This window comes from Notothenia rossii (assembly GCF_949606895.1).
Source record: "Notothenia rossii genome assembly, chromosome: 7".
Lineage (NCBI taxonomy): Eukaryota > Metazoa > Chordata > Actinopteri > Perciformes > Nototheniidae > Notothenia > Notothenia rossii.
Genome location: NC_136905.1, coordinates 74970843 through 75102351, shown reverse-complemented (window position 1 = coordinate 75102351; position 131509 = coordinate 74970843). Strand labels below are relative to the sequence as shown.

At 41.8% G+C, this 131509-nt stretch overlaps 6 protein-coding genes across 11 annotated transcripts; 4 read left to right on the top strand and 2 right to left on the bottom strand.

The window, feature by feature from the left end:
• Positions 1–11913: 11913 nt before the first annotated feature.
• Positions 11914–53793, top strand: LOC307047266 (single-stranded DNA-binding protein 3). 4 transcript variants are annotated; one of them, XM_079694139.1, is made up of 18 exons: positions 11914–12182; positions 19214–19286; positions 23843–23904; positions 28522–28606; positions 40497–40586; positions 43117–43200; positions 44508–44567; positions 44675–44741; positions 46230–46294; positions 46566–46627; positions 46814–46859; positions 47251–47286; positions 47706–47760; positions 47974–48044; positions 48375–48453; positions 48573–48601; positions 48722–48823; positions 51170–53793. In XM_079694139.1, exons 1-18 carry the CDS (start codon positions 12127–12129, stop codon positions 51338–51340), a joined length of 1293 nt encoding a protein of 430 aa, XP_079550265.1. In that variant the 5' UTR covers positions 11914–12126; the 3' UTR covers positions 51341–53793. The 4 variants fall into 4 exon arrangements, with proteins under 4 accessions (XP_079550265.1, XP_079550263.1, XP_079550262.1 ...); XM_079694137.1 differs by lacking the exon at positions 51170–53793 and adding an exon at positions 50925–51169 and having other exon boundaries at positions 47706–47757; XM_079694136.1 differs by lacking the exon at positions 51170–53793 and adding an exon at positions 50925–51169.
• Positions 53794–55004: 1211 nt separating this feature from the next.
• LOC307046452 (ankyrin repeat domain-containing protein 34B) lies at positions 55005–66936 on the bottom strand (the record flags this gene model as incomplete). The annotated part of the gene is made up of 4 exons (XM_079692848.1): positions 55005–55816; positions 65149–65365; positions 65897–66079; positions 66724–66936. 4 exons carry the CDS (start codon positions 66934–66936, stop codon positions 55005–55007), a joined length of 1425 nt encoding a protein of 474 aa, XP_079548974.1.
• A 1554-nt stretch (positions 66937–68490) lies between these two features.
• LOC307013945 (RNA polymerase II elongation factor ELL-like) lies at positions 68491–77490 on the top strand. Its single transcript, XM_079641585.1, has 12 exons — positions 68491–68774; positions 70885–70929; positions 71044–71165; positions 71814–71977; positions 72892–73190; positions 73374–73498; positions 73778–74258; positions 74345–74432; positions 75456–75522; positions 75743–75914; positions 76331–76375; positions 76494–77490. The coding sequence occupies exons 1-12, from the start codon at positions 68640–68642 to the stop codon at positions 76596–76598; spliced, it is 1848 nt and encodes a 615-aa protein (XP_079497711.1). The 5' UTR covers positions 68491–68639; the 3' UTR covers positions 76599–77490.
• Positions 77491–79126: 1636 nt separating this feature from the next.
• Positions 79127–90301, top strand: d2hgdh (D-2-hydroxyglutarate dehydrogenase). Of its 3 annotated transcripts, XM_079641230.1 has the most exons (11): positions 79128–79289; positions 79804–80166; positions 80252–80309; positions 81161–81300; positions 81393–81586; positions 81677–81845; positions 81990–82133; positions 82229–82371; positions 82843–83008; positions 83476–83769; positions 90175–90301. In XM_079641230.1, exons 2-10 carry the CDS (start codon positions 79830–79832, stop codon positions 83736–83738), a joined length of 1614 nt encoding a protein of 537 aa, XP_079497356.1. In that variant the 5' UTR covers positions 79128–79289; positions 79804–79829; the 3' UTR covers positions 83739–83769; positions 90175–90301. The 3 variants fall into 3 exon arrangements, with proteins under 3 accessions (XP_079497357.1, XP_079497356.1, XP_079497355.1); XM_079641231.1 differs by lacking the exon at positions 90175–90301 and having other exon boundaries at positions 79127–79289; positions 82843–83004; positions 83476–83635; XM_079641229.1 differs by lacking the exon at positions 90175–90301 and having other exon boundaries at positions 79129–79289; positions 83476–84223.
• acvr1l (activin A receptor, type 1 like) lies at positions 84282–94681 on the bottom strand. The gene is made up of 10 exons (XM_079641232.1): positions 94513–94681; positions 93725–93820; positions 92603–92857; positions 92303–92514; positions 92047–92146; positions 90981–91127; positions 90117–90392; positions 89438–89635; positions 89167–89297; positions 84282–86086 (listed from the first exon to the last, which is right to left on the bottom strand). The coding sequence occupies exons 2-10, from the start codon at positions 93807–93809 to the stop codon at positions 85955–85957; spliced, it is 1536 nt and encodes a 511-aa protein (XP_079497358.1). The 5' UTR covers positions 93810–93820; positions 94513–94681; the 3' UTR covers positions 84282–85954.
• A 1896-nt stretch (positions 94682–96577) lies between these two features.
• otomp (otolith matrix protein) lies at positions 96578–121307 on the top strand (the record flags this gene model as incomplete). The annotated part of the gene is made up of 9 exons (XM_079692847.1): positions 96578–96668; positions 96853–96989; positions 97308–97410; positions 97805–97990; positions 99040–99214; positions 100007–100074; positions 101876–102060; positions 102710–102881; positions 121237–121307. The coding sequence occupies 9 exons, from the start codon at positions 96578–96580 to the stop codon at positions 121305–121307; spliced, it is 1188 nt and encodes a 395-aa protein (XP_079548973.1).
• Between the last annotated feature and the right edge of the window lie 10202 nt (positions 121308–131509).

Below are 131509 nucleotides of genomic sequence, written 5' to 3'. Positions count from 1 at the left end.
GCAGCAGCAGTATCAGCAGCTGACAACAATGTCATCCCCAGCAGTGAAGAAATGGATGATGTTTCAGGTTTGTGAATCTAACGGCCCGTCCACACAGCAGCTTTGAAAAAATCTTGAAAATCTTGGAGGTGGGCGTGTCTGAAAGCTTGGGGATTTTTTCCAAGCAACGCGACCAATCACATGAATCTCCCCCCCCCGACATACAAAGCAATAGCGATGTTAAAACGAAGTAAACTGGATATAAGCTCCCCAAACAGGCGAAAACCTACCAGTTTCACCCACTGTCTCTGCCACCTCCCTCCATGCCTGGTTCCTCCGGTTTGTATCCCGGTAAATAGTCTGGTCGTGGTCGTAAAGAACCAGGTGATTTGCTACCGTAATTTCTCGTTTTGAATATGAGGAAATGAACTGGCTCTCCCAGCTTGCACGCGATTTGATTGGCTAGCGCTTGTACTGTCAGATTTGCATAAACGAGATTTGATTGGCTGACGCTTCCACCTCAGCTTCAAAAGTTGAACATTGCTCAACTTTTGAATCCTGAAAATCCTGGAAATCTTCGCTTCACTTCCCCACAATGCAGTTTGGCGAAAAGCGAGGCAAAGTGACGTCACCCCCATTCAAAGTCAATGGGCATAGAAGCGTTGGAAGCGTTGGAAGATTTTTTTTAAAGCTGCTGTGTGGACGGGGCGTAATGGTGATATCTGCCCTCTGGCTGACTGAGTAAAAAGTGAAAAAGAGTGATGTAACGTTAATGTTATAGCTAGTAAACATGGAGTAACCACACTAAGTATACCCTTATATGTTAGTATGTATACAGAACATGACTAAAAATTATCCTAAGATGTAACGTTAACCTTTCATACCTCAGTCTACTTTTAAGACACTACAATAATGTATTCCAATTTTTATTTTGTTTTCCCCGTGGAATTATACCGCTCTTGTTTCAGTACACATAGCAACGGAACTGACAGGCAACATAACTGAAAGGCAACTCTCTGAATCAGACTCTGATTGACTGTGAATGCATTCACTCAGTGTCCAATTCAGAAACGTGACGTTTACACTCTTTACGTCACAAACAAAGATGGTGGATGAGAATAGATCAGTAAAACGATAAGCAATTAGCTAGAATAAAGGTGAGAATATCCGCATCTTTTAAAACTCTACGCACATTTGTTTCACCGAAATAAGTAAACAACTGTATTTGAGTAAGTTAAGTCATTAGTTTGCTTCATTAAAGGGTGTTAATGAATAACTGTTCTCCAGTGCCTTTTCTCCGCTTTAAGGTATTATTAAGGTAAGGTTAATGTTGCTCTCAAAGTGCACCAGATTGATGCTTTTAACTTCAATATTTAAAAAAAATCTTCCAGGGGGAGCATGCCCCCTGACCCCCCTAGAGGAGGCGACGACCCCCGTAAAAGGATGTTCGGTCCACCCCCCAGTTGTAAAAAAATAGTACTTTACCCCTGCACCCCCCAACAAGTCCTGGACTAAGGCCCGGATCTCCTACAATCTTAAATCCGCCACTGGTCTGAGGGCTTCTTAATATTTAATAAACTATGAATGTTTCATATCCATGTAACGGGAAGAAACTCAGCCAACTGATCTTTATTTTTTTTTTTTTTTTTGCAAAAAAAACACAAAGCTAACGCTGAGCCTCTGAATTAGCCCCGAGCGAAAATATGCTAACGCTGTTTGGACATAAAACATGGTAAAACATCCTTATTACTTATCGTAACTGCACATCCAACATATCGATTAGCATCGTGAGAATACACAGACTCGATAGGTATCTATATCATCACTCCATGATAAGAACTCGCGACATTATAAGCAAAAACAGACATCACAACACGTGGCGCTAGGTAGCCAAAACGGCAATATGCAGGGCCGTGGGAAGTAGGGGTGCTGAGGGTGCTGCAGCACCCCCTGGTGGAGGACAGGGGATCTGCACTTCCACAAGATTAAATGCAAATATAATACAAAAATAACGAATTTTCAGCCTTGATGTAACAACATTCATAATTAAGTAAAGATAACACCCTTTTCACCCCGGTTACATTTTCCATTTGCCCTTTACGATGGGCGCTGTAAGTGATGAAAGTGGGGAATGTTGGCTTATCAGGCGCCCAGCTCATAGCCAAAGTGCGAGAGAGAGAGAGAGAGAGAGAGAGAGATAGATAGATAGATAGAGAGAGGGGGTGCACCGGTACCGGCGGGGATTGTTGTTAGCTTCTGCTGCGCTAACGGATATAAGAAGCTGTTTTATACAATAATGCGGAGGGAGTGTTCTGTCCTGTCAGACTGAGAGGCTCAGTGAGGTAAAGGACTCTGAGTGTTTAGATAGTTCACTTTAGTCTAAGTTATCTCAGTGGATCTCAAACGTTTTGATCACAATTTATGTTAGTAAATATTTCAAAGGGACATCTTTATAATTATTAGGATATATAAAAACAGGTTTGAAATCATTCCAATGTATACTATAGGACAGTAAACCAAAACAATTGTTTAAAACTGGAGAGATTTAAAAATATGCATAAATAAATAAATGTTAACTGATCAAATAAGATATGAATGAACCACAAAAATAAAACAAGTTAGCCTACATTTATTTGTTCTTGGCTATGGTAGGTTATTGGTTATGTTCACATACAAACCGATCTTTTTCCCGTGGGTGTTTAGAGTTGTATCCCCTAGATCAGTCTCTAGTAATTGGGCGCTCAAAGTGCACCAGATTGAAGTATTTTACTTTAAAATGTTAAAAAAAATCTTCCCGGAGGGCCACCCCCGGACCCCCTTAGAGGATGTGAAGTCCACCCCTCAATTAAAACATGTTCATGCAATACTAAATACATTTGAAGCCTTTTTATATAAGCTGTCCACCATATCAATACGTTTCTCTTTTTGTAGTGTAGTGGTCTTTTGTAGAGGCTTTTCATTGCCAGCTAAAATCTTGCCTAGGGCAGCAAATTGGTCAGAACCAGCCCTGGTGTCATCCCCACAGCACCCCCCATTTGAAACATGTTCCCACGGCTATGGCAATATGTCTTACCTTTGTCGTTGTCTGATCAAAAGTTGTCTTCAATGGCATTACAATGATAAAAACGATGCTGAAGGTTAATCCATAGGTTAATCCAATGTGTCTGTGTCACTTTGAAATGATTTCTGATAATCCATCAGCAATAAACCTACTTTTAAGTTTTTAGATTCCAGAGCGTGAGACAGGTTTCGATTTGGGCAAACAGCGTGCGCATAGCCCCCACTTCACAATGGTAACGTTGGTGTTTATGTGGAAATCCCCCTTCGATTCTATTGGCTCTAACGGTTAAAAAGAGATGTCAATCATCAAAACCGACCAATGGGTTCCAGAGAAACGGCAAAAACGCCCATTTCCACCCAAATGACCCCAGAGGTGGAGTTATTTTTGCTAAACCTCTCTAAAAAGGTCAAATGTCACTTGTTTTGCATCAATCTTGATACAGGGTACTTATTATATGTTGTACTTTGGATTCCTAAAGCTTTTAGTCTACCTTACCATCATCCAAGGGTGGTTTTCACTATAAGTAAAAAAGAAACTTTGGACGGACACTATAATTTACAGTTTTTTACTATGTTCAATTTGAATTTTCCTTAAAATAAAAAACATCTATATTGATTCTGACTCTTCTTCATCCAACTCACAGGTTCATCATTACTTTGAGAAAAAAGATTATTAATGTTCCCCTTTTAGAAGTGTAGTTAAGGTCATTTGTTCTGGGAATGTCATTTTCGAGCCTGAGACCTGAAAAATAGGGATGGGGTTTAACAGGATAATTAAAAAAAATACACATCCTGTAACAGTTCTTAGGATTTAGCAGCTAGGTATATATTACACAGTTATTAACGGCATTTATATATTTCACATATTGCACATGGTTTGTTGGTTATTGTATAAACAAAGTTGCACTTTAACATTTTGATTGAACATTTTATTTTGTAAGATGTAGGTAAGCAAGCCAGACTGTTTTAACATGCTTCCACTATTTATGTTGAGCTAAGCTAATCGCCTCCAGGCTCTAGCTCCATACTTGAAACACAGACATGAGAGGGGTAACAATCTTTCAATCTTCTCATATCACTTAAATCTTCAGGAGCACGAACAAGTGTGCTTCCCAAAGTGTTGATCTACTTTGCAAAGCAGAAATCAAGAGAAAAGGTAATAGTTTTGAGCCTTGGTTTTCTAAACTCTAAACTAAGGTTCAGTTTCAAAAAAGGCCCCAAAGCTGAAAAATATGTAAGGTCACTCACTTACATGTTGTAAGATAAAGTATGTGCGTGTTTGTTGATATGTGCCAGTCCCTAAAGGCACGTTGCTGTCAACCCTGGGAACTTGTGTGTCCGACTGTAAGTCCTCAGTCCTGCGCTGTCAGAAATAGGCCGGGTTAGGTTAGAAAATGTTTCATAAGCTCAGGCTGACCTCTTTCCTCTCTGCTTCTCCCTCTCCCTCTCTGCCACCCCCACCTCCCTTCTCCTCCTCTCTTTCTCTTACTGTGGCTGCCTGCCTCTCACCCGAACATTAAAACAGTCCATACACAAATAGTATCTCATACTTTTACCTGAGAAGTCTATATTTCATACAGTTTTCTTTTTGCTGCACCATATCCCAACTTCTTCCTCGACTGTCTCTTTCTTGATTTTAAATCTCTCCAAAAAGTCTCCGTTCTCATTAATATTTCCTGCATTCTGTTTGTCTGAGCTTTGTGTTACAAGAGTAATATCCTCCCTGCTCAACTGACTGAGGGAGGTGACTGAAATACTTGAATCTATGTGACACCACAGTGTATACTCTTAAAAATGAATGCACACATCTGTATGTGCAGGTGTGTTCACGTACGTGAGTCTCTGTCAATGCGTGCCTTTGCTGGTCTGCATGTGCATTTATGTGTGTGTGTGTGTGTGTGTGTGTGTGTGTGTGTGTGTGTGTGTGTGTGTGTGTGTGTGTGTGTGTGTGTGTGTGTGTGTGTGTGTGTGTGTGTGTGTGTGTGTGTGTGTGTGTGTGTGTGTGTGTGTTTATATGTGTGTGTGAGAGAGCATGTAATTGCATGCATGTGTCTCCGTGTTTGTCTCAATCTAGCATTTGACTGCCATCTGAATCTGTGGCACGTAGAGCAGTAGAGCTACGAAACAGCAGATAGACGGACAGACAGGAGGGAGAAAAAAAGGAACGGGAGGGGTGAGAAGGAGTGAAGAAGTAGAGAAGAGAACAAGTGAGGTGGAGGAGAAGGGGGAGGAGGGGGGAGAGATGAGGACAGAGAGCAGAGGAAGCGAGACAGGCAGAGAGAGACGGTGAGCATGAGAGAGTTAGACAAATAGAGATACAGAAAGCGTGAGACAGGCTCGGAGAAGGGGGGGAGGTGGGGGCATCCGCATACAGAGGCAGTCTGTGGTCTTCCAAGCAGCAGCAGCAGCAGTAAAAAATAGGGGAGAAGAAAAACAACGATGGCTTGAAAGATTAAATTCCTGTTGGAATAGGAAGTGTAGAAAGAAGGAAGGGCAGAGACCGAGGGAGCGATGGGAGCACTGGGTGCTGCTGCCCCGGTGAAGGTGCTGGGTTCACTGCATATTGTTTAAAGGGAGGATCCACACTAAAATGCTCAAACACTCACAAGAAGAACAAACAAAGCAATATCTATATATAACAAAGGGTCATTTCACCTTAATTCTTGCAACAACAAAAAAAACATGTTTCTTTAATTAGAGCTGCCAGCACTTCCTCGCTCCCAACATATTACAGACAGACACTTGGTCGGGAACTGTTGGCTTCACTTTTAACGCACCTACTGTACATGCACCTTTAGCATCATTTCTTCAACATGCAGGATACTTTGATAGACTTCAATGCGTGGTTCACGCCACAAATGCAATATGATGTTATTGTGTTAACAACAGGACGCATGTAGCTACATTACTATTTGGTTAAAGATCACAGTTTGTGTTCAAATAGGTATTTTTATTGCACAACCTTAGTTAGGTAAGAAACAAATTGCCAGTCTTTAAAGTATGTCACATGACAGCCTATGTTACTCCTGTCTAATTAATACGACCACAAGAAGCGGGCCCTACACATCAAAAACTGACGCTACAGGTGTGCATGGAGTGTCATCATTTGAATCATAGGGTCACTTTACAAGAGCGACAGAGTTGGGAGTTAAAACTCATGGAGCTATGTGTTATCTAAATATTGTCCAGCCCCCAATTCAATGCAGTAGCTTCTGTCAGTGATCAATGTTTTGCACAACAATCCTACAAAAAGGAGTCCATTGTCGAAGATGCAGAGCAGTTGCAGAGATATTGTGACACTGGCCTCAGCATAACACCCTTATGTAACACATGCTGTGCTTTTAGTAAGGGAAACACCTTACTATAACAGGAAAAACTTGCTTTATTGCACTTGTTACATGCTGAATTCTGCATGTTCAGGCACATTATCTACAGGCTAGCAAAAGGAATTTAGGGAAATGGCGGAAATGATTAAATCGAGCACCAAAGTGGTGGCCAACATAGTTTTTTACCAAAGACAAACTGTTTTTCATTAAACGTTAAGATGATTGGAGAGGCCTCAAGATGTTAAACTTTTACAATATTTTAATAGAAAAGTTCAGAGCACAGTGACCCTCTTGGTCTTCCTGAGATTTTCTTCCATCATTCAGGTGTTTTTAAAGGGGGAGCTTTTTCTCATTTGTACAGATTGTTGAGCTCCATTGAGGCACAGGTGACATTATGCTATGAAAAAAAATTACCTTGACTTGAGCGCAGTCCCAATCAACACAAACAATGTGGTTTCTTATCATTTCACAACCCCTCAGATGTACTGTATCTTACAGTCCCTTTATGGAGTCTTGACCTCAAGGTCGGCGAACACTGAAATAACCTGTCTTTTGACACTTCCAAAAATAACACATCAATAAAAGAAAACTGTCAAAAGCTTGTGGATGAATTTCTAACTTGCCTTGCTACATGGATACTTTTCAACCGGTTTGATGGATAATGATTCCCCCAAATGTCAACACTCTTCTTACATCTCTTCATTCCCCGAAACAATGGTTTGGAATTTAGATTTTCATTGATATGACACAAAGCAAATCTCTTTTTTTAATTGTTTTATTACTCCTAACTCACAAAGGGAAAGCCTGTCTTTTACAAAAGACTACGAAAGGGGGGTGAAGGAAGGAAGTGATTGCTAAGTGCTGGAACAGGTCCCACATCTCTCTCAGAAGCCAATGACTTCTGATAGAGAAATTCCAACAAACCCACTGATTGGCGCTGCAAAGGATGCCATTCAATTAGAAATGAACATGTGAATGGATGCTTCTGAGAGGGATCTGGAGTGATGGAAAATACAGGTTTGGCATGATTGAGCTCCAACCTGTTTGGGGATTGCTCATGTGTGCCTTTGTGTATATGTGTGTGTGTTGGTGTGTGTGTGTGTGTGTGTGTGTGCACTCTCCCTGATAGGATGGGGGCTTCGTTAGGGTAATTACAGCTTTACTATGTAAATAAGCCTGTCATAGAGGAGAGAGACACACCCACCTCTTTTTCAGAGCCAATTAACCTAACTCCCCTGGAATTTACATACCCAACAATCTACGGCAAACAAAAACACACACACACAAACACACACACCAAAATCTGTTCCGGCACTAGTATTACATGCTCACTTGTATTCACTTTATTAAAGTGCAAATATCCATGCAGTCTTAAATGCACCAAACTTTCTCTTTCAGGCACCAATGTGTGTGTGTGTGTGTGTGTGTGTGTGTGTGTGTGTGTGTGTGTGTGTGTGTGTGTGTGTGTGTGTGTGTGTGTGTGTGTGTGTGTGTGTGTGTGTGTGTGTGTGTGTGTGTTAACTTGAGTACCTTTGTGTGTTGTCGATCCAGGTTGAGGCGCTATACTACAGCTAGCCAGGTGATATCTGAATGCATAAGGCATCACCCCGGGCTAACTGGCTGCTGGAGCTGTGGTGAGCAGCATCTATCATCTGAGGCCGCTGATGAATGTCTGTCCTGAGTGGCTCTGTGGCATAGTGAGGGGAAATGAGTCATGGTGGAGGGAGAAGGGAGGAGGAGGAAGGATGGTGTGGTGGGGTGCAAGGTGGAAAGACGAGGGAGAGGGGCGCAAGGGAGAGGATAACGCAAGGAGGTAGAAGATAAGAGAGAAGAGAAAAGAGTGGGAGTGATGAAGAAAGAGATTGCAGAACATAGAGATGGAGAGAATAGCCAAGAGAACATGAAATAAGAATATTTAATAAGACTGCGTAAGAATGGTAGGATGGAGATCCATTGGGAAGAAAAGTAGAAGAAGTGTGAAGGTGCTGGAGGAGAGAGGGGAAGTGTCAGGAGAAGAAACTCGTAGCATGAGGCTGGAGAAACAAGAACATAAGCATGAGGCAAGAAGAGGTAGAACTGAAATGGAAGAAAAAGGGGAAAGGGGGATGGAAAGCGAAAGAGAAACAGAGATAGAGATGAGGGTGCGCGAGGAAGAACAGAGGGAGATAGTGGCGAGATGGCAGGAAAGTGGGTCCGAGGAGAGGACGACGATGTGGAAGAGAAGGAAGAACAGAGTGATGAGGCGAGATGGAGGGAGAGATACCAGAGGGAGAAGCAAGAGCGGGAAGATAATGGAAGTTTATAGGGCAGCGTTGCTAGGTTCCCGAAAACCAAATAACAAACCAAACAAGACTCAGTAGTGAATCCGTGTCAAAGATCTGTGCCATGGTTCAGGACACAGTTTGGATGTGAGCAAAGTGGTTACAGGTGTAGCATTTCTTTATGATAAACCATAGCTACAAAAGACACTCAAACCATACCATGGAAGTAAATAAAACGTTCTCATGAGAGATGTGATTGCATTATTCAGGGAAAATCCAGGGTCAGTTAATATATCTGTTATACATTATTGACAGGGTACAATGTACAAAGAATAATCAGGCAGCTTCTGAATCAGTTTAACGCAGTGTCACTTTCATATCCAGATTTCCATCCAATTATAATGCAAATGTCAACTGCATTTCCAGAGAATTGGCAAAACAATATGCAAATGAATGCGAGTTTATATATTAGGAATTGGTCCATGGAGATAAACAGCCCTTGCTGCTTCAGTTGGGTGCCATTATAACATTGCAGAGGGCACAAACATGATGCTGGTAAAACATGATAGGAATACAACATTACATTTGTTTTTTGTATTTTCTACATTTCCATTCAGGTTTGTATGTGCAAATTGAAAAAACTAATAAAAAAGGGGGATAGAAACACACGTAATGACATGTTGAACTTATTGTAAAATGTAATATTTCTAGTATAACTACCAACAGCAGTGATGTGGTTAGATGAAGGATAAATGTTAAGATGGGTGGACATGAAGGTAACATGTACAAACACTAACATCACATCTGCTTATCTACATTTGATAAAACAGAGAGAAAGAGAAAGTGATGCCGCTTGTATTTATTCTGTGCAAAGAAGGACGAGCCAGTGTTCCCGGGGAGCATTGGGTTCTCGGATCAATACTGGTGCTATGATGAGACAGTGATAGAGCTTGTGGTCGAGATCTTAAAAGATACCTACACCATCACTTTCTGCCATTTTCCTTCTCTCTGGGGTTACGTACAACCCTGCTATATTTAACATGCGTCTTAATTTCCCTGTTTTGGCTCTCCGTCCACATTCTACTGACACATTCACATCTGAAAATCTAACATGTGTGAAAGTGCTCTGCAGAGTTGAAAATCCTGGAATCACATTTTAATGTGGATGGGGAAAACTGAAGTTTTTTTAAATAGCATTGGCCTGTTCTAACTCTGTTTTTTACAACAACATGTTTTATTTGGACACAGAAGATCAAATGTAATCATTTTTATTAATTTAAATTCATTGTACTAATTCTAACAGTCGCTGGTGACTATTCTCGTGTATTTCCACATACAATAGCCATAACTGAAAGAAAGAAAATGACGCAAGGTGGAGAACATTTCAAGGCGTGTTTTATTACTCTGTCTCGCTCTGCATCTGTGACATTGAGAGATTAAGTACACTTCAATGTATACTTATAGTTAATAGAACCTATACCTTGTAAAAAATCCTTGATTGTGTATTTCAGTACATATGTGTTGCTGTACATTACATACACTATTAAACATGGTTAAATACTGCCATTTATAAAGATAATGCTCTTTCTTATCTATCTCTTCTTTGATATGACATCTGCTCATTATGTTTGCATTTTCTTGTTAAAAAACAAACCCTACCACACATACAGAAATTAATTTTCTCTTTCCCTCCCTCTCATTCTCTTTTTCTCTCTCTCTCTCTCTCTCTCACTCTCTCTCTCGCTCTCACACACGCACATACACGCACGCGCACGCACGCGCACGCACACACACACACACACACACACACACACACACACCAACACCAACACCAACGTGCGCACAAACACACATTCACACAGACAGTCAGCTGTGCCCTTCCCACAGTTAGTAGCACGAAAACAGCACACACTGCCTGTCCCTGCCTTACACACATATATACACACACATGTGCACACACACACACACACACACACACACACACACACACACACACACACACACACACACACACACACACACACACACACACACACACACACACACACACACACACACACACACACACTCTGCAACTGCCCTCTACACAGTCTTAAAGGGACATGACACAGGCTTGTGCATGGCTACAGAGAGTCAACAGGATACCTGGAAACTAAATACACATTTACAATAGGTGTAGCATACTACATAATGGCTTTTATTTAAATACTGTGTGACTATGAAATAACACGAGCAAACTATTTAAAGGATAAACTAGGGCAAAGAGTAATTTGTAGGAATTTTTGAGGAGTGGCCAAAAAATTAAGAATTCAATCATTGTGTTATTTTTACAATCTTGAAGTAACAAAACAAGATCCTTCAATGTTAGTATATAAATAAGAGTTTCCTACAAGACATATTTAACTAATGGCAACAATTTGCACATGATGGTTTCTTATTGTTCCATATTAGGGCCTCATCATTATGTTCATAAAATGGTCAGTTTGGATGGTTAGTTTGGATTAAATATGATGTACTACAATTAAGCAGCAACATTAACAAGACCATAGGAATACTGCTTTTTTGCAAAAACGGAATATTTTGGAGCCACAAAAACTGTATAAGCTGTCAAAAATCTGTCAGTCTTATCAAAGTTTTAAATGCGTATGCCAATGGACAAACCAAAAAGTTTTGTTGTCTATTTTATTCAGTTATCTTTTTCGGAATTCTTCATCAAGACTCCCTCTTTTGGGAACAGGGTCTATTAGTGACTATTTTTGCAGTTATACAATCAGGTAAATTAGGTTTGCATTGACTGTTTTATATTCAGGGTTAAAACAGAATAAGAGGCGCCTATTACATTTTTGGAGTAAGGAGAAATGGTTATACCTATCCTGAGGTCATAGGAAAGGTAGTTGGGTTGAACATGTGCACGGGGCGGGAGGGGGCGGGGGGCACTAAGTCAAACCCTGGTCGCCATTTGGGCCGACTAAAGCCCTACTGTTGTAACCTTAGGACAAAAACCAAACAGTGTACCGTACCAATAGTAGGATACAGTTATACATATTATTGTTAAATTAAAGCGTCATTATAGTGATAGCAATTAGTATTTCTAATGTAGTTCTGTGCATGAACACAAATGCAATGTAAGGCCTTTTACTTGAAGGCCTCCAGAAGAAAACTTGAACTTGAGCGAAGTCGACGAAAAATGAGACACTGTGGCTTTAAGAAGCCCCCACCCTCCCACAACAGGGGGGGCATGAGCTGAATCCAGGAACAGCGATTGAAAAAAAAAAAAGCTCCACCAGTGGACGGTTTCAAGTTCCCCCCGGCTGAAACCCTGCCTGATTTGTGGGCAATGTTGGGGATGTAGAAAAAAAGGAAACCGGAGCAAAGAGAGCGCAAGGGAGAGATAGGAAGACAACACTAACTGGGTAGCTATGGAGATAGTAGGTTTTCCTGGTAGCTTTCTTTGACAGGTGCCGAGTGGGATAAAATAAAGTACCAGAACAGCCTCCAAGATGTACGGCAAGGGTAAAGGAGCTGTTGTCCCCTCCGATAGCCAAGCAAGAGAAAAGTAAGTACATTATTGCACTGTCACAACAGAGATCCAGCCAAGAAGAGTGTGCTAGGTTGCTAAACTTGCTAACTGATAGGAGGCAACTCAGTCACTTCAGCAGGAGCACGCATGTTCTGCAGGCTCTTTTTTTATTAACATACAAGCTACAAAAAGTGATGCTGTGATAGTTTATTCGTTGTGTTTGCCACTTGTGTGCCTCTTGCATCCTCCACTACACAGGCATGGCTGCTAAGTTAGCTGCTAGCTACACTGCCAGTTTCACTCTTCTCTTGTTTGTATATCTAACAAAAGAGTTGCTGTTTTTAAGTTGCAACCTTTCTATAGAGAGGAAGTGTTGCTGCACGTGTTTCCTAGTCATAATGATACATGTGCACTCGGGGCTGAATTGTCGGTAAGGAGCATTGATGGGGATCCCACTTTAGTTCCATCTCTGAGGAACAATGCATTTGGAGGCGACGCTGTGTATTGTAGCTAGCTGGCTTTTGTGTCGCCCCCGCTGAAGCGGCAGGTAAAAATAGAATACAGCTGGTGGGGCTTTGTTACAAAATAGCACAGGAACACTTTCAAGAATGTTCCACAACGCTACTGTGTCTTCCGACGCGGAGGCTACATTGTATCCATGTGAGCGTTCGGTCAGCGGAGAGGCGCCGCTGCTACGCGCTCCGTGCAGGGACAGCTCACACTTTTGTGGCCCGTACAGATTTCCCTCAGTCACCCCGTGTTCTGCGAACAAGTGTTGGGTTTAAACGCATTGTAATTTGTCACCACCGCCTGCTGTAGAAGACACAAACTTAGGCTCTTTCCAGCGGCTATTTTGTCAGGAAGCTTGGGTGGCGTTAGCTTGGGGAGCCGTAGCAGTCCAATCCCTTTGTCTGCAAGCCACCGTCTCGATGCCTGTTGTTTGCTCAGGATACGCATGCCGCACGTTTACCAACAGTTAAACAATATGCAGAGGTTTCAAGTTAAACTGAAATATAAATTTTACAAACTACTATGAACCAATTCTGAAATATAAGCCAGTATCTGCAGGGAACATCCTTTGCTGATAGTCGCCACTAACAAAGCCAACTAAGACCTGTGAATGCTTGCATTAAACTTTGTTGGATGTAATTGTTTTAGAACCCTGTGGTGGTTTAATGGGTGATGTTCGAGTTTATATTACACAACAACTGAATACACTAGAAGTAAATAAAAGGCTAAATCCTCCCCACAGGTGAATGGCTTTATTCCTCACACTGGATGTGTTGAACACAATGCTCACTTCAACTGGCTGGACCAGTCAGCATAGGGGAGCTGGACCAGACAGAGTTGTCAACATATGTGCATGTGTATGAAGATCAGCAGCCTTTTCCAATACCTTAAGTTTATACTTTGCTGTGTTTTAAACCCATATTCTTATTTTTTCTCTATGCATCGCTCTTCTAATGTCTTTCTCCATCTGCCTCCTAACTCTCACTTCCCATCTTTTGCTGCTCCTCAAGGTCCTCCTCATGCCCTCGCTTCAGTGTTGAATTATTGAGACGGGCTGAAGCAGCTGCTCTCAGCTTTGCGTCAGAGTTGAGGGGAGACAGAAGAAGAGAGAGAAATAGACAGAAGAAAGGGAGATATGGTGGGCAGACTCATCCATGTTTAAAGAGGGGGTTTTGTCGCCCGCCTTAGGCAGGATGTCAGGTGTGCCGGTGGGTGTACATCAGGGAAGTTTCACACTCTTATGGGAGCGAGCGTATGAGAGGACCAATGTCCCGTCTCGGAACCAAAGAGGGAACGGAGGGGAGGTAGGTCAGGAGGTCACACTCATATGGTGTGATGGTGGAAGTAAAATGTGTTTTAACCTGAGAGAAGATAGGGAGGGGGGGGGGGGGGAATGTAGACATCAAAAGTGAGTCAAATAGAATTACAGCTATATTGTGTCCAACTTTGGTGTCTTTTAGGGAGTCAGGGTTTCTAGAGCTACCAATTTAATTTGTATCTTTCCTTATGAATATAATTTCACATTCTGGCTGTCAGAAACCAGCACTGTTTTTTATTTTCCTCTCCATCCTGTCTTGACTTCTCCTCCGATCCTCGGTACCACCAACTGTTTTTTTCTCTCTTATGTTCCGGTCAAAATTCTTTTTTCTCCTCTTCCTTAACTCCTCTCTACTCCCTACAGCTCCTGTTCCTCTTCTTCCCTCCTCCTCAAACTTATCTTCCTTTTCTATGAGCTAGCTTCTGAGTTTTAATAATGCAGGAGGCCAGGTGCACGCACACGGAGCCCCTTTTGCAACACACACACACACACACACACACACACCACACATAAACATGTCATTGAGGGCCTCTTGGGGGGGGGGGTCTACAGTGTAATCTTTGTATCCCAAGACATAAGACCAAGTCCTCAACTATTCCCTTCTAGTCAAACTCTTATAGAAAGCTGCACAAGTGTAAGAAAGCCAGTAAACCTGCAGTGAATGGGGAGATGCAAACGGCATCAATATTTGAAGCACTTTCAGTATCTTAAAGCTTCCTGTTAGCCTTTGTCAGGCTTTTCAAAACTGTCAAAAATATGCGTAGATGCAAGGAATCTATATGAGTTTAAGTGTGATCAGTAAATGACACAGGTAAAATAACGATCTGTGTGTGTGCTGTGCAGATGTGTGTGGGGCCAAATACTAGAGTGACCTGCAAGTGGCACTGACTTACACTCTACACCAGCGGTCACGGAGAGCTTTGTGACCTACAAATTGCAAGGAGCCTCAGAAAGTGGTCAGATTCCCATGGCTAAAGTGGTGTGTGTGTTTTTGTGTCTGTTAGCTAAACTGCAGTCTTTAGCCTCTTAAGAGCATCGGTCATTGGTACAACAACCAATTTGTCCCATTGTCTGTGTCGCTGCAGCCACATCGTATGCCTGGTGTTAGATATGGTTATTGTTGTGCAGAATAATGGATACATTTAAAGTTGAATACTATTAAGCAGTGTAAATCACTCTGGGAAGTATAGACTTTTAAGCCACTTCTGCTTTGTTTGTTTGTTCATCTGGATGTCTGCCAGCAGTGCTCATGTATGTTTTCTTATCTTGGTCACTATCTGCAAGAGGGGAACACCCTCGGCTATTTATTACCTTCCGAGCAGGCCGGCGGGCTGTACACATACAAAGACAAATGGACTTCACAGTGAAACTACTATCGCCTATTCATAGCAAAACACCTATGTCCCACTTTAATCTTGGGACAGCATCTAGTGAGAGTCATGTCTGCAACTCTACGTAGCTCTATACATGTTACATAAAAACTGAAGAATGACTCAGAATGACATGACATAAATACAACAACATGTCCGTTTCTGCTTGATTAAGATGGTCTGCCTCTGGGAAATCATTCAAATTATATTCAAATGCCAATAACTTTGTTGTTATATTACTGATAGGAATTTCATCCAAAGTCCAATTGGACCAAGGGTTGTCCAACCAATGCTCAGCAGCCCAGGCCAGAATGATGATTATGATACCAGGTCAGGTGCTTCGACTGGCCAAATTCAACCACTGTGGTGCTCTGAAAAGACTCGTAAAGACAGCAGTATGTAGTCAAGGATAGCTAATTAACTGCCCATGATATGATATATATATAGAAGTTGTTGTCTCGTAGGGTAGTAAGATATTTATCGATACAAGTGTCGAGATATAATGTTTTCTCAAATTGTATCGCTTCTCAGAATCAGTGAATCCAATTGTAATTTGTAGTTGATTTGTGATTGACATTGTTCATTTTGAGTTGTTTACACCCTCATATGATAGATGGCAACTCCAACGTGAGCATATGATGTCGTCTTCTGTATACTAATGCAGTTTTCTTAACATTAATTCAAATGAGAATAGGAAAAATCAATATATTGCCTTGCTTAGAGTATGGTAACATATAAGTCGAAACTCTTGTATCGTATCCTATTCAGCATTTTGTTTGCCAAGACAAATCCCTTTTGCCTCAGTGAGAAAGTGTAGGGACAGGGAGAAGCCGGATGTACAATATCCATCTTTAGTCGTGTCTAAAATAATAGTTTGTACCAATTGCCATTTCATATACATTTGTAGAATTTTGAGTGCAGGTTTCTTTGACCTCCAAGCCTAAGTGATCATCATGTGTGACACTTGAATAAAAACTTTGGAACTATACATTTTTGGTGTGTTAAAAATACATGTATCTTACAAATCTTAAAGAGAATGCATTTATATCTGCCAGCTGCTGCTGCCCCCCCCCCCCCCCCTCCTGTGATGATGCTTAGATAATGTCCCCCGCCTGCGTTGCTTTTATGGAAAAAGACAAGGTGTGATCATATGGCAACCATCGCCTCCCTACAGTTATTGTCTATTTGCCTATTCATATCTTTGACTGACTACATTTGCATTTTAACAATGCATATCTTAAACATTTGCATATCATTAGCTCTAAGAACTGGTCAGGCACGGATTGTATCTCCATCATAACGAAACACAGCAGTTGTTGCTGTTTATGTTGCTCCCATGTGCCCCCCCCCCTCATCTTCAGCTCAATTCAAGACATTTAGCAGAAATAGTAACTCAATAATTGGATTCTAGCTTTGGAAACTCAGATAAATGAGTAGGGCTTTACTATCCCCCATATGGACATTTATTTTGTGCAGTTATTTGTTTATGGATATTTTCAAAGTGAATAACACTGAATAATCAACTAAATAGAGAACCGCTATAGCATTTATAGCCTGAGAGTATTTGAAACACTTTTTTTCCTGATATAAACAATGTCATAAATGTGCTTATATTATCATAAAACCATTACAAAAGTAGAAAATAAACACAATGATAGACGCACAATAAAATAAGAGGAACTCTCCAGGAAAGACATTTGAGCATGACTATTATTCTACAGACACTTAAAAAATATCCTAGGTGTTAGGCTGCAGCTAATGATTATTTAAAAAAGCAGTTAATCTGACAATTTCTTATTCTACAGTTTAATCTTTTGTCAATACAAAATCAGAAACAGTGACATTTGCCCATCACAATATCCTGGAGCTCTAGGTGACTATTGAGCAACAGAACTAACCCCAAAGGCATTCTGTTTATTATAATGTAAGACCATTCAAAGCAGAACAATTCTCACAGTTGTGAACCTTGAGATATCAATCTTTGCCATATTTGCCTGACAATTCCATAAGCTAATCGAATACCATAGTAGTTGACTGTTTAATTGACCAATTGTTGCATTTCATTTTGAGACCTTTCATGCAATTAGTTCGTCATATCTACTCGCAATCGTTCTGTTCAAATGAGGCGTTTTTCCTAAAGAGCGATGCATTATTCTTTATAAATGACGTCCTAGGTATCACTGAGCAGCTAAGGAGCTTGGTGACGCAGAAAATAATAGCTACATTGGCAAATTTAGTCCAGTTATTAAAACGTACACTATTACGTTTCTTTAAAAACTGGTGATAATGATAGCCTATTGGCTCTCTATCCAAACATTTGACTGACTAATTATATATCATTTTGAGAGGCTTGAATTTAGTAAATGTTCTTAAATAGACATCACCTCTCTCACCATTTAACAACAGTACAAGGGGAAGAGAGCATTGGAAAAACAAATAGACGGTCAAGTGGTTAAAAAAAACTGAACAACAGCGGTATTATCACAAAACCATGTTTCATTGATCACTTCATTGACTAATAATGGGGGCGATGACAGTGAGCTACTGTCCTTCTCATTAGGACCTTATTGGCCTGTCAGAGGACTGTCTGCTCTGGGCACACGGGGCACTGTCATATCCACGCTGCCGGTCGATTGATGGTCCATTAACAGCCTATTAAACACGACTAAGTGAAGGCGTTAGGAGTACATGTTGGGCCAATGGGGGTTTCCCACTCCACAGCATGGTTCTTGTGTCCGTTAATAGACCCCGGTGGATTGCTGTTATAAAGTGTGGCTGGCCTGATATAATGGTGATTTCAAATTCATGGCCATGGCTTTTAAAAATACTGTTTGATTTAGTTGGAATGCCTCTCGTGTGCAGCTACTATCAGTATTTAATCGGTACAAATGGCCATTTTTTTCATACAGCTTGGCTGGTATACTTCAGGTTCTGTTTCAATTTTGAAGACTTTGGATACTTAAGCTTCGTAAAATGTATATTGGAAAATAGTGTCAAAAGCTCTACAGTCCACAGAGCTGAGATTATGTGGCCCTTTTTTGTGAGAACATTTCAAGCAACCCAAACATCTTTAAAGGTATTCTAGAGATTTACCTGCATTTGAACCAAGAGCCAATGTTAGTTATTGTCATGGTTTCTATATGCCCAAAACTCTCTGCTTTTACCAATGCCTACCAGGTGTTATCAGAGGGACAGTAACAGTACTGAACCTTTGTGACTGGTCAAACATAAGCCTTGAGATGGCAACATTTATTCCTGCTGCATGCAAATGTGAATATCAGGACTTTGGACATATAATTTTAAATAGATAATGCAGATGAGTTTTGTTTAATGTAAAACAACTAAATAAAGGAAGTCACAAAGAAAAGACAAACATAAACTTTCATTGTATTTGCTAATTGTTTGAATAGATTATTTGTAAAGAACCAGAAAAAACTCACTCATTCGGCCTGTCTTGACTTTTCTGCTGCTTTTGATTACATTCACCATGTCTCTTTTCTACGTATCCATTCCAACTTCATAGTAGCACGGACTCTTTTTCTTTTACTTAAGCAATACCATTAAGCCACTTTATTAGCCATCGTTGGTCTGTTAACCTTCACAGTTGTTGAGTTGTGGTAAAGATTCAAACACAAATTGACTCATAAAATCAAGCCCCTGGAATATATATTACCGACTATCCTAAGGGGCTTATAGTTTATAGCAAGATTTGGTTGAATTGTAGGTCTGCATTTGGTTGTAAAAAATTGGGCTTCCCAAAAAACCTAAGATGCCAAATAGACATCATTGAGTGCAAATGCGAAGCCTCTTGATCTTGAGAATATGGAGGCTGGATTTTGCCACTAACAACTTTTTCCTTTGTGTTTCAGGTTAGCATTATATGTGTACGAGTACCTGCTACATGTGGGAGCACAGAAGTCCGCACAGACCTTCCTGTCTGAGGTAAGATGACATCCATGACCTGAACTAGTTTCAAAACAACAAGTCCTCCAACTCATACGACCAAATAGGTCGATTGTTCAAGCGCTTATTATGACCTTTTAATCACGTTTTAAAGTTTTCGACCTCTAGTGCTCCCGTTGACTGCTAACGCTCCGGTGGGTCGTATGTTCACAAATAACCCTCTCTGGAAATCATAAATTGTAGGATAGTTTGGCCATTAAAATGCTTTTTGATTAGATTTCTAGCGAGACGTGTATATTGTACTTTTAGAATCTACGTCCATTACATTTTTTAAATTTATTTATTTTAAGCTCCAACCACCGGAATTCGTTATACTAGTCGAGAAAACTCTCCTGGGGAATTTTATTCAAATTCCAACAACATTTACCCACCCCCCACCTCATCAACCTTGAAGTTTAGCCTCACGTAGGGTGGTCCTTTAAAATTGAAAGTCGGAAAGTCTAAACTCCAACCCCCATAATTCATTCTATTAGTCAAGAAAACTCTCCTGGTGAATTTTTTTCTCAATCTGACCACATTTACCCCTCCCTCATCGACCTGGGCTGCCACACCAGCAGCCACGGTGCGGCAACTGAGGCTAAACCTCAAGGTTGATGAGGGAGGGGTAAATGTTGTCAGATTGAGGAAGAAATTCACCGGGAGAGTTTTCTTGACTAATAGAATGAATTATGGGGGTTGGAGTTTAGACTTTCCGACTTTCAATTTAAAGGATTACCCTAACGTCCAGTGGATGTGTAGGAGTTTGATAGATATTACGAAGATTATTTAAGGTCTCGCCAGAAGAACGTGTATACACTACGTCTTTCCCCCTATTAATTTCTATTGACGGCAGCGTCCATGTAAAGTCAGCGTCAACCCTCACAGGGTGAAAACAGTATTTCCGGTCTCGAAGTTTTCATAATAAAACCGTATTCCCCTCACTGTCAAATTATTTTACAGTGATATCTGCAGTACTCATCCACTAAAAAACATCAGTTTGTCCTTAATTACACAACATTAATTGGTTTAAATTGTGTACACTGCGTTTGTGTTTTTCCCGTAGGTTTTCCCGTTAGATTCTTAGAGACACATTTCTTTTTTCAGAGGTTTTGATGCTAAAACATCGAACTACCCATAATCCTCAGCTATCGTTGAAGCTTGGTGATTGGATGTTTTAGCCGCAATGCACATTTGGATATGTTGCTCATGCGATGTGAAATCGGAAAACATTTAAAAAATAAATAATAATAATACTTTATTCCGAGTGCTTGTTTTTCTCTTTGAAAGTCATCACTTAACGGCATTGTAATAAACGGTTCGGCTGCATTAAATATTACACATCTGACGTAGTTCTTTATTTATAGAGCCCTGATTAGAAGACCTTTTGACAAACTGGAAGAAATGCCGCTGAAACTGAATATGTGACGTGGATCATAAATATATCAGCAATTAAACAACATCTTCAATTTCTCTTCACACAATACGTCTCCTCGCAGTATCAATAGTAATTCGGCTGACTTTTATATTTGATCCAATTGGTAGATTTACACCATAAAAGTGCACAGCTCATTAATAGTAATATTATGTTTGATTTTATTATGTTTCATTAACTAGACCACTGGGTCATGTTAAGACCATCTTTTCTGTCAGTTTGGTGTTACAAATATCAAAACAAATATAAACTGGACTGGAGATTATAATGGAAAGTGTAAACTTGACAGTTTTTTAACCCGCACCGCCTAGTGGTTAAAGCACGTTATTGATTTATTTAGTTGAATATGTTATATTTGATGAACATTTTTAAATATTAAGAGTAGCCTACATAAAAAATAGGGGGAAAGTAGAAGGTCAATGATAGAAATATAGAATAGAAAATATCAAGAAGATACTCTATTGATCTCTACAATAAAACAGTTTAGTGCATGACGTCCAAAGATATTAATAGGAGGATGTGCAAAATAGACAAACTAATAAAGCTTTATTTAAACATTAAAGAATACTTTATGGTCTTCTTTTGAATATGAAAAAAACTTTGGGGGTATCTACATATAAATATTAAGCCTGACAAAGTACTTAACGTCTAATATATCGCATAGTTTATTTTGGCACTTGACAATCACCTTCCCTGAATTTGACTCAGGTGTAACTAAAGTCTGCTTTAAGGGTTATTTATATTTCACATCATTAATAAGAATCTGCAAAGTAACTAAAATAAATTTAGTGGAGTAAAAATACCAGGTTAACCTCTGAATTGTAGTGGAGTAGAATTACAAAGTAACAATACATTGCATGTTGTACATGCTGCTGTAACAAAAACATTTCCCAACTTGGGATCAATAAAGTATATCTTATCTTAAGATGATCGATGGCTACTGCCAAATTTGCCAAATTTGTCTCTGAACCTTGACAAGTGCATGTTTCAGGCTTATCAATTAACAACAGGAGGGGTCACAGTCTCACATACATAAGACCAGCTGTTAAATAAAGCTATTCTGACCTTAGCTGTCATGTGGGTACATATTAATGCTGCCCATTATGGACACAAGCAATCTTCACCCATTTATTAATGATATGTTTTAAATTTGAGTGTTTCCTATCTCCTAAACCTCCAGGGATGTACACAGTTTAATACTGGCAACTTCTAATTACGGGAAATACGAAAACGTATTTTAAAACTACAATTCCCAGTAGAGACATGCCATAGAACATGTTGCGAAACACAATTAGCCAGCATGTGTAGTTCTGGGGGGTGGGGCTGGACCCGTTTGAGTCCAGTTTTGGATAGTCTGCCGTGGTTCCATTTCCAGCTCGGCGTAACCTTGGTGCACTGCAACTCCAACATCCCATCACAGAGCTTGATGACTAATCACAGGGTTTGTCAAGCAAAGCGGATGTTGAAGTCCCAAACGATAGCTGAGGATTATGGGTAGTTTGTCTTCGGCCATCCTAAACTCCGAAAAAACTATTTGTTTCTCCAAATCGAAGTTTAAAAACACAAAAGCATTATACACAATTTAAACCAATCAGTGTTGTGTAATTAACAAGGATAAACTGATGTTTTTTAGTGGACGAGTACGGCAGATATCACTGTAAAATCATTTGACAGTGAGGGGAATACTTCTGGTTTTATTATGAAAATTTCGAGACCGTAAATACTGTTTTCACCCTGTGAGGTAGGGCTGCTCGATTATGGCAAAAATCATAATCTCGATTATTTGGGTCAATAATTGATATCACGATTAATTAAAACGATTAACCATTTACTTTGAAAACATCCATTTATTGAAAAAAAAAAATGTGAACAGTATGTTTTTAACAGTTGATTACCCTGAACTTTGAGTATAATCCAACTGAAATACCGATACAAAAAAAAATGTTTTAAAAAATCGTTTCAATTATGTTGTTTTCATAATCGTTGCAAGCCAAAATCGTAATTGCGATTTCAAATACGATTAATTGAGCAGCCCTACCATGAGGGTTGACGCCAACTTTACATGGACGCTGCCGTCAATAAAAATAGGGGAAAGACGTAGTGTATATACACGTTCTCCTGGCGGGACCTCAAATCATCTTCGTAATATCTATCAAACTATATATCCTACACATCCACTTGACCTGGATTCTAAAAGTACAATATACACTTCTCGCTAGAAATCTAATCAAAAAGCTTTTTAATGGCCAAACTATTCTACAATTTAGGATTTTCCAGAGATGGTTATTTGTGAATATACGACCCTCCGGAGTGTTTGCAATCAACGGTAGCATCAGCCCATATGCCGCAAATTGTTGTTTCTTACAAGACCACTAGAGGTGCTAAACTTTCAAACGTGACTATAGGTCGTAATAAGCTGCTGAACGATCAACCTATTTAATCTTTTTTTGGAGGAGGACAGGCTGTTTCAAAAGCACTGAGCCAATCCTTCTTATTCTCTCTTTGTCTTAAATTGTGTATCTACACTTGCGCTAGATAGGAAAATAAAGAATTAGTGATGATTTTACATTGGCCTTGGTGATTTGTGAATAAAAACGGCTTTCCTCAGTAGTAAAACTACACACGCTATGACCCATCTAAAGTGCATGTTTACAACAACTTGCGGTGTCAGAGCAAACATGCTAAACGTGATTGCCGCACCTGAGCTGTTGCATTAATTATTCAAGAGGAAATCCTATAAAGTTACACCAGATCATGCTCCCTGTCTGCCATTGTTAATCTTAGTGTAAAAACATCTGACGCAGTTGTCTTCGGACATTGTAGACATATGTAGACATGGTGTTGACTGTTTACATTTCCTCCTAAAAGCCCTTTTGGGGGCTGGCAGTAAGTGAGTACATGACTTTCCCGTATCCATAAAGCATTTCATATGTAAAGAAAGGCAGACAGGACAGAGATGTAACAGAAGCAAGATGGAGATCGACAGAGGCAGATAGATGCCTATCTTCCCGTCCGAGGCCATTGACAGTTTGAGACTGACTGATTATATGTTCTTAACCCCTGGACCTGCAGACATAATCCTCTCTCTAGTGGCCACAAGTGACTCTTCTCTCCTCTCCTCCAGATTCGATGGGAGAAGAATATTACATTAGGGGAGCCTCCTGGATTCCTGCATTCGTGGTGGTGGTGAGTTTCAGTTTGCTATTCTTTTTTTTCCATGTTTCCATGTTGTTTACGTGTGAGTAAACAGTTTTTACAGTACATGTCTAAAGCTGTGTATCCTACCTCGCCACACATACTCAATCATTAACAGGACTCTAGTGACCATCATACACGTATTGTTTTATTACATTACTAACACCAGTACCCTTACAGTAATAGCAACACTAATAAAGCACTTCATTTGATGAGTAGTTATCCTACTTCATTGATACCCATCGTGTGGTAATGTGAAATGCCACCACCTCTCTTCCAGATCCAAATGTTTTTTTAACACAAAATATTTTGTTATTGCATTTACAAAATGATATACAATAGTAGCTAAAAAAGTATAAATGTCTAACTCTGTGAAATACATGAAGTTGAAGTCAGAACACCATAATTGGGTTGTAGCTGATTTGGTAATAGGCCAATAACATGCAACATTAAACTGAATAACGCTTGTGATGATTGGCTGCCAGCAAAATCAGATAAATGGCCCTCTTTTGTCAGATCTGTGTAGAAAAAGGTACTGTCACATGCACAAACGGTAGCTTGAATGGTCTGAAGGCTCATGGAAGAGCCAAATAAATGTTAAGCATGTTCAACTCATAAATGAACATCAACAGATTCATGTTTTGAAAATGACCAGATTTTGACTTATTGTTGGTGCTCCAGTCATGATTGAAATGACTTCCGGAGGTGGGAGGTGGAGCAGAGTCTCAGCCTGGGGTTGACCAGACTCTGTGAGGGCGTGACCCCTCCCTCCCCGTCTTCTCCCCTCCTCCAGTTCTCCACCCTTCACCCCCGATCCTGAAACAATAGATCCAGATGGTTAGGGAATGGACTCCCCTCCCCCCCTCACCCTCTCGTCACCCTTTGTGTGCCCCTCACCTCCCACTTTTCTCCTTTGTTCATGAGGGAGAGGGATTCTTAGCAGATTAACCCGTTGCATTCCATCTTCCTTTGTGTCACCTCTCCCTCCGCTGTCTTCCTCCCCCCCGTCCCCCTCCTGTCATTTCTGCCCCTGGCTAAGACTTGACCCTTGCGGTCATCACCTTAAGCCCCGAACAGTGGTTTCACTTGTTTTTAAAATTGCAGGTTCAGTTCATAGTCAAGCTTTTTGCAGGAAAATCAGTAACACATAAAGTAATTATAAAATATGTCTTACTGTAAAACCCTAGTTAACATGCAGCTGGTAATCAGTAATCTGATTTCTCCCCCTCCCCTATTTTGAGTCTTTTCCAGGGGATTTGTTGACAATAAGAGGATAGAGATTATATCCAGCCTTATTCTTTCCATCAAATAGAGTAATAGACTCACTGAGACCTAAGAAACAAAAGCATCTTACATTTGTGTAATTGTACATGTCTTACTTCTGTAACATAATGACATCGCTACGTAACACTCACGCTCCTGTTGGCTAGCGCTCCAACACATTGTATGTGATATCCTAAGGGAAGGGACATCTCTAAGTGGTTGACGAATCACAACAGAGCCGGCCAGCTAACCAATCAGAGCAGACTGGGCTCTGGTTTCAGACAGAGGGCGAAAAGAGGTGCTGCAGCACAGGCAGTATGAGAAAAGTAAAGACCTTTTTGAACATTTAAGCATGGAGACATATCAGAGTAGAGCAGCGTTTCTCAAAGTGTGATAGGTGGGTCGTGAATGGACGCGATGAACGGGAGAAAGTTATTTTAAATACATTTTTTGGACCTCAGGCCGGAATCGAACCTGGGTCCTTGCGGGTGGTGGTGGACTGTTACAGCCGGAGAGTCGCAACAGTGGTGGACTTTCATAGCGCCGGAGCCTCGCAACGGCGGGTGTTTGCGGCGGCGGATGCGGTACCGGCACAGCGGCGCTGTGAAAGTCTGCGGCCCACCTATGCCGGAGCCAACGGCCCACCGAAGGCAGCAGCCCACCAACGGCAGCGGCCCACCGGGAAAAGTCCCGATTCTCCCGATGGCCAATCCGAGCCTGCTCACACAAAACTGAAACCAAAATCATTGACAGACATATGTAAAAATCTCTCATACTATATACATATATATATATATATATATTAGCACACAGCCTCTGTGAGCGAGCGAGAGAGAGCGAGAGAGAGAGAGAGAGAGAGAGCGAGAGCGAGAGAGAGAGAGAGCGAGAGAGAGCGAGAGAGAGAGCGAGAGAGAGCGAGAGAGAGCGAGAGAGAGAGCGAGAGAGAGCGAGAGAGAGCGAGAGAGAGCGAGAGAGAGCGAGAGAGAGAGAGCACACATTTATCTATTTAATATAGCCTAGTTGTAAAAAATAAAGTAAGAAATCATTCCAATGTGTACCATAGGACAGTAAAAAAAAAAAAAACGGTTTAAAAGGGGAGTGATTAGTAAAATATGGATAAATAAAAAGAAAGAATGCTAACTATAACATAAGAATAAACAAGTGTAAATGATTTGTTATTGGTTGTGACCATATTCTAAAGATGTTTGGATTATTGAAAAGTATACAGCTCTCTTTCATATGAGAGTTGAGAGCTGTATCCATAAATTCATTTTGTGCTCAAAGTGCACTAGATTGATGCTTTTAACTTCAACATTTAAAAAAGAAATCTTCCAGGGGGTCCACCCCCAAATAAAGCAGGTTAAAATAATTAAATTGAATACATTTTCTTTTAGTAAACACTGAAAAGGGTCCCACAGAGCCAAACAGCACACAAAGGTTAAAGGTGAGCATACGATAATGTTAAAAAGTTCTAATTATATACACTGCAAAAAACAAAAAGAGGAGTAAAAGTAGCTCACGACTTGTTTTATTTTTTGAAAGTAGCTTTGAAAGGTTGGAGACCCCTGTTATAGAACGATACATTTGACCATTTTAAGCTTGGCCTACCATTTGATTGGGGCTTGAAAAGGCCCACCTCTTCAAAGTGGGAAATGACAGGACAAGTTTGAGAACCACTGGAGTAGAGGCACCAAATACAAATAAAATGTGTTTTATTGCAGATTCTTTGCATTCTTGTGATTATTTGTTATAGCCTTTTTACTTGCAATTATGGGGAATATTAAATTAAAGCTACACAAAGTGGGCCACTGGATGAAGAATATTATTCACTGTGTGGCTGAAGGACATTACTGAAATTACCAGTGTACATATTACAAAGGAACACATATTTAAAAACCTGTAAATGTAGAATTACTGACTGGTAAATATACTCTTAGATGCTCTTTGAAAAGTACAGTATCGAGTGTAACTTTTCACCTCAGGGGGGGCTCTGCTGAGTCAGTGCTTTAAAAGCCTGGCGTTCATTCTTCTATCAGCAATGTGAGACCAAGGACATGTTTTAATAAAAAGAAAATGAAGGAACAGAATAATAACCTAAAAGCAAAAAAAAAGCACGGATACATCTTGAGAATAAGTGTCTTCTCTTGTTTATTAAGGGCCAAAACCTAGATGTCTGTTGTTTCTTTGAAAAATAAAATAAATAATATATATGATGTTGTATTTTATACCTGGGCAAACATCCTTTTCTTTTACCTTCTTTCCTTGTTGAGGCTTACAGTGAAAGGACAGATAACCTTGTTGAATAGAAGGTGCAGGTCTTGTAGCCTCTTAATAATTACTCCCTGTTGATGTGTCCTTGAGCAACACACTGACAACCTTATCATCTGTAGCTCAACCAAGCCCTCAGTCCTATACGCTAAAGAGGAGATGGAGGAAAATACACTTTTAGAGATCAAAATATTGTATAAATGCCTCTTGAAGGGGCATTGTGTGGAGAGAAACTTCCTCTAGTGTGAACTTCAGGATTGTAGCCTTTGCAGACCATTTACATTCACAAAAACCTATTGAACACACCAAGGGAAAAGGAAAACCCCAAAAAGCATAATAGAGCCTCTTTAATGATCTCAATCAACTCACTCATATCTAGCATGTCTTAAGAAGTGCGAACAATTCCAGATGTTGGGCTTTCAACATGTCTGTGTGCAACGCAGATTGCCGGGCTCTGTGAAGTGGCTGCCTGATTGGTCCTCTCGTTAGCCATGTCGCTGTTTCACTCTGTGTATAGCACTTCCACTAAATCAATGCACAAAGACTGATTCAATGAAGGCCTCTTAGACAGGTAGCACACCATCCGTCAGCGTTGTTGCCTAGCACGTTTGCGATGATGATTTTCCACTTACTCTGTTTATATAAACTGAAACAAATATCCATTATGGAGACATTTTGTGTCAACTCTTATTATTGCCTTGACCTTTTGGAGATCATTTTATGAGCAAATCTTATCATCCCTGGTAAAAGAATATGTCATTGAGTTTAGCTCTATATTCATGATTTAAGTCTAACAGTTCAAGTTTGAAGCTAAGAAATGGATGGTCCATGCATGTACTGTAACACAAGTGAGTGTTTGTGTATTTTTGAGTGAGTGAGAGGTTGATTGAGGGGGCGACACTGGCATTGTGTCCCTCTTACAATGATGCTCAAGTATATAAGAGGCAGTTTAAGAGCGCTAGGGAGATAGTGAAAGTGTGTGGATGGGTTATGAATAGCTGTTACACATTTGCTTGTATTGCTCTGTATGCTAACCTCTGACCTCTTCGTCCCACCCCCTCCTGCCCCTCTTTTCAGTGTATTCTGGGACTTGTATTGTGCGGCTCCAGACCGAAGGGAGACATGTGAGCACTCCAGTGAGGCGAAGGCCTTCCATGACTATGTAAGTGACAACTGGCTCTGCAGCCACTTCTTCTCTTCTCACAGAAACACACACTCACTCACTGTAGCAGTGGTTTCTTTGTATGAATGCTTGAGACACACATGTACAGGTTTGTATAGAAACTTTGAGTATGTAGAAAGAATCTTCAAGAGGCACCTTCACCAGCCAGAAGAGGAAAGTGTGCGCTTTTTAAGACACAATTAGACCGGCTCTATAGAAATCCACTCTACTGGGAATCAAGCTTTTAATATTATCTCAACAACTAGAAAAATCCCAACTGACTGCAAACTAATGAGTACACAAACAAATATTCAGGAGTCCTCAACATTTCTCAGGCCAAGGACCCCTTGGTTAAAAGAGAGGGAGAGGGGACCCTGTGGAAATTATTTTGTATTTATCTTACATTTTGGGGATTTGAATATTCTTTCAGATGTTTTATGTTGATTGTCTCGTGATTTGTTTTGTTTTCTTTGTCTTCTAACATCTTGGGACAATGTGTGAAATAATGATTTTGCCTTCAACATGTTATACAAGTAAAAGACATACCTTTTTTTAATGGAGAGAAAAAAAGCACGAAACTATTAAAATCATAATGCGATAGTTAGCTCACGTGATTGCATGAGGACTCTTGGGTAACAGACTCAATGTTTTGTGTTTCATACACATCGGCCAAAATAACTAGCAAATCATGTCACTATAATAATGCATATTTTACACATAAACAAAAATTCTCAGTAGCACTATTTTATGCTTTCACCTGTTATATGTGCTCCTGTTACAGAACTGGATATTTCTACCAAAGTGCAGCTTGAGAATCGTAGTTCCTTTCTCTCATTTATCTACTCAGGCTTTTACCTTTTGTCTTAATATCAAAGAATCAAATATTACTAAGCCTTTGAGGTGCTTTTTTAAAAGTGTCTGCAGAGAAATGAGTGGGACTTTTACATCCAGAACCAGCAGGGCCCAAAAACGCTCCAAGCACTTTGTATCTCAATGGTTTATCAAGAAATCGTGAAAGAATAAATCTTTTAGATTCTGAGACAGAGTGTAAGGATTGAACCTTTTGTGTGCTGTACAGTTGTGATGTTAAGCTACGTGAATGAAATTGCCGCCAGTGAGTAAAATCACAATTTGAGTAACAGAAGAAAAACTCTGTAGCCTTAAAAAAAAGCCTTGCTTTCTGTTTACACGGTACGTTTTTATGTCCGTGTCCTTGAGGAATTATTCGATGCCGTTGGGCGTCTGAAGGAAAAATTCTTCTTTCCCACCATCTTGCCTCTCAATGAGGTCAGAGGTCACGTTCAGCTATGAAACAGTCTTTCCAGAGTTTGAAGGGTAGGTGCTCAGAACCAGGTCTCATGCAGAAGGAGTCTAGTAATGCCAAATACAAAAGTAAATATGTGGCTGTTTTTCACCACTGCGACGGGTAACTGTAACTGTATCCACTTGTGTGTAAATATCATGTGTTGTGATTGACACTGTTCTACAGCCTGTCCTCTCTGGTCAAGACAGTGTGGCATTGTGTGTCTCTGTGTGTGTGCTGTATAGTGGGGGGAGATAATGGAATAGAGTTCTAATCCGGTAATCCCAGCACTGGGCTGAGGCTAAGCTAGGGATTTATGTGTGTGTGCGTTCGTGTGTGTTGGTGTGTGTGTGTTGCGTGTGTATTTTTGGACGTGGAGCATTTTTGGCAACCCGCCCATAGATGGCGGGTGGAGGGGCTCACACCCTCAGTGCCAGTGTGCCAGTTAACCCCGGCCGTGTGTGTGTGTATAAATGTAGATGGGTGTGCTCCATGGTCGCTGGCTGTCTGCTCCTAACGGTGATAAAGCGAACTAGACGGGACCGGTTTAATTTTGGCTCCAGACCCCTGAGGCTAGTCTCTGAGCACAGGTCCTTTTCTACTGGTTTCAAAAGAATGAGCCGGTTAGAGGCATGGAAAGAAGAAAAGAAAAAGATATTTCACCTTCCCTCAAAAGAGTTTCTTAGTCTTTTTGACAATTGCTGGTCAGCAAGCATTTATGAGGTATTATCACAGCTCTCTCTGGAAAGGTTTATTTCTACTTTCTACATTTACTGACCCTGGTTATAAAAGTAATGCAGGGGCTGCTATCTTAGAGTGACTCGGTATATGTCAAGTTTGAGTTTCTAAGTATATAGTTCCTTTAAGCATATTATTCACCAAAGAGGAAGGCATAAAGGGTTTAATATTTTGAAAGCAGATGCAGGCAATTTGTTCTTCATATGCTGTTTCATAAAATTAATTTGAAGTGTTTTGTAATGATATCACTCATGCAGGCTTTTAGATAAGGCTTAAATGGCTTGACATATTATCCCTTTAAAATATATAGACTTCTTTTTTTTTATCATTTTATAATGATAAATGCTGAATTGTACACCTAACCAAATGATATGATAAAGACCAAGAGTACATTTTAATGTCTTATAGTTAGCTCCATTAATTGTACCTTCATGTCTTACGCCAGTTAATTTGCTGGCTTGATTAGCAGTGTTAATTGTTAAATCCATCTTAAATCAAGTCCATCCACTCCTGTCATTTAAATAATGGCAGTTTGATCTGCCGAGCTAAGCACTCCACAGTTAGGAGCTACACAACATTAGTAAAACATTTCACAAAAAGCACTTCTGATCGAGGTGTGTGTGTGTGTGTGTGTGTGTGTGTGTGTGTGTGTGTGTGTGTGTGTGTGTGTGTGTGTGTGTGTGTGTGTGTGTGTGTGTGTGTGTGTGTGTGTGTGTGTGTGTGTGTGTGTGTGTGTGTGTGTGTGTGTGTGTGTGTGTGTGTGTGTGTGTGTGTGTGTGTGTGTGTGTGTGTGTGTGTGTGTGTGTGTGTGTGTGTGTGTGTGTGTGTGTGTGTGTGTGTGTGTGTGTGTGTGTGTGTGTGTGTGTGGTATTAAATCAGCAATGTGATGTTGATACTTATTTCATGATTAGTCTTCTTCTTCCTGCACTTTTCTTGTTCACGCTGTATTTACACATCTGCCCACTCTTATCATTTCTCTCACACTCCTTTCTCACTTTTCTCTGTCTTTTTTTGCATTATTGCAATTCTCTCTCTGCTTGTGGTTTCTCTGTGAAGCCCCCGCATCTGCATCCCCCCCCCTCACCGTCTTTACTATATTTGACTCTCCAGTCTGCTGTCTCTCTCGCCTTATCGCTCACTCCCTCTCTCCTCCTCTTTTCCTATCTCTTTCTTGACCCCCCTCCTCCCTCCCTCATTCCATTACCACCACTACTACCTCGGTTCCCGAGAGAAGATTGATTGGCCAATCTAGCTGTTTACCCACAATGCCTAGTTGTGCCGAGAAGGAGAGGGCAATGTAGACCGCATGAAGAAAACAGACAGTTGTTAAGGTGTTTGAAAATGGAGTAAGTGGCCGAATGTCATAGATTAAAAAAAAAGGGGGGGAGGGAGCCGGATCGAAAAAGGTTTTATTTTTTCTTTGAAATCCAGTAGCCACAGGATGTCTTGAAATGCTAACACTAAAGAGCACTTGATATCAGGGAATGAGTTATTCTTCATTATTATTCAAATGATGTTTTTTCCTTTATTCAAAGTTCACATCTTGTAAAATGACAAGATTTGTTAGATAAAGGAAAATATAACAATGCAATATATTCATGCCCTCTTAAGTATTTAAAGATGCTTTGTATTTTACCAAAATAGTATTAAGCTCATTTTCAGCCTTTCAGCTGTATTTGTAATTTACCGGCTGTCCGTTATGCTGCTTTCATTATAACTGTTTTATACATCTTCAAAAATCCAAACTGGCAAACTTTATGCACCATTTGAAGGACATATCATGTTTTCTTTTCTCTCCTCTTTACTCTACTTTAAGGCCAACTGATATGCATTACAGTTGAATCAAATAAGCACTTTTTGATTTAAAAAAATATACTTGTGTGTATTCTGCCTTTTCCTGTTTTGCCTTTTCACTGTGCAGCAATAGAAGTGTGCTGTAATGGAAAAAGTGAATTAATACTCTAGTAAACTTGATCATTAGCTGTGATAAAAAATAGGAAACTCTGCGTTACATGTGTGGCACAGACCAAAGGTGTTACACGGCTGAAAGCAGCTGTTTGCCTCCTTCTGTCATTTTAATATTATTTAGAAAAAAAGTGGATCCTTGGTGGTAATGTGAAACAGCGGTGGAACACAACATTTACCAACAATTACAACAATTACTAGAAGGATATTGGGATACTGACAGATATTTGCCAAACTTGATGTCGTAACTTGATATAAACAACAAAGTGAAAGAAATGCAGTGGTAGTTTGAAGTGGTTTAATTTGAGTGGAAACATGGAGGACCATTTAGTTTTATTAATATGCAGATATCTCCTTGTTCTGAAAATATCTTTTAAGTTTAGTCGAAGCTATATTCTGGTTCACAGTTGTTTCTCCTTTTCCTCATATTCTTGTGTTTCGCCCTCTCTGCCTTCTCTCTGGAGTGTTGGCTAAGTGGATGTTGTGTCTGCAGCATGTATTAGTGCTGTCATCCGGTGTGTGTGTACTGATGCCTTGGCAGCAGCTTTTGGGGAAAAGTGTGCGAGTGTGTTTGGTGTTCGCCAGTTTTGAGGACCAGCTGGGCTTTCAGAGATTGTGTGTGTGTGTGTTTGTGTGTGTGTGTATTTGTGTGTGTGTGTATTTGTGTATTTGTTTGTCAGACGTGACAGTGAGAGTAGCAGCCGTATCCGGTTGCTCCAGAGCAAAAACACACTGTTTTGACTGGGCTGATAAATTAGCTAGATCACCACAGTCAGCTATTTTTCCTCCCGTCTCCACACTCCTCCATCCTCACTCCTTCACCTCCCTCCTCCTCATCCCTCCTTCTTTCCCTCCCTCTGTGCGCTAAGGACAGCGGGTCAAGGAGACAGTGATGAGGTACATATCAGTGTGAACCAGAATGTAGATTAGTACCCTCTCCAGGCGGGGACACACATGAATACCGACACACACACACGGATACTTTGGCTGTCTCTTGCTACCTCTCCTCTCTCTACCTCCACTGTTTATGTCTCTGTCTTTATCCCAGTGAAAGGTATCAGGCGGAGGTCAATAATGTGTTGAGCACTATTGATCCGTCCGGTAGGTCCTATGGGTGGAGGAGAGGGAAATGGAGAGGGAGGGATCAATGCTATTCTGTACTGCCATCTACATACTGTACTGTACCAGCCAATCAGATCATTAGTCTTTTGTTCCCTGATAGATTGTTCATCAACATTGTGGGTTTGTACTTAGGAGAAAAGGCAAACTCAATATGGTGTCCTCGCAGGGAGCCGCGACTGGGGATTAAGACGTCACTGTTAAAAAATGTTTGACACAAAGACACCATCATGGTGCCATTCGGAGGTACATATGGTGTATAATATGTTAGTTTTGGATTCTCCTGATTTGAGAAAAATTTATATTTGCATAAGAAATCAAAGGCTGTTCCAAACCTGCGTCTGACAGACCAAAACAGATAACCCCCCTCAGTCCTGGAGGAAGTGGCTTCAATAGAATAAATCAGTCGGAATACTCGGATACCAGCAAACCAACCGTCTGAAGTGGGACAGTAACATATTCCTGGAGATTTAAAGGATAACTAACTACTTGTATAGTCTTAACAGGCAGAAACAGTGGAAAATCCCCAATCCAAGAAAACTTTCTCCGATGAGGTTTATTATTTCTTACCATCACCCACAATCCCAAAGACATTCTAATTGTTTTTTTGTTTTTTTGGGGTTTGAAAAGCTGGAGCCCACTAAAGGTGGGGTAGGTAAGTTTGAGAATCCGTCTCGAGATACACTTTTTGTTATTTTCCATGGAATGCTCTTAACATCCCGATAGCAATGAATATCTGAAGTGCTTTGACAAAAAATCCATAACAAAATGTCATCTCTGGAAGCCGTAGCACTGTGAAAAGCACGACCAATCATTTTAGTCGGCCCGGCTAAAATAACTGGATGGCCTACCTGCCTGTCAGCCTTCCATCTGTGCACAAACTTATCTCGTGCCCTCATTGGTCATGTTTGTGTGTGTTGGAGGAGGGGTAATTTTCAAATTTTTCAAATTCGAGCGCACTCGAGCTGGTTTCTCCAAAATTACCTACCCCACCTTAAAGGGCATTTAAAAAGAAAACAAAAAAAACCCTGATAATTTCATTGAAAAAATCTACATTTTAGTTAGTGATGTATACACACATATATATATATATGATATATATATGATATATGTATGATGTATAAGCGCTTTGAGCACTAGAAAAAGCGCTTTATAAATGTAATTTATTATTATTATACAAAAAAATTACAAAAGATTAAAGAAAGATTTGTTTTTATTATGTTCCACCAAATTCTAGCTGAAAATTGTTAACAAATTGCATAATGTAAAGATCAATGCCTCAGTGCTTTTTAGGCTTTGTTTTGAAAGAAAGTTTTCAGGTGAATTCATTTAAATACGTAATTATTTTTAAGGTATCATGGGTGAATAGCAGGTGAGTGGTGTGGAAAAGAGTGGCAAAGTTGCCTAGTCAATTTGGACTTTGTGGCTACATTTACTCAGCATGCCTCTAAGGTAGGGCTGAACGGTTACTCTATTTTAAATCAAAATCGCGATTTTAAATGATGCAATTATCAAATCACAATTTTCTTTTTTCTTCTTGTGTGTCAGTCATCCACACCAATCAGAATTGCTGTGCTCCACACGACCTTCCTAGCCGGAGATATGGCCGTATTTTACAATAAACTTCTGTTGGGTCGCTTAAAAGCAAATATCGCGAATCGCAATATCTGTCAGAAAAATCGCAAGCCCTACTCTATGGCCACCAGTGCCGGCGTCAGGGTATGGCTGGGGTAGGCTACAGCCATACCAAGAAATGGCCTAGCCCCCACCATGAAAAAATGATGTTACAGTAAGCAAATTAAAGTCCGCCAACTCGCGCGGAGTAAATTGCACAGACAGCGGTTAGTAAGATAGATTTCAGTAGCCACTTGTCTGGAAATACCGAAGACCAGAAACGGTTTTGAAAACTTTTGTCACGTAGTGATCGTATTCTCAATAAAAGATCTTTGATAATGTCTTCTGGCCAATCAGAATCAAGATAACGGCGTGGCGTTGTTGCAGGAAGTCTCGACTGAGAATACTTTTGCTGTAGTACATCTCTATATACATCGATACAATATTACGTGTTGATTTTGAAATAAGACCCCACGGTTTAATGATTGATAGGTGTGTGGGCTGTCTTTCATTTTGACACACAGAACAATGGGGGCTATCCACCCTTATCCACAATCTAAAGTAATTCACAGAGCCTCTTCTCTCTGAGGAGCAGTAGGTTCAGCTTTCAGAACAAAGTAACAAAAAACTGAAATGGCATTCATTTTTTTTAATGTGTAGTAATAGATTTATTTATTTTCCTTCTCAAGAGAGTACCAGAATGTGTATTTTATGTTAGTATTTCAAAAAATCTCCTGGGGGAGAATCCCCCTGACCCCCCCCCTGCAGGGGTTGGGTTTTCAGCATGTCAACTCTTTCACCTGTGGGTAAATTACAGGGTTGGTTCCAGGTTGCCCTTTTTATTTACTACAAGACAAACTTTTTATTTCATACAGTTCAATTTGGATTGAGACAGGGAAATAATCTAAACCTCACGCGTGGCGTTTCACTGTCAAGGGGAGCGTATATGTAATTACATTGCAAATACTGACTTGAGCCCCACCACTGTATGGGTTAGCCCTACCATAGATTACCCAACAAAAATATTCTGGCACTGCCACTGATGGCCACTAAACCAACATGACAGTCAAATCATTAGTCTGATGTTTCACTACAAACACAGAAAGAGATGCTTTCTGGGAAACTGTGAACAAACTGTGGAGAGCACTTGTCAGAGACCCAGCCACAATCGGCTCCTTCCTCATTACATTTATCCAGAATAAAATATATTTTGTGTTAATAATATATGAAAGTCATTATAGATTTTTATTGAATACTGCCATAACTACAAGGGCCATTAGCTCCGTCTCTACAGGTTGAAGGGACAGAGTAGTTGAACTCTGTCTTGTTTAAAATTGAGGGTTAATGCATATATAATACGATACTATTTACCTTTTATAAGTAATGGTACAAATATCATTATTCATGGCAGTTTAAATTGAGTTTTTTTATTATTACTTTGTATAATTCTTGTAGCTTTTGAGGTCTTTCGTAATAGTCTTTGGATCCTAAAAATATAATTTAAAAGAGACAATGTTAAATGTTATGCTATTAAATAAATCTTAAGAAAGCACTTTTCTACACTGAGGCCAAAGTGATGATCTATAGTTCAGGTCTGTAGCCCAGAGAGTGTATGATTGATAGCCAAGTAATGTAAAATACAGCTCAGTATTATTTTCTACAGAGTGCTTGTGCAGATCTGCCGAAGAAGGCCATTAAAATATAGTTTACAGTTTAAACACTGTAAATATTCGCAGACATTTGAAAATGTGTCCCATGGGTTTTGTTGAACTTTCAGCTCGTCAATGAAAGAAAGGTATTATTTTCCTTCCTGCTGCACATCAGGCATTAAAGCCCTTTCAAGTTGCGCTGCCACCCGGCGCTTCCCCCGTTATTTACAGACTCCCCTCCATACATTCAGACTGGAACTGAATAATTCAGCTCGACTACAAAAACCCATGTTCATTATATCAACTAATTAGTGCAGCAGTAATGTCTGATGTGGATTGTACCGTCTTTTTGAACTGGTTTTTCTGTATTATGGTATGTTGTGTCTGCATTAGGAGTCATTGTTTACCTGAACAAATGCTAATAAGACATGTTCCAGTAGATTTGATTCCTTAGTGAATCAACTTATTCGGATTCAACGAGGCAGTCTTGTCATGAGGCTTTCCGACAGCTACTTCCGAGCAACGACTTTAAATGGAAAGGTAGATATAGACATTTCTGTGGGCGCCACCACAAAACACTAGAAAAGCAAGGTTGGATCCTTGTTGTGTTTCCTCAGGCCAGTTGGTTTTAATAAAGACCGACTGCATACTAAATCTACCTCTGCTAGTGGCAACTGCTACCTTACGTACCTTGCTTTTAATCAGCAAATGTGGAAATGCACGAGCAGATAGTCGATCATTAATTGTCTACAGCAGTAATGTGACCAGGTGATTGATTGTGAACAGAAATCTCTCCTCGTAACATTTTCTGTCTCCCGTATCATCTTTTCTTTTTTTCTTGTTCTGCCTCACTCTTGTATCTTCTAACTCACTCTCTCCCTCACTCTCCTGCATCTTATTCTCTCTCTCTCTGCGCTCCTGGAGCGGGGGATGCCAGGGGGACAGAGTGCAGATAGGACCTGTCTCCATAGCAACAGCTTCTGCAAGCTGCTGACACCCTACTGGGGGGGCTGAGGGGAGGAGAGGTTGTGATGGGGAGGAATAGTACAGGGGCTGGGGCACAGGAAAGGTGTGTGTGTGTGTGTGTGCCTTAATGTGTGTGTTTCTGTGTGTGCACCAGTGCTGGGGAAATAAGTGAGGGGGGTCACGGAGAGGAGAAAAGATGGAGAGAAAAGTGTGCAGAAGAAGAGATGGGAGGGAGGGAGGGAGGAGAGAAAGAGGCAGCCGACCCGGCTTCTTCCCCAGGGACTCAGTGGCCTGCTCATGTTCACTAGCAGAATTAGCATAAAGATGGGGGGAGGTGTGTGTGTGTGTGTGTGTGTGTGTGTGTGTGTGTGTGTGTGTGTGTGTGTGTGTGTGTGTGTGTGTGTGTGTGTGTGTGTGTGTGTGTGTGTGTGTGTGTGTGTGTGTGTGTGTGTGTGTGTGTGTGTGTGTGTGTGTGTGTGTGTGTGTGTGTGTGTGTGTGTGTGTGTGTGTGTGTGTGTGTGTGTGTGTGTGTGTGTGTGTGTGTGTGTGTGTGTGTGTGTGTGTGTGTGTGTGTGTGTGTGTCATTTTCATGTGTGTTGTGTTGGAGAAGAAGGGCAGCGAGTGTATTTGTGTACATGCGTGTAATTGCTAATATGCGTTCTTGTCCAAGCATACAGGGTATTTCACATGGATGTGGTGTGTACGTTAGGGGTGTGTGTGTGTACAGTGTGTGTGTATACAGTGTGTGTGTTTTATGAGAGCAACTCCCTCCCCTGGGTCTTAAACCCCTCCCTGTTGGGTCCTGTACCCTGTGGTTCTCCCCTGTCTGCCTCTCTGTACTGAAGGGCCGGACTTTATGAGCCTGTGATGCAACTCTTTGTGTGTTCGTGTTGGTCCGTTCAAATGCTTGCGTGTGTGTTTGTTCCGGCGTGCTTATGTAAGCACGCGTCTCCATCTATGTGTGTTGACAAGAATACAGTTATATCATATTTATCTCCCTGGCTGAACCATTCACCCCCTCTTCTCTTTGCTCGATTCTAGTTTTTTTCTCCATATTGTTTGAGTGACGTAAGGGTGGAAACGGCTGAATTGTATTTACATGTGTCGGCCTACTGTGATCTGTAATAGTTCATAGGGCCTCCTTCCAGACCGAAGGGTTTAGAGTTAGTCGTTCCCTGCTTTTAATTATCTTTTGCATTCCAGAAACACTACACACTCATCTTATTTGCTGATGACTTGGTGCTATTTGTTCAAGTAGTGTAATCGTTTGGTCTCATGCAGGATTTCAAAAGATTTTAGATACGTCTGTAAATATATCTGTAAAAATAACCATTCTCGTTATAAAAAAATGCATTAATATATTTTTAATAAGCAAATGAGAAAAGGAAGAAATGCGAATATTACAAATTACATTATTCTGCATGCATTGCCGGATTTTAAGATACAAAGGACCTTGACAACATGCCTCGACAAATACAAAACTAACAAAGCTAAATACATTAAAAGAAAAGCCTTTTTCGATTATTTTGTAATACAATACAACCACCTTCAGCCTACAAAATGATCAGCATTGTGCTTTTCTATACTCAATAATCTGGCAACACCGTGTTAATTGTGTTTCTGGATCTTCCAAAATGTAAGTTATATATTACCATATTGCCAAAGTCCAGGCAAAAGTGTTTCTGTTGGACTGAATCGCACACAATAAAGCAATATACACTTTTCTTTGGAAACCTATGAGGGGTTTTACTTCTGCTGTTTGTTAAATAATCAAAAGACTGTTAAACTATGTTTGTTAGGAGATTAAAACGAGATATAAGTGTATGAAATAGCGTTTACCTTGTCGATTAACAGCTTCTATTGGCCAACCAAGCATCACTCCGCATTAGACAGTATGATTGCTTTTTAGCTGTGCAGTGAAACTCAATTTTTTCCTTGATATCTGACTCTTCTAGACTACAGAGAAAATATTTGAGTTGGATTTCTCTACTGATGAGCTTCTCTTTTACCCTCTCCACTAGGGCTGCTCGATTATGCCAACAATCATAATCTCGATTATTTGGGTCAATAATTGATATCACGATTATTAAAAACGATTACTTTGAAAACATCCATTTATTGAAAAGAAAAATGTGAACAGTATGTTTTTAACAGTCGATTACCTTGAACTTAAAGTATAATTCAACTGAAAAACCAAAATAAATCAAATAAATAATCATTTTATTTCGATTATGTTGTTTTCATAATCGTTGCAAGCCAAAATCGTTATTGCGATTTAAAATACGATTAAATTGAGCAGCCCTACTCTCCACTACACAGATGAGGGAACCATTTAGAGATTTTAAAGCGGGACCGTCACCTTTAAACTTTGGATGAGAGGGGTTGTGGGGGGGGGGGGCAGGAGGTGCAGTGATTGCAGGTGCAGACACTGCCCCCTAAAGTCATTCGGTGGCCATTGCAGAATGTACATAAAGAGCAGTTGGAGACACACCCACTTACACACACCACAATTAATCACCATGATTGTGTGTTTCAGAGCGCAGCGGCAGCGCCCAGCCCTGTGATGGGCAACATGCCCCCCAACGACGCCATGCCCGGCGGTCCCATGCCCCCTGGCTTCTTCCAGGTAAGACTTTCTCCTTTATCACTGTACTGTGTACTCCTCCATCACCTCGAGTAACATACCATTACTCCACTCGACTCTCAAAAAACCAACCATTCAGGCGGCATGCACATATTATTTTTAAACTAATAGAAAAGACTATCAGCAGGCCAATATTATTTAGAGATATTAGACTATTTATGACTGTATTGGCACTTATGTTTGCACACTATGAAGAAAAAATCACCAATAAAACCGATTTAGGATTTGGCTTGAAAAGAACAAGCTATTTTTTTTTTTTTTGCCGAGCAGCAACACTTTTATATATTGTTCATAACTGATATGTCTGATTAAATAGTTAACTGTAACTTTAATGTTTATGTAAAACAAAGTTGTTTTTTTATATCACACGTCAATCAGTCAAGGTCTAGTAATAAAGTCCTTTAGCCTAAAATCAAGAGTTGATCAGATAACAAGAAAATTCCAACTCCCACTTTTGTTCCCCCTTTTCCCCAAATTTTTCCAAACATCGTTTATTCCACTTCCGATATTTACACCCACCGCAGCCTCAGATGGTGCTCACAACGTTTATTCATCCGCTTCGTGATTCAACCATCCCGTATTCATGCTCTCTCTCCACTCCTTCCATCTCCGTCTCCGACCCGTCTCCGCTCTGTGAAGGAAAAGGTTTTAGTGTGGGAGATGGCTGTCTGAAGAGTGTAGAGAATGAGACAAACACACACACACACACACACACACACACACACACACACACACACACACACACACACACACACGCCTTCGTGCACACACGTTCACAAACAAACACACATCCTCCGCGAGGCAGTGGTGTGATGGACAGCACTGGCATTTGGCGATAAGGTGGTGGAGAAGAGTCGGAGAGAAAAAGCAGGTTACCCGATAGAGGAGTGGGAAGGAGGGAGGGGGATGAAGAGGGGTGAGAGGAAGAAGAGAGGGAAATGTGAAAGATCAGTGCCACCAGGACTGTGGCCCGGTGTTTGTTTCTGTGGCTACCTACCACTCCATTGTTTGGTTGCTGAGAGCGAGGCAATGTGCTGAGAGGATGGTGGCGTTGCTGGGGAGGGAGGGAGGGAGGGAGGGAGGGGGGGATTAGTGAGAGTACGGCTGTGAATAAGCAAGGGAAAGGGTGGGGGAGAGCGGGTGAGGAGAGACGCATGGAAGTGCTATTTATAACATGGTGGGGGAGTGAGAGTGTGTGTGTGTGTGTGTGTGTGTGTGTGTGTGTGTGTGTGTGTGTGTGTGTGTGTGTGTGTGTGTGTGTGTGTGTGTGTGTGTGTGTGTGTGTGTGTGTGTGTGTGTGTGTGTGTGTGTGTGTGTGTGTGTGTGTGTGTGTGTGTGTGTGTGTGTGTGTGTGTGTGTGTGTGTGTGTGTGTGTGTGTGTGTGTGTGTGTGTGTGTGTGTGTGTGTGTGTGTGTGTGTGTGTGTGTGTGTGTTCGAGGGACCTTATTGTAACAGGAAGCTTTGGTTGTTTGCTGCAATAAAGGCTTCATATGAATTTTGCGATTCTAGACTTGTTTAATCAAGCTTCAGACCCAAACACACTTTCAAATACTTTTACTTTGACAAATATAATCATGTTGTTTTCTTGGTTTCATTTAACAAAATATTCCACATGCTCAAATGTTAACATTTAGCTTTATAATAACTTTATCTGAATAAAATAGTCAAAAAGTGGCTTCATTTTTCAAATCAAGTGTTCTCATTAAAGAGTAAACAAATCTGCCATGTCTATTTTTACTTTTTTGTTTTTTTAGGGGATTAATAATTTATCTAGAATAATTCAGAAACAAATACATCCCAATACAACCAAGCTGCTGTTTCTCATTTTGTCTGATCAAAATTTTAAAGAAGCACGGGAAAAGATGAAGGCAGTTACCGCAATAAGAGTGAAAAAAGAGACTCTTGCATAATGAGTTATTTATTGGGGGTCGTTAACCTCTTGTCTTGGGGTGAAATGTCAGCAATAACACAGCAGGGGGTTGGAGAGGCTCGGGGGAGGCTGGCGCTGAGACATTGTCGTACCAAAGAAGGATCATAATAAGCTGGAAAAATCCCCCTAACTTTATCTTGTTTTTGTCAGTATCATCTTTGTGGTTTGAAGTTGCCACTAGCGCCTGTCCTGCTGCTTCCTGTCCTGTTGCACTGAGCCTTTGGCAACACTGCCCCCATGTGGCTGAGAGGAAAGCTACACCTAGTCCCCTGACCTGAGGGTCCCAACCATCATTAATAATGCTAAATACTGATATATGCTGGCTTGTTTTCTCTAAAGGGCAAATTAAAACTGTTGGGCTTTGGCTTTTAATCCTGTGTTTTTGTTGCATAGCAGATCAACTAACCGCGCTTCTAAAAGAGCTTTACCCATCTTTTTGCTCCTCTTCTTCCTCCTCAAGACCCCCGCTTACTCCCCACTTCTCGTCCAACTCTTTCCTATGGTTTTGTTCGGCTAATTCCTCCAGGTGTAAAGCCCACTTTTGGGCCCTCCCCTCTCTGATATCGCTCTTCTTTCTTAAAGGGACCACCCGGCTCCCAGCAATCCCCTCATGCACAGCCCCCCCCACACAACCCCAGCAACCCAATGATGGGACCCCATGGCCAGGTAAGAGGCAAACCCTTTCTCTCAAACACCCCTCTCTCTTTCATACCCTCTAAATCCCCCCCTCACTCACACACAGGCTCTTTTTCTTTGCATTCACCTGCTCGCACACTGGCTCCTTCCCCTCGTGCCCTCGGGCCCCGTTAGCTCTACTTTGTGCCGGCTAACTCCTCGTAGATGTCAGCCCCTCAGGTCCCGCTCTGCTCCGTTAATAAAAGCCCAGCATCCAGAGGAGGCAGGGCCCCGATGCTCTCCAAGGCCCCAGATCGGCAGTCCCTGTGTGGGATGAATAATTCACTTCATGCCCCACCCCCGGAGCAGCTTGTGGGGGGTTGCACACACACACACACACACACACACACACACACACACACACACACACACACACACACACACACACACACACACACACACACCCCTCCGCCCCGCTTACTTGTTCTTGCACCTTATAAATAAAACAGGAGACAGGCACTATGGACACGTCACACATGAGCAGTATTTTACTTGGTTTTTAATTACTTGATTAACTTAATTTATGTTTTTTTATTTCATTTGAGTGTTTTATTTAACTGTTCACTCTCTGAAGCACTTCTGTAAAAAGTGTATCATTATATACATATTAAAGCGATGGGTCCAAATTTCAACTCCAACTTGACACAGAGTTTATAGTTGCTCAAATGCCCAACTAGGTAAGAGGTATCTAATATAGTCAGCCACTATAAACTATTATATTCAGTCAGCGTGTCAACTCTTATCCAGAACGGTAGCTACAGATGCCGAAGTGGAGGTAAAGCTAGCCTTTGCCCATTAACTGCGGCGGCCCGGCTCTTTATTCTTGTGGTTTCTGGTTTCCGTCTTGTGTGGACATGCTTCCTGAAGGCTTTTGGACAGTGTTGTTGGCCTGAGGTGTCTCTAACTACGCAGTTAGACCACAGGCCGAATCAGCTTACACCACAGTGAGAGCAGGCAGGGAGCTGTGTGAGCGCCGTCTCTACACACACACACACATTAACCTGCACACACACAAATCCAGGCAGGAGTGTGTGCAGAAGCAAGCATTGTTAAAAATAGTAAAATACTGAGTAGCTGTAGTGTGTTTTTGATGTGTCTCGGGAGGTGTGTTGATATTTCAGTGTCGTCCTCCATTCTCCAGCCACACTGTGTCCATCTGTGTGTCCTCAGTGCCGCCCCTGCTGAGTGCTCTTGGATTTGTCAATAATGAAAATGTTGTTTTCTCTGTGTTCCTCTGTTCCCTACCTTTTCTTTCCCCAATCCCCCTTTATTCCTCTTTCCTTCATTTCTTTCCTCAGCCTTTCATGTCACCACGGTATCCAGGTGGACCGCGCCCCGGACTCCGAATGCCAAATCAGGTACTTCAGTAGTTTTTGTTTTTCTCTTGTTTTTTTTATTTCTTACCAACTTTTGTGTTGTTGTGTTGTAGTGATTGAGTATTGTAATGAGTCCTGTGTCTCCTCAGCCTCCGGGGGGAATCCCTGGATCTCAGCCTCTCCTGCCAAACAGTTTGGAAACGATCAGACCGCAAGGTAAGACCGGGACCTCTCTCGAAACTCTAAGGGGGTTTCTTATTATAAGACATGTTCATTTTGTATAAAGGGGGTTGTCTATGATAGATTATGACTCCCCTATGACTGTGACTTATTATTGTTTACATTATAGATCAATGTTGATTAAATGTTCAACCAAACAACTACTTTATTTGTCCATAAAAATGTATGCACTTATTCCCGTTTCCACCAAGAACGACTACTTTAAAAGAAAGTATATACATATCAGTGTATTAAGTTAAAAATAGAAGTTTCTGAATTTCTAGATTCTATCATTCCAACTAGCTTAAAAAAAATAGCTATTTTTTATTTAGTCTTATTGTGTGTGATATCACATTTCTTTAACCCTTAGATGCATGAGTGACTGACACTCTTCCATAAGTGGGTCAAAAAGGACCCGTATTAGAATAATGCGTTTTTATGCCATTTTTGTCATTTTGGTTCAGAAAAATCACTTTATTTAATTACTTAAATTTAATATTTCACTATTTATAATTCTAATAATATTTATAAAAAACATTTTTTACATTTAAAAAAATAAATAATAATAATCCATAGAAAATGCATGCAGGTCATTTTTGACCCACTTATGGAAGCTTGAGGTAGTAATACAAAAACTACAATTTCTTCAAATTAAAATGTATAAATGTGTGCGTGTGGTTCGGTGGGTTGGTGTTCGGATCAGGTTCAAACCCCACTGCAGTCAGCATGTCGTTGTGTCCCTGGGCAAGACACTTCACCCCAAATTGGTCCTGTGGGGATTGTTCACAGTATTGAGTATGTAAGTCGCTTTGGATAAAATCATCTAACAAGTGACATGTAATGTAATATCCAAAACATGTTTTTTGAGGAATAGCTGGAATATGAAATGATAACAAAATGTAATTACAAAGATACTTCAAGAAAACCACCTCACCGGGTCAAAAAACACCCACTTATGTATCTAAGAGTTAAAAGAGTTATTTAACTTGGTCACCCTAATTAAAATGTTGACCCTCATAAGTTATATATTCACCTTCCAGTTTTATGTTTTTATTAACCAAAAAAAGAAGAGCCAAAGAAATTCAGTTCATAATGAAAAAATGTGCAAGAGCTCATTTTGGAAATATTACGCATTTTAGTTTGACACAGTTATCCTTGCGTCACCCAAAGTGATCACAGTTGATAGCAGCCAGGTCGTTTCTGTTTATATATCTTAAATCTATTCAGATTGTTGAACAAAGTCAGTTCATTTTTCCTGTGTGCATTGAGCACGGTGTCTGTCTGGCTCAGTGAGGGGTCCGTGGTGATTTTAGCTGCAGATTACAGTGTCAGGGGCCAGCGGGTTACAACTAATGGGATTAGGATGAAGCATTGTCTGCGGCACGTCTTAATTCCTGATTCAGGAGCCATATGTGGATTTACAGGAGCCTAGTGGGTTATGTGTAGTGTGTCGCAGTGTGTGAGACTGTGTGTCTGTTCCTGCAGGACATCCTAACATGGGTGGACCAATGAGGATGAACCCTCCTAGAGGAATGGCTATGGGCCCACAGGTATGACCAGCCACTAGCACACACACATGCACGCACACACACGCACACACTTTAGTAGCTGCTAAAAGTTTGAAGCATGCAACTTCTTTATATCAATATTTTGAGATTCTTATAAAATATACACACAATAGTTATGTATCTTTTCTTGAATTGTAGTCTCATCTACCCGAGACAAACAGTCCCAGCTTCACCAAATGCAGGAATATTGTTGAGATTCGATAAAGACTCATTGTTAATTGTTCTTACAATGTTTTAACATTTGCTCTTACAGAATTATGGAGGTATGAGGCCACCTCCAAACTCCATGGGCGGCCCCATGCCAGGAATGAACATGTAAGTTAACATATATAGCTAGTGGAATTAAACGTCTCTTTGAGTCACAGGGTAATCTCTTGTCTTGCTAGATCTTTTATAACAGTTATTTCTGTTTCATCACTCTTCACACCATTGCCATGGTGCAGTTTGTCACTTGCGTTCTTTCTTCCTTTGAATCTTTCTATTTTCGTTGTTTTTCTTCAGGGGTCCCGGAGGAAGAGGGCCGTGGCCTGGACCGAATGCTAACTCTGTGAGTCAGAAAGCCTTGACCTTTACACATGACCTAAAAATAGGCAAAGAAAGACCTTACTTTTACCTTTAGTGCTCCGAGTGCTGTTGATTTTGTCATTTGTACTGGTTTACACAAATATCACAATATGTGTCCATCAGTAAGAATGATAAACCTTTTGGCTATTTCTCTGAATGGAAGTGAAATAGACATTTACCATTCAAACTCTGGAACAAAAAACTTACTATAGAATTTAAACAACTCATCTTTGATGCAGTCTAAACATGTATAAGCTTCACAAAAGTGTGTACCGGTGTATTGGATTCAAAGTGTTCTTCCTATTCTGTCCACCCTGTATGGATTCACATTCAGTGTCCTCAGATCTGATTATCTGTTTCCTCTCCCCCTGCAGATAGCATACTCCTCCTCATCTCCAGGAAACTATGTGGTGAGTTTGAATGTGTCAAAAAGCAGCTCTCCTGTTTACAGCGTTTAGTTCTACTGATACTTGTTTTATATGATTTATATGTTACATGATAATTATTGCAGATTACAAATTATAAATAAATCATTTAGGGACAAGGGAGTGAGATTAAATAAGTTATACTTCTTCTCACTCCTTTTCGAACATTAGATGTGGCACTGTTTATGTTGCTGTTGTTGTTGTTGTTGTTGTTGTTAATGTCATTTTTTGTTTTGTCATTTTTTTGTTTTGATTTGTTTTACATGACTATGCACTGCAACATTTGTTTTGTTTTTCTAATTTTACTTGTTCGAAATAAAAATGTATCAATCAATCAAAACAAATAAAAAATGTATCAATCAATATGATTTCAATTTTAACCTCTATTTCTAATTGTTCCTCAGGGTCCTCCAGGGGGAGGCGGTCCACCAGGAACTCCCATCATGCCCAGCCCAGGTGGTGCGTCAATTAACTATGTCCCCGGCGCTAACACTTGTGTCAGAAATAGATGTGTCTCTCGTTTTCTCCTCACTAAAAAAGCCTAAATGTGTCACCAAACAATCATTATCAGTGTTTTCATGTCTACTTTTCATTTATTTGATAACATATTTGTGATGAGTGGTTCACATATTTCCTCTTATATCATGTTACTAAAGTAGTTTTGTTCCTCAGATTCAACTAACTCCAGTGAAAACATCTATACAATGATGAATCCAATCGGACCGGGAGGCAACAGACCCAATGTGAGTATCACACATGATTTAAGTAAACTAAAATCTCTATAATGTTACTTTAAAAATAAAATGTTCCAGATTTCGCAAAAGTTTCAGCAACTGTAGATTGATTTCTTATGGATGTTGTTCTAATGATTACAATTACACAGCCTCAGTGGGCATCAGTACAGTTCAGCATTAGAGAAACAAAACGCTGCAACACTGAGATCTATAAGAGCCGACTGGAAATAAACCAGGAAGAATACATTCAATAACCCGTGTTTTAAAGAACCAAAGTGGTCTAAGATGGTAAATAATACTGCAGTCGTTTATAAGATTTGTTTGACATCTTCTCCCCAGTTCCCTATGGGGCCGGGGCCTGACGGGCCGATGGGAGCTATGGGAGCCATGGAGCCTCACCACATGAACGGATCACTAGGTGGGTTTCAAACACAGTGTGGCTTTACACATCATTGATGGACTTTGATTGACATTCATACAACTTAAACAGTTCTTTATATTGTTTTCACAACCAAACTGTTTCTTTCCCCTCCTCAGGGTCTGGGGATATGGACGGGTTGCCAAAGGTGAGAGAAACTGATTTTCAATAATCTTCTCTGAGCGTTTTGTATTTATTTAGACTCAACACTTTATCGACGCTGTCTCAACATTTCCTTTTTTGTTTTTGTTGCCCTCTCTTCTTCCAGAGCTCCCCTAATAACATGGGGGGCATGAACAACCCTCCAGGAACGCCGAGAGATGACGGCGAAATGGGGGGGAACTTCTTGAACCCATTCCAAAGCGAAAGTGTAAGTAGAGCGAGTGAATGGCATCTCACGACCCTTAACAGTTCTCCTTGACTTCATGACAAACCAATGCAAGCAGAGAGTTCCCTCGTTAGGTCTGTGGGTGTCGATAAAGTTCTATAAAGTCACTATTTTTAATAGTTTGATTAGAAATGGATCAGTGTTTCTTAATAACTGACACTTTATCTCAGAGGCAGTCGGGTGTAACGCGTTACAAAGTAATCACACTCACTGACAGACAAGGGGGGTTTCGGCCGCAGGTTTATATACATGTAGGCCTACGTAATCTGCGCGAGTTGCGCGTCCACATCTCCACGTGCAGTACTGCATAAACATGGCTGAGTCTTTTCATCTGTAAACTTCCTCAACGGGGCCGCTCACTCTCTTTTCTTGATCGCCCTCTCACGGGTGAACAGTTCAATGTCCCGCTTCATTGTAGGAATGCTGCCATGTCTCTACCACTTTAGTTTGACCATCTCTGTTACTAAGTTATGGAATACTAAATAAATAAGTAATTAGATACCTTACCGTTACTGCGCTCATAAAGAATGATAAGAATAAGAATAATGCGTAATTGAACTGGTTTCATTAATTAGTGTCTTTACGTTTCACAGACTGTTAGCTTGTTGTGGTGGCTGGTAGCCTATTTTATTAAAGAGCATATCAAAAGAAAGACTGTGTTATGTCTTCCTTAATGCAATAGTAATTGGGGGTGCAAGTGGAGTCTCGCAGAGGCAAAACTGTGGCGCGCTTTACACTGTAGGTGCGCCGCAGTCTGCCTGTAGGGAGGGGCGGGCCGGCCCTGCGAGTAAAGTAACGAGTAAAGTAACAAGTTACTTTATGTAGAGAGTAACGAAGTAGTGTAATATATTACTTTTTTAAAAATTAATATGTAATATATTACTTTTTTTTAGTAACGACCCCATCTCTGCTCAGAGGCCCTGTGTGGTTTTTCAGCAATTAAAGTTATCAAATGATTAAAAAGTAGTTTGAAGCAAAGGTCTTCACTTCTCCAAAATGTGTTATCCAATCCGTCTCAAACTCATTGAAAACCTTGCCAAATCCAACAAGTCAAATTTTGTTAGAGAAAGAAGAACCGAACCAAGGGCAATCGGAGCCCTTTCTGGAAGAGTAGACCGTACAATAAGAAAACCAGAGAGTGAGCGACCACTTGCGTGAGCAGAAGCATGATGTACCCTGCCTTTAACAAGCACCCAAAGTCAAAAAGAATAGTGTGATGCGGAAAAAAAACACATTTTATTACTGCAAAACGAAAACAGGACCCAAAGAGACGGAGCATCATTTTTGAAATAATTTTACAGATTTATTCTGTTACACGAAACCAAGCAGACCTGTGGGGACCTATTGCTTTAAATGCAGCACAGGTCTATATACTGGCTTATGCGGTTCCTAATTTGCACAACATGTACATTGTATCGAATAATATCCAAAAACGGGGCTTTAAAAGATATCCCATGTTCTGCTTGCATTGTAGCCGCTTACTAATGCATTGTATACCCTCTGCATCCGTGATCAGCTGATTGACACAAATGTCTTGTTGTTGTTAAACAGTTTCGTTTTTTGTGGATGAAGGGTGGTGTAAGATTTAGATGGCCTATGACCCTCGGCCTGCAGAGCCACATTGTGTACTGAATACCTGGATTTAACAAATCTGAAAACATTTAGTTTTTCAAAATAAGAGCTGTTTGGAGACAACATTAGTGCACTTTAATTCATAACCAGGTGTTGCTTTTTTTAACTACCTACTTTTCAGTACATTTAAGTTCTGAAATGTTAAATAAATACAAGCATCATAACAATCTTAGGTAGTTTAATCTAAATATCTGGTTTAAAGAATGAAGAAACAAGGCTTTATATTGAAGTTTTTTGTGATATTTATAATTTAGATTTTTCCTCAAAAACATTCCTTATTAATAATCAGAAAATGTAATTGCAGTATTGCTGACATGAGTCAGGTGTATTGGAGCCTGTCTGAGTGCTCCTGTGCCTCTGCAGGGCGACAGCGCCCTCTGGTGTTTACATGTTGTCAGTGACACCTCCACTCATCTGTGCCCTCCTCCCCCTTCCCTCTCTCTCTTTTCAGTATTCACCCAACATGACGATGAGTGTGTGATTTTATTTTATTTTCCTTTTTTTGTATTTTTCTTTATTTTCCCCCTCCTATTTTTGTACCCCTGCACCTGATTTTTTTTTTTTTCTTTTTCTTCAATTCAAACCTTACTTCACCTCGGATTGGACGACCTCCCCCTCCTCACACACACCCTCTTCCTGACCAACCATACGGGATCCATTTCCCCCTCCTCACTCGGGAACTGTACGGCCACACAGCCTTCTGTGACAGCCCTTGAGCATGCTGGGACTCTAATTAAGACTGGCCCTCCTGGAGCATGCAAGATGGCCGCCGGTCTGAACAGGAAGCAGTCACAGAGCAACAGGAAGAGCCTCCTCTCTGACTCCCGCCCCGGCCTCCCTGGCTTCCTGTCAGGTTCTAGACAATGAGCGAAGGGTAGGAGGACAAACAGAGAGACAGAGGGAGAGGAGACTGTCTCCCCCTCTCAGGAGGACGCAGCGTTTTAGCAGCCGCTTCTCAACCACTTCGGACTTTTATCTTCAATTTGTTTGTCGCTGTTCCACCCGATGGATTCAGTTTGCCCGCCCGCATTGTTCTCTCGGTGTGTACATTTTTACCTGAGGTGTTGTGATTTTTCTTTTTTTCTCCCCCCGTTTTTTGTGTACGTATTGTATCATTGCTATTTTTATTATTGTATTATTGTTATTAATGATATTGATATGATCATTTTTAAGATTAGGTTCTAATTTTTGTTGTTTCTAAGTGCACATTATTTTATTGAAGACACATGTGCGCTCAAATTAGAAATGATTTGCCGGGTAACATGTGAGCACACTCCCCCCTGCAGGTGAGATTTTATCCATCAAGGTACTGATTGGCTCGTTTTAAAAAAAAAAGTTTTAGCAACAATCTGATTTTAAACTCCTTTTTCAATAATCCAAACCAGAAGAAGAAGTGGCTCCTGTTTTGTTTTTTTCTTTTGATCTTCCATGCAGTGAGATGCACAGCTCTATTTATTTATGTACTTTACATTTGTCTTATGAGTCATTGTTACTTTTTTTTAAAGTGTTATCCCTGGTTTATTTGTTAATTGCAGAACTAGTAGCAACTGTGTAAATATGCAGATCCAGTCAGCAGCCCCTCCATCATTAGACCCCCGTACCCAGGCCCTGAAGGTGCCCCCCCCCCCCCCCCCCCCCATGCTGCTTCCACTAACGCTGCCCTCTTAGGTTACTGTTCACTCCAACATGTGCGTAGGCTGCGGTATGGCCTCTGCTGAACTGTAGTTGGATTGTTTTTTGTTTTGCTGATGAGCTCCCAACACACTGTGATGTATGTCTGTGCTTTTTGGATATTTGCTTTTACACGCTCTCAGTTCAGCTTGCAGAAATGTTGTTGTCACCCGTGCAGCGCTCCCTCTGAAAGGGCTCTCAGCTGATCGAATCCTGGGCGGTTTTTTTTATGTCGGAGCAAAGCAGGAAACGTAAAGGCGTTGCTCTGCTGACTGTGACGAGTGGCCTCCCTCCCTTGGGTCATCTTGAAGAAAAACACCTCCGTCCCTTCCTCACCTTTCCTACGGGCCAGCAAACACACCACCCCTCTCTGATTATCTTTTTTTTTTTTTTACAACTTTCCATCTTTTCATTTGAATTTTTTTGTAAATACTGTAAAATGCATTTTGATATCATTGACATGTTTTGATATTTTCAAATCACGACAACAGTTGATCAGAAACGTGCTGATTCGGGGCAACTGTGTGTGTGTGTTTGTTCAGAGACATGGTGTGTCTTTGACGATAAGAAACAAACTGGAGCTGCTATAGACTATTATGCTATTTCACCTCATCACTGACAGACGTGGCACTTCACTGTGCATCAGAGCTGTGGCGTCAAGGGGTCTCAGAGGACGACCATTTTGTAGTGAGTGTGTTTGAACGCCTTTTAGCTGACTCAGTCACACACATTATCTTAACAAATCTTTAAATTAAACGCGATTCTTGAGCAGGAGCCTCCCTCCTCTGCTGTACAGTTGGCAAAACAGTCATATTTTTCACTGTTTGACAGAGAATTTGCAAGAATAGAGCAAAAACAGGCCAGTTTTTCATAATAAAAAGAATGCCTCGGACATTTAACTACCCACAATTAAAATAAGCCACAGGACGCTGGCTCTCAGCCCGACACACCAGGTACCAGAGTACAGACTTTACTATGAAGGATTTTTTTTTATCTATTTAAAATGGGGCGGGAGAAATGTTTTGGGAAAGTAAAGAGAAAAAAAAAATAACAGACAGATTTGTTCTTATTGCTGAGAAGAGGTAGAGAAAGTGCGGGAGCAGGCGTTTCGTCCCCTGTACTTTGAAATACTGTTGTATAAAATGCAGTTGAACTTCTCTCTATCTTTCTGTCCTGTAAGTAAAACCGTCACAACGTTGATCATTTCCGTATTTCTATTGTGCTGATGTATAATACTGTAACATTCAGGGGTAGGGAGGGTTAAGAGAGGATTCGGAGGGGTGTAAAGATTTTTCTGTTCAGTTCCTCATTTCTTTCCTCTTAATGACAAAGCAGTATTGAATATAAGGCAGTCTGTCCCCGGGGGGTTGCTTTGTATCTCATGTTAGGGTAGTTTCAGATCCTAAATGTCTCGTGTAGTAAAATGAGAGGTTCCTTCTTCGTACGTTTCTTTATATTGTAAAGTTTCTTTAGACAAAAAAATGTTGCTTATTGGAAAAAAAGGTGGGAAAATGCATTGATAATAAATGTAATTCTTTTGGGGTTTTGTTTTAATTTTCATCAAGTTGTCAGTCGTTTTTGCCTGTGTCCCCCTTGTTGTAGATACATATTAAAAACAAATAAAATGACTTCACTCCTTTTGCCATGAACATGACCTTCTTTCACTGGACCTATTGGTTGGGATTTGCCGTCAAAAAATGTAGTATTTTTTACTTTTCTTCTCGTAATCAAGTGAAAACACATTTGCTACCAAAATGTTTACATTTCTACATGTTTTCTAAAATATTAGCTTTTTAGAACAGGTCACAATTCAAACAGTTGGGCAACCATTGGATTAAATATGTGTTAGACAGCCATGGGTTTAAACAACCTTATTTAATAATATTTTTTAAATAATAGCTGTTTTATTGTTGTGTTAAAATGTAAAGGTTTTCATTCAAAGATGATAAAGCAATAATGATATTTGCATTGGTGTAGTGGGCGTTGGACGCGGGGGTACGCCGTACCCCCACTTATTTGAAGCATGATTTATTTTTTTAATAGTCTAATACATCTAAAAATCATTGCCAGTGTAATCAGTTGCAAGTGTGTGTTTGTTGTATTAATGACGAAAACATAATAGGGAGTTTTCACAGTAATTATAATAAAAACGTAGCTCAAGCATTTATGCAACTTGATTTGAAGCGTGTGTGTGTGTGAGGGACAGAACCCTGTGTGTACGGTCACCAGGTGTCCCGCACTGTGCGGGACTGCACACACAGCATTTTTATTATTTTTTCCGCGTCCCACACATTGAGACTATGTCCCGCATTTGAGATAGTCGCGCAGAAAGGCCGGATCGGTTCTCTGACATCCGGCACCGCCCTTTATTATTATATTGTCTAAACGGCATCATGTAAGTTGCGCTGACAGGCGACACAGAGGTGTGTGTGTGTGTGTGTGTGTCCCCCCCCCCCCCCCCCCCTCCTTGACAGTTCACGAGCGCGAGTGTCTCCCGTCCACCCACCACCCCGTCCACCCAGTAAAAAAATCCCCACTACACCACTGGATATTTGAACCGGGAAACAGAAGTTCATCTTTACATTTTTGTGAAAAAAATTACAAATATAAATAAACAATTATAGCCTATTTCAAACAAAGAAATGACAAATAAAATAAATTGATGAATTTCAGAATTCAATCTAAACCATAATACTGACGCAGACATACAGGCACAAACATGGCAATAAGTGCTTTTATTTTTGCCCTTCTGTTACCATTTTAGAGGCTTTTCTTTTAAAGAGTGTCAACTTTACCACATTTTCAGATTGCTGTTTGAACTTTAATGATGTTTCCTAATGGACTCCGGAGGGATGAATGCCTAAATTGTTTCTCCTCCTCTGATCTGGTCCAGCTGTACTGAGTGGCGGCGCAGCGACCTCTTGCTGCAGCAGGGGGCACGAGGAGCTGCCAGGGAGGAGCAGGAGGAGGAGGGCAGGAGACGGGGGAGTCTTACAGGAGCTCTGGGTGAAGAGGAGCTGGGCGGGTGAGGCAGAAACACCATGCTCCTGCTTTGGGGAATGGGAACCTGTAGATGGGAGTCTGATTGGTGGACTAAGGGTGGGAGTTGAAGTGGAGGAGGAACCACCATGACGGAGGGGAGGGTGTTCCTGCGGAGCTGGCAGTGGGGAGGCAAACAGGCAGGAAGCTTATCAACACCGCTTTTCAGGGTGGTGGTGTCAGAATTTGAACCTCCGGGCATCAGACACCTCTTAGGGAAGAGTCGGCTTGCTGTTGCGTGAGATGAGCTCACCTCCGTCAGGGAGAGGGCCGACTGAGACAGCCTCGGAAGAAAAACCTCTCTGTTGTAATTCTCTCCTCCACATCTGTAATCCCTCCTTTGAAGCAAACCCTCCTTCCTCTCTTCCCCCCTGGACTGATGAAAGTGTGGCTCCTCTCCTCCCCTCTCTACAGTCTCCCATCTTGAATCCTCTCTGCTCCCTTCCCCACCCCGCAGGCTCCTCTCCATCAGGCCCTCCTCATAGGCCCGGTTCAGGGAGGCCAGGTTGTGGATGGCCAGCCACGGTTCAGATAACATCCTCTGTCTGGGCGGGGGGTGGCTGCTTTGGCCCAGCTCACAGGAGGGAGGTCTGCCACTGCTGCTGCTGCTGCTGCTGCTGCTTCCTCTTGTGCCTGATGTAGGGGAATAAGACAGAATGAGTGAGAAGCAAACATGTGGAAGTACTTGAGATTAACTGTGTCTCCTTTTGCATTTTGCATATCCTCTCCATCACCTTAATGGATTTGTCCTTATGTAACCGGCTGTGTCTGACTCTGCGTTGTGTTGTGTAGAAAGACGACGACCCAGACGTGTAGCTTCATTCAGGATGTACATTTATTTTCACTCCTGACGAAACAGCGACAGAAAGAAAACATTTCTCCAGTCAGTACTCTCTTTAACGTGCCCCTCTCCCACAGAGATCAGTATCAAAAGGGCATAACGTAAAAAGTAACACAACATACCTGACGAAACAGCGACAGAAAGAAAACATTTCTCCAGTCAGTACTCTCTTTAACGTGCCCCTATACAAATTAAACAACACAGAAATACATTGTGAACACCCGTGAGACACTACAACAAAAATAAGTAATAAAAAGTAACTTAAATTGCATAAAGTCGACACTAAAACACGGAAATTGCTTCTGGCTGAAGAGCCGCCTACCTCTCCCACAGAGATCAGTATCAAAAGGGGAGAACGATGCATGAACCCCGCGAAAAAAAGGGGAACAGTGTCACATACATAAGGAACATAGGGGTACACGCTAAAATTATAGTTCCACATACTGATGTGAGTCCTACTGCGTCAGGTATTAACACAAGATGAAACAAGAATAAACACAGATTTTGTGTAATTATATAGACATATTTACATAATATATTATATACAAATGAGACATAACTGTCCCTGTTACACTCACCCCGCTAGAATTATGCAAAATTCTGGGTCGCAAAACAATCCACATATAAACACACTGGCCATTACAACAAGCAACAAAACCATATGAAACAGCAATAAGAGCTTCCTACCTAAAGGATAAGAGAATGAGGGACTCGCTTGGGCCCAGCAAGAACACACAGTACTCTACAGACAAGGTGAGGTGCAGTTTACACCCCACACCCTGGCCAAACGATGTGGATGAGCGAAAAATAAAAAAAGGCTCAATACAGCAGTATATCACCAGAGCACAAATAATGGCTAACACGCCACATTTCACACATTAATAACAGCACGCGGCCTTATCTCAACCCTCAAGAAGGGACTCAAGTTGTGCCATGGACTCAATGAAGCGGCGCACAGGTCTAATGACTCTGCCGAATCGTGAGGTAACCTGGCCATCTACATGCGATGCTTGACGCTTATTGGCAGGGGGCCGTTGTGGCAGAGGAGCTGGGAAAGCCATTGGGGTCTCTACAGCAGTTGCAGGGTCACTAGAAACGGGGGTGACCAACACAGAAGGAGGTGGTGGGTGGTCTGGATGAACAGAGTCATCAAAAGGGGACTGCTCAAGGACCCATGAGGCGGTGCGGCCATCCTCCCCGTCAACATCCGAGAGGGAACCAGCTAGGGATGGCCCAGCTGTTGCAGCTGCTGTGTCTAACTCGGACACCTCTGTCCCATGCCAATCAGATGCCGGAGCGGTATCGGTCATGCTAGGGGTAGGTGCGGGCACAGGAGCATCATCTTCACCATCCGAGGCCTCCTCCAGCGGAAGGAAGTTGACTTGCAGCAGCAGGTTTCGGTGAACAACACGCTCATGTCCCTCTGGATCCCTGATCCGGTAGATATGGAGGGCTGGTTTTGAGGCCACCACAGTGTGCACAACAGGCATCCACTTGTCAGAAAGCTTGCATTTTCCCTTGGCGCCTTTGTTCGCCAGCAGCACCTGGTCACCGACAGACAGAGGTTGGCCCCTGACCCGTTTGTTATACTGGTCACTCTGATGTCTCTGCTCCGCTGTGCAGTTTTTCTGGGCCAGTGCCATGGCACAGTGCAGGTCTTCCAAGAGGGATTTCACGTAGGCATTGTAGTCACACACAGTCACATCATGAAGTACATTCCTGAACAGAAGGTCCACTGGCAGCCTTGGGATTCTCCCGAACATCAAATAGAAGGGCGCGAACCCAGTGGTCTCATGGACAGTGCAATTGTACACGAAAGTCATTGTCTGTATTATCTGCGGCCACTTCTGTTTGGAGCGAAGTGGTAGAGACCTCAACATGTTGCCCAGGGTGCGGTTGAACCTCTCTGTGCCGCCGTTCCCCATAGGGTGGTAAGGTCTGGTGTGGGACTTGTCAACCCCTGACAACTGCAAGAGCTCAGCAATCAGCTCACTTTCAAAGTTTGCTCCCTGGTCAGAATGAAGGCGCTGAGGGAAGCCATAAACACAGAAAAAGTTGTCCCACAGCTTCTTGGCTACTCTCTTAGCTGTCTGATCCTGGCAGGGGAAAGCATGTGCCAACTTTGTATAGTGATCGGTGATCACAAGAACAACCACAGACTTGTTGTGACGGTCTTCAGCTGACCAGAAGTCGATGCACACAAGCTCCAGAGGGGCAGAGGTCTTAATGCTCTCCAGTGGGGCTCTTGCGGAAGGTTCAGGAGTCTTGCTGAGAACACATCTGTGGCAGTGCTTCACATGATTGCGGACATCCTTCTCCATGTCGTACCAGAAGAAACGCTGGCGGGCCAGAGACAGTGTGCGGGGCTGACCTTGATGGCCAGCATGGTCGTGAACACCAGATAATGCATCTGCCTTTAGCGACTCCGGCACCACGAACTGGGACCTCTTCTGTCTAGTCAAGGGATCTTTCGTGACCCTGTAGAGGACGCCATTCAGAAGAGTCAGTTTATCCCACTGCTTCAAGACTCTCAGAGTCGGCTGACTCTCATTGTAGCGTTCCCGTCTGGAAGGCCTGCGCTTCCTGTCGACATAGAGAGCGACCCTGGAAATTACTGGGTCCTGTTGCTGGTGTGACTGCAGCTCAGAAAGAGATAGGGAATGCAACGTGTCCTGGCCAGGTGGTTCAAAGGTGGTGAGGTGATCAACCAGGGAGGCTGCACGCTGCCTAGGAGCAGAGTCCCACTCGTCCAAGGAGGAAAGAAGAGAAGAGACCTCATCCTCAGACATTGAACCTTCAATGGCGTCAGAGTGAGATGGACCCTCCAGTGACTGTGGTTGGCAGGTGAGGCGGAAGGCATCTTGCACAGACCCATCACTGACGTCACAGACCTGGTCCAGTAGCTCCAAGTAGGGTTCACGCAGCAACCGTTCCCTCAAAGGTTTCACGAAAGGGTCTCTGCTGAGGGCATCCGCCACCACGTTCAACCTGCCGGGAATATGTTTGATTTCGAAGGAATACGGAGCCAACTTAGCAACCCACCGCTGCTCACAGGCGTCAAGTTTCGGCTTGGTCATGATATATGTGAGAGGATTGTTATCTGACCAGACGGTGAATCTGTGACCCTTGAGCCAGTGGCTAAACTTCTCACAAACCGCCCACTTTAGAGCCAAGAACTCCAGTCTGTGTGCAGGATAATTGAGCTGGCTGCGACTGAGAGTTTTGCTTGCAAAGGCGATGGGTCTTGCCTTCTCCTCACCAGCAGAAATTTGGGACAGTACAGCACCCAGACCATCAAGGGAAGCATCGGTGGAGAGGATGAAAGGCCTATCAAAGTCTGGGTGTGCCAGCACCACGCTGTTGAGGAGTGCGTGTCTCAGATCATCAAATGCCTTCTCACAGGCAGGGGTCCAATCCTGAGGAGTCAGTTCTCGAAAGGTGCCAGCTCTTCTCCGACCGAAAGAGCCCTTGGCTTTCCTCTTCTGCCCTGCAGTTAAGGCGTAGAGTGGCTTTGCGATGGAAGAACAGCCAGGAATGAAGTGTTGATAATACAGCACCATCCCGAGGAAAGACCTGACCTTCCGCTGAGATGGGGTGCAACCGTCGTCGTTCATGAGATCCTCCTTCCCGAAAGCTGAGATGACCCTCACCTTCTCTTGTTCGACTGAGACGCCACTGCTGTCTATCACGTGACCCAGAAACCCCACAGTCCTGCGAAGGAAGTAGCACTTCTTCTGAGACAGCTTCAGGTTGTTGGCTCTGAGCCGCGAGAAGACAGTCTCCAGCCGTTTCAGGGCTTCCTCCTCGGATGGAGCAAAGACAAGCAGGTCGTCCAAATAACAGAGGAGGCTGGAGAAGTTCAAATCACCAAACACACTCATCATCATCCGCATAAAGGACGCGGGACTGTTGCAAAGACCTTGGGGAAGTCTGTTGTACTCATACAGGCCTAAGGGTGTTGTGAATGCCGAGTACTTCCTGTCAGACTCATGGAGGGGGATGTTGTAGAACCCCGATGTGAGATCCATGGTGCTGAAAAAGGCGTTTCCACCAAGGGCAGCAAGACAGTCGGCCTGGTGAGGCAGCGGGTGGGCGTCCTTGACGGTCTTGGCATTAAGCCAGCGAAAGTCAGTGCAGATCCTTAACTCTCCTGACTTCTTCCAGACAAGGACCAGCGGCGATGCATACTCACTGACTGATTTACTGATGATGCCTTTCAACTCCATCTCAGACAGCACCTCTCTCAGTTTGTGATAGTGTGCTGGAGGGACACGGCGATAGGGTAGCCTGAAGGGGTGATCATCAGTGAGATGAATCCGGTGGACGAACTCTTTCGCTTCCCCACAGTCCAGCTTGTCTTTGGAGAAGACATCCTGGTAAGTGAGCAACAGTTCAGAGAGTCTCTTTTTCCATTCATCTGACACCGCACAGCCTTCGAGGTCGATGTCTGCCAATCCACAGTCTTTAAGCTGCTGAGTGTGGGTAGAGCTGGCATCTGAGTTGGGAGGAGGGTCAGCTGCCTGACTGGTCTGTGGCCTATTCACACCCTGAGAGAGGGGAAGGTCTTCCACCGCGACACAAGTAAACACATCGGCCACTTTAGCATTGCGGCGTAGTGTCACGGGACTCTTGGTTGGGTTAAGGACCTTCATAGGGACCCAACGATCTCCCCACATGGGTGCCACAACCCGTCCCACAATAATGTCTTTGGGGGCTGAACGGGAGGAGGTGGGCTCCACAATGACAGTGCTCCCAGGGGACACAGGAACACTGCCAGGTAGCTTTCCCCACACCAGATACTCCTTCTGTGGTGCTAGAGTGATAGCTTGCCGTAGCTTGACCGTGCCAACCTTGTCAGGCAGTTCAGGACCAGACCAACGAGTGATGCAGCTGAGCAACTGAAGAAACTGCTCACAGTCGGGGTCTGAGGTGTTGGACTGGATGAGCTCCCAGTACTTCTCATCAGACTTCATCCTCTGTAATATGGGCCTGATGACGTTGCTACCAATAATGAGTTCGTCTCTCTGCCCTGGGACAAGGAAAGTTGGCACAATGAATTTAGAACCGTAAACCTCAATCTCCAGGTCATAGATACATCTGGGTTGTGTCATAAGGCCACCACAGCCAACTAGGACCACCTTCTCTGGCACAGGCTGAGGACAAGGGAGGACACCAGCAGCTCTAAGATTGGACTCTGCCTCTTCGCTGAGTGTGCATGACATGCTCCCTGAATCAAGCATCCCCCTTAAAGTTGACTGACCCCCTACTAACACTGGGGTATAAAACAAGTCATTGGCTCCTTCAACTCTATGTGAACCCACAGCAATCACAGTTTTGTCATCAGGAAGATTACTACAGCAGTTCACATATGTTGATCTTAAGTCATTTTCCTCACTGAGGGTGTCACTAGTGCCGCCCATGCTATCCCTCTCACTGCACGGGCGGGCTAGTTTAAACCAGCATTGGAGGGAGAAGGTGGCATGGCTGAGGAAGGAGAGGCCTGTGGGCACTGATTTCTTATGTGACCAGGACTGAAGCAGTTAAGGCATAATCTGTAAAGCCTGCAGTGTGCATGGGTTGAATGGTCCCTGGAGCCACAAACCTTGCATGGAAAGGACTCAGATGCCTGCTGGTAACGGGGTCGACCATTCTGACGGTGGACTTGTTGGTGGTTGCCTGGCTGACCATTCTGACGGTGGGCTTGTTGGTGGTTACCTGGCTGATGGTAGTCTGGCCTTTGACTGGTTGTAAGGGAAGCGTTGCACATAGCCAGAACTCTGTCAAACATTGCAACTACCTGTTGAACACCAGCGTCGGTAGTAGGTGGGTTGACGGTGGTAGGGGCTGGGTCAGAGACAGCAGAGAGAGGCAGGGATAAGGGGGACACTTGGGGACTCACCCTAGCATGGTCTGGCTGAGGCTGACTGTAAGCAAGGGCAGTGGCCGGTAGAGAGTTGGGAGGGGGGTCTGGTTGGTGCGCTAATGAGGCCTGAGACATCCCCAGATTGACAGGGCGAAAAGAATCAGTCACAGGGCTCTGACTATAAACTGACAGACCCACCACATTATGAGACTGCGCTGCTGTTTTTCTCACATTTCTCATATGGGCGTCCAGACGCTCCTGAACCTCAGCCGTGGTCCACCGCTCAGGTGCCTTCAGTTGGAATGATATGGCGAGACTGGGGTCAGGACAGTGATTAATGAACATCAAGACCACTTCTGCACTGGGGTCATCTACACATTTACCTCGCCTCCGGAGGCACTCGTCCGCAGCATCTATTGACTTGTTAAGGCGTATCCAATAGTCCATAGCACTTTCACCAGCACGTGGAACAGTGCCGTAAAAATCTTTCATGGGCAAGTTAGAGTATGACAGCTCACTAAAGTTACCCTTCAATATGTCAAACACAGCTGTGGGCAGGTCGGTCGCACTCAAGTCAGGTCGGCTGCGGATTGACACTTTCACCACATCCCTGGCTTTACCTGTTAGTCTTGACATAATCAGATCAAACCTTTCTACGTGAGTGTCACATTTCACTCTATTCAGGTAACATCTCATCATGTCCTCCCATTCATGAATAGAAAATACATCAGCACGATCACCCCTGAAGTAAGGCGGAGCCTTGGTGTCTGACTGCACCACAACCTTCAATTGAGACAAATCAGCCTGGTGGGACGGGTGTGGATTGGTGGGAGACTGAGGCTGGGCAGCACTGGGCTGGTGCATGGTGCTTGATATGTTCTCACCTATCTGTTTAGCCAAACTTGTTATCATTTCCCCAAAAGCTTCAACAGATACTACTTGTGTAAGTTTACGGTCTGGCTGCATAATAGGTGTGGAGCTTGCAGCAGGTGTTAATGTCGGGTTGAAATCACTAGTGAACCCAAATCTTTCACTACCTTTAAGTCGCTGGCCCCTCCCCAACCCAAATGTGACATCATGCCCACTAACATCCATATTGTTAATGACAACAACAAAAAAATCCCACAAAGCAATCAAAACACAGTTTAAAGCCACCCACAAGAGATAAAACACTAAAATAAAATAAAATGATAAAACACAGATAGACAGATATACTCAGTGATAAGTGTCCTCTCAGACTCAGTGCATCTCTCAATTTGAATATGTACACTGTCCCTTTAACGCACCTGCGGTCGCAGCAAGAGAGGGGGAAAAAAAAAAAAAGAGGAAAAAAAAACACACACTCCAGTCTTTCCTTCTTCCCGCCGGTGGGCAGCAGCTTTACCCCGGGGACCAGACGGCGCTGGTCGCGGATACAACGGGTCGTCACGGCACCAAGTGTAACCGGCTGTGTCTGACTCTGCGTTGTGTTGTGTAGAAAGACGACGACCCAGACGTGTAGCTTCATTCAGGATGTACATTTATTTTCACTCCTGACGAAACAGCGACAGAAAGAAAACATTTCTCCAGTCAGTACTCTCTTTAACGTGCCCCTCTCCCACAGAGATCAGTATCAAAAGGGCATAACGTAAAAAGTAACACAACATACCTGACGAAACAGCGACAGAAAGAAAACATTTCTCCAGTCAGTACTCTCTTTAACGTGCCCCTATACAAATTAAACAACACAGAAATACATTGTGAACACCCGTGAGACACTACAACAAAAATAAGTAATAAAAAGTAACTTAAATTGCATAAAGTCGACACTAAAACACGGAAATTGCTTCTGGCTGAAGAGCCGCCTACCTCTCCCACAGAGATCAGTATCAAAAGGGGAGAACGATGCATGAACCCCGCGAAAAAAAGGGGAACAGTGTCACATACATAAGGAACATAGGGGTACACGCTAAAATTATAGTTCCACATACTGATGTGAGTCCTACTGCGTCAGGTATTAACACAAGATGAAACAAGAATAAACACAGATTTTGTGTAATTATATAGACATATTTACATAATATATTATATACAAATGAGACATAACTGTCCCTGTTACACTTATCCTAAACAAAGGTCAAAGGATAGAGGGTGTTGTATGCTGTACAGATGGCAAAGCCCTTCTAAGGAAATGTGTTGGACTATACAAAGCAAACATACTTCATTTGATGATATATCGACATTTTAATCCGAATCAATTTACACTAACTGGAATCAACCATGAGGATACATATTCAGAGCAGCAAGTATTATGCTGGTATAGTACAAACATAGTATTTATTTTTGTATAGATTGTATTAGCCAAGGTGCACTCAAAACACGTGTTTCTTAGTCTGTGACTTCATACTAATTCTATAGGTTTCTGCTTTGTGTTCACGCCAGAAAACTGCCAAAACAAACAACCTTACACCAGTTTGTATTATTACAAAATGGCCAATTATATTTTCTGGCACTGCTGATGTACACTGTTCTCCCAAAATGCAATGCCAGAGGGAAATGGAGGAGCTGTGTGTGTTTAATCGCCAGTGGCATTTTAAACCAGTACAATGAAGATTAATATAAAGTATATACTGCATACAATATACATTATTAAAAAATAACAAAGCTTTTACTTCCACATTCTATTCTAACTGTATTCAAAGAGACGCTTGTTTGTTTCTACGGGATTAATGAAGTATCAGTTCCTCTGTAGCCTAAGAAATGTGGCTTCTTTCATTAAAATGCACCACCAGAATTACCTTCACCTCACCCTGACAACACATTTCATCTGCTGTCCACAAGAATGAGCACTCAGCTAATGATTGCAACCACCAGGAATTTGCTCTCATCCGTCTAGACTTGCCTTTGTTAAACACTTCACAGCTACATACCCAGAGACACAGATCTGCATACTGAGTACTGCTGGTGCTACTGATCTCCACATCAAGGTGGAGAACCCAGAAAACATCCACAATATAACACTGATCCAATGTTAGGATCCAGGTTGTTTGCTGAATGAGGATTACACAGGGCTATTTATCCTCAGGTGGAGTTGTTAATGTAAATATAGATTATCAGCAATCTGCTATCTATGTTTTGAGATTTTTTTTTTTGTTGGGGTTTTGCATGTTTTGGTCTAAGATGTTCTAATCAAATGTCTGCTTTTCTCTATATACCAAGTACAAAGTCAGTTGTGTGATAATGTGTACTTTCTATTGAAAAACACTCAGCATTACTCACCACCAGTTCCTCTGAAGTTGAAGATGTTTTCTCCCTCGGGTGAGTTGGGGGAGCCCGTCTTGAGGATGATGTCGGACGGGGACATGCAGGACACCGGCGAGGAGTCAGGAGACGGTGTAACGTTCAGGAAACGCCTGGTCACCGGGCCTCCGTTCACATTCACCTGTGTGGTGATGATGATGATGTCACGACCCCTCGCCCGGCAGGCATCCATCAAAACCTGAAATACACAGATTTGATGGTGCTGCTTACTAACGCTTTATTGTATTCGTAATACTTGGTAATATCAGTATCAACGCTCAGATTTGAACTGATTTAATAATCTGAAAAGAGTCAAATCTGTAGGGAGTATGATTTTTGAGACATCTAGTATGTTTACTTGAAACAAAAGTGACTCGTTCCTTTTCAAGTTAAGATTACAGACACAAATTATAACGTATTATGCATTGTTTGTACCTAAAAAATCAGCACCCTTATGACAGGCAACACCATTAAAAACACTCCCAAGAAATTACTACATAAATAACAACAAACCTTATTAGATACATTATGTATATCCGTACATAGTTACAAAATAATATGGTACATTTCTTTAATGCAGGACCTTTACCTACTGTATAGTGGTGTAACTTTACATTTTGGTATTTGTAAGTATGTTAATGCTGAGTTTCTTTGCCTCTCTGTTTCAATAAACCCATCCTTCTCCAACATAAACAAATCAATCTTTCCTATGTCCCCCAGCTGTTCGGACCTTCAGTGTGGGTTGGTGCTGTGTGTTGACGGCGTACACCAGTGCTGAGGCCCCGGAGTGATCCTCCATGCTGGGGTCGGCTCCTGCAGCCAGCAGGGTGGACGCCACCTGATCTCCTGCCCGCTCCATGCAGGCGTACATCAGAGCGGTGCGTCCGGCCCGGTCCTGGGCGTTCGGCTCTGCCTGATTGGCCCAAAGGATTACAGTTACATTGCAATCCCCACAGGAGCAATTTGGGGTTAAGTGTCTTGCCCAGGGACACAACAACATGCTGACTGCAGTGGGGTTTGAACCTGCAGAACCCCCTGATCCGAACACCAACACACAACCCACTACACCATACATCTCCGTTGACAGTCAAAAATTAAATTTCATGACCATTGATTGGTGTGCATTTGGTGTCTTTCAATTTTGTTTGCTAAGAAATCAAGTGTCAATGTTGTATATCATTTGCTTATGAATACACGTTCAGCTCACTTTTTTAATAAAATCTGATTCGTCATTGATTAGTGAGAACTTTGTATTAGACAGTCTAATGCACAATCCTCCATGTGAACCTATTCAATAAGCATCGTCCCTCAGATGAGTTGTGTTCTCCAGCAGAATAAATTGTCTGAAGTGTTCTGAAGAGGTGGATCGAGGACAGAAGCAGAACTGGGATAATCAGAAAGCTGTTTACAATGCATAAGTACCACCTCTCCCTACTGCTAGGACACATTTATTATGCATTAGAAATATATCTAAATCAATGAACTGTTGAGCAAGTGGGAAAACTTGAATTCCATAGATTGCATTTACGCAGTATTCTAAGTTGAAAGTTGACTGACCTTGTTCTGCAGCAGGTAGGAGAGGAGTTTCACCGTCTCAGGCCCACCAGGCTCCCCTCTCAGGGCCTTACAGGCAGCCAGGAGCGGGGTCTCTCCTTTGGGGTTTTGCCTGTTGACCTGAGCTCCCCCCTCCACCAGCAGGCGGACCAGCCGCAGCTTACAGGAGGCTGCTGCACTGATGAGGGGGCTGCAGTCGGACAGGGGGTCTCCCATGGCCTGGAGGGTAAAGGGAAGTCAGATTCAATGTTCAAATTACAACAGCAAAACATGTAAACTACATTTAATTATAATAATCCTAGTCTCCTGATCATAATCTTTTATCAGTTTTTAAGCCTTCAACAAAAGAAAATAAATATTAAGAAAACGTGATGTGTTCAAACAAACTAAAGTCCTCATTATCTCTTTATGTATCCGTTAATAAGATCAAAAAATGAAAGAAATATGAACATCAGTGTAGGCTGGTATTAATTCAAGATATTTCAATTAAAGTAAAGGTTGCTGATCTCAAATGCTTGAAACATTGAAATGTACATGGCATACAATATTGAAAAGATGCAAACACATTGACAGTATGGATAGTGAATGTTATACTCACCTTAACGCTCTCTCTTCAATGCTTTTTGTATCTGTTCCTCTTCTACAAACAAGTAGATTGTTTATTCAGATGGTGCCATTATTTCACGTTATCCTTTAAAAGGTTTAACCCCGCTCTTGTATGAAGCGTCCTCATGTTGCTGGCCTGCAGCAAACTGCAGAACATAAAGTGAGAGGATACTAACTTTCATCTTCTCCCTCTGTCTGTGACCCTCTGTCCTTCCTCTCTCCTGATCCGTCTCCCCCCCTCCTGCTGGGTGGAGGGGAGGTTGGGCCCCACAGCCACTGTTCAAAGTTATAAATGGTTTTAAGCCTAAATGTCACCTGTTGCAGACTGTGAGCTACAAAGACCCCGAGGCCCTTTGATATATGTCAGCTTTGAACAGTTCCGTTCTGACTTGTGCCCACCGTCTGTGTTCAAACACTGGCAGAGAGAGACGGATGAGACACACACAATGAATTTCCAAATCATACGCACCAATGTCAAAAGCATAAAGAGAAAATGTGATGTGCTTGTTATGTCTATTTTTCATTCTTCATGTCTTTTGTTCTCTGTAAAGCACTGAGCTACTTATTTAATAAATAAATCCGACTTAATTCATTAACTTTCATTTAGAATGGTCAGAGTACAAAAAAGACCGACTCTGAGTTTGTGTGAGGCCAGGAAAACAGGTTTCTTCAGCAATTGAAAGTATTTTTCAAAGTCAGTCATTTGATTTATATTTAAATATGAACAAATAAAAAAATCATTAAAAAAAATAAAGGATTGTATCATGTGCTCCAATGTTTACTTCAGTATTACAGTATTTCAGTATTTCTATGCAATATTTTCATCTAGAACCCCAGAGGAAAATATTACAAATCCAGTGAAATATCTTTTTCATTGTTTTATGTGTTTTGCAAACATAAAGAAAGATGATTGACCTGAACAATAAATTGTCTTCATGTGAAAGAGAGACAATTACCGCGTGTTTAGAGTAGGGGTTAATAAATAAATAATTTTTTTTTATTGTTTAATACATAAATAAATATGAATGACCAGACAGAGAAGTAAAAGAAAGTCAATTAGCAGAGTGAGAGGGGAGGCACATAAAGCAGAAGTGGTTACGTTGGTCCTACGTCATGGTTTATCTATGTCTCTGGGCCAATGAAATCCCCTCATCCGTCATGACGTAACGCGATCTACTCCAGAATAGCGCGCGGCAGAGGAGCAGCCACACGGACCCGCTCAGCCCTTTCTCTCTGTATCCTGTCGTCAATGTTTGTTTATGTGGCATTTTTTTGTTCCGGAATAAGTCTGATAGGGGGGAGTGGGTGGCGGGATGTCTGCTCTAAAGGAGAACCAGTGTTACGGTTTATCCAGCGGTAAACTGAGCAACGGCGCTAACGTCTCTGTTTTTCATGTAAAACTCACTGACAGCGCGGCAAGAGCCATTTGCTCCTTTCAAAGCGGCAAGGTAGGTTATTTCTTTAACTTCTCCTCGAATAATGTACAGTTACTGGTAATATTGTAACCACTTAGTCAAGGGGAAACATACTTAAACAGTTATAAGGGAAAAAAGGCGAGGAAGGTGGGTTCATTCCTGCCTAACTTCACCAATTCGTCGGCTGTTGTCTCCTACATGCCCCCCTTTTAAAGCTATGAAATAATAACATGTTGCATAATGCTATGCGGAAACGCTTCCCCAGTGTGGTGGCAACAAGCTGCTGGCCAAGTGGTTACAAGCTGCTGTATACAAGTATTATGAATGTTCATAAGAGGGAGAGCTAGAGAGAAGAAAGGAAACTGGCTGTAGGGGGGAAAAGGAAACAAGGCTGTTGGGGGGGGGGGGGGGGAGAATTAGCTTTGATTGCTTTTGAGGAATGGAGCCATTTTAGTTGTAAACATGAATGAAGTTGCAGCCTGTTTATCTTCATTGTAGCCCCAGGGAAACAGATGATCAGATTGAAATACTAACATATGACCCAGTTAATCATAAATGAATCAGACACTGCAGGAAGGACAGTCACACACACTTCCTCTATTCTTGTTACACAATTAGGAAACTCCTGAGTAATAACGTCAACCCTTTTATTCTGTTGAATTATGAAAACCACACTGCTCCTTTCATGCTTTGTAATACTATGACACAGGAAGGAAGGGGAAACACCTAACACTGAGTTTTACATCCATACAATACTGTTGCTGTGCATATATCTAATTTCTTTATTTAGCTTTAAGTGTGGCTATTCATAACCCACTTGGCCTGACCACAGAGACAACAACAAAAAAACACCTCTACATGCACCCAGGCCAAACTGAGTGCTGGCAGCCACCTCACTGTCTGCACTCATCAACAGGTGGACTCACACGTCCTCCACTTGGAAAGGTTAATCAGATTCTAGTCATCGCAATCGCATGGTTTCCATCTTTACCGCAGACGTGTCACTTTGGGACCGTCATTTGTACCGGTTCCTGCAGGCTAACTGTCCCCTGTGAGAGATGACAGGCTGTTATATTTCACTCTGTTCGCCATATTCTAATGTGACAAGCTGCTGGATTTGAGCAGCAGGTCGTAATAACCTCTGCCAGTGCCCTCTTATAAAATCAGACCTGCATTTTTTTAATTGGCACATGATGCAGAGGTTACACGATACTCCAGGCATCCCAAGAGGTGCCTTGTGGAGTTCATTTGAGTAAATAGATTGTATGATTTGGTTAAAAAATGAAATAAATGTATCTGTGCTTAGGGAATTGCAAATTGGTGTAAGGCTAAGGCTCAGTAGTGCACCGATCAAGTCAATACACTTGATCAATATTTATGAAAATACAAAGGTTAACGACGGAGGCGTATCTTTTCTCAGTCACTCTGAGTCAATACAGTTCTTTGAAGGTTTTTCTGAAAGAGCACTCCACAAATGTTGCTTTGCATTTGTCAGGAAGCAAACATTCACCAGAGATGTTTAGTTTTGACTTGTCAAGACTGCACCTACATTACCCACAATGCAGTTCAGTAAGACATGCTAGTTGTGGCTATTGTAGCCGTGATCAGCTAGCCTCCAGCTTGTTTCAAACTTCACAACCCTGTTCTGCCACAACGCACACTTACTCAAATGTTATAACTTCAGGCAACGTATCGGATTCCATGAAGCTCCTTCTAGAGCCACCACTTTTAGTTCATGTACAGGAGTGTCTTTCCATACTTGTAAACAGTCTTAAATGTCTAAACTTCCACTTTAGCAAGGAATGGCCTTCATGAAAATGTTCCAGTAACTTCTGCACAGTGAAGGGAAGAGATTACCATTTTGGAAATAGATAGCCTTGCATTGGTATCATCTGAGGGGACTTAAAAACCCTTTATACCAACCTCTGTCGTCTGGTACTCAATGTTCAGACAGGAAGAACACCGCCCTACAGTCAGAGACGTACGCAGGTTGAGCAATAGCAGTAATAAAACCACAATGAAGGAAGAAGGAGTACACAACACTAAACATCCTCCGTGTCGTATGTTTTGCATCAAATGTTCTGGTGTGTTATCGTGTGCGTTTGTGATTGAATAAAATGTACTGATTTGTCTCTTTCTTCAGGCTTGGTCTTCCCGTCCCACCATCAGTTTTAATGGCAGCAAAGGGGTAGGATGAACTGGTTGACCTGTCGACGTTGTTAAATCAATCATTTCTTCTCTGGCAGGAAGATGTGAAAGACGTTGAATCTAATTGTCTGTTTTTGTCTCTTTCATGTTGCAGAGAATCTCCGTCCCCTGCTCGGAGAACAAAGACGACTGCAGGATCTTCACCTTTGGCGTGACGAGCGTCGCCCGTGATAATCCCAATGGAAGCTTTGACTGCTTCCAACAGCTTCGCACTGGGTAAAACACAACAAATAATCATTGATATAGTCAAAACAAATACTTAGCATCAGTTGAATGGATGGAAAGGTGCACCATTTTGATTTAAATGCAAAGCAATGATGCTCTTGATAATGTTATGCTCCATGGAGGTTATGTATTGAATTCAAGACCTACGTGTAGTTATGTGTTTACTCACTGTACTAAACTTGGCCTCAGAATAAGTTCCAATATTTATAAAATGTCTCCTTCTGTGTGAAAGGCACCCTGCTGCTAACTGTCAGACTCTTTAAATGTCAGACCCTGGGTGTCCCGACTGCACAGGACTAGGAAGTCTGGAAATTCAGCGCCGTGTTTTTGATAAATGCCAAGACTTGCGTAAAGTTTAGAAATGATTAATTGCATCTCCAGTTTGACTGCTGACACAAACGTGGCAGCAAGCTTCGGAGCTGTTGCCAAAATGACACATTCGATAAACAATAATAAACTACACATAACTGCTATGTATTTTGTAGTAGAGAAAACCAGCTGATGGAAGAGTAACTGGATGCATCAATCAAACATATTCACACTCAAACGATTTATCATTTTGAAATATATAACGTGTAGAATGAGTCCTGAACGCTCTGTCGGATCGCTGTCTTTACCCGCTGTCCTCCCTCCTCTCAGTGCTGACGAGGAGCTGTCATATCTCGGGGTGATTCAGAAAAAGATGACAGTGAACGCTACAGATGACTCGTACGATAAGGCTCGGCAGAGCATGGCTCAGGCTGAGGAGGAGACGCGCAGCCGCGGGGCCATCGTCATCAAGCAGGGGGGGGGGCGCTTCCAAGGTAGGAAACACTCACATGTGCAATCTGCTCCGTTATACAAGAGATAACTCCAGCTGGGGAATAAGAATGGCCCGAAGACAAATGTGTACTGTGCTGCAGATAAAAGCCAAAAAAGAAGAAAAAAAGCCACGTTGCATTGGTTGCCATAGAAACATGTGTGGTAATCAGTGACATGGTAACAGTCAGTGTTGATTTTCTGTTTGTCCTTTTTTTCTGCCACATTTCTAAATAACACACACATTAAAATACAGCCTTGTATACATTGTTATTTAAAATAATGCAATGATTTTACTGAGACTTTTCTAAAAACATACGTACAGAGGCTTTATTCTGTCTACCAAAATATACCTCCACATGATAAAACCAGTGATTTAGTTTTTTTTCACGTCACAGTGGCTTACTTCTTCTAGCCACCAAACCACTTCCTTCTAAAGGGATATGTTTGCCACCGTCATCTTGTTTCAGTGAACGCACTCAGACATACACACACTGGATGTGATGATTTTGTCAATTCAGAGGAAGCTTGTACAAAAAAACACTTCCTCAACCACTACAGGCTTTTGCTACTGTGTGGTTATTTCCTAAATTAGATAGCAGCTTTTGCTCACTGAGACTTGTGTGAATGCTTGTAACCCGAATGTGGGTTTTCTGAAACGAGGTTGTTTCTCTTTTTATCCACGATTTCCGCCCCTGGAAAGATACAACCCCGCTTTTAAACTCTCTTCCTCGGGCATCTGATCCTGCCAGATGTAGCTTTAAAAGCACTCTTTTGAAGCCGTGGTTTCACACATTTAAAACTGGGATTTATGTTCAACCTAGTCACTTTTTTTAAACCTTAGACAAGCACCAGAATATTTGAGCTTTTTTATGGCAAAAAGCTGCTTTTGATGTGAGATTTCCTGCTCTCTTTGCAGGTAAGAAGGTGACGGTGCGAGCCCCGAATCCCGCGCTGGCCAGCCTGGCCAAACCCCAACAGTCGCCCCAGTCTCTCCTCGGCAACATTAAGAGGCGTGTCCAAGTTGCCGTGTCCAAGCCGAAGAAGTGTGCTTCACACAGGAAGAGTGTTGGTGACGTGCAGGAGAGGCCGCTCAGGGAGAGAGTCACACATCTGCTGGCCCTGAGGCCTTTCAAGAGGCCGGAGCTCATCTTGAGGCTGCAGAGAGACGGACTGACAGCCAGAGACAAAGACATGATGGACTCTGTGCTGATGGAGGTAATGTATTCCTTTAGCTAGATAGAGGTCTAAATCAAGTATAGCAGTTAGATAACAGAACTGTGACCACCACATCCTCTACATTATGCGGATCAAACACTGTCACCGTGAAAACAATTTAAACGGATCAAGAAAAGTACGTGTTTTCTCACTGGGTTTATTCTTGTGTTTCTGTGTACGCAGGTTGGTCAGCTGAACATTAGAGACAAGACATTTGTCCTGAAGGACGCTGTGTATAAGGAACTGCACAAGGACTGGCCAGGCTACACCTCAGGAGACCAGCAGCTGCTGAAACGAATCCTTGTCAGGTAACACCACCATGTTCAGATCGTAGCAGCATATCAAGAACTGTGAGGATCATACTGCCCCACAACGACGGAGAGCACTGACTACAGAGTGTTCAGGCTAGGGCCATATCACAATGTCAATCAAACAGATGTCATGAATTAAGATACAAGTTATAATTTGACCTAATATGTATATACTGTGTTTTTGCAGTTGACTAAATATGCCATACAAAAATCTAAATGATAGTAGTCTTAAGTAGTCTATTGTCTTTATTTATCATCTTCTATATTTCTGTGCAGGAGACTATTTCAGCCACAACAGAACCTCCTCTCCGTCCCAGAGGCCCAGGTCAGTCCACTCAGAGATACCCCCAACTCCTCCCCGGCGCGCCGCCCAAAACCCTCCCTGCCAGAGGAATACACCGACCCTTTGGCCAATAAGAAGCCCAGGATATCCCGCTTGTCCTGCAAAACAGCTGATGTCAAGTCAAGAGCGAGGCGGTCAGAACAAGCAGCTTTTAAAGACGTCACAGAAGCGACAGGGAATGGCGGGCAAAGGAACTCTCTTGATTCTCGAAAGCTCTCAGACTCTCTGTCAGCAGCCTGTCAGCGGGAAGTGGCCGAGAGGCTAGAACCAACTCTGGTTCTTCAGGAGGAACCCAAAGTCACAGCAGACTCCCCTCCACCCAACTCTGATCTCCCTCCCTCTCCTCTGACGGTAACTGATCTGCACAGACGCACCATCAAAAGGAAGAAGAGCAAACACAAGCACAGCGATCAGGTTAGGAAACCACTTTGTATTTAGTTTATGGCTTTTCTGTTTCACGTGATCCGTTAGTAATTGGAGGCTTTTGTTTGTTTGTCAAGGAGAAGGAGAAGACGAGGGACAAGAAGAGAAGGAAGAAGGATCACAGCTCAGAGGATCCAAACGATAAAGTGTCCATGGACCGCATAAGTGAGTGCTGTTAGCTGTCGACTAGTAGAGGATTTATACTCCTGTCCCATCACGCTGCTACAAAATAATTCCAGTCCCAGTCCCATGACGGAGCAAAAACCTTATTCCTATCCCGTCCCAATACTGGAAGAATGACTTGTGTTTCTGTCCCCTTTAGTCACATTAGAACTGCATATTCAAACTGCCCTATGGAGAGGCGAAGTCCCGCCCATCTACTTCCGACCCATGGGACCTTATTTCGTGAAAATTATGAATTGAAGTAAATGGGGAGAGAAAACGTATCTTTCGATCCCGTTTGAATTGTGCCACGAATTACACACATGATGTTTGTCAATCTTAAGAAATAATTTCCATGTCAAAAAAGTCACAGTTTGTCGTAAAACTGCTGAAATATAAGACTATGAAAAATACGCAACTAGAAAGACTACAAATCCCAGAATCCCGGTCCCGCATGCTGGCTCTTGCGGAACCGACTAACTCCCCTTGTGTGTGTGTACAGCTCTCAACATGCCCAGACTTGGAATGATTTTCACCTCTTTTAATACTTTTCGCCTCATTCTGAAAGAAAGAAGTGAAATGTGCTAATGTGACGCCATCTTGGTGTGTGGTGCGAGACGGGACATGTAGTTCATTGAGCGGTTTCACACAAAAAAAGGGTTACTTCACAGTTTTACGACACATTTGAATTGTTTCGACTTGCAAAATTATCTTTTAAATTGACAAAAATCATTTGTGTAGTTTGTGGCACAATTCAAACGGGATCGAAAGATAATCTTTCTCTCCCCATTGACTTCAATACATAATTTTTCCGAAATAATGTCCCGTAGAGGTCCCTACTGAAGGGGAGGGACTTCGCCTCTCTATTGTTATATTCCTGTCCCGCTCCCTTTTTATTTTCTTCTCCCAAGTGAGCCACGGGATTAATAGTGACATTTCAAACAACAACAAAATATCAGACAAAGACTTTAAGTGTCAATTGTTTCATATTTTCACAATGTTTGACATTGTTTCATTTTCTTTCAGAGCCCAGCGACATTTTGTTTCAATCTAGTGTGCTTCAAGAAGACAATGACGCAGAAGACTATTTACTGTAAGTACACAAACAAGACACAAACCTTTTACTTTAACAAATTGATCAAATAAACCATTTCTAGATCAAAAAGGTAGTTGATCAGTGTTGCATAGGAGATTTTCTGTCCATGATCTCATTACCAACATTGTTTAGCAGTTCAAATCAGACTTGAGGCACAGTGTTCTGTAGGTGGGTACTGTACTGGTCTGATCCCCGCTCTTTTGTGTTCTCTGCACAGGACGTACACAGCCATTTGCAGCCATGACAGCAGACAGAGCTACAAGAAGGACTTCAACACGGAGTACAGCGAGTACAGAGATCTCCACGCTCGTATTGACGGAGTGACACGGCAGTTCATGGAGCTGGACGCGCAGCTCAAAGAGCTACACCACGGAACGCACAAATACAAGGTAAAAAACAACAAGAAATGCAGCTCTTAATGTTATGATCTCTGTCAAATGATAGTGCGTTTACATGCTTCAAATTTAGTTTGAGAAAAACTCTTATTACTTGCAAGCATATTCTCCATGTTCGAATCTTCATCTCATAAAAATGATCATTGATCATCTCTGTTGCAGAGAGCACATCACACCCTGAAGTGTTCCTGTGTTGTTCTCACATTTATCAAATGTTATTATTGAATTTCCAACCTCATTTAATTAATATGTGAAGCCACTTTTTTCGCAGAACTAAATGGTTTGAAATTATTGTAGAGATGATTTAGGTTTTGTTTTCCATCATATTCATATTTTTGTGAATGCTGTATAACATAAACAAATGTATTGATTTATGTTAAGGCCTAATTCATTTTATGTTCCTCTTGCAGACGGTTCGCAATCAAATTCTTCAGGAGTATCGCAAAATTAAAAAGGTAACACATTTTTCAAAGCAGCTATATCTTCCCTATCTTGCTGCATTGAGGAACTCCACTCCTCTTTTTCATCGTTAAATACTTACGCATTTTCCTTTATTATTTATCTCCCTTTTAGTCCAACCCTAACTACAACAAGGACAAGACTCGCTGTGAATATCTACACAACAAACTGGCCCACATCAAGAAGCTCATATCAGAGTACGACCAGCAGCAGCTCTGACTGTTGGACCGGTGAACTCCAGAGAGAACAACAATCATCCTGACGGGTTCACCACGCTGAGCTGAAGCAGAGGACTGAGGTCTGCGGCCTTCACGGCTAAACGTAGATTCAGAAGTCCTGCTGGAAATGTCCCTGAGGACGGGGATCGTTTGTGCAGAACAGACGTGGAAATATAAGAAAAGCATAACTGTAATATGAGATCTTTTCTTACAAGATTGATGAAATCTTTGAATCAATGGGCTGCTACTACAGTGAACCAATACTGCCAAGGTCAGAAGGAGTAACAAAGGTTTTTATAAAAGCTCCTGAAGCTACAACTGTGTTCTCAATTTAAAAAAATGCAATCGGCTTCATGTGGAGATGAGGTGCTAATATAAAAAAATAATAGTATGTATATTCCTATAGTGTTTTTGTAAATTAAATCCATGTGTGTGTTCTGTCAGCCATGTCAGCTTTAATGTTTAAGAAAGCGTGATAACTTCATAATGTACATCCAGACAGAGAACCAGCTGGGACTGTGGGATGAGTAAACTGAGACAGCGTTAGTGTTGGGTCAGTTCTCCTCAGGCCTGATCTTCCCTGTAATCACTCCTGAAAGTATTGCCTGTGCCTGAAATGGTTTCTAATCCCAGACTGGATTCATAGTGTTCCACTGGTGTTATCCTTAACGCGGCTTCCCTGGAGGGCTGGAGACTGTTATGTTCACCACGTGTTAACTTAAAGTTGGATTCAGGGAAGTCGCAGGATGATTACTGGTTTTAATGATCAAAGTACAGAAAGTTACAGAGTCATTGTTACTGTATGCTGAGATTGTGGTTGCATGCTTTTTGTTTTAAACATGCATGAGATAGAGAAATGTTGTCAGACTTTTAAATAAATTCATTTGTATTCATTTTGTATGATCTATTACTTATTTCAGATATTCCTGTACAAGAACTGTCAGAAATGTCATGCAGTTATTAATCCAACAATTGAAATATAATTAGGAAGTGGTGTAAATTAACTGAAATATATGGTTTAAAGGTCCCATGTCATGCTTTTCCGGTTATTACCCGTCCCCCTTGTTTGTTATGAAGGTTTTTCTGCATGTAAACGGTCTGCAGAGTCACAAACCCTCAAAGTACACCCTGTAGCGAGTAAAACTCTTAACACAGAAAAACCTTTCTATGCTGCCCCAGAACGCCTCGTTGGACATTTCTCTTTTTCCATTGTTTTCTTCCTGGGTACAGTGACGTGCCCATACCCAAATGGACCAATCCGTGGAGCCGTTACGTTACGTCCGTGGATTGGTCCTCACACACACACACTCAATCTTTTCTCAGCTGCAGCTCCGCAGATTTCTCCTCCCTGAGACGGCGGGACGCGGCGAGGCTGTGAGTCGGTGTGTGAGCACACGCACAAACTCCCAGCCAGGCTGTGGGTGTGTGTGTGTTCGGGCTGGGTTTCGCTGTGTCTCGCTGTCTCACAGACGGCCACTGGGCTCATAGGGAGGGGGGGGGGGGGGGGGGTGGGGGCAGGATCTCCAACAAGCCGTTTAGGACAGAGTGAATACACATACTTTACAGAGATGCTGTATGAGAAACCAATGTGATTTTGGGAAATTGCACAATATAAATCTATTCTAGTTTACCTCAACAATGGAATTATGATCATTAGAAATGGCCATGACATGGGACCTTTGATGTACTGGAATACAATATAATCTTAATCTATTCAAGATAGCAACAAACTAGTATTTTATAGTGGCAGAGACAGACCAGCAAAACTTAACATGTAAATGCTGTTACACAAAGTGTAGATCACTTTGTGTATGCAAGTGTCTTACAGTAAGAGTGTTACAGTGATCTTAATCTATGTGTTTATTAACCTATTGATGGCCAAGCTTTTAGATTCTAATGGTGCTAATACTCTCTTGCTTACTGTTTCTCAGGCAGGTGCATGAACAAAAAGTTTGTGATGGTCTATATAACAAAATCTCAACAGTGCATTTATCAGAAAATGTCCATATCTTAATATTTTAAAGAGTAGGCCTAATTGTACGTCACATCTCAAAATATCAGTAGTTTTGATTAATAGTTTACTATGTTGTCTGTTAGAGGTAATGCATGTCAAAAATAATAATACAAAATCTCAGCATTTATCACAAATACCCTTGAAATTAGAACATAATTGGGATTTGATGTTGCAGGATGTAACCGGATGACATTTCAGGAGTAACATATCATTGGTGGGATTAGTCAGCACATGTTTGGTCAGACATTTGCATGCCAGTCATGTTTGATCACTTAAATAGAGACCAAGACATTAGGACAACATTTAAACAAGCAATAGTTTTTGTTTCCAGTCCAGTCAGCACGTTGGGAGGACAGATACTCCCTTGTGGTGGTATAACATGTAAGTCATAAACTATTCTCTCAAATCTGACATGAAGTGACTTTGTTTTGCACAGTTATCCTTGGCTGCACAGTCACGATGAAAGGCTCACGGCTATTGGTTCAATCTCAAAGAAGGCTTCTGATTGGTCCATTGTCAAGCTCTACAACCTTTCACCTTTCAATAGCAAAACATGCTAGTTTATACACTGTGGCATGTATAAGTAACTTCACTGCCATTGAACTTTGTGACATATTTCTCACGGAGATATGACAGGAAGGAGGCGGAGGGATGCAGGTTGTTAGCTGAACGTTTATGGTGAGTAAATAAAAAGATATCGCGCTAAATTCATGTCAAACTGTGTGCTAATTGAGCTAAGCTACCTGTAATGACAGTTATGGTTTAGCTTGTGTAGCTCTCCAGAAATGAACCTTTATTGTTGCCGAAACAGCGATGAAAAGTATTGCCAGTTTGCTGGTTGTTCGTTAGCATAATATGTTAATACCCCGTTCTCGGGAAAGCGGTTTGCAAACTGTTTGTTATTTCCTAAGTGCATATATTGAAATACAACACAATTCAAAGTACACAAGTATCCTACATAACACATCATTTTTTCAACATACTATACTACATCGTTTTTTCGAATATATTGAAAATACTATACTTCTTTTTACTTTTACATACTATACTACTTTGTTTTTTTCTGATATTTTCGACATACAATACTATATTTATTTTAATGAGTTTTTTCAACATATTATACCATGTTGTTTTTTGATCGACTTAAGTGAACATTTAACCAGTATCTTTCTTAATATTTATCCCACTTCAGCCTGTTTTGCCACCTTAACTCCAGTCATGGCGGGGATCTTCCAAAGATCCCTAAGGCTGCGGACAGCTCTCAGGCATCTGAGCCCCCAAAGCCCCCTCTCATGGACAGTCACAGGAAGACATACACCTCTGGACCTCCACTGCCCATTCCTGCCCTCCACTTCATGGCAGTTTGCAGTCTGCAGTCGAAAGCTGCACACTGGGGCGGACAGGCCCTCTCCTGCTGCTGCCCCAGACCGGCTGCCTTTCTCCAGGATAACCCAGGAAGATTTAGCCTTCTTCAGGAAGATCCTACCAGGCCGAGCCGTCACAGACCCGGACCTGCTGGAGTCCAGTAATGTGGATTGGCTCAAGTCAGTGAAAGGTGAAAGTGAATTGACCTCATTTCACTTCAAGATTTATTTTCTTGTTGTCATTATCTTTAATTCCTGTTCTTACATCGTCTGCAGGCTCCAGTGAATTGTTGCTGAGACCTCAAACAACTGAAGAAGTTTCTCAAATTCTCAAGTAAAGACCAAATAGTGTATGGAAAGAAAAATACAAGTCAGTGGTTTATGAGCAGTGTTGGGTGTAACGCATTACAAAAGTAACAGACTTACATTAATGTATTACTTTTTGCTGTAACGAAGTAATGTCACGCATTACTAATGACATTTGGGGAATATACTACCTGTTACAATTCTCAGTAACGCAGTTACAACACATTTTAGTAAGCCTCATGTTTACCCTTCTGTCGGGTGTTCTTTTCCCCATAATGACCGCCTCGCTGCACATTATCCCGCTTATTACACGGCCATACTAAACAAACTACTTAGCCCATTCCGCGTTCCTGTTATTGTTTACTTCCTCTCTGCCTTCTTCTGGTGATCTATCTGACGTCCAGCGCTCCGTCTTTTAACCTCTTTTCCTTTCTCTTTCTTGATCCTCCTTAGCAACCTTCATTATAGTCATTGACAGCGGTCTGTACTGTATTAACAACTTGTCACATGTTAAGAATTTACAATCAGAATCAAGTATTCAACTAAGCCGTGTAATAAAAGTTGTTAGTAGCCTTAATGGCCTACACAGTTGTTATGCTATACCGCATTGCCCTTCACTGGATGTATAATGAGCTGCACTAAACTACATTTCAGCATTTAAAATACCTAGCCATTCTTTTGAGGTTATTTTGGTAAAGTAAATCAAAAGTAATATAAAAGTAGTGTAACTCATTACATTTCAGAGACAGTAATATTGTAATGTAACTTATTACTTAAAAAATACAGTAATAAGTAATATGTACTTTATTACATTTTGGAAGTAACTTGCCCAACACGGTTTATGAGCGAGTTAAAGTTGATGTATTTCCCTCCCTGTAGGTATTGTAACAGTCGTAATCTGGCGGTGAACCCTCAAGGAGGCAACACTGGGCTAGTGGGGGGCAGCGTACCAGTTTACGATGAGATCATCCTCTCCACTGCCCTTATGAACAACATCCTCACCTTTGATAGCATCTCCGGTAAATACTGAACTCTCTAAATGAGCTGCCTGCCTCCAAAAAAAGTTGTATTTCTTTACAGCATTTTGTGTATTTTATTCCTTCTTCATCAGGCATTCTGACCTGTCAGGCAGGCTGTGTTTTGGAGAACTTGTCTCTTTACCTGGAGGACAGAGACTACATCATGCCTCTTGATCTGGGGGCAAAGGGAAGCTGCCACATTGGGGGAAACGTGGCAACGAATGCAGGTGGGCTCCGTCTGCTGCGATACGGCTCCTTACGTGGGACTGTGCTGGGTCTGGAAGTGGTGAGTGGAGTCAAGGAATGACCAACACATATTGTATTAAATAAGGATAACATACTTCATCTAATGTTTGTGTGTATGTTTCATGTACAGGTGTTAGCAGATGGGAGAGTGCTGGACTGCTTAGCCACTCTGCGGAAAGATAACACAGGATATGACCTCAAACAGCTGTTCATAGGGTCAGAGGGCACACTAGGGGTCATCACTTCAGTGTCCATCCTCTGTCCACGCAAACCCAAATCTGTTAATGTGGTTTTTCTTGGTAAGATTATTTTAATTTGTCATTAATAATGTCAAAGAATTGCTAAGCATGTGTGCAGTAGGAACGTGTTTTAGAGTGTAGCTGATTAACGTCAAACATAGGTTTTGTTTATAGATTATTATGTAACATATTATATTCTATTAGGCTGTGAAACCTTTGAGCAGCTGCTGAAGACATTTCAGCTCTCCAGAGGCATGCTGGGAGAAATTCTGTCAGCCTTTGAATTCCTGGACAGTGAGTGTATGAGGCTGCTGAATACGCACCTAAAACTACGCAATCCCATCTCTGGTAGGTACACACACAAATACACACTTAGTTCTTAGTAGTAGTGGTTAAAGCAATAAAAAACACACACACGAGAAACTCTTTCCTCCATCCTGCAGATTGTCCTTTCTACGTTGTCATTGAAACATCTGGATCTGACTCGACACATGATGGGGAGAAACTCCACCATTTCTTAGAGGAGGCGATGACGTCATCGTTGGTGACCGATGGGACTGTGGCAACTGAAGACTCAAAAATAAAGGTATTGTCTCTAATCTACAACAAATTGGAAAGTAAAGAGGGAAATACAGTGTTGTGATTTATTATTGACAATATATTAAATTATCACTCTCGATCGTCTTGCTTGTTTATAGTGAATATGTCAGCACTTTGAATCATCATGGTTTATTGCACTTTAAGCATCAGCTAAATGTAATGTTTTCAAAGTTGTTTAAAACATTTTTTTTGACAAAACATACTTTAACTTTTTGGGGACATACTTTACTATGTATTTCTTCCAGCTTTTTTTACACACTGCTTTTAACAAGCTATACTATGTCTTTTTTTCTAATATAATTTAAAAAAGCTTTGGATTAGAGCAAGTTATCAGTTGTATAGTAGTGTTGTTTAGTTTATATCTCTATATGGACTCAATAGTCAACCCATCTTTATCCTCACCTTTGTTTAAAACCTCGGTTTAGATGGAAATGACAACGTGCAATGAACTTTTCAGGCTCTGTGGTCGATGCGCGAGCGTGTCACGGAAGCGCTGACTCATGACGGCTTCACATACAAGTACGACATCTCACTTCCTGTGGAGCGGATCTACCAGCTGGTGACGGACATGAGGGAGCATCTGGGGGACCGAGCCAAGAGTGTGGTGGGATACGGACACGTAGGTAAGACCAGAGGATGGAAAGACATACAAAAAGTCTGTATATTTATTGGGAAACCGCGGCCTGCTACCATGAGATACAATTGGTTCCCAAACTAATTCCCCAAAATAACAGTGCCAGAGACTGGCGACCCCCTGTCGACGGGGGGGGGGTTGTCAAAGGGGGAGCCTCGTTGCGGGAAAATTATACAGATGGCTAGTCCGCCCCTGAAAATGTCTATGCAAACGTTATTATTTATAATAATTTTCTTTTTTAATTATAAAAAAAATTCATCCATTTTTTTTTATAAAACTTTTTATTTTTTATTTTCCATTTTTATTTTGTAATCATCTCGCGACCCCCACTTTGGGAACCCCTGCCCTATAACAGCTCAATCTACATGATGGAAAACATGTGCATTTGAGTGCAGTATTTAGGTGGTTTTGGACACACCTCACTGTACCGCCATTTCTTTCCATCTGTACTTTAAGGGGATGGAAATCTCCACTTGAATGTGACCTCTTCTGCCAAAGACCCCGCTCTTCTGGCTGCCATCGAGCCCTTCGTGTACGAGTGGACGGCCAGCTGTAACGGCAGCATCAGTGCAGAGCACGGCCTGGGCCTGAAGAAGAGGAACTACATCTACTACAGTAAACCCATCCAGGCTGTGGCTCTGATGGGGAACATCAAGGCCATGCTGGACCCTAAGGGCATACTCAACCCGTACAAGACTCTACCAGACGACCTTAAATGACCCCAACTGTCTCACTGCTGTGGGGTTAGAGGTGCATTTTAGCTATTACTTTATTACCATATTTGATGGAAGATCATGCCCTAACTTGTGATACCTTTCCACACATGTAATGCAGGTGTTGGAAGTCGTGTCAATGTTGTCTGCAGAGAGTACTACTTTCAGATTAACATCCACTTCAACTAGCTGTTAAATGTGTACTGTAGAAGTCTCTTAGAATATCACAAGTGATGTTAATGCTAAACATTAAGAACTACCTCGGCCACTCACACTGAAAGACTGTGAACCACTCCTTATTCCATTTCATTATTTTTCAAATTATATTTTCAGTCTAATGCAACAGTCCTGCCATTACTCCTGCCTTCATGTTCAGTTTCCTTGATATTTTGTAAACAGCAGTGTGCTGTTGAACTGAATTATTCAGAGGTTTTTAAATCTACCCTAAGTGATATTAATGGGAAATAAAATAAACACTTTTCAGAATCACACTGCATTAAACTGGCAACTGAGTGTATATCTTTTATAAACTCATATCAGAGGCAACAGTGCAGTAAATGTTTTATTACATATAAAAAAGACAAAGCAACATTTTTTCAAAACAAACCCAGCTTTGCAAAGATCTGTAACCGCACACCGACTCAACGTCATCTGTTTTTAAATACATTCTGAATTCAAATGGAACAAATGTTGTTTTTGTTTGTTATTCAGGCAATTGTGTGGCATGATGGGAGAAGAGTTGTTACGGAAGCCCTCTTTTTCTGAAACAAAACAACTTCACCTCCGATATTCTTTTAAATGTCAGCTGTACCGAAACAAGCTCTCCTGGATTCCTCTTGATTGCAGGGAGGATCATACTCCTAGGGTGCGTCTCACTTCGGTTATTTTTTATTTCCTCGCTCCTCGGGCTCGGTATCACCGGAAGTTGATTTGTCTGCGCCATCTTGAGTAGCGTCCCAGTGGCATTATTTTTGCAGAGGATCGAGGAGCCGATAACGGAGGAGCGATAATCGAGGAACTACCAGACCATCCTCCGGTGAAATCCTCAGACACTCGCCCCGCCCCCTTACTGTGTATCGCTCACTGATTGGACGATGCAGCGCATGCACTGATCAGGCTGATGTGAGACGATCAGCTGTGCGGCGTCATCACAAACGAACGTCGCTTCACGTTTCCCAGCTTCTCGTGGTTTCCTTGCGTCTCTCCATGCTTCCCTGGTGGGAGGGACTAAACGCAGGGAAATGACGCAAGTGAGGGACGCAAGGATTTAATTTAACTGAAGTGAGATGCAGCCCTAGTATTAAATTGGCAGGTACTTCCTGTTTATCTATTCCTGGGACCATGAGGGTAATCAAGTATCTGTAATACCGTATCCTATTCCTTAAAAATACAACAAACAAGCAATAAACAATTTCCTACTTTTCCCCCTCCATTTCTCAACAAATAATTTCTTACTAGTTCTAGTTCCAATAATGACAGTATGTGTACAGAGTCCAGTAGAGTAAATGCCTATATATGTATAAAGTCAGTTTCACCTACCATCAGTCTTACATGTCCTCAGTAGTGTGGTAGCCTTGGAGTTTAATAAATATCATAGCATTTAAAAAAAAGTTCAAAACAAACAAATGTAGTTCCATTGGCTCTTTTCCTCTTGTAAGTGAACATATCTGTCTTTGTGGCAATAGTTGGCATGTTTTGGTAAAGCTAAATGAGTGAAACACTTCTGAGCAGAATGCCACGAACACAGACCAAGAAACACTTTCTTGGGATCAGAAATTGAATTGTATGTAGACACACTGCATACTGTGTGTGTGTGTGTGTGTGTGTGTGTGTGTGTGTGTGTGTGTGTGTGTGTGTGTGTGTGTGTGTGTGTGTGAGAGAGCAGTCTTACGCGGGCATTAAAGCATTGGGATGGAGTACTACAATAGGCCATCCATGTTCTTCACACTCAGTAACAGTCTGTAGTTCAGGTCAGTGCGAACACAAGGTGTGTGTGTCCTGTAACAAAGGCTGGCGTGTTCAGACAGAGCCGGTCCAAACGTCTGTGAGCTCGTCAGAGAGAGGGGTGTCAACCACAGAGAAGGGTGAGGCTGGGGGACACCTGAATAACTCTTTCCTCTGACCCCCCTTTATCGTCCTTTTTCCTTTCACAAACACGGGGCTCTTCTCTGAGCCGGCCGGTGAGATCAGGCAGCTTCCTTATGATGCTTCCCCCCCCCCCCTCACGACTCCTTGCCCTTCTCCAGAGAGCTGTGGATCTTGTCCAGGGTCTTCTTGATGCGCAGCGCTGTGAGCCGTGCAGAGGGGTTCTGGTACCAACACTCCTTCATCAGTTTCACCAGAGCAGAGAGAGTCTGAGAGAGGGGAGAAAAGACGACTATCAAACACGACATGCAATAGAAGGAAGGTTCCTATTCCCCAAATCTAAATCAAATATGGGACAGAAAACACTCATGTACAGAGCCATGATCAGCTGGAATTCTTTACCGGTCCATATCATTCAGGAACATTCTCAAGTACATTTCAAAAGGTTGCAAAAAAATTATCTCTAGTAAAATTGAACTGTGCCTGTGTCTGTATTATTATGTCAGGGTGTCCGCGGGGTCTTAAAAAGTATTAAAAGTTGATAAATCAATTAGGCGAAAATTAAGGCTATTAAAAAGTATTTAATAGACATTAAGAATTTTGTAGTTTGTTTTCAATAAGTATATAAATTGTCCAAAGGTGTTGTATTCTAAAGTCTTCCTGAATGTAATCATTGCGTAGGTGTGTAGTAGGGATGGGAATTTGAAAGCAAATGTATATTCGACCCCCAAAAAAACGGTTAACCAATTAGCCGAAATGTACATGTCCTATAAAAAAAAAAAGAATGTGGGAATTTTACAAAAAAATAAAAATACATGTCCAAATAAGTATAGAAACCAAGTCGAATTTGTGGTGATCACAGTTTGAACAGTTGACCGCTATAGGCCCACAGATTTCATGCTTAAAACATAACTTGTTTTTTAAATGAAAAAGAGATCATACACAAACAACATAAGGGGTTATAATAACGTAACCCTATTACAACAGAGATCAACAACCCATAACAGGGCCTATATGCACAGAATGGAGCTATTCAATACTCATTCTTGTTTAAGAATATGAGCATGTCTACATGCTCAGGGGAGAGGCGGGTGCGGAGGCGATTCACAATCAGGCCAGCTGTAGAGAAGAACCTCCGCCCCTTAAACTTAAAGGACAGAAACAACTTTGTTTCTATAGGTAAATACACATCTGAGTTGACAAATATGACATGAGGGGTACCTCAAGGCTCCATCTTGGGGCCTCTTCTCTTTAACGTCTACATGCTACCACTGGCTCAGATAATGAAGAACAACAAAATAAGTTACCATAGCTATGCAGATGACACACAAATGTACGTAACAATTTCACCAGGAGACTATGCTCCAATTCAAACACTAAGTAAGTGCATTGAACAAATCAATGACTGGATGTGTCAGAACTTTCTCCAATTAAACAAAGATAAAACTGAGGTAATGGTTTTTGGAGCCAAGGCAGAACGTACAGTATAAAAGTTAGCGCTGAGCTTCGGTCTACAATGTTCAAAACAACAGATAAAGCCAGAAATCTAGGTGTAGTCATGGATTCTGACCTGAGTTTCAATAGTCACATTAAAACAGTTACTAAATCAGCTTACTATCACCTAAAGAACATAGGATTAAAAGACTGATGTCACAGCAGGATTTGGAAAAACTTGTCCATGCTTTTATCTTCAATAGACTGGACTACTGCAATGGTGTCTTCACAGGTCTCACTAACAAATCTATTAGAAAGCTGCAGCTGATTCAGAACGCTGCTGCTTGAGTCCTCACTAACACTAAGAAAGTGGATCACATCAGTCCTGTTCTGAAGTATTTACACTGGCTTCCTGTCCGTCAAAGAATAGATTTCAAAATACTGCTGCTGTTTATAAAGCACTGAATGGTTTAGGCCCAAAATACATGTCTGACCTCCTGCTAAATGATGAACCATCCAGATCTCTCAGGTCTTCAGGGACTGGTCAGCTTTCTGTCCCCAGAGTCAAAACTAAACATGGTAAAGCAGCGTTCAGTTATTATGCTCCAAATATCTGGAACAAACTCCCAGAAACCTGCAGGTCCGCTGCAACTCTGACTACTTTTAAATCCAGGTTGAAGACTTTTCTTTTTGTCGCTGCTTTTAATTGAACTATTCCTATCTTAGACTGCACTGTAACTTTTATCCATGTATTTTTTCTTTTAGTGTTTATTTGATTAACTTTTCTTTTTAATGACTGATTTTAAATGCCATTTTCTTAATGTCTTTCATTTTTTGTAAAGCACTTTGAATTGCCTTGTGTTGAAAAGTGCTATATAATTAAACTTGCCTTGCCTTGCCTCTCAGCTGGAATTTGGGCATAAGATGAGGTTTGAGTCTGCGTGATCTGCGTGTAGGGAGGGGCAGCAGCCATATCGTTAGCTAGAACTAGCTAGATCTGACAGACAGACCCGCTGTGAGGGACCGGTGAGCGGAGCAAAACACACCTTTAGACCTAACACATTTAGCTATGGCACTGTCGTATACATTGAATTATTCCATTTGATAATATGTAATCCGATCCCAAAAATATATATATATATTCATATCCGTATAATTAAGGCGATGAGGTCTTAAAATGTATGGAAAGGGTCTTAAAAAAGGTCTTAAAAAAGGTATTACATTTGATTTCAGGATTCCTGCATATACCCTGTATGTACAATTATTTGTATTTTTTTGTTTGGCCTTATGATGGCTAAAATTGGACAACCATTTTAGTTTTCACTTCATATAGCACTGTAAATTGCATGAAATGAGTTGTGTTCTTTATGTTTTCTGTGTGTGTGAAGACCCCAGGAAGAATAGCCAATGCTCATGCTAGTGCTAACGGGGATCCTAATAAAGAATAAGAATAAAATGAAGATGATGGGGATATTTAAGGATGTCATGCAGAGATACACATTGAGAGGAAACTCTGGTAACTACTGGTGACAGCAGCTTTTAGATTTTTGAAGAGCATTCTGGGTATTAACGGGGTCTGGTTATCTCACCTGCAGTACACTGATGTGAGGGACCAGTCATGTTTCTTAAGGTTTATGGCTTGTGTTAATATAATATTACATTTAGATGTTATAGTTTGTTTAATATAATTTTGGAGTATGTCATTAAAAAGTCAAAGTACAGTATGTCATAAAGAAATGTCAATATATAGTATGTCATAAAAAAAGATTACTAAATGATCATTGTAGTATGTCATAAAACATATCATCTATGTCATGGACATTAACAAGTAATAAGAAGGCCTTATTATGGTATATAATATGTCAGATGGTAATAGGATAGTATGGTATTCAAATTTCAAAAATGTCATACTTACAGGGTCAGAGAACCAGCGGTTAGGAATGAAAGGCCTCTGCTGCTCCACACACACCACCTTCCTCATGTCCTCGAAGCTGGGGTCATTTGGCACCAGATCGTAGAACGGAGGCTTGTACTCCTCAACAATACCTGAGGGGTCACATGAACATTATAGAAATGAGTTAAAGTAAAGAGAATAAATGAGGTATCTCTGAACAGCCGAGCCTGATGCTGGTATGCAAATACATGTTTATTAAGTCACAGTCCTCAAAATGCACAGAATGACTCACCATTGCTGTATGTGCGTCTTGCTATCTCCCACAGCACCAGCCCAAAGGCCCAGATGTCCACTCTCTTATAGGCGTCGAAGCAGTCGATCTGAATGCTCTCGTCCAGAACCTCGGGGGCCATGTAGCGCTTGGTGCCCACCTTGGGGTTGTTGCCCACATCCAGCTGGTTGTCTGCCTGCGAGTGGGTCACAGCCAGCCCTGCAACAGCCAGTTGCACACAGCACTTTAGTCAACCTTAGAAACAATCTGGGCACATTTAGAAGTTCTGGCATGGATACACACCAGCTGAAAAGGTGGACATACAGAGATGCTTTGAAAACGACCGACAGACTACAACCCTAAAAACACAATGCTGGTTTCCAAACATGCTCAAAAGAAATAGATGCATTATTTACAATTATGTTTTTTAAAAACACTTTACCATGACACTTTTATGAATTACTGTACTATGACATCGATGTCAACTCTGTCAAATGTGTGTGGGAATGTATTATATATGTTTGTAATCAATTCATCTGTTAATGCTACTTAAACATGTAGCATACAGAGACAAGTCCCATTGTTAGTCTGATGCATAAAGTACTAGACAAAGAGCTCCAACAGGAAGGGACTGAAATCCCAGAGACTACCAGAATAACAATGTTAGAAATAAAAGTAAGGTCCTGTCTGACGGACTGACCGAGGTCTGCGATGCAGCAGCGCAGCTCCTTTGTGACTAAGATGTTTTTGCTCTTCAGGTCTCTGTGTGCGATGGCCGGTTTCCCCTCTGTGCCGAAGATCTCCGTGTGCAGGTGCACCAGGCCGCCGGCTATCGACGCAGCCATCGCTAAGCCCTCTGACGTCTCCACGGCAACTCGTTGCAGGTAGTCATAAAGTGAGCCGTTCTCATGGTAATGGGTGATGAGCCACAGCTGGGTGCTGGAGTTGCGAGACGTCATGTCGGACGCCATGAAGCCTGGGAGAAGAGACAGACTCATCAAAATGTGTTCTATTTGTATTTGCTGTTATGTCAATCTTGGTACCTATCAGTGTGATGATGCTGGACTGCATGATATGATACGCTTTTGAATGTGTTCACCTCCACAGAATGTGTCACTGTTTCAAAGATGAAGTTGTTAAGACAAAAGGACATTGAAGGGATTTGAGATGTATCTACAACAAGGAAATTGTATTATAAACTGTATTCTTGGAAACAATATTAAAACAATACACTCTGAAAGGAATGAATGCAGCAGAGCTGGGGAAGGCAATATGAGCTAAACATTTGTTGGCAGGTATTTCATCATGGTGAAAATGATACGCAACACATAACTCTACCTCTTTTTACTCTATTGGTAATGCTAGGGGACATATGGAGAGATTTCTTTTTAAAAAGCGGATGTGTTTATTGGCTCCAATTAGAAATGAAATTGAGTTCCAGTCGAGACATGTGGAAAATCGTATCTTTTAAAACCAGAAACATGTTTTTGCTTGTTTAATTGTTCACACCTTGGAAAACAACTGGTCTAACAAGATCTAAGAGTTTAGTGTGAAGCAGACTCACCCAGTATGTTTTCATGTCTTAGCAGCACAGTGTTGTAGATCTCCGTCTCCCTGAACCAAGACTTCTCATCCCTGGAGGAGAAGATTTTTACAGCCACGTTCTCGCCCTGCCACTGGCCCCGCCACACCTCCCCGTACCTCCCTTTGCCTGGAAGAAAAGAGGGAGGAGGAACATTTCAGAGTGTGCATTCAGATTTGTTTTGGCTACATTGACACTGCAGCTGACTGAACACATCTGATATTTCCACATCAACAGCACACAGCCACATTTTTCAAATTCCAAACTGGTCCATCTGTTCAGTGTGCCACACAACAACGACTCAAAGCATGTGACCTACATACTTTCATTTGAGTGTTCAAAAGGAAATGTGCCAGAGCTGCCATGAATAACTCTTAAATCACCAACCTTAATACAAGTATCATCATTGAATACAGGGGACACAACCTTTATATACAGTGTACACAAAGAATGCAAAAACAAAGGAACACATGACCGGTGTTTATACAGTTGTTCCAGATAATACAAATATGTGTGACCTATCATTGTTGCCCTTGCATCATCTGTTTGACATCACTGTCAGATCTGTATCTTCATACGGGTTTGATCCTAGAATAACTATGTACAGTCATCCGAAACACTGATCATATCTCCTGCAACCTGAAGCTGAGCTGAGGCACGAATTACTGACAATGTGCATGTTGAATAATCTGTGCGACTTGTCGGTTTTTGTATAAATTAGTTTTGTATAAATATTTTGTCAGTTTTGGTTTAAATTACTTTAAAGCATAGAGTCAATAAACAGGACAGTTTTTCTATATATTTGAGTGAGTTGCAGTTGAGGTGTGAGATTAATTTATATATAATCTATCTTTATTTTTATATGAAAATGTCCACCTATGTTAAAATAGTTTTGATGTAACAGGGGATGTGAGAAATACCAAATAAAGAAAAAGGGGGAAATCAAAGCAATTTACCCCGCAAGGCCCAATCTGATTAAATCAGTTTGTCAGTCAGAGACCTGAATCCACCCTGCAGATGAGTGTGCTCTGCAGCGTGGTAAACGTACCGACACACTCCATCAGGCTGATCTGCCGGGCCACGGTCCTCTGCACGAGGAAGGGGAGACCCGACCCGCTGCCCGATGTGCACGAGTGATCCAACAGGTCCTGAAGAAACACAGATACCACATTAGATCCTTATGTCATCATCTTTAGAAGAAACATAACATCATTTCTGTTAAAACTAGGAGTTAAAGGGAACCTCTCTTGACTTAGTAGTGAAACTCTTTTAATTGGATCAACAAGAACCTGTCTTTATCTTACCGCTAAAGTGCTGTCTCCCACATTGGAGGTGATGAGGCCGTCTATGGCTCCCTGCTCATTGTCGAACTCCTGCATCCTCTGCAGACGGCCGTGGTGGAGCCTCCTGCAGGCCAGAACTGACACCACAGACAGCAGAGCCAGCACCACCACCGGACCGAGCACAAAGAGAGCCAACGTCTCCACGCGGTACCGAACAGGCTCCCCTTCTGGGGCTGTGGACAAAGGGGGAAATAAGGAAAGATGATAAGTTGACAATTCATTGATGTGCTAAAAGGAAGCATGGTATGATCTTATATCAACCTGTTGGCAGCAAAGACCTCAGCAGACTCCTGGTGTTGTTGTCGTTGCACATGTCCTGGGAGCAGCAGAAGATGGCTTGTCTGAAGGATGGAGCTGTGGAGCACTGCAGATGGATGTTATCCAGCCCCACCAGGCAGCCGTGCTTAAACACCACCCCGCGGCTGTCGAGGTTTATGGAGGAGAAGCAGCGGGTACCGGGGCACTGGGTGGCCTGGGGGCATTTTGGGCAGTCAAACAGACACGTCAACTGTCCATCTGTGGAAGAGAGGACATGAGTTCAGCATGTAGTCGGGCTGATTTGGAGAACATATATAAAAGTGTTAACGTAAGTATGGCAGCAAGACAAGAGAAAGACTTTCATCGAACAAAATAGCTATGAACTAAAAGACAGACAAGCAGCAATGCTCTGGTCAGCATCGATTAGATGTGTAGATGCTACAGGATGTTTATTTTGTAAATTGTGTATTTTTTATCTTTAATTTTTTTTTTATGGATGCTTCTTAGTTAATAATAAGCTGTCTTTGGCTCTTTTCTGCTGTAATCAATGTAAATGTCCCCTCTGTGGGACGAATAAAGGAATTCTGATTCTGATTCTCAGGAGTGGGAGTCTTGTACTACATGAAAAATGTATCCTATAGTAGCTTTTAACTAAATGAATCAAATAACAAATCCTCCAGTTATCCTAATTATGATTTCATTCATTAACCAAGATGTACTAAGTGTATGATTGTCTGTTAAGCCACACTTTTCTTTCAGCGCTTTTGTGCAGTAGAGATTCATTGCTTTTGAAGCAATGTATCTTAAAGCTGCAGTAAGCCAAAATATTCTATTTACACTTTTAAGGAAAAATATACGTTTATTTTGGCTGTTACGTAACTATCAATCTAAGTTTTACTTATTCAGAAAACTCAGTGAACCTGGTTTTTCTGTTAGACTGGATTCTCTGATATTCTGATTCTGATGTGGTGGATCGAGGCAATTGACAATAAATTATTCATTCATTCATTTTGAAGATGCTTCTGCCAAAGAAAAAAAAAATACAGTCCAGGACACCACAGATAAAGGAAGGAGGCCTTGTATAAACAGTGAAACATGAAGTTGACAGACAGTAGAGGACAGTACCTGAGCCCTCAGCCGATGTGTGCAGGGCCTGCAGCAGGAGCAGCAGGAGGTGGAGGAGGAGGAGAGGGACTCTGCACCGACCCATGATTCAGTGCGCTGACAGGGAGGAAGAGAGTTCAGATTAGTACAGGAGGATAATTACATTTAGCCTCTCTACGTTTCCTTGTGATCGTTGCCAAGGTTTCAGGCAGAAAGGAAGCAACAACTTATAGAGGCTGAATGCAAATAGTCCTGTCTGTCGCTGTCAAAGCTTTATTTAAAACACATGACTGATGATGGAATACACTGCAGTTAGTGCAAAGACAGCCGCATGTAATTTAATAACATTTATAATTAAAGAAGTTACATCTATTTATCATAGACAAATATAATCATGTGCTTACTATTACGTATTGCTCTTAAATATTTGCTCTACAGGAGCTGTTCCTGTGCGAGGTAACTATCAATGTAGCATTAGCAACAACTAGCATAATAACACAAATCCTGCTAACATCTAACGATAACACCTTTAATTTCAATGTCACAGCCTCCAGTTTTGGTGATAGGTACATGACCAAACCCTTCTTTGTCAACCTCTCATACCGTGGGCCTGGTTGTTTGCTGTAGCTCACAGGCCATTAACAAGCTGTTTTATTAGCCGTCCACAGGCGACTCTGAGGCGCCACTCGGACAGACGGCTGCCCGGCGCTGCTGCTGTTAGCCCCGCAAGCTAAGCTAGCTACAGAGCACAAGGCACCGCTTGGAGCCGAGGACCCTCAAAACAGAGCGATAAAAAAACATCCACCTACCTGGCACACACCACATACAGTCCTCTAACTCATTATGGGATTTTTGTGTATTCCTATATTAGGTTTAAATATTTGTATTAGTGTTATTTGAGAGGCAAGTAGCCGAGAGCAGAGGACCACAGCCCAGCCCACTCTGTCTCAACCACACATGACGTCACCAAAACATTACCACCGAGATGCATTGTGGGGCAGGGGAGTACTGCAACAGGTTGTATGATACAAATATCCATATATATATATGTATATATATATATACATATATATATATATATATATATATATATATATATACATATGATGTGTTTTTATATAATTTATAATTGTTTGCTATAAAGTAGATTCACGAACTGTATCTATATTCACTGTGTTTCAATGTTTGCATCACAGGTATATATATTTAATTTAGCTTAACTACATAAAAAGTAAACAAAAACATAGCATTTCTGAATTCAAAAACCTTATTCAAGTGCAAGTAAGTAGGCTATTAACAGAACAAATAAATCAAACATCAAAAAAGTATTCATTGTGCAAAATCAGAATCAGAATCAGAAACAGGTTTATTACCAGGTAGGTTTACACATATGAGGAATTTGACTTGGTGTCATGGTGCATAAAAACAAGAATAGAAAACACAGATAGGGAACTAGAAAAATATAAAAAATAATAAAAAATATAGTAAAAATATAACGGTATTTACATTGCAATGGAATGGAATAGAAGGAATAAAATATGGAATAAAAATCAGCAGTAATAACAAAATATTGTTGAGCATTGTGTGCATTAATGTAATGCATATAGTCTGCGTTAAGGCTGAGGTAAAGTGTCAGTGGGGGGGGGGGTGTTGTTTATGAGGCCGGTAGCGGAGGGGAAGAAAATGAAAACTTACCAAATAACACTGTTTCCGTTTTGTGTAATAATAATAATAGCTTTAAAGGTTGCTCAAACATGATGTAAAACACTTTCTGATTAGTAAACAATACGTGTCTTACAGTTTCAGGGAATACGTTAAGTCAGGCCACAATGCCTGAAAGAAAGACCACTTCCACTTAATTTAAAAATAAATTAGGCCTAATTCACCTTGAAAAATAAAATGTCCTTTGGAAAAAAGAGCAGTGGTGCTGTTTCAAAGAGCAAAGGTCCTGCATTTATTCAGCGGGTCTGTAGTTTAGATCCTCAGCAACTGAACAACATTGATTGTAATCATGGTTTACCACTTCATTGAAACAGTTCCTTTGATTGCTCCCACAGTATTTCATCTGAATATTATTTGACCGGTTGATATAGGCCTACTGTAACTGCTTTCTTGTTCTGTCCACCCAAACCTAAAAAAAGAGCACTCCTTCTCCGAAAGACTTCAGGAAAACTAAGTGGCCTTTCATCTCCGGAGCAATACGTTAATTTCACTTGTCAACAAACTCTACCTAGATGTACTTAATTTTAGGTTTGCTCAGTGGCTGTTCAGGAAAATGTGTGCGCAGAGAGAGAAAATTGAGAATTGTATCAAGTAGCAGATATGTCTTCCCTCATACAATAGCCAGTGCTGTTTGTTCTTACTTACCTGGGGCTTTCGTCTCCAGTGTGTCGGAGCGAGACGCAGCCGGTATCTGTTCTCCACGAGTAAGGCTCCAGCACAGAGACACATTGTCCAATGCTTTTTTAATTAAAGACCCTGGGTTAAAACTCTGTGCCAGGTGACCTGAACTGCTCCCGGACTACGTGTGTCTGCCACTATTCCTCCTGTGATACGTCTCAGTGGGTTATAGAGGGGGGAAATGCTATACTGCTATCATGAGATGGAGGAAGGATTATCCACTAAGGACTTCAACTTAAGAGGAGGGGACATTGGAGTAATGTAATGTTTTCTTCCTTCCACATCCAGCCCACCTCCTTCATTCTCCCACCTTTTACCCTCTCTCCTCTTCTTTCTCCCTTTCTCTCTCAGGACCAGGTTACAAGAGAGGGAGGGTTATAGCTGAGTGACTTTTTGTTCCTATGATATCCACCTGCTCTTCACCTGTGTTGTATTAGAGAGATTGTCCCAAGCAGGTTTTCTACCAGAGCCAAAATGGATCGTCTAGAGAGAAGACTGACGGTTGCTTTCCTCCTCCTCCTGCCTCTTCTGTCCATAAGCTGTGCTGCACATCAAAAAACTACAGGTACAAAACAACCTCAACTTGCAGATTCAATACAAATGTTGGATACTTAACTTAACTTAGGTGCATGTTTAAATGTATGCTTCATGACACACTGAATAACACACTTGCAGATGCAGTGTTTGTTCTCTTCTACTGCTTTAATTTCCACTTAATTTTCAACTCAATTCCCCACTGTTTATTTCAGTCTCCTGGTGTGTATTGTCTGACGCTGAAGAGCAGAAGTGTCTAGATTTGGCCGGGAACGCCACAGCTCGGAATATTCGAGGAACTTTGGAATGTGTCCGTGGTGAGGACACCAAAGATTGTTTAGACAAAATCAAGGTACGCAAAGCAACTGGGATGGGAAATCATATTGATCAGTCTGCATTACACAACATGAATATTTCCCTTGATTACTCAAATCAGAAGTTCTTCAGGACTATTCTGTTTCTTTATTTGTTGTTGGTCGCATTTAGATATTCTTCAGAATCACCTATAATGATGTATCTATGGTCAAAGAGTACCAGATACATACTTTAAAATATGTGACCTATGTTCAACTGCACAGAACAAACAAAACAAATAGCTTCCATAGTTTTTGCAAATAAAGACAATAGTGTATATTTATTAATAATGACAGAATAAATGTGTCTTTGTCAGGATGGGAAGGTGGATGCAGCCTCCATGTTTGCAGATGACATCTACGCTGCCGGCCTCTGCCATGGCCTGGAGCTCGCTGCAGGAGAGTCCCACAACGGAGAGGGTAAGTCACAGGTTTGAGCTTTGCAGCAGGTAACACTGGAAGCACTAAAGCATCAGCACTTAACTATTATAAGTCTTGTAAGGTCATGGTTGTGCCTGAAAAGTTTGTTCAGGTTTATAGAGCCATATATAGAGACACATACTAGTATACATGGTTCATTGTTGATATGTTCTGGATATCTTTTTTTACTGTTTATACACATATATGCTGCACATATTTTATTACATTTTAAATCCACGTGCAATGCTTGTCTACATGCTGCTGTAACAAAAGAATTTCCCAAACTGGGATCAATAAAAGTTTATCTTATCTTATATACAGTGTGTAGACATTTAATTCTCAGAGTATAGCATCACTTTGTATTGTTATTATTCTCTCTCTTATCTTTCTCCAGATGGCTATAGCTACTACGTGGTGGCGATGGCCCGCCGCTCCTCCTCAGACCTGTCCCTGCTGGAGATGCATGAGCGCAGCTCCTGTCACCCCGGCATCCGCACCACCGTGGGCTGGACGGTTCCCATCGGATACCTGGTCAACACCTCGCAGATCAGCATTGGGGAGCAGTGCAACTTTCCCAGAGGTGAGACAGAGCAGGGCGAGGGGGAGGGGGGAGGTGAGGTGAAGCGGGAAAGGTGAAGGGGTGCAAGTGGAGTCGTGTGTCCGTGAGAAAGCTATATGAGAGGTTCAGAGGGAGGAGGCAGTGATGTGGAACCAAGAGTGAAGGGATGGAGGTAAGAGGAGACGAGAACAGTGCTTTTGTCTCTGTAAATCACAGTGTGTGTGTGTGTGTGTGTGTGTGTGTGTGTGTGTGTGTGTGTGTGTGTGTGTGTGTGTGTGTGTGTGTGTGTGTGTGTGTGTGTGTGTGTGTGTGTGTGTGTGTGTGGGTGTGTGGGTGTGTGTGTGTGTGTGAAGGGGGGGGTAACAATGAACAGACATATTGGAAAAGAGCAAGGAAGCAAGATGGAGAAAATCAATACATTTTTTTAAGGGTTCAACAAACCCGATGAACCTTAAATGAATTGATTCCACTTAGAAGTGTTGTCTTCATACCAAAAGGCTGATTTTGAGCTATATTGATTTTTAGAAACCAAAATGCATCCAAAGATGTAAAAAGTCAGCCGCAGGTTAACACTATTATTTCCCACAGTTCTTATAATGATTTTAACCAGTTGATTAAGAAAAATATTATACCTTTAATGAATAAAACTTTATGCTTGCTATACCCATTTATTCATTGTTTTAATAAGTTTGAGGCTTCGAGACACAGACAGGGTAGTATAGTAGTGTTGCTTTGTATTGAGAGATGGACCACCTCTTTTTTCATGTGATTCTTTGACAATAAAAAAAGGTAAAGAAAAATAGAATAATACCGAATGTATTTTTCAAAATGTGCTGCTTACTTACAGTGTTACCTCCAAAAAATATTCAGTCTTCACAATTCCAATTGTTCTAGCCTTCTTTTTCCACTTGTCTTGAATAGACTTTAAGTCATTTAGTGTAATTTGAGGGGAGTTGAGGATAAGTTAGAAGTGGCTAATTTGAGGACTGGCTTTTTAATTAAAAAAGGAATTATCCTCCTTTAGCCTTTTCCTATTATTCCTCTAACTCCTTCTTTGTCTTTTCCCCCAGCCGTTGGGAACTTCTTTGGTTACAGCTGTGTGCCGGGTGTTAAGGATGTGCAGCACGACCCCAAAGGAAACAACCCCAAGAACCTGTGCGAGGCCTGCATCGGAGACGACAACGACCGACACATCTGTGCAAACAACCCCCGAGAGAGACACTACGGAGAGTCCGGGGCGCTGAGGTAACACACCGATAAATATAAAAAAATTACACATCTAATGTAAATAGACGGCTTCAAAACATAACCACAACAGCAAAAATAAAAACTCAATCCAATACAAATTCCAACAGAATCAATCAAATGGCAATAAAATAGAAGCATTATACATTTAAAAAAAAAGAAGAAGATTATTCAAGTAAAATATAATATAATTGTGTATGAGATATACACAGTAAAGAAAAACTGCCCTTAAAAAAAGTTCTGTTTTAATTGGCACCCAAAGGTATAGTAATTGTTATGACCTCTGTCTCTGTGTCCCCCCAACTTTATTTCTAGTGGCATACTGTCTCCATAATGTAAAAATAGTAATTAAAGCAGCTTGTTTCATTGTAGCATACAGAGTAAAATAAATGAATGAAACAGTGTGTGTTTAAAGGTCTGTAGAAGTTATGAGTAACAGGCAAACCTGACTGCAATCACAACAAACCGTTTGGATAGTCAATTATTGCGTCCTGCAAGTTATTTTTTATTGTGATTGTGTATAGTTTGAGAGTCTAGACAATGACGTGATTGTTTTTACCACTGGTGCGGTATTGCTCATTAAAATGAGGCGCAGCAGTGAAGAGTGTTCGAGATGGGAATTAAAGCTGCTGAAGGGGCTGTTTTTCATTCTTAAATGACAAGATTAGGAGCAAAAGGGACTCTACTTATGATCTCCAGAGTCATACAAAAACCCATTTGCGGATTTAATCTGTATTCATCTATTTATAGAAACATCTGATTATTAACTGGGTGTTGTGCTTTTTCTTTCAGGTGTGTGGCAGAGAACCTTGGCGACGTGGCCTTTGTAAAACACTCAACCATCTTTGACAATTTGGACGGTAACTTGCATTTTATAGACTACTCCTTGTGATATCATTTTATAACTTAAATGATTTATTATGAGGTTAATTGCGGCCAGAAGAGAGAAAGACTGAGTGCTAATCCATGTTGAGACACAGGATGTCAGTGTTTCCCAATGTTTAAGAGCCATTTATAGTCTGCAAAATCCATAATGAACAGATTACAATGTGTATATGGTATAGAACATGTGTGTATTTGTGAGACAAAGACAAACAAAGAGAGTGATAAGCGTAAAATACAACATACGTGAGAAACAAATATCATACAGACACAAAGGGACATACAGTAGTTCATTTTTGTCCAGCAAAGTAAATGCCCTAATTCCTTGTTTGCTGCATCTGCTCCTCTGCTTTGGGCAACATCCAAAATTAATGGAGATCGTTATCACAGTCACGCTACACAGACTCTGCTGGTGCGGAGCCGAGAAGGAGCAGTTTGAAGCCGGCTCCACAAACACTGTAGCTGTTTAACGAAGCATGCTTTCTCATATGGTTCAGAAATGTCCGGAGTCAGAGTCATTAACAGAGGTCAAGAAAACACAGGAGGTCTGTGCTGCTGTCTGGGGGAAGAGAGAATAGCTTCAAGGTGGTTTATATTTTGCCTCTAATTATTTATTTGGATTAATCGTTTTTTGGTGCTTCAGTTGCCCAAACAAATCTCTAAATGTAAAATGTAAAAATATGAAGTCCACATTCCCGTCACATGCAGATTTAATAAGTAGTCTGAATTGCAAATGAATGAAGGGAGATGTTTCTAATGCATAGAAAACATCTGTTTGGACACTGTTGAGATAGCAATGTCTAAAGAAAAGTAAAATAAATATGGACTAAATGATGGACTTAAGTGCTTTTGTTATTTAATGTGCATTGTCCATTCTGTAATAAATAAATACAAATATATTTTGCTTGCAGATTAGAGCACTTAGGTAGCAAGGAGAGTACCATCAGTGGCAATACAGGCTGTAGGTGTGTGATTTAATCAATTGAGCTATAGGGAAACATGCATCGCTCTTTTATAAAGCTTGATAATCTCTCTTCTTATGCCCATATTCTCGCAACAAGAGAGCCCTGTAAAAGGGTCTTTAATATGTACTTGATGGCCACTTGCATATTATGCTATACTAAAAAAGGCAAGAGACACAAAAATAGCCTAAAGCTGCAGGTCCCTGACAAAAGGTCCTCACCAGCTGATGAAGAGCTAAGCAAATGTAACATTATCTAAGATTCATGCTTTACTTTAAACTTCCTAAAACAGGACAGGGCAGGAGAGAGCAAACAACCATGGCCTCATATTATATCCTATTAGCTTCTACACAGTGGATGTGTCATTTTTGAGCAGCCACCGTTTTTTCTCTTATGGATTTTTCAATGAATTGCATTGTTTGCCAGTTGTGTGTGAATGCATGAACGGGTGCAGCTGCTTTGCTAATGCAAATGCCTTTTGGTCAAGGTTAGTGAGCCGGTAACCTTTGCAGTTGACAGTAGGCCAATGATCAGGCTCTGTGATCTTATTCCTTACATTTATATTCTTGTGCTTTTGATTACAGCGAGGGTTAAAAAAAAACTCAGAACTCTTGACATAGCCCACACATTATCTGGAGGATGGAGTTTAGCGGGTGGTCATTGAGCGTTACTTATGAATAAAAAAATGTATTTGTTGTAGGAATAACAATATACATCGTGTCCTTTTCATTTCTATTTGAATATGTGATAAAGCTATTTGAGTACGAGTTGGTTGAATTTAAATCTGACACTGCTAACTCCTCCGGCTGCCCCCCAGGTAAGAACCAGGAGTCGTGGGCGCTGGATCTGGAGCAGGAGGACCTGAAGCTGCTGTGCCCTGACGGGACAGAGGCCAATCTGGACGAGTTTGAGCATTGTCACCTGGCAGCTGTCCCCGCCAACGCTGTGGTGGTGCGCGTGGAGGACAAATGTCGGGTCTGGAAGTTCCTGGAACGTTTACAGGTGTGTGTGTGTGTGTGTGTGTGTGTGTGTGTGTGTGTGTGTGTGTGTGTGTGTGTGTGTGTGTGTGTGTGTGTGTGTGTGTGTGTGTGTGTGTGTGTGTGTGTGTGTGTGTGTGTGTGTGTGTGTGTGTGTGTGTGTGTGTGTGTGCGTGTGTGTGTGTGTGTGTGCGTGTGTGTGTGTGTGTGTGTTAGGAAAGAAATTGAATGAGCTGTGTATATGTGTGTTATTCTCCAGATATGTGTTTGTGTCTGTCTCATATCTCTGTGGAGTCTGTGTTATCGATCAGCTCCTCTCAGAGCACAGGTTTCTGCTTCACTGTCATCCGTCTTCCTTCCTTGAGTGCGTGTGTGGGAGACGCCAGGCTGACTGATATGTCCTCTGCTGATCCCTGGCTACACACACACACACACACACACACACACACACACACACACACACACACACACACACACACACACACACACACACACACACACACACACACACACACACACACACACACACACACACACACACACACACACACACACACACACACACACACATACACACACACACACACACACACACACACACACACACACACACACAGAGTACGCCAACGCACATCAATGCATGCCTTCATGCATTAACGTCCTCTCTCCTGCAGAATGCGTTTGGCAATGCCAACGAGGGGTTCCGCCTGTTCAGCTCAGCAGGGTACGGAAAATCCAATGTGCTTTTCGATGATGACACCCACCACCTGCAGAGGGTTGTGGGTAGTTACACCTCCTGGCTGGGCCCCACTTACACCACCGTGCTGCAAGCCTTCGAGTGTGAGGGTAAGAGTGATGGTGTCTCTATGCTCTATGTTTACGTGGATCTTCAAATGAAGTATGTGGCTAAGTGGTTGGAGGTGTGTGTTTTCCTTTTGTGTTTGTGTGTGTGTTCAATGCAGCTGCTTTCTTTCCAACAGGCTTCTGCTGATGGAGCTGGAGGAAGACATCCAGCGCCTCAACCTCAACCCCATTCCTCTGATTCTTCCTGTTCTGCCTTTCCCACTCTGTCTCGCCATCTCTTATCCTCTTTGCTTTGTTTCTTGTTTTTTCTCTCTGCATTTCAACATCCATTTTCTATGATTACGTCCTCCTGAAACCTAGTGGAGGACATTGTTAAGAGAGGATCATATCCTTAGAGAACTCCCCAAAGTGTCCCCAAAATTGAATATAGGTCTTAAAAGGACACGGAGAAGAAAGGGTGAGAATATAAAAATAATGAAATAGAAAATGTTACGTTTATTAGTGTTGTTGTAGTTGTTTTTGTGTTTGAAGCATATTCAAAAGAGAAGATTTGGGTACAATTACCCCTTAATATAAAAATGTAAACCCATAATATCGATTTCAAAATACAAAATAACTAAATGTTCCTACCCTGTGTGTATGTCAGGGAATTGCGTACTTTTTGTTGCATTAGTCTAAGTGTCAGTACCACCCCTACACCCCCACCCTCCCAACACAGGGTCTGTCTCTGGCACTGAACAACTGGGTGCTATTAACTTTGAGCTTTGAAGTCTCAGTTACTGTTTGTGTGTGTGTGTGAGTATATACTTTTTCCCACAGCCATTATTGCCCTAATTGGCATCCTGGCATATCATACTGTTTGTGTGTAAGTGAGAAATAGTGTGAGTGTGCATGTATGTTTATGTGAGTTGGTCAGAGTGCTGCTTCCCCATGGCTTGCATAGCTTAGGACTTTGGATCACTGCTTTCTGACGGCTGTGCCAGCTCTCAGTGTATTGTTACACTTTAGGAGAAACTAGATTAGGGCTTGGGTTGTCTCCAGTGACCCCTGAGTGTTTCTTTTTTTAAGCTTTGATTATTTCCTTATTTGTTACAGTTAAAACTTTCAAAATGCAGTCTTGAATACCCACTTTGTCTGTCCTGCTTTAACGCGTAAAGGAATTTGTGGAATCCTGTTGCAATGTTTCATTTATATTTTAAGAAAGCTAATATTAGCGAGACGTTTACTATGAAAGAAGTGACTAACAGGAGTATGTTTGAGGCTGGTACAACATGGAGAAATTAGTCAGTGCAGTGCAATTGTCATGAAGAACAGAATAACTGAATTAATGTACTATGAAGTAATGGTGATTTTCAAAATAATCCACTTATTTGTCTGATAATGTTTAAGGAAGTGTAATTAAAGATTCACGGTTAAATCACCAGCGTGCTTAAAGCCCCACTTGACCTACAGAATCATGTACTGTAAAATGTATAACGGACTGTAATTATGGGCTTAAGCTGTCGTCTCCATCTTTATTATTTCTCTTGCGTTCTGCACCAGAGCTCGGCAATAAACTGATAAATCAGATTAAGTTCTCCTCGTCAAACTGTGGTTTTTAACCTCATCTTACTGAATCCAATGAGTTAGAACCAATACAACAGATACAAATACATTAAAGTATTTACAGTGTTACTGTACTCTTTTTTTGAAAGAAACTAATGCTCTATTCTAAATAAAACACTGCCAGGTTTCTGTATGTGTTACATTTTGGCTCTTGATGGCAAAAAACTCCCCAAGTGTGAAGGTGGAAGATGGAAAACGCCACAGGAATTGAAAGAAGTGATATATTGCACCTAATTTGCAAAGGGCGTTCCTGTTGTACTCATTAAACTCTGGTTTGTACCAATGGTGCCGTTTCTACTGCTGTCCAACACGCTTCAAATATTGTAAATAAATACTCCTCACAGCTTGAACATGGAGTGCTGCAAACCTTCTTTTTTCTCCACCAATGAAATGAACGATGATAAATGTAATAATCCTCTTTGGTCTTTTCTAACTGACTTCTAATTATCCTGAAACAGCTACATGATATCTGTGTGGAAATGAATTATGCTTGATATCATCGCTCTCAGTCCATCTCACACTCTCGCTCTCAGTCTGTCTGCCTCTCCCACACACAAAAACACACACACACACACACACACACACACACACACACACACACACACACACACACACACACACACACACACACACACACACACACACACACACACACACACACACACACACACACACACACACACACACACACACACACACACACTAAGAAATGGGCTGTTTGCTCCCTCTAATCCATTTGGGAAAGGAAGGAGGGAAAAGGGGGAGGGATAAGGATGTAGAGAATTTGAACAAAAGGGAGGTCACACACACAAAGACCTGCATACAGAGACTCAGGTGTTCACTCAGGTGGAGAGAAGCACCTCTCTGGTAGACAGGTGAACCGGGGACACAAGACCATCATAGGTGCTCCCCAAGCAGAGATGTAAATGCTCCAAATGCCCCTGCTGGCACTGCCTCACATCTTTCACAACATTAATCCTTAAGAGGAAGTCTGTGTCTGTGACGGAGTGGTATCATTTAGCAGCGAGCAGATACTGTAGATGAAACTGCATTGCAGTAGAGTGCTGCAATCACTCTCAATCCTCAGCTCTCTGGCTAGCCATTTCGCTGTAATGCACAAATGAAAGCAACTAATGTGGCCTCAATATGGCCCTCTCAACCTCCAGGCGTGGGTTTGTGAGAGAGGAAGTTGTGAAATACCAGTGGTGGGAAGTAAGTAGTAATGTAATAATTTTGCACTTATATAAAAACCGCAAAAAAAACAGATAACAAAAGTGAAAAAGGACTGAGGGGAAGAGATGAAGAAACTATACTATGAGTCCCCCAAATTAAAAGTAAATAAAGTTATATAGAAATAATAAACTAGTCAAAAAAAAATACACATACACAATGCATCTGGCAAACTTTCCAAGGAATTATAGTTCACTGTTATACAATTAACCATCCGAATAAGAGTAGGTCAAATTAGCATCTTTTGACCAATTTGTGTACACATTTTCGTTTATGACACTTCACTTCTACCACTTCTACTCTTCCTAAATGACATATTTGGCATTTATCTGACATACCATTTACTTTTAAATGACTTATTGCTGCAGTTGTACATGACTACCTTCACATTGAAAAAACCTATATCACTATGTTGCTTGCCATCAAATGAATGATATGGCATATTGTGCTTACAGTAATAAGCACTACTGATACTTGATGACTGAAATAGTTCTTTATATATTGTAGTATCAAACTCTGGAAAGGTCTAGTTTGCATAAAGAGCACCGACATTTTGCTTTTCAACATCAAAGGTGTAGTCATTTTTCCTTTTCCAGAATCACTTAGTCTACATTTGACTTTAACCTAAATTGAGTGTGTGAATACTTAGTCCTGTCACTGTGGATGCTAATATTTCTATGTACAGTTGCAAGAAAATGTGAACCCTTTGGAACTACCTGGATTTCTGCATAAATTGGTCATAAAATGTGTTCTGATCTTCATCTAAGTCACAACAATAGACAAACACAGTCTGCTTAAGCTAAAACCACACAAACAATATGTTTTTATTGAACACACCATGTAAACATTCACAGTGCAGGGTGGAAAAAGTATGTGAACCCTTGGATTTAATGACTGGTTGACCCTCCTTTGGCAGCAATAACCTCAACCAAACGTTTCCTATAGTTGCATATCAGACCTGCACAACGGTCAGGAGGAATTTTGGACCATTCCTCAGTTCAGCAATATTCTTGGGATGTCTGGTGTGAATCGCTCTCTTGAGGTCATGCCACAGCATCTCAATTGGGTTGAGGTCAGGACTCTGACTGGGCCACTCCAGAAGGCCTATTTTCTTCTGTTGAAGCCATTCTGTTGATTTACTTCTGTGCTTTGGGTCGTTGTCCTGTTGCATCACCCATCTTCTGTTGAGCTTCAATTGGTGGACAGATGGCCTTAAGTTCTCCAGCAAAATGTCTTGATAAACTTGAGAATTCATTTCTCCGTCGATGATGGCAATCTGTCCAGGCCCTGAGGCAGCAAAGCAGCCCCAAACCATGATGCTCCCTCCACCATACTTCACAGTTGGGATGAGGTTTTGATGTTGGTGTGCTGTGCCTTTTTTTCTCCACACATAGCGTTGTGTGTTCCTTCCAAACAACTCAACTTTGGTTTCATCTGTCCACAGAATATTTTGCCAGTAGTGCTGTGGAACATCCAGGTGCTCTTTTGCAAACTTCAAACATGCAGCAATGTTTTTTCTGGACAGCAGTGGCTTCCTCTATTTTATGACCAACTTATGCAGAGATCCAGGTAATTCCAAAGGGTTCACATACTTTTTCTTGCAACTGTATAAAAGTATGTGAGGATGCGGTGATAATGTGTGTGTGCGTGTCATCATCTTGCGTGTGTGTGGGTGTCTTTATCTCCAATGGCACGGATGACGGCACGGGACGGGGGACAATTTGACCGGAGGGTGCGAGGCGAGAGCGGCAGAGAAGAGAGGGATGACAGTGATGGAGGGAGATAATAGAGAAGAGTGACAGGTAATCCATCAGAGGCGTTACTGTCATTATTCAATTACCACCCATCCTTAGCACTTCTGATAACCCCAACACACGCACACACACAGGCTACACACCCACCGGTGCAGGCAGTGGGAAGTTGCATTGAAGAAGCTGATCTTCGTACACAAGGTGGGTTTGTACTGTGTGGGTGGGGAGGTGAGCCGGGACACTTGGCACTGATTCTTTATATGCTTTTAGTGCAGCAGACCCTTAAATCTCCACTGCTTCCTCTCTCATGCCCTCTACTCCCTGCTCACTTCTCCCATCATTCACTTTTACTTCATCCTCATCTCCCTTCCCCTTTCGCCTCTCTCTCTTTCCTTCTCTCTCCATCTCTAGTTCCCATTGTATCCCCATTTCCCTCTCCTCATCCTTTTCATTCTCCTCTTCTTCTTCTTCTTCTTCTTCTCCCTCTCTACAGTTCATTCCCTCTCATGAGCCCGGAGCCGATAAGGAACATGGAGTATGATTAGACGCCAGTGACACCAGGCTTATCTCTCTGCTCCCATAACGCTCCCCACGCTCCACACACACACACACACACACACACACACACACACACACACACACACACACACACACACACACACACACACACACACACACACACACACACACACACACACACACACACACACACACACACACACACACACACACACACACACACACACACACACACACACTATGGCTATCAATCCTAAATATGTTTTGAACACCAGTTTGTGTGATGGCACATGTTGGCTCCATAATGACACACGAGCCGGGTGACAAATGGCCGTGAGCTGCAGATTGTTTGCGTGTGAAGTGGTGTGTGTGGTGTGTGTGTGTGTGTGTGTGTGTGTGTGTGTGTGTGTGTGTGTGTGTGTGTGTGTGTGTGTGTGTGTGTGTGTGTGTGTGTGTGTGTGTGTGTGTGTGTGTGTGTGTGTGTGTGTGTGTGTGTGTGTGTGTGTGTTGGGGGGGAGGGGATGTTTATGCATTACAGTAGTTTTTGAGAGTGAGTGTGACATGAGGGTGCATGGCTCACTGCCTTTCACTGAGAGTTTTAGGCACCGATCACTAGATGGCACTGTCTCCTCAGCAGCACATCCGTCATGCCTTTCTCATCTCCAATAGAGAGTGTGATGCCACGGGGGTGTTTCTGCAACCCCCTCCCCTAATTTCCTCTCATATCTTCTCTTTCCTCATTTCTGTACTCCTCCTTTATGCCTTCTCCTTATCCTATCATCTCTCCACTCTTTATATCCTCTCCCCTTAATCCGTCTTTTTCACATCAGTCTTCCCTTTTTCGTTTTCAACATTATTTCCTTTACTCATCATACCTATTTTCTCTTTCCTTTTTTATTTGTTCAGGTCTTTGTGTCTCTTCTCCTATTTGTATCTTCTCATTTCCTCATGTCCTCCTTTTTCCAGCTCTTCCCTTCTTGTGTTCTTCGCATCTGCCATTTTCCCCTCTTTCACTGGAAAAACTGAAACGATGACTTTAATAAAATGTATTGTGAACACATTTCTCATAACTGTATTAGGTTAGGTCAGTGGTTCCCAAAGTGGGGGGCGTGCCCCCCCTGGGGGGCGCAGCAGAGGCATGGCAGGGGGGGTGCGAGAGACCAGGAGGAAAAATGGTTATTAAAAAAATAAATATATAAAAAAAATGAATAATATGATACAGTACTATAACGTCTGGGTCTCTGTGTTTCGTTAAAGCTCGGCTCTGTGTGTGTGTGTGGAACGAGCCATTTTGTGTGCGTGCGTGAGCGAGAGAGAGAGAGCGCACCGGTACCGGAGATCGTAGTGTTTAGCTTCTGGTGCTAGCGAGCTACGCTAACGGATATAAGGAGTTTTTTCAACAACAAGGTGGAGGAGAGTCCTCTCCTGTCAGACTGAGAGACTCAGTGAGCTAAAGGACTCTCAGTGTTTAGATAGTTAACTTAGACTAAGTTATCTCAGTGGGTCTCAAACGTTTTGGTCACCATTAATGTAAACAATTATTTGCGAAGCACACGTTTATATGATCATTATTGTTCTAAAAAAATAAGAGAATAAATGAAAAACAGGTATGAAATACTATATGGAAGTAAAAAAAGAATAAAGTTTAAAAGGGTGATTTGTAAAATATCCATAAAGAAAAAGTAAATCTGTTTCATATGGGTGTTGAGAGTGGTATCCATAGATCTCTTAATTTTGCTCTCAAAGTGCACCAGATTGATGCTTTTAACTTCAATATTTAAAAATAAATCTTCCCGGGGGAGCATGCCCCCGGACCCCCCTATGTGAGGTCCACACACCACCTATAAAAATAGCACTTTACCCCTGCTTACACTTATATAGCCTCGAGCCTTCATTGTAACTGTCACACTGTGTATTTGCGTGGGGATTGTTGCAGTATATAATTCCACTGTATCGATCGTTACATTAATGACTGAAAAAGTTTGAGAATCACTGGGTTAGGTGAACGCAATAATATTACGTTTGAATAGAAAATATCAGGTTCAACTAAATATTATTGCTTCAACTAACCTTGCAGTTATTAGAAATATATTGACATAATACATTTAATTAAAGTCTACATTTCAGTTTTTCCCATTTAACATTTCTAATGTTTGCTTTTAATTTCTTTCTCTTCTTTTGAAACATCTCCTCTTGTCTCCGCTCCTCTAATTGTATATCTGTCACTTTTCTTTTCTCCTATTATCTCCCCTCTCCTCTTTTCTCTCCACTAATCCAAATTATTTTCTCCTCTCCTCCTTTTATGTAATCTCCTCTCCTCTCCTCCATGCAGTACCTCTGTAATGTTGTCAGGACATGCTCTCATTAATAACCTACACTCTGAGAGTCTTTGCTAGTGAAGCGTGAATTTTCGTTCGTTTGGGGATGAATAGAGGATGTTTCGCTATGTGCGTGCGTGTGTGTGTGTGCGTGCGTGTGTGTGTGTGTGTGTGTTTGTGTGTGTGTGTGGAGGCAGAAGACAGACGGACAGATTGAGAGGAAACACGACGGGTGGCTGGATGTACATGTGTTCCCTCACATTGTTTAATGGGGCTGGACCAGGTTGCGGTCTGCTGGCCCAATATGTTTTAAGTGTGTGTACAGTCGGTGGGCACATGGATCTGTGCCAGACGTCCTTGAGTTTGACCCTGTTAGGAACCTTGCCTTTGGGCATCCCATTACCCAGTGCTCATTACTGCTGTAGGCTCGCTCGCTCACACACACACACACACACACACACACACACACACACACACACACACACACACACACACACACACACACACACACACACACACACACACACACACACACACACACACACACACACACACACACACACACACACACACACACACACACACAAAGCCATCCTCTTGCACGCCAACATCCACCTCCAGTTACAGGTAGATTGCAAGTGCATTCCTGTGTGTGTGTGTGTGTGTTTGTGTGTGTGTGTGTGTGTGTGTGTGTGTGTGTGTGTGTGTGTGTGTGTGTGTGTGTGTGTGTGTGTGTGTGTTATCCAAGTCCAATCTCATACACGCTCTAGGTAAAAGAGCAATTTGTGAGCACCCCTTGTTGAACCTCATTAGAAAAAGGGTTATTTTAAGTGTCACACATCAACATGAAAGTTAGGGTAATGGCTGCACTCAGGCAATTAGTGGTGACGGGGGCAGGAAGTTAAAGGAAGTTAGAGAGTGAGAAGAAGTCCACGCAAGTATAACAAGGATGTGTGTGTGTGCAGCATGTGTGAATGTGTGTTAGATTTATGCTTTGTGTGCCACCTCTCTCCTGAACTCCATAAGGAGCCGACAGGTGTACGAGCCAGCTGGCTTGACACTGACTGATTCAGTGCTAATGCTCACACACACACACACACACACACAGACACACAGACACACACACACACACACACACACACACACACACACACACACACACACACACACACACACACGCACGCACGCACGCACACACACACACAAACACACAGGTAATGTATTGTGCAATAAGTGTTGTCTAACCTCAGCAGTACACCCGTTTTTTGCAGGGAGGCAGAAACAGAGAGGAGGGGGAGGAGGGGGAGGAGGGGGATGAGAGAGGGTGATTAAATAGTCTAGTTAGTCCACAGAGTGGTTGAGAACATTTAGAGTGTGGTCATTCATCAGTATAACACACACACACACACTCTACATATACACGCATATTGATTGCACACGTTATGTCTCTGCTTGGTGAACCAGAAAAACAGCACAAAAGTTACAAAAAAAGCCATATATGCACACATCACCCATACACGCACAAACACACACCAGGCACAAACACAATTTATCTCTAAAAACAGATGTATTTTCCCCCTTACCCGTTATAAGTGTGAACACTGGCTCATTAAAACTCTTCAAACTCCCTCCCACACCTCCCCTCCCAAACTCCATCTCTCTCATAAACGGACCGAACCCCTCACCGCTACAGAGGTTGGGAGAAAGAGGGAGAAAAGAGAGCGCCAGGGAGGATAAGGAGGTGAAACAGGTGGGCTGTCAAATGGGAGAAGATGAGGCAGGAAGAAAAAAAACAGGTGGATTGTCAGAGCAGACAGAATGAGGAAGCTACAGAGAGGATTTCTACAAATAGGATGAAGAATGAGCAGATTGGGGAAAAGACAGTCCGGGAAACAGAGAGGAGAAGCAGTTAAATAGGAAGGAAACAGAACTAGAAATGGTGGAGAGCACAAATTAACTGAGATAAAGAGGAAAGCAAAACCATAAAGGACAAACAGGGGAGAAAAGGGATGAGCAGCTATGGAGGGAAAGTAGTAAGCAGGAGAAAATAAGAAGAAAAGCGGCAAGATGGTGAATAATGGGGTAATAAAGGTTACGGAAGAAGACATACAAAAATGATGTATGGAGGAAAGATGAGGCGTTTAGTTGGCGATTAGTAAATGGGATGAACTGGGAGGTAAAGGAGAAGAGGCAAGGACATGCTCAGAGAGAGGAAACAGATGAGCAGCAATTTCTCCTTCTGCTCTCAGTAATTCCTAAAGTAAGTCCCTTGTTATCAATGTTTAGTTTTAATCTTCAGCCTAACAGTCTTTTTCATTATCAGGATAATGCCGCTTATTACCTCTTCATCGGCAGGACTATTATGATGGATGTGTTCCAATCAACCCCGGCATTAATACGATCAGCGTGGACATTAGCGCAATCAGTCAGCACGCGGCTGATAATAACTCATGATTGTTGTGATTTAGTCCCAATGCCACGACAGCTGGAGCTGCATTTAAGGACCATTAGTTACACAGAGATGGCAAGAGGGGAGGGGGGGGGAGAGGAAGGAGAGAGCATGGGAAGGAAATGCTGGAGAAGAAAGTGAGAGAAGATGGAAAGCTAGGAGGGAGGAGAAAATTAGAAAGTGAGAAGGATGGGGCGGAGCTGAAAGACGAAAACAAATCATAACGCTTCATTCACAAGCGTGTTTGGATTCAATTCCTGGAGTGTTTGCTGCTTTACTGTAATGAGGTTCATTCGAGCAGGTGAGAATAATGACATTCAAACGAAGGCGGCTTCAAATAACGACAAAATGAATCCTGAAAATGCAGGTGTTGGTCGTCTTTCAGTAGAAAATGAGTTCTGTGGACCTTCATGGTTACAAAGGGGATTCTTGATTTCTATGCTCATCAAACCCTTCACCCCTTGTCCCATTTGCGATGTTTCTCCTCTCAATTATTCATGTTTTTCCTTTAATTTGCCATCCATTTGTACATCACATAGTCAGCATTTGCTCATGCTTCAAAGGTCTTGTATAACAAAATGAATCAAGGACAAACTAATGTGCATTTTCAGCTATTTTTTCATGCGTTCCACATTGCATCAGAAAAAGTAAATTATAGCTAATAGTCCTTCATGCTTTGCTCAAATCATAAGTTGTTTTCAAAATGCTCAATTAACCATTTGTGTCTCCTGTTTACAAGCTGTGGTTCACTTGTAATTGGGCAGCTTACACATAAAGATAATCACTGCCAATTTGCAAAAGAAGATAGTGGACTTTGTTTTTCTGCAGAGCTAATCTATCACTGCCCTACATCTACACCGAGCAAAGTGTGTGTGTGTGTGTGTGTGTGTGTGTGTGTGTGTGTGCTCGCGTGTGTGTGTGTGTGTGTGTGTGTGTGTGTGTGTGTGTGTGTGTGTGTGTGTGTGTGTGTGTGTGTGTGTGTGTGTGTGTGTGTGTGTGTGTTTGTGTCTGTGTGCAAGAACAAAAAAATGTTGCTCAGCAGTATCAAAGCTCATAGGCAGTGAACCCAAAAACTTTAGCTCTCCCGATAGCATTGACACTAGCTCCCATCGTGTGTCCCTCGCTGGGACGGGGGAGTGCGTTCGCAAGTGAGAAATGGGGCAGAATGAACAACAGGGTAGAAGCTATCTCACACAACTAGCATCAATATTAAATCAGACCACATCACCAGAGGACCAGATCAGTGTTGCTCACACACACACTCGCCAACGTCTATTACACAGTAAGTGGAGCACTCCTTATGAATATTACACACTTCTCTGTTAAAAGCTTTCTATCTGCGTGACATCGCTGGCAAGCTGCTCCACAGCTGTCAAACCGGTGCCGGAGAGTGAGAGAAAGAGGTTATGGAGGTACATGGTGTAACCATCAATAAGTGTGTGTGTGTGCGTGCGTGTGCGTGTGCGTGTGTGAGAGAGAGAGAGAGAGAGAGAGAAAGAGAGAGAGAGAGAGAGAGATGAAGGGGTTGGGGTGTTTTCTGTATGTATCTTGTCATCATCACACAGCTGTGAGAGACCAGTTAGACCTGAGAGAGATCCAGGGGAAGGCCGTGTGTGTGTGTGTGTGTGTGTGTGTGTGTGTGTGTGTGTGTGTGTGTGTGTGTGTGTGTGTGTGTGTGTGTGTGTGTGTGTGTGTGTGTGTGTGTGTGTGTGCGCGCAACAGAAACAGAAACATAACAACCATCTTGATTGAAGCGAGTTCATGAATACCTCACATGCATTCAATTCAGAGCAGTGCACGTGTGATTATTAAGTCATTGGTCTGTCCCATTTACAACATGTTTGCAGATGTGTGCAAAAAGCATGTCAGCTGTGTGTTGGCTAGGATTATAAATTGAAAAAGCAGTCATCCAGCTGTGTGCATATATCAACCCTGTCTACCAGAAACTACAATTATACACTACCAATTTATTTTTCTCAATTAAGGTGTGAAAGGAAACTTCATTCATCATCATCATGTTTTTTTGTGTGAGTGGTTCATAGGGCTTCTAAAGGAATTGTTCAACATTTTGGGAATTATGTTTAATTGCTTCCTCGCTGAGATTTTCTCATATAATTATGTGCAAGAAAGCGAGAAAGACAATTTCTCAAAATGCTGAATGTCTCTAAGATGTCTCCTCTTCTGGCAGGGAGAGTAAATATAATTTAAAAAATGCAACGGAGCTGCAGCTAAATGTATGGTGGAGGCATTTGGGATGCAGCTCACCTGAAGACATATTAGCACCAACCCGGGAAATTCACCTCAGGTATACTCAAATAGATCGAGAGAAGCTGTGATATGTTTTGTGGAGGGATGACAACCCCCCAGGCTGTGAAATAATCATTGCATATCACAGCCTGAAGTGGGTTTAATGCTTTTATAAGATAAGATAACAGTTATAAACATGCTCTATGTTGTACAGTATAAAAAAATAATGAGTTGTTCACAGTAAAATATGCACATGGCACACTACTGAGGCTGCTGCTAAGGAATGTAGGTTACACTCTCATTTCTTTTTTTTTTAGCACACGCTAGCATTATTAGGCAAGTGTTTTGCAATATAGTTTGCCTTTTTTTTTTAAAAGCCCTGATGGATGACATTTATAACTGCTTGTATAGGCTTTCCTTTTTTTGGTATCGGTGCAGGTGTGTTGCTCAGTCGATATTGGCCCACTTTCTGAGGCACCCAGATTTTAATTTTGAGGCTTATGTCTCTCATAGGAGGGAGTGTTTCTGCTGCGTTACTCCTTGTCTACATATTGTGGGCAACAACCTCTTCTTCAAGCAGCTATAAATGTTATTTAGCACTTTAATTTGAACTAGAGATGGGCACTGCACTATCTCCCTCGACCCTCCTTGGTTCTCAGTTTACACAGAACCTTAAATGTTTCTATTTTGCAGCATGTCAAAGCGAGCAAGTTTGAATTACTTTATATCTATTACCAGTGGTGTGCTCCCACTATGACCCTGATGCTAAGAAACCATGACAACACATTACACTAATGTATTTTTTCTTAACATGTTATGATACCATAAGTGGTATATGTTCATTATATCACGGCTACCCAATCACATTGCTTGGTTGATGCTAACCTTTGTATATCATGTGAAATATAGAGAGTTTTCCCTGGGAGCTATATTCTTAATCAACATTAAACTATTTTCTGCAACGGCTTGAACGTATCGGACCTTCATTTATATTATATTTTAATTAAACATTTTTCTTCTCATTAAATTGGGAGAAAACCTAATGAATTACTTAACTTAATGATCTTTCTTTCATAGTGTATTAGTAGTATATAAACATAGTTTTAAGGATACAAGGTTAACACACACACACACACACACACACACACACACACACACACACACACACACACACACACACACACACACACACACACACACACACACACACACACACACACACACACACACACACACACACACACACACACACACACACACACACACACACACACACACACACACACACACACACACACACACACACACACACACACACACACACACACAGAGAACATGCATGCAGCAACGACCTCAACCACGTACCTTTTACCCTTTAAATCAGCTTTTTACTAATGACGTTTTGAGCATAGCCCTCACAGGTGACTTTCCCCCACATTTTCTATTCTTGCACGGTCCAAATGTCCCCACATGCCTGTAAAAACACTTCTTATTCACACATACACACTCTCCCTGCTCCTCACCTCTCCTTGGCACCTCTCCTCTGAGGCCTCTGAAGGCAGCTGGCTGTGAGAGCAGCTCCCTGCTCTATTAAAACCAGACCTCATCTCATCTGCCATCTATTCCACTGTAAATATACTCTGTATGTTCACAATGTGCTCTGCTCTCCTTGAGTGCCTCGACCCGCCGTCCTCTCTGCACTGGCAGCGAGGCATATATTAGGTTCTTCAAGGCTGAGTATCCTTGAACCATTATAAAGTGCCTTTTTAGTGCTTCCAGTGCATATATCCAGCAGCTCAGAGCACTGAGGGAAAACGTGACCAAAGGACGTTTGACTCTTTATTAAAACGAGGGTACACTTTAAAAGACACACCATTTTAAATGTTCTGTTAAATTGACTCTCATGACAAAACAATGACCAATTTAAATTGTAACATTACAACTCAAGTACTATCTTTTGCATGTTTGACCATCATAACAACACGTTCAACCTACACTTAATGGTTTAGTTGCCTTTCTTTTAACTCCATTAGCCATTTCTAGTGTTGAAATCATATTCATTACAAGATTACTGTAGTTCCTTTCAGTACATTTCCTCAAAGCCTCCACCAGCGTTAAATCTATCTGATGTTACACTCTATAAATCCATTTAGCAGGATGAATACAATGACAAAAGGATGTGTCATCTTCATTGTGTGACTGTGGAAAATATATATAAAGACGTCATGCGATGAACATTAATACAGCATCCTATTTACCGGTCAGATTACACATTTTCTGTACAAGTAAAAATACACAAGAATTTGAACAATGAATAATCTTCAAAAGCAAGAAAAGGAAAACCACTTAAGACGTGCTGCATGTTCCTCATCACAGCATGTGTTCAATGTGTGCTGTTGGAGGAATCAGCATGAATCTGCATCAAAGGACAAGAGGGATACATATTTCATTTCATGTGAAAATACCAAAAACAATAAAAGATTCACTTTTCCTGCATTAATATGAGACCTTTTCCAGGATTTGTATTAAAAATGACTCAGCCACTGCGTTAGCCAGGATTTGAGAAATTCAGAGTTCCTAGAAAATCCAACCCTTACTCCGTAGAGCATGTGCCCAGACTCTGAGAAATATGTCCTCAGTGGTAGCTAGGACCCTGCTTTTAGATGTTTTGTGTGATACCAACCAACAGAACACTGATAGAAAACCCTCTGAAATAGGTTTAAAAGCTAAAAGAACACAGGTTGCATATCCTTTTCAGTGATGTGAAAACACAGGGGGAACTACAGCAATATATAAGTTATAAAACATTAATGTGACATCCTTGGAGCCTACATATGCTGATAGCTTAGTTTGTCCTGAAAAGAAAGATGTGTATTACTTGATTATGCTTTTCAGGGTTGAGGTTATTCAAGAATGTATACACAAAAAGACCAGGCAAAGCAAACGTATGAGAAGAGATTAGACCTCAGAGGTTAAGCAATAAGTGTAACTATATTTAAATCATGAAAAAAACATGCAGGCATGCCACAGTTGTTAGTAGTCATGCAGAAACATAGAGAGAGCCGCAAAACAGCTTTTGCAAACATCTGCTAAGTTTTACTCAATAATAAGAGGTTCCCAGTGGTTGGAAGGACTCACTTTGCAAACAGGTGTTCGCAGGAGGCTGTTACATTTACTGAAGAACATTATGTTAGCTTTGCAAAATGAAATGAAAAGACCCAATCTATTTCAAAAATTAACAAAAGCAGGAGCTCACAAGCCTTGGCACACAGTGGGAATAATGTGTGCATTTGATCAAACGAGAACAGTATCACCGATGTGTCTTTGACCAACATTAAGATAGGCAGAATACATCTACCGGTCTGATTAAAAGAAGAAAAAAAGTTATTCACGAATCTGTGTTAACATGAAACACATGTTTTGCTGATAGTAGGATGATTAATAGAAATGTTCACCTAAATGGTGGTACCAGACATTAGCTTCTCCTTAATCTCCTCTATCAGCTGGACAAATTACAACATCATATTGAATTGAAGGGGAGAGTGCTTCAGAGAGGTTGAGACTAATCTTATTTTACTAGGGGACATAAATCCTAGAGGTCTTCGGCCGTTCCTGGACTCATTCCCTGCAGTTTTAAAGGTTAAGAGCCCTCTATAAATAAGCAGGACACCACATTAAGTTTCTGATCAAGATGAGGATACACAAGACCCTTGAGCGCTGTTGGAAAGTGTCATGTGGCATAAATTCCCTGACTTAATTGACAGCGATTACTCTCTAATTAGTCCGCGGAGACAAAGAGGCGTGATGAGGGTGAACCATTTCTGTCAGTGTTAACCCAGCGATGCTGTCGTGGCGCTCTGAGGTGCAATCTACTTTTGTCACAGAGTGAACCACTTGTTTTTGGTGTGATTGCATGGAAACAACACTATTGTAAAACTGTCACACGTTTGCTTAATTAAGCCATTATGTGTGGAAATTCTATGTGATAACTGTATCTTTCAAATACGTTTTCTGTCTGTGTAACAATCCCAAAGGTATGATTGAGTGCCAGCGTGCATTATTGAGCCGAATTGTCCATTGTCCTGGGTTACACAGTCATTTGAACAAATGTTCCTTTAAATTGGGAAACGTATGTAGTTTTGTCAAATTGGCTACTGATTACGATTTTACAAAATAACTTCACCGCTGAGATCAGGGGACAAGGCAACACTGTCTCAACAGACTATGGAACAATAGTGGATGATAAACAACCCATCTGTTTTACTTGGGAGAGAAAATGAAGGCACATTTAAGAAATATTACACAATCTGTTCAACAAGTCCTTCAGCCCAAAGAACAGATTTGTTAAATGAGAATTTTACAATCTGGCAAACCAATCTTCAGGATGACATCATTTGACAGTGTTCTTCAAAACTTCCACTAATATGGACTCCAGGATACTCTGCAACTTCTACAGGTGCACCATTGAGAGTATCCTGACTGGCTGCATCACGGCCTGGTACGGCAGCTGCACTGCAGTCAATCGTAAGGCTTTACAGAGGGTGGTGAAAACTGCACAGAACATCACCAGGACGGAGCTGCCATCCATGGAGGACCTTTACTCCCAGCAGCTCAGGAAGAAATCCCTCCGGATTATAAAAGACCCCCATCACCCCAGCATCAAACTGTTCTGTCTGCTGCCGTCTGGCAGGCGGTACCGCAGCATCCGGACTAAAACCACCAGACTCAGGGACAGTTTCATCCCACAGGCAATAAGACTGTTAAACACCTGAACTGCTGAAACAACATCCATAACATTCATCTGCTACTTATATATCTACTTATACCTAATATATCATTCCAATAACTTGTATAGACTCTTATTGCACTATTTCAATATTTCACTTTTTAAAATTATTTTTCTTTTTGTATTTACTATTTACTTATATTTTTCAGTTTATCTGTGTTATTGTGTTGCACTGTTGGAGAAGCCTGTGACCTAAGATTTTCATCGGCATAACTACACTGTAGCTATGTTCGTGAACCTTGATGATTTGTAAAGCCATCTTCACACAGGATTACCATTACGGGACCTTATGTAATTTAGAAAGAAAGTCATGGCAAATTCATATTGGACAAAGACAATAACTGTAATAATAACAAATAACTAGAGGTCTCTACATAATACTAGTCACTTACCAATTTAACTAATGATCTTTTTCTGATTGGCCACTGGTAAAGGCTGGGCAACATATTTGACCCTGAAGGCAGTGTGAACAAGATGTGACACAATACTGACATCACCATATTTGACGCGGGGAACAAGCTAGCACACAGCTGCTTATCACTCGGGAATACGGTGCAACATTAACATTAATTTAGAGTCATGTACCAGGCCACCTGGTTCTGACAGACCTGCTGTACACCGGCTGGGTACAGCTGCATGCTGCCTCAGAAAACTTGACACTTGAGAGACTGTTCTGCTCTTCCCTCCTCATATTAGCTGTTAAATATTTTGGCTGCAACTCCCCTAAAGTTGCTTTTAGCAGAGCGCCTGTGGTACAGATTTAAAATTTGAAAACATAAAATGTAAAACAGATTAATTGAGTTGTAATTTGCATCTCCATTTATTTATCAAAATTTATCCGCAGGCACTCAGACAGACTGGTAAATTGAGAAAAACAAACAGACACACATAAGCTCTCTTCGGATCTCAATAAAACACACACACACACACACACATACACACACACACACTTCTGTTTCAACTCTCCTACGTTTCCTCCATCTCCCTGGTGGTGCTATCAATGGGGTGAATCTGTGTCTGTTCCCTGCAGCGCTACATGAGCTCCATCGCCTCGCCTGCATTGAGTGGCCTGTAACATGCAACACACACACTGAGGCCTTTACACTCACTCTGTTAGACAGTTAGCCTCAGACAGACGGAAAATCTATATGAAGAAGTGAGAGAGAGATGAAAGAGAACACCCTTAAACGCACTGTAGGCCATTTGCTTTGCCCATACCACACACACACACACACACACACACACACACACACACACACACACACACACACACACACACACACACACACACACACACACACACACACACACACACACACACACACACACACACACACACACACACACACACACACACACACACACACACACACACACACACACACACACACACACACACACACACACACACACACACACACAGGGTGATGATGATTATTATTACCCCTCTCCTTGTGGAGTTTTGTGCTGACCTTCCTTGTCCGTCCCCCAGTGCGCTGCTGCTGCTGGGGCTACTTGGTGGAACTAGCCAGAGGGCGCCAGGGGCCCGCTGAGGCCCTGTGATGGATGGACCACGCTTAGTTATGGAGAAAAAACTCAGTTGGTGTGGTACGTTTGCTTAGAATGGATGTCCAGTATGTCAGAGAGTGAGTGTGTGTGTGTGTGTGTGTGTGTGTGTGTGTGTGTGTGTGTGTGTGTGTGTGTGTGTGTGTGTGTGTGTGTGTGTGTGTGTGTGTGTGTGTGTGTGTGTGTGTGTGTGTGTGTGTGTGTGTGTGTGTGTGTGTGTGTGTGTGAGTCTTAGAAAGTGCATGTTTGAGGTGAAAGGAAGAAGTCAGGCAGTGATTTTGAAGTGTGTTATAACCTTGACCTCGCTTCTGGGCAGGATAAGGCCAAAGTCTCTGTGTGTGTGTGTGTGTGTGTGTGTGTGTGTGTGTGTGTGTGTGTGTGTGTGTGTGTGTGTGTGTGTGTGTGTGTGTGTGTGTGTGTGTGTGTGTGTGTGTGTGTGTGTGTGTGTGTGTGTGTGTGTGTGTGTGTGTGTGAGAGAGACTATAGCTGACAGGGTTTTAAAGGCCAGAGGATAATCTAACCTTGACAGAGAATATGTTGGACTTGAGCCAGCTTCATCTTCACCTTAATCCCCGAGCCTCGTATATCCTTCAACCAGACTCTGTAGAGACGATGGCATATTTCACTTTATGACCTGATCATATCTCTGAAAAATCTCCGCCATTACAACCCCAAAAGACCTCACTGAATATCCCCCCGAAGATTGTTCCGAGCCGGTCAGTGAGCAGCACTGCCCCTCTGGACCTGTTGATGGCACTATTGAGCTTCAGTGTCCTGCCCCTCTATCTCCAGTCATCAACAGTCAGATAAAGGCAGTAACAAGCACGGTGCAGCCCCCTCATACCAGGCTCCTTCTTCCCCTCCTGCCTCCCCCGGAGCTCTGATGGATGTGTTTGCCTGCAAAACTACTTATGAAACACTTAACAATAATAATGTTCTTATTTTTCATTCACTATTCTACAGAGCTTCCATTTAGTCACTCCAGCTTAAGCAGAAGGTAAATGACAAAAAAGCCACATTTGTCAAAGAATGTCATATAACGAATATAAATGGTTCAACATGCAAAACAATGAGTGCATTTATATTCTAATGGCAGCCGTGGGTGCAATGTAAACATTGGCGCTGCTGAATACATATGGATAGTAAAACTGAAGAATGGCTAAAAAGGAGAGGCATAAAAACAGAAGAGAGCAGCTGAAGGGAAAAATACTGAATGTGATGTGTAATTTGTCTTTTGTACACCCTTTGGCCAACCCAAATGTGCTTTTATCTATCAGCATGCACAGTTTTAAACATATGTATTTTCCCTGAAGAAAAAGTAACCTCACCAGTGCAAAGGGTATCCCATCTGGGTGTTTTGATGCGAACAACACCAAATGAGCTCATCTTATTATTCAAAATTATGCTGCATTAGTGAGTATCAGAATAATTTTTTGTCTGGTGCAATTATATAGATCCGCCCTGGCAGTGGGCTTGTATGCATTATTAATAGCTCCATATTACAGTGTTCTGGTGCGGTAACCAGCAAAGTTCTGCTGTGGAAAGGATATCAAATCTGACAAATATCTTGTTGTCACTGAGGCGAGCTCTCAACACTGCCTAATAAAAGATGGAAGCAGAGCCAGAGAGGCAGCATTTCTTTCCAAACAGGCAATTTTCCTCTTGCCTTAACCCTTACCCTGACCCTTCCTCTAACCTCCACCCTGTCCAATACCACGGACAAAGAGCACATATTTCATGTGTTCAATCATCGCCGCTGACATTATGGCCATTGGCTGTGCTGTCAGGCGTGACTACAGCATATACAGGCTAACCCTTAGGTCCCTGCAAACACATCGACAGCGGCTCCTCAGCCTCCCACGGTGATGGCTGCCTAGGAAATAGAAGCACAGCCTCCCTGTGATCATTCCAGGAGCCATCCTGCCTAACAGCTCTGGGCTTTATGGCTCCGCTGCTTCTGATGATTCACACTCTGTCGTATAGTGCAAGCACAGCTACACGGACAGACAGATTCATGGGTTCACACACACACACACACACACACACACACACACACACACACACACACACACACACACACACACACACACACACACACACACACACACACACACACACACACACACACACACACACACACACACACACACACACACACACACACACACACACACACACACACACACACACACACACACACACACACACACACACACACACACACACACACACACACACAGGGTGTCACACCTACATACACACCTACACACAGGCACACATACCCATGGATAATACACAGGTACATGGCTCATACTATATACACCGGTAATTCAAAACAAAACACAATCCTGCAAAAATACACACATACTGTATTTGTACAAAAAGGTCTTGCACTTTGTGTATGTGCACTATCCAATAGAAGTGCGAGTGTTACATGGTGATGTCACTATGTTAGGGAAGTAACAAAGGAGTCCAATGGAGGCCTTTCAAGCAGGGGGGGAGTGTGTGGGAGAGAAAATCCCTCTTGAAGAAACTGGGATTTTAGCTATTGCAGACCATATACATGCACAAAAACCTATAACACACTACAGCAAAGGGAAAACCCAATACCCACAACAATATATTTGTGCCTCTTTAGCAACATTTGTTATTATGCTTCTGCACCTCTTGCAGCATCAACTGTATTTGTTGATTGTGTATGCATGTATGTACATTATATGTCTAGTATATGTATATTTTTAACTATCTTCTATTTCTTTTAGGAATTGTTTTTACTGCGTTAATGTTTATGTAATGCACATTGAATTGCCTTTGTGTATGAAATGTGCTATATAAAACAAATTACCTTAAACATTCACCAGCTTTAAAGTGAATTTCCCAACCCTACCATTTTTTGGCAGTAGCCTATATTGCATCCAAGGGTCTTGTTTTGTAGTTTTGGAAAAGATTCACAACATACACACAGGTCTCATAAAAACGTAATGAATGCAGTTCAATTATTACACACACTGTTGGTTGTAAACATCCAATAAAATGTGGAGACCTACTGCTCCAACTTTAACTGTTATTGCCATAATTATGCACACACATATCTTTACTATTTCTACACACATTTTGTACAAGCTTCATTTTGGTTTTGCCTCTAAATAACGTTTTTTAGTGGTTCGATTGTTTACGGCATGTCTGACTCCTTGTGTTAATTGCCCCACAATTTGTTGTAGGAATGTCACTGTTTTCTATATATCAGATATCTTTTTTGGAGAAACCAGCTCGACTGCGCTAGAATTTGAAAATACATAGCCTGAAAAAATCTGCCACTTCCTTACACAGCCCCTCCTCCAACACACACGAACGCGCACATGACCAATGAGGGCACGAGATAAGTTTGTGCACAGATGGAAGGCTGACAGGCAGGTAGGCCATCCAGTTACTTTAGCCGGGACGGCTAAAATGATTGGTCGTGCTTTTTACAGTACTACGACTTCCACAGATGACATTTTTTTATGGATTTTTTGTCAAAGCATCGGGATGTTAAGAGCATTCCATGGAATATAACAAAAAGTGTATCCCGAGCCGGTTTCTCAAACTTACATACCCACCTTTAATGTTATGAGGACCAATAAAAATGAGGTATACGCAGCTATGAAAATGACACCCGACTCAAGTGTTAATAAACTGGAGTAATCTTTAAATAAATCTGAGTTTAACCTTAAATTTAATTCTGTATTCAGACAGAACATGAAGCAAGGACAAGATTAGACACACATTTGCTGGAAATTGACACAAAGAGTACTGTGAAAAATGTGCCCGGAGCCTATTGTAGGTTTTATGAATATTCTTCACAAACATAGAAAGAGGCAAAAATAGAGAGGCAGGAGGGAAATAACAGGACGAACTAGCTGTCAAATGTGCATGAATGATGCAAAGAGAAAATGGGCTTCACTTTCTGTCTGATCAAACCAGAAAAGTAATAACTCTCAAGCAGCCCTTTGACAATGTGGGAACTGTCCAAACGTCCTCACTTCCCATACTGTCTGAAATTGGTCCTCACAAATACATAGGTACAAGCGCGCACACACACACACACACACACTTCACTATATCTTCAAAATGTAAACAACATACACACATCATGCCATAACACACACCTCCCATATACACACAAAAACACACACTTTTCACTTTGTAACAGTCACAGCTAGATACAGTACACACACACATACGTACACACTGTATACACATACAGATTTAATGACAGACAAACAAACAAGCCACCCAATTGCATCCGCATCCACACATAAAAAAACATTTTTCACTTTGTAACAGTCACAGCTAGATACACGCACTATATACACATACAGATTTAATGATAGACAAACAAACAAGCCACCCAATTCCACACACACACACACACACACACACACACACACACACACACACACACACACACACACACACACACACACACACACACACACACACACACACACACACACACACACACACACACACACACACACACACACACACACACACACACACACACACACACACACACACACACACACACACACACACACACACACACACACACACACACACACACACACACACATTTTCACAGTCAGAGCTGGATAATTCCTCTGTCCCATCTTTGGCTCAGATAACAATGTCCCATCACCAGTCCCATACCGTATTTTAGTTGCCCAGGTAACCTCACGACGACTTTAAGACCCCATTCATATCAGTCAGGACAGAATAAAAAAATGGATCTGACAAAATCCCTCTTAACCTTTACCAATCCTCCCCCCCTTCTCCATCTCCCACTGTCCTCTCATCCTCCCTCTCCCCAGCCTGCTATTCAAATCCACCTGTACCTTTTCACCTTCATCAACCTGCACTTTTTTCTCTCACTTTCCTCTGTACAGACAGGCCGTTATAACTCCTTTCCCTCATTCATTTGCACTCCATAATCCCTCGGCTATGCATCTTTTTCTCCCCGGTCCGGCCCCGTTACTCCCTTTGCTCACGCTATACAGTCCCCCTCTAGCTCGCGGCTATTTCTCTGCTCCCTTTTCATCCCTTTATCTCTATCCCCTCATATACTCAGAAATGGAGTGGATGGACCTTCCCCGTCTATCAACCCCAGCTATGACATTTTATCCCTCTCATCCTCTTCTTCATCCCTCTGTAAAACCATACTTCTCTCTCTCTCTTTTTCTCTATCTGTGCACCCCCCGCCTTTGGCCATTTCCCTTTGAATGCAGATGTGAGCCACTGCATAAATAGAAAGCTGTATATTTCACTGAGGCGCTCCTCTGATTGAAGTCCAGCCATGACCAGTGCTTAGCTTATCCCTAGCATCCCTTATCTCATCCTGGCGGCTGTAAACGAACAGTATCCTTCACTTCTGTGTCTCAGTGAGGATGCCAATGAATGATGCATCGTGATCTGCAACATCAAAGTTGTGTTGTTTTATTCATACATCTATATTATCTGGCTGCCCTTGGCGTGTGTCAGTGGAGAGTGCAGAGCGGTGTCTGAGAGCGGGCGACACTGTCTTGCCCCGGCCACTGTCATACTGATGTATGGCGACAAATTACAGCGATAAAAGCCTTACGCCGCTACTGTTACCAGCCACTCGAATGCACTAAATGCAGAGTGGGCGGGAGGAAGGAAGAGAAAGTGTGTATGTGTGTGTGGTGTGATGCATCCCACGGTCGCTTGTGTTTGTTATTTTGAGTTAGGAACTGTTCAGCTGCTGCTGTCCCTTCGGGAGGCAACTAAGAGGTAAATTGGATGTATCTACAACTGTCAAAGTGTAGGTACGGTATGTGTGTGTGTGTGTGTGTGTGTGTGTGTGTGTGTGTGTGTGTGTGTGTGTGTGTGTGTGTGTGTGTGTGTGTGTGTGTGTGTGTGTGTGTGTGTGTGTGTGTGTGTGTGTGTGTGTGTGTGTGTGTCTGGTGAAATAATAGGATGGCTGCTTGAGTGAACTTTCTCTATCACGTTGTGTGTTACCAGCGACAAAGTCAGTGAGCAGCGTTTTGTCAGATGTTGCTGCTTTGAGCGATGTGTAATTCTCAGCGCAACGACAGCAAAGACTGAGATGACTTTGAAGAGACGGGGGAGAGGGGAGCGAAGAGGGAAAGGGAACACAGAGATATGGAGTTATGAGGAGGGAAGAGGAGAGATGACAGGAAGGGAGGCGGACAGGGCAAAACTGAGGACAGGAAAGAGAGGAGCTGCAGAGAGGGATTCATGTTTTTTTGTTTGTAGCCTTAATCTATCCAGGTAAAAAATCCCATTGAGATCAACGATCTCTTTTATAAGGGAGACCTGCCATGTAGGAAAAGATGGAGTGTGGGTCAAAAAGGGAGGATGAGGAACTTAAATCAAGGAAAAAGGAAAGTAAACAGAGGAAAGACAGGGGGACATACAGTAAGGAGGTAATGAGAATGAAAATGTATCACTCGAAGGGGAGAGGGGATGTTATATTGAGCAAATGACCGGTCCCCTCAATTAGGCCATTTGCACCCTGGAGGGCCCTCAGCTTGATGGAGTTCAATACAAATGCCATTTGAGCTGCTATGATGGTTACAATAGCAGCATTCTGGTGGGAAAACCTTTGTAATCACTGCAGAACATTCATGCTGGGAAAGGGAATGGGCATCCTCAACCTGAGTGACGTGACATAGTGTTTAAAGCTATAACAAAAAGGATATCTCTGAGTTATATTACGTTACATATCATTTAGCCGAAGTGTTTATCCAAAAAGACTTACAAAGCACGCCTACAACCTTGGCCATGATTATTGATGCAATTTAGGGTTTAGCATCTTGCCCAAGGACATGATGACTGCAGGGGGAAGGAATCTAAACCAGTGACTCTTCAAGTGGAAGACGACCATATAACCCCTGAGCCACAGCCGTCCCTTACAGTTAACACTGGATAGGCATAAGTTCTTCGGGGAAAATTCCATTTAAATCTTTTAGTATATTGTATTTCCCATTGTTTGCATAGAACGTTACATCTGCATTTCCACTGCTCAAGAAGCTCCAGCCCATGAAGGGAGACTCTGGCAAATCAGAAGTCATATTAGAGACAGGGCGTTCCTATATTGTGTTCTACAAATGCAGGTGTGCACACTCCCCATTAGATGATAAATGCCTGATTCAATGAAGGGATATCCTGCAGAAATAGTTGCTTACAATAGTTCCAGCATTGGCAATAACTGCCTACTCTGCAAGACAAACCTCAACAAAGAAAGACAGACTCGTCAAAAGGTGTACAATAGAGTCTGATAATAATTGCAATAAAAAATGACGATATTGTCAAAGCATTTTAGCTATGAAGAGAACATTTTAGTTGAGACTTCTCCTAACCGTAACAGAATGCTCTCGGCTCAGTAGCTCCCAAGAGTCCCACATCAATGTATGTTATCTCAAAGGGCTTTACAGGCTCACAAGTTTGCAAAAAAAACTACCTACTTTAAGTTTTAAGTTTGAGATAAAAATCCTTAAAGGATTGTCGTTAATTGCTAATGGAATTAGGAAGAATAAAGTCTGTACTTGAATACGTTTCCAGTGACAATAACAGATGCAAATCTGTCAAACCAATCATGCAGACCCCCTTTGCTGAGATGTTTTGCAGCCTGGGGGTCGGGTTGTGCTTGATCAGAGCTGGTTCAAAAGACATGTACTTGTTTAATCACATGAAAAGTGACAGAGATTGCTTGTGTGTGTGTGTGTGTGTGTGTGTGTGTGTGTGTGTGTGTGTGTGTGTGTGTGTGTGTGTGTGTGTGTGTGTGTGTGTGTGTGTGTGTGTGTGTGTGTGTGTGTGTGTGTGTGTGTGTGTGTGTGTGTGTGTGTGTGTGTGTGTGTGTGTGTGTGTGTGTGTGTGTGTGTGAGGGTTTTGGTATACTGTGTGAACTAACTGCTGCCAGTCTTTATGCTCGGCTAGGTCAATCACGTAACACCCACGCAGTCTACCCTTTTCAATGCAGAAACACTGAGTGGTATTGATCCAACCCTGAAGAAAACATAAGAGTATTTCCCAAAATGTTGAACTACTCGTTAGTGTTTTACTAGATGACCAAAGCAGCAGTTTTTCTAATGAGAACAGTTTGAAGAATTAGTACACTAAACAATAGTCTTCTCTCTTTTTTCCCACTCTGATCATTGCCTGGATAGATGGAGGTATTTTCCAAGAAAGACAGCCTGTAATTGTTCTGGAAGGATACATGAGGGTCTGAGGAGTGTTTTTGTTTGTTTGCGTGTGTGTGCGTGCGTGCGTGCGTGCGTGCGTGCGTGCGTGTGGTAGTTTGTAATCCTGGGTGTTTTCGTGCAAGCATTCAAGAATATATTCATATTCGGCTGGTGTCTGTTTGTGTATGCATGAGGATAGGTGTGTCTGTGCATGCTCACACACTTGCTGCCTTACCACAGCCTCGACAGTTCAATTGATTTTTCCTGGCAGTCTGTTGGGATCTCATTTGAGTTTCCTAACCGTTTAATTTTGCTGAAATTACGGTCAGATCCCCGAGACAATAGCGAGAAGAAGAGAGAAAAATAATCATCAGACCATATCAGGGTATATTCTTTCATAAACACAACTTCAAATCAAAAACTGTTGTCCATTTCCCCGGCGAGCATCTTCAATCATGTACCCAATGCACAGAACACTTAATGACTTCTACTAACTTGATATTGAACCTAATGGTGTGGTAGCTAATTGGCTAACTGTATGTAATGGTGTTTCATCTGTGGAATGTTAAAGACAGTGTGTGTCTGTGTGTGTCCCTGTGTGGTTTTGCTCTACAGAAGTGGAGCCATTGCTTCTTAATGGTCTTCTTTTTCTTTCTTTTTTACTCGTAGGATCCACGATGGGTCTATGTTGCAGACAGGAACCGAATACCAATGAGAGGGAGCGGTTTCCATAGGAATGGAGTTATCAGTCCACCATGCTGCAAGCTCACAAATCAACCTCAATCTCTATGCAATTTCAGCTTAATGAGCTCAATTGGAATGAAAGTTCAGAAACAATATTGCCAAAGCAATTAGGTACAAATGGTTAGCGTATCATTTCGATAGTAATGAGACACGGAGAAGGCTTGTGTTTCAAGAGAATTTTCCAGGGGAACATTTAGGGAGCTGGGACGGGTTGTTGCACATTTTAGATATGCAGGTTATGTTTGGAGTTGAAATTAAATGACGTGATTAAATATTCTAATTTCATTTAATTACTAAGCAGGTTCATTTGTAGAGTGCTTTACACAAGACAATGAAATGCATTAGAAACACATGTTAATGTGTTATATAATATTTTTAAATTGCAGTCGTATAAATTAAATCTGACAATAGAAGAGAAGAACCATCAGTGCAATAATAAGCTACAAACAAATTTGATAAAGAATTAAAAGTCCAGCATAAAAAATATATAAATGAATTGCAGAGAAAATAAGGGGTAAACAATTCTGGTCCAGGGGCCTTATGGATTCTGTGGAGCATTTTTATTTATTTTCCTTTTTGTGCTTTGGTTGCATTTAATGTAACCATATTTGCATTAAATATTTAAGTTGTGTGTTTTTCTGCTAGGGGGATCTTAATCAAAGCAATAACAGAAGAAAGCACAGCGGCCTGTTGGAGTTTGTCATTGCAGTCACCTTCATCTGATTAGGATTACTTTGTTGTTAGGATAGATCATAAAGGAGCTGAATTATCCACGGAGATCTCCTCCTCTCCAAAACAAATGGACTTGGTGAGCAAGGCTTCTCAAAACACTGGATGGATACTTGTTTCCCCAGTGGGCACAGGGGAGAGCGGGTTGGAAAATATAAGATTCAATCGTGCAGGATATTTTCACGGGAGACGCATTTTCCATATAGGTCTCCACTTCTCAGGGCCGGTGAGTAAAGCTAGTAAATATCGAAATAACACAACCGGACCGGAGAGTATCTAGAGGACGCAGGGGAAGCAGCAAGGAGATAAAGGCGAAGTTCATTCAGCTTGTATATCTGAAAACCCGAGGTCAAAACGTCTGAGAAGTTAACCCTTCATCCAGTAAAAACATATAGATAAAAACAAACTAAGGTCTAAAAAGTATATCTCCAAAATAGGACCTAATAATGGGTAAAGGTAAAGTTATGATGGTTTCCAAAATTGTTTAAAACTTTTCAGACGATGCAAGTTTACGAATCCATA

Coding starts and splice junctions, on each gene's coding strand:
- acvr1l (XM_079641232.1), bottom strand. CDS start 93,809: ATGGGTCGGTGCAGAGTCCCTCTCCTCCTCCTCCACCTCCTGCTGCTC. Junction 92,515..92,602: donor GAGGTCTTTGCTGCCAACAG/GTTGATATAAGA, acceptor CTTTGTCCACAG/CCCCAGAAGGGGAGCCTGTT. Junction 86,087..89,166: donor ACCGCTGGTTCTCTGACCCT/GTAAGTATGACA, acceptor CCCCTCTCTCAG/ACTCTCTCTGCTCTGGTGAA.
- LOC307047266 (XM_079694139.1), top strand. CDS start 12,127: ATGTACGGCAAGGGTAAAGGAGCTGTTGTCCCCTCCGATAGCCAAGCA. Junction 40,587..43,116: donor TGCCCCCTGGCTTCTTCCAG/GTAAGACTTTCT, acceptor TCTTTCTTAAAG/GGACCACCCGGCTCCCAGCA. Junction 47,287..47,705: donor CATCTCCAGGAAACTATGTG/GTGAGTTTGAAT, acceptor ATTGTTCCTCAG/GGTCCTCCAGGGGGAGGCGG.
- LOC307013945 (XM_079641585.1), top strand. CDS start 68,640: ATGTCTGCTCTAAAGGAGAACCAGTGTTACGGTTTATCCAGCGGTAAA. Junction 70,930..71,043: donor GTTTTAATGGCAGCAAAGGG/GTAGGATGAACT, acceptor TTCATGTTGCAG/AGAATCTCCGTCCCCTGCTC. Junction 73,191..73,373: donor TGGACTCTGTGCTGATGGAG/GTAATGTATTCC, acceptor CTGTGTACGCAG/GTTGGTCAGCTGAACATTAG.
- d2hgdh (XM_079641230.1), top strand. CDS start 79,830: ATGGCGGGGATCTTCCAAAGATCCCTAAGGCTGCGGACAGCTCTCAGG. Junction 80,167..80,251: donor TTGGCTCAAGTCAGTGAAAG/GTGAAAGTGAAT, acceptor CATCGTCTGCAG/GCTCCAGTGAATTGTTGCTG. Junction 81,301..81,392: donor CACCTTTGATAGCATCTCCG/GTAAATACTGAA, acceptor CTTCTTCATCAG/GCATTCTGACCTGTCAGGCA.